The sequence below is a fragment of the Vicia villosa genome, linkage group LG2 (assembly GCF_029867415.1).
Source record: "Vicia villosa cultivar HV-30 ecotype Madison, WI linkage group LG2, Vvil1.0, whole genome shotgun sequence".
Taxonomy (NCBI): Eukaryota; Viridiplantae; Streptophyta; class Magnoliopsida; order Fabales; family Fabaceae; genus Vicia; species Vicia villosa.
The window spans coordinates 198,094,834-198,239,012 of NC_081181.1; the positions used below are offsets into that span (position 1 = coordinate 198,094,834).

A 144,179-nucleotide genomic window follows, 5' to 3' on the forward strand; every position below is an offset into this window, starting at 1 on the left:
TGATGTAGATAGTTTCAAGCGCCTCATGGTGTTTCATTATCAATTTTTTATATTCAAAATGCTTTTATAATGAAAGTTTTTTATGTTTCACGTGGATCAATATTGATAGTGTCTTGAGCGTTGATAGTCATGAAATGGACAACAAGTATTTGTTTAAGAATGATGATCACTATCCTCAATTACAACTCTAAATTATCCCCTTGGTTTTGTTAAAAATCGAGGTGAAAAAGCTTCTTTTTTTACATTACATTGTTTACACAAAATATTAAAACACAATATTACAACAAATCCAGATTCTTGGAGAACAAACCTTTGTTGTAAGGATTTATCTGTTCCAAACATTGGAAAATATTATATGGATTGAATGCATCCAACTTCTAAAGGAGATATATGTTCCAATCATTGGAAATATTTTTCTGCACTTGCAATTCATCATAAATAAAATTTTCAAGCTTCTTAAGTTCCAAGATTTCATTATCTTACAATCCATCCCAAAGAATGACGTGTACGAGTTAGGATTTGTGTAAAATCTGTTTAAAGAGTGCTTTTATACTAAAATCTGATTATGTAATTCCTCTATTATTAAGAAAATCGACGAGATATATCATTTAGTTTACAAATAAAAAATATAATAAAAATAAAGGTTCCTAAATTGTTTTTCCCTCGGGTATAAGAAAATATGAGGTAAGATGTGGTTTTATTTCTAAAACGTGGTGTGCATTGGAATAATATAACTAGAATAACAATGATCATCCATATTCAACATAATGTGTCTTTTAAATTTTCAAGGAGGCTTTTTAGCTATTTAAACAATATACTTATTTTCAACGTCTCATTTCTAACTATGTGTCTTCAAAGTCTTTTCTTTTGTTCAAAAATGGAAGAAATTTTTTTGTTCGTTATCAATGAAAAGTTTGTTGTTTTCGATGATTTGAAAGACAAAGGTTTTGATCTAAGGAAAACTATTAACAAAATTTGAATGGTTACTTTGACATTCTTCATGGTCCCATCTACATTAATCTCATTAAAGAGTTATAGGTAAATGCCTATGTTGTGTCAACTGGTCATGATGTTGAGTCAATCCAGTCATATGTCAATGACTTAGACACTTATTACTCAATCACTTATTGCTCATACAATAAAATGTGAATAGGAAGGTAATTATGTTGAACATTATAGATTCAACAATGTCTACCCAACCCGCCTTCACCTAATTTATGCCAATAGATATAAGCCCACCAGTCCTGGTACGCTACTCCCAATTTCAAAAGTTTGGTTTCAACTTCTAGTGTCAAATCTTCGTCCAAGAGAGAAACAACTAGAAACGGTCACTTGGGATGACAAACAGCTATTGTACTTCCTTACCTGCGGAGTCAGAGTTAATCTTCCTCTTACCATTTTTAACTTCTTAAAGGAAATGATAATCATCTCGCGAGAGGATGTGACTTTCTTCATACCACATGAAAGCGTTTTTTTGAACATTTCTCTCAGTTAAAGATAGTTAATATAGATAAAGTTGAATTTGAGTGGAGTCAGAAGTTTGAATATGTGGAATAGTTATTTTTTGTCTAGTTTTTTTTATTATCAATAAAATATTTCGTTTTCTATTGTAGCATATTCTTGTTTATTGATATAACAAAGATTTTGAGAATTACTAATTCACAAAGAAAAACATGAAATCTAAAAAGACGCCAAGTGAAAAATTGTTGAAAAAAAAATTTAAATGCACAAATAGGGATTTGAAGTGAGATCCCTTATAAATATATTCCCTTGGTTTTCCAAAAAAATCAAGAATAGGTTTTTTTTATGGATAAAACAGGACGCTCAATTATAGATATGCTACCTCGGTTTTTGAGAAAACCGAGGGAAAATGTTGTTTATTTTCTTTTAAAAAATTAAACATTGTGTTCTCATGAACTATACTCTCTTTTTTTAACATGTTAAAGGTCGTCATAAAAAGTGTTATTTGTAGTAACGTAAAGTCCTTAATCTATTAGAAGTGTGAAAACGTTCATAATTGATTAGAAACACTTCTAGATCAATTCTACACAAGCCTAGGTTTTCAAAAGATCTTATAAGATTAGAGAGGGCTTTAAAACTTTTGTGTGTGTTGTTTCCATATTACGTCAAAAATTACTCTTGACCTTTTACATTTTAACTAATCACTCTAAGATACTAAATACGAGATTGGGAGAGCTTTCATACTTTTATAACTTTAGATCTTCTAGGTTCCTTTGATATATATATATATATATATATAGCAATGACTTAGCACTTTAATTATAATTTAAATCTTCTGTCTTATGATGCTTGAGATATCTTCTTGATCAGGTGTCATCATCAGAAGCTTTAATTTGACTGTTTGATCAATTTTTCTAACGGTTTATATTTGATGTTAAATTAAACTTTGACACCTCGGTGTCATTTGATCCTATATATATATATATATATATATATATATATATGTGTGTGTGTGTGTGTGTGTGTGTGTGTGTGTGTGTATATATAGCAATGACTTAACACTTTAACTAGAATTTAAATCTTCTATCTTATGATGCTTGAGATATCTTCTTGATCAGGTGTCATCATCAGAAGCTTTAATTTGATAGTTGAAATTAAATTCCCCTATCATGGAGAACTCTCAACATCCATAAGCTGCTTAACCTACGAAGTTTTAATCTTCTAAACTTCTTCATCATTTTGTGGATCTATGTGTGTGCACGTACAAAAATCAACAATCATCAGATTATCTTGGTGGTTTTGATGATGACAACACTTTAGGACAAAAGGCATTCGCTAAAGTCTTTGATGATATTTGATCCAACAATTTCTTATGATGGTGTTTGATCAAAGAAGTTATTTCAAGACTCATCATAAGAGTCAAGTTCCTGATAAAGTGATAAATCAATTTCAAATAAAGCAAGAGAACTTGAAGTTTTGAAGTTGTGAAACTAAGGAAGTGTGAAAGCTTGTTAGGTTTTGTGCTTAGCACGTGTTTGAGTGATAATTTTAATGTAAAGGTATAAGTGTACATCTTGAGATACTAAAGCATATCACACACTCGTTTAAATATATTTTGAAGCCCATCTCATTTTGATAAAACACATGAAAATATTTTTATATGCGTCTCTAAGTTATTATTGACTTGGTTAATTAATCAAAAGTGTTTTTTTACAATGGTTAATCGATTAACACATTATGGCTAATCGATTAACTCATTTGTAACGCCTCAAAATCGATTAGAGAAGCCTTTAATCTATTAGTGATGGCGTGATTCAAAAACCTTTCATATTTGGCTTGTCTAATCGACTAATATATAAGGCGAGTCAATTAGAACAATAAAATATTCCTTGAATTGTTTCCTTTTTTGGTCAACTCTTCTCCTATGAATAAAGGACTTCTTTTCATTCCATTTTACACCAGTTTTAAAAATTAAAAATATATCATCTCATTTTCTACTCTTTTCTTCTCTAGTTTCTTATTCTTCACCAAAGTTTCGATAATGCCATGAGAGTGAAAAATACTTGTGAGAGTATGGTTATATTGACGAGGTGTTGCATTTGTTCTTGTTCAAAGGTGTGATTATCTTGAGCAATATCCTTATTTGGTTCTTGAAATTAGCTTGTTAAAATCTTTGTTTGGTTCTTGAGACCATCTGCATAAAATCTCTATTTGGTTTGTTAGTTCAGTGTGTTAAAAACTCTCTTTGGTTTGGGAATTAGCTTGTGTAAAATCTCTCATTATTGTAAAAAGGTTTGTGGACATATTCTTAAAAGCTCAAGACTTATTATTAGTGGAACTCTCGAAAGAAAACTCTTGGGGATAAGAGTAGGCCAAGTGGTAGGTCGAACATGTATAAATCTCTAGTGCACTCTCTCTAACTGTATTTGTTTACATTAGTTCATTTATTTTTATTTCCTTTCTAATTATTTCTTATTCCTCTTTAATCCTATTTATCTTTTTAAGACTAATATAAACCAATATTTAGAAAGTTTATTTTTTAAAATAATATCGATTTCTAAATAACACAATCCACCCCTCTTTTAGGTTTAGAGTCACTTGGTCATCACAATTGTCATCATGAAAACTAATTGATGGTCATACTTGTAAGCAAATAGATCCATGCCTTGTTGGTCTCTCCATGAGAAATTCAGATGATTTCTCCACCCTAGATTGTAAGAGGGTGCATGTGGATTATCTTGCTGAAGATCATCTTGGTTATTGAAGTAATTCACCAATTCTACATGTTCTACAACAATTGAAAGAGCTTCACAATGCATGGCGAAGTGAGATCATCCACACAACTCACTTTCTATTTGTTGTACTTGAGAAACTCTGAGCACAACTATGTTTTTCTATTTAGGCTACTATATGTTCTTCAATGTGTTTGTTGTGGTCCTCCAATAACTTTAAATCCAACAATATGTCTTTAGAAGTAGAACAACTGTCATATAACTCCAAATGATTGTTAGCAATAATAACTTCAATTATTCTACCAATTTGGGTCGATCATTTAAAGTTTAACGAATAACTAGTTGTTGTACATAGTATCTTATTTAATTTGAAATGGAAATCTTATATGCCTTCTTGTGTGCTTTCTAGGAATCTGGCAATTTTGGTGAATGATTTCCTGACCCCAAGAATTTAGCTTTCAAATGGGGGGTGAAACAAAGCAACCACTTAGCTCTATTTTTTTCCTGCTTGTGACAGAAGACCTAAGTGGATTGTTTAGTAGGATTGTTGAGTTACGTTGAATCTTTTTTTCTTCCTAGATTTAGGATGGCATCCTCAATGTTAGTGGTCTTCCATATCTAGTATGCATATAACACCTTATATTTGGCCAATCTTTTTGGTTGAAAATTTATGGATTATTAAATTATCCTCTAGAACTTTGAGCTTGTCTCAAGCCTACGTGTTTACTTTGAAAAGACTAGTCTTATAAGGAGTTAACATGGATATAGTATTTTTGGACTTGGTTGATGATTTTCTCCACTATAAGCAAGAGAACCTTCCACTAAGGTACCTTGGATTGCTGGTGAGTGCCAACCCCCCGCCTTGAGGATACGTGGGATCAGTTAGTTAATCCTATATTTAGGAGGTCACTTTCGTGGAAACATAGGTATATCATTTTAATGGCGAATGATCCTTCTCAATTTAGTTCTTAATGTTATATTTCTCCTTTTTGTTTTTCCTAAAAATGTCTATTAAATTTTGTATGAAGATAGTTAGGATCTAAAGAAAGTTCTTGTGGGATGGTAGGTGATTCCAAGATTCTTTGTTTTTTGAGATTAAGTGGTATGATGTCTACAAACCTAAGCGGAGAGGTGGTTTGGTTGTTTAAGATTCACACTTGGTAAATTTAGCTATTTTGGGCAAATGGAGAATGATCTCAGGGATTTTTATCTATAGTGTGATATTATATTAGGGGTGACAATTGAATCTATTAAGCCAAAATCCATCCAATTCATCCACCAAAAAATCTATCCAATCCATCCACTACATAAAAGATAAGTTAATGGATTGGATTAAATTCATCAATCTATATATATGGATGGATCAAATTCATCCAACACATTTTGATAATTCATTGAATTGTTTTTCTTTTATACTTTAAATCTGTTAAATTATTTATAAAAAAAAATAAAAATAGTTTTTTTTTTCAAAAAAAAATATTTGGAAAATACAAAAAAACGAGTGTTTTTCCGAAAAATTGAGTTTTTTCAGAAAAACAAACAATCGAGTTTTCTTCGAAAAAACGAAAAAATCGAGTTTTTTTGAAAAAAAAGGAAAAATCAATTTTTTTTCGGAAAAAAGAAAAATCGAGTTTTTTTTTTCAGAAAAATCAAAAATCGAGTTTTCTCAGAAAAAATCGAGTTTTTTTTAAAAACAAAAAATCAAGATTTTTTTCGGAAAAACAAAAAATCTAGTTTTTTCAAAAAAAAAGGAAATATCGAGTTTTTTTTCGGAAAAACGAAAAAAAATTAGAATATTTAAATTTTTTAAATTATTTAAATTATTTTTTTGTGAAATTTAAAAAATAATTAAGAATTTTTTAATTATTTATTTGGATGGATATCCATCCATTAGAAATATGTTAATGGATGGATTGAATAGATTTTATTCTTTAATGAATTGATTGAATTGGATATTTATTAAGAGAGTTTATTAGATTGATAATGTATTAATGGATTGATTTGATCAATCAATTAATCATCCAATCCAGGGCCGTCTTTAAGGGGTGTAAGGTGGGCTACCGCACAGGGCCTCAAAATTTTTACGGTTAAACTGTAATTAACTAGGGCCTACTAAATCTTTGTCACTATTAAAATGGAGTTAAATAAGGCCTCTAATTATTTTGTCATGGTTAAACTATGACTAACCTACACAGGGCCTCCAAAAAATTTAGACGGCCCTGATCCAATCCATATTCATTTAATCCATCTATTTTGTCTTCCCTATATCCTATAGGCTAGATATGAAAATCATGATGTTTCCTTCTTGATGACAATAGATCTTCTAGTTTCCACTCTATGTCATTCTAGTAGAAAGATTTGATTCTTCTTGGATGTAAAGGAAGTGATTTTTCTTATTAACTTGTGGATAATAATATTAGTAACAAAATGAGAAATGATCTTCACATTGTTTCTTGGTTGTCCGTGAGTTCAATTCTTTGAGAACTTTAAAGTTGTTTTATTAATTTTTTTTTTTACTTTTAGTATTTTTAACATCTGCCTTCAAAAGCACAAGTTAGCTAAATCCTTTAAAAAAATTATTCTATCTAAGATGGTTGTCAAACGATTGTAAATAGATTAAGAGATGTCTACTTAACTATGAGAAAATATGAAGAGCGAGGTTACTATTGTCACAAACTCAAATGATTTGAATTTATGCACACTCACAAATTATAAAAGAAGAAGGAAAAATATTATTGTATCAATTATAGTAGTAATAGTTATAAATAAATTATTATCTCTTCTACATTTTATAATATGTGCGCGTGCACAAATCTAAAATATTTGTGATTGTGCCCATAGATGTTTTGCTGAAATGCGAAATAAAGACCGAAAATTGAAAGGTGGGGAACTACTAAGTAGTAGTTGGTGAACAAGTCATAGGTGGACTATGCTATGCCCCTACCTAACCGTCTGAGGTCTGACTCTTACTTTCTCTCTCTAAGTTTTCCCTCATGCTCTGCTCATCCTAGAGAGAGAAACCAGTTCTTCAAGTTCAAGTAAAAAAAACGTAATCATTGCAATTTGCATTACCATTATTTTTAACATAAATTCTTAAAATTAATTAATTAATTGTTTTAATTATGAGAGACAGTTGAGTCATGAGCGTAACCAATGCAGTTACAACCGCATTGATAAAAAGCAATAGGAAAAGCCAGAGAAATCCATTCATTACAAAAGCAATGCAGTAGAAAACGAAACCGTGAAATTGGCAATGGTTTCTAGAATGGATCAGTACGAGATCATGGAGCAGATCGGTCGCGGTGCATTTGGTGCTGCGATTCTCGTTAATCACAAGCTGGAGAAGAAAAGGTACTACACTATTACGTTTAACTTGTTCGCGCCATTGTTGTTCTGTGTTAGGGTTTCGATTCCAAAGAATTTGAGAAACGAAGCTTCTTCGTTTTCGTTAATTTGTTGTTGTTGTTGCAGATACGTGTTGAAGAAAATTAGGCTTGCGCGGCAAACTGAACGGTGTAGAAGATCTGCTCATCAAGAGGTATAGGTTTTTGTTATGTAATTCCTTTTTCTTGCTCGTTGATTTGAAGCATTGTAGTTGATTTTGGGGATTGTAGATGGATGTTATTGCTCGGATTAAGCACCCTCACATTGTGGAATTCAAAGAGGCTTGGGTTGAGAAGGTCAGATACAACCACACCACTACTCTCTTAACTTTTCACCTAGCAACTACTCTTGTTTCCTAATTATAAACACCTATTGGAAGAAGAAGAAAATAATCCTAAATATTAATTTCCTTTCAAATTATTAGATATATTTTTTAATTTTTAATTTTTCAAAATTTGTCTTAAAATTTGAAAAATCAATAAGGAAGGAAAAAATCCTAAATATAAATTTCCTTTTGAATTATTAGATATATATATATTAATTTTTATTTTTCAAAAATTTGAAAAATCAATATGGATTACATATTTAGTAAAATATAATTTAATAAGATTTTCACACAAAAATAAACATACTCATATTTTCTTAATATTTCTGGTAAACAATTATTTTCTTAATATATGTAAGTTTGCAATGGAAGTTTAAAATTAGAGATAGGGGAGTAAACTATCTATTGTATTTAAAAATGTTTTTTATAAATAGTCATTTACTCATAAAAGTTAGAACATTTTTTATAAAGAAGTGCAATTGGTTGAGATGGTAAGGGTTTTTATTACGGTCCTCCCTGACTCAACGAAGGATTAGTCTTTGCAGTTCTGCCCAGAGGATACCCGATTTATAATTGCATTTTAGTAAAATGATTTTGCATGCAAACTTAAATATTAAGAGTGATAAAAGAAGTTATTGCATTTGATTAAAATGTGTCCTACATTTTAGATTTCATGGTAAAAATGTTGAAACATAATTTACATCTCTTCAAACACAATTTAATTCAAAGTGATCAAAATCACATGTACCTTTAGCTTGTTTTAACACACTTCAACAATTTGTTATGTTTTCAGTGCTGTGCTTTCAAATGTTGTATACTACAGAACAGATAGTTGAATGGTAATTGAGTGATTGTTTGGTTCATTTTCATCTAAGTTTGTGATTGTTTTGCTTGTATTGTAGGGTTGCTATGTCTGCATTGTTATTGGATATTGTGAAGGTGGAGACATGTGAGTCAACGGAATATACCTGTACTTAGTCATTTATATGTTCAAGAGCCCAAAAATCCGACTGCTTAAATTTTTTCAAATCTTTTCAGAGCAGCATTGATGAAAAAATCAAATGGGGTTTACTTTCCTGAGGAGGTATTCTTGTTTATATTTTGACTTTCCTCAATTTACGATTTTCGCTAAATATTTTGGTTGCTAACATTGCTCAGGAACTCTGCAAATGGATTACTCAAATACTGTTGGCAGTAGAATACCTGCATTCAAAATTTGTTTTACACCGTGACCTAAAGGTATAACATGTATGAAAAAAACTACATGGCATTTTATTCTTTTTAAATTCCACTTAAGAGTATACCATGTTAAGTTTTGTCAAACTCTGATGACAGTGCTCTAACATCTTTCTCACCAAGGATCATGATGTTCGCCTAGGTGAGTTTATATACCAATTTTTATTTACATTGGGCGTGGATGGTTGATTAATTCTTCATACTTAATTTTGTCTGTAATTTCCTGATATTTATATAGGGGATTTTGGGCTTGCTAAGACACTAAAAGCAGATGATTTGACTTCTTCGGTACGTGTGGAATTAGGAACTTGTTGCTTTCTTCTTTGACTTCTATGCTTTCTTCTATAAACTTTGCTCTAACATGTCTCCATAGCTATGTAGTACCAAAACCTCTGAAAAAAGACGTGTCCGTGTCGGTATCGGACACCTGCACCAACACTTGTGTTTACGTTTAATTTATTCATTTTTTCAAATTATTATCGGTGTTGCTGTGTCAGTGTCGGGTCGTTTTCGGGGTGTCCATGCTTCATAGCTCCATAGTATTGATGAATCCTACATGCTAACACCATAGGCAGAAAAGCATGAAGCTGAATTATGAGTTTATGGTGTCAATTTCATGTTGTTCCTACTTCCTAGTGTTTTCTCTCTTATAATGGAGACATATAGTAATGACATCATACGACACACACACTCGCACACGCGCACGCACACACACATAGTCGCACTCAGAAATCACGCAGTAAAATTGGACATCTCCCTTCCAAGTGTTATTTCCCAAAACTTAATCTATTCATAAGATTAGAAGGCTTCAATTTGTTGCTATATTGAAGATATGTGTATGTGAATTTAGTTGTTGTAAATATTTATTTGCAGGTCGTAGGAACTCCCAACTACATGTGCCCTGAACTGTTTGCCGATATTCCTTATGGATTCAAATCTGATATTTGGTCACTAGGTAACTTTTTTTAATTTTTTTATGAATATCGGATATTAGTTTTGCTGCAGTATAAATACTACATTTTTGTTGTACAGGGTGTTGTATATATGAGATGGCTGCTCACCGCCCTGCTTTCAAAGCTTTTGTAAGATTTCTTCTATTTTCACTTGGTACATTATTGACATAGACATGCCACAACCTTTCGGAATCCTGGCAAGCTACCACTTTCCAGAATCCTCATTCTGACCTATATTTAGGCCCCTATTCTGATATCTGTGATAGAATTCTAACTTTACTCTGGTATTCTAAGTAGACTTGACTGATATTTGTTATGGATGGTTAACTTCCTAACATTCAGCTTTCATCCGTTTCCATAACCTTTTAATAGAATTGTTAGGTGACTTTAGTTGGTAATGCATTATGCGATTCTCACTATTGCATGTATATTTATGTATGTGGAGGTGTCATCGTGGTTCTTTTTTCTTGATAAGAATGGTACTGTTTCAGGATATGGACGGATTGATAAACAAGATAAACCGTCCCTGTATTGGTACTTTGCCTCCCTGTTACTCCCCGTCCTTGTAAGTTTCAATTTTTACTAAGCTTAGCATCTAATATCATCTGTTGATAGAAAATCAGTGAACAATTGAGGTCAGATTACCCGCTGAAATCATGTAGGTATTGGTTTTCACGGTAAGCATCGTCAGTGAACATGAAGTTGAGAACTATCACTGCCACACAAAAATGAATGCAAACTTATTTATCCTTGGTTTTTCTGCCATTCATATATATAGGAGAATGAGTTTTGTTTTTTTTTTTTTTTTACATTCTTCTCTGTGCATGTATGTGTACTGGAAATGTTAAAACTGTAAATTCATTCGCACAGGAAAATACTGATAAAAGGTATGCTAAGGAAAAACCCTGAGCATCGTCCAACCGTAAGCCTCTCTTATAGTGTAACATTATTTCTAAAGTGAAAAAGGTTTTGTATTCTTAGTTATCCTGAAAGCTTTCGTTTTATGTAATTCACAGGCATCCGAAATCTTAAAGCACCCTTATTTGCAGCCTTATGTACGTCAATATTGTTCATCTCTCTGTCCTCCAGCAGCAACCTCTTCTCCTGAAAAGCCAATTTATGCTGTCCGTGGTTCTCGAAAAAATATGGTACAAAGTGAAAACAACAATAGTTCGAGAGGTGACAAAAGTAATTTGATGTTAAATGAGAGAAACATTACAGAAGCAGCACCAAAGGGTGATGACAAAATCACCGAGGTAGACATAACATCGACTGATGATGATGGGTCTGAGCTTCTAATGCATGTCGGAGAACGAAATAGATCCAGCAATTTCAATGCCAAAACAGATAAACAGGAGGTTACGAAGAAACCTCACGTTGAACACCATTCTAATGCTGGATCTAAGAAACCAAAAACAACTAAGAATGTAATGATGGCACCAAAACATGAAAAAGTTAGAGAGACAAGCCATCCAATGAGAGGCAATGGGGTGATGGCCGGAGGTACATCAATACACAAAATAAATACCGAGACATTGTCTAAATTGCCCAGACCTGATTTTGGTGTTACCGGTTTGAAGCGTAATTTAGATGTGCCAACTATTGCACCTTCAAAAGCAACCCTTAATTCTGCAAAACAAATTCAGGGGTCACGTGCTTCTGAACATCAGGTACATTACCATTAAAATGATATACTAGGTACCTATAAAGATATCTTTATGATACTGAAACTTATTTCATGCGTATTAACCCGCAGTTACCAATGGAATCTACACCTAAAACAAAACCTCGACATAAGGTACCATTGCCATCTGGTCCTATGAAACAAGTAGTAGCAGAAGGTGGAGCTCTTGGAAGGCCAAAACAAAAAACTCCTCCAAGTCTTCTTAAACCACCCTCATGTCTGAGAAGTATAAGGCTGGCTGAAAATAATATCCCAAATGCAGCAAATGATACAGGAAGGTTAAATCCAAATAAAATAGCTCAAGAGCCTAAGATTCATCATCAGCTGACTAATAGTCATCTACCACTTGCTTCTAGAGAGCCTTTGAAGGCTATTGAAAGTAGCACCAAAGGAATGCAAACAGGCAGAAGCAATTCCGTCTCATCATCAGTCTCTATTCAAGGGGTCGAACTTTCTGACTTTGCAACCATTTTAATTGACATGAACGAGCCAACACTTCCTGATCAAGAGAGTTTTAATCTCACCGAAAAAATGGAATCACGTCCAGACACCAATCGACCTGCTGAAAAATTGTCTGGTGAAACCTCTCCCTTCACATCAAATTTTCGGAGTTCCATTACTAGTAATGAGAACGTAAGTCCCAGGTTAACTCTGGATCACTCAGATCAACATTCTGAGGTAATGTATGCTTCTGATCACATTTTTCTCATAAATCAAATAGCTTCATCTGCTGCCTGTGAGTATGATGATCCCTCTGCCGAAGTCAAACAAGAAATCAAGGCCCTTCAAGATATTTCTGAGGATATGGCTTCAATCAATTTTCTCAAACATTCGCTTCCCATTTCTGGAGAAAAGTCTGTTTGTGAAGTTTGTCTAGTAAGTGTGCCAAATAATAAGCCTCATAATGTTCAAGATCCGAATCATAGGGGCATATCGACTCGTCATGACAAATTCATGGTGAGGGAAAGGATGTCATCAGTGGCTGAAACTGCTCCTCTGATTATATCTAACAAAATTTCAAACCAAAAAGTTTTGCAAGAAGAGAAGGAAATGTTTTTACAGAATCTAGCAACTGAAAGGCCAGCTTCTGGCCATCTTCCCCCAGCTTTTGATGATGTCATCCATGTTATACGCCATAGCAGTTACCGTATGGGAAGTGAGCTTCCAGTAAATGAATCATTGGAGATGGGAGTTACAAATGTAGATGTTGATAAACTTATCAACATTATAAAGAATGATACAGAAATACGAAACACGGGAACTCTATGGTCCCTTAATTCTTCAAATTGCTCTGAAGCTACCACTGATAATTCGGGGATCAGAAACTTGAGCTTGAAGTCAAGTATTTCTGACAATCCCGTTGTTGAAAAACAAGATGCAAAAAACCCTGATTCTCTAGTTTCAAAACCTGATTCCACTATATGTACCAAATATAGCCCTCCAGTAGCCGAAGAGGAAATACCGAAAAAAGAATTTTTGGATGTTAAATCTTCCAAGCAGAGAGCTGAGGCACTTGAAGGCCTGTTAGAATTGTCTGCAGATTTGCTGCAGCAAAATAGATTGGAGGAACTTGCAGTTGTTCTAAAACCCTTTGGAAAAGATAAGGTCTCCCCAAGGGAGACAGCTATTTGGTTGGCCAAAAGCTTAAAAGGGTTGATGTTTGAGGAAAGTGGGAGATGTAGTTAATGAGGTTTCTTTATTCTTGGTACTAGTATATTTTATTTGTCTTTGATGTTTTTTATTGCTTTATTAGTACATAGCTTTATCATATCTTTTCTTATTTTCTTTTTGCATTCTTTCAGTGCCTTTATGCTGCTGTAAATAGTAACAATTCAATATAATAGCATTAACTAAGGGCAAATTGTATACGCAATGGCCAAGAATAGTTAGCAACTTGAATTGATACACACTTCAATATTTTCCCATCTTCCTAGGTATGATCAATAAGATTTATGATTTAATGCACCAAACCAAAAGTCAGAAAGAAAAAAAATAAAGATATACATAATGACACAAGTCTGAAACCATACTAAAAAAAAGTAGGACACTAAACAAAGAGAAAAACTATTCTTACATTCAATTTTAACACCTACACCGTTTAATTCTACATAATACTAATTTCATTTTTTAATTATTTAACTTTTTTGGTTTCCGTGCAAAAGTATTTAAACTTTGTTATGATATACGGTGTGGTGGTTATGGTGTAAGAAAAAATTGTATAAGTAGCACACCTCCTAAACAAAACAGACACGTGGTTTTAACGGTAGAGACATGTTGGCAAAGGCACCTTTATTAAAAAAGATTCTCTTTTCTTATTGGCAGATAATTTATTCATGTAAATGCATCTACGTGTAATTCCCCTTGATGATGCTTGTTTCTCATTTTCATGCTCATTTCTAGGATGCTTCGTGGAAGCTGCTTCCTTGAAATATATCAGTATATATACACCTTGCCTTTTGCAGTTATCACCCAAATTCAGTGTCTTTCTGTTTTTAAGACTAAACATCATTCTGATTCACCTTCTATTACGAGATTGTTTGTTGCTAAAGATAGACAATACTAAAAAGCTTTGGGCCAAAATTTGTTTTGGCTACTCACTACAGAAGAACTCCTAGCACATACCCTACGTCCAAAATCCACATGGAGCCACAGCCACTTCATACCAACACTAATGCAACTACTAGGATCCCAAATTCCTCTTGTGTAGGTCTAATCCGTAGACTTACCTGGACAATCGTTTTGCTCTTTCTTCTTTTAACTGTTATCATCGCAATTGCTTGGAGTGTCATGGACCCTCATAAACCTCGTTTTCGAGTCAGCACAATCTCTGTATCCAATTTCAGTGTCTCTGATTCAGACCTCAAAGGTGTGTTTGAGGTTGAATTAAACATAACAAATCCAAACAAAAAGGTAGAAATAAGGGTTGACCAATTCTATGTCTGGGTGTCTTATAGCTCCGTGGGACTCTCCAGGGCTATTTTGCCGCAACCCATTTACTTGAAGAAGAGGAGTGACAAGGGTGTGAAGATTAAGTTTAGCTTAAAGAATTCTTCCATCACCAAATTAGCTGATAATAAAGTGTTGTGGAATGATCTGGTTAAGGATTGGAGTAAAGGGATAGTGAACTTTGACGTGAAAATGATGGCTAGAATTGTATATGAAGCTGGAATATTGCCAAGTAGGGAAAAGTTCTTGGACATATATTGTGGTAACCTTGATGTTGGATTTGTTCCTATTAAGGATACTGGTAAGCTCCTAGGTATTGGGAAGGACTGTCACGCTGAAATTTAGGTAGAAAAGGACAAAAAGAAGAAATGGAAACGTATGAATGTATGATGATTATGGTGCTTTTTTTATTGTTTTTTTTTTTTGTTGTTACATTTTGATGGTGCTTTTGTTGTTTGTTGATGATGTATGTTGTTTTTTTTTGTTGTTGTGTATGTTGGTCACATCACGTCAATAAACTTTATCAGATTCGTTGGTTTGTTCATACTTCATACATCTAATATTGTAAGAGAACATACATGATGGTCCAAAAGAAGAACCATGAAATCTGATTTGATCCATGGATTCCTATTTCTGAGAGAGAGAGCTTGGATTATGATGGTTCAAATTTTAGTATATAAATAAATAAATAAAACTTATAGTAATATTTTTCAGTTAAAATTTAAATTTAAAATAAACCGATTTTTTTATAAAAAATATCGGAAAAAATTTATCCCAAAAATACATAAATTGCTAAATTGTTAAAATGTTTAAAAAAAATAAAAAATAGAACGACACTGCCATAAAGTTTTTAAAAGTCAATGCCATAAAGTTTTTAAAAGTCATTGCTTCTTTTGTTCGGATGTGCAAGAAAAGGCCAAAGAAATATGGTTTTTAGCGGATGCCAATAGGGTTTGATCAAATTCATATTTAACAAAACAAAAATTACAAATCAATGAAACATTTTTTTGTAAAAAATTGAATAAATGATTACGTGTTTGGTTCTTTTTATATAAACTCTTAAGATCATTATTCGTCAATATTTAATTTGCTTTAATACTATTTTTAATTTTATTAATTTATTTTCAATATTTCATTTGTTTTTAATATGTTCTCATTTTATAAAAAAAAATTTAAATATATTGTATGTTATATATTATTTTAAATATATTATTGTATAAATTTTTTTATAATATTAATATTAATAAAAAAATATAATTTGTAATTTGAATATCTACAAATTGATTCAAACTAAATCATACAAAATTAGATAAAATTGAATTAATCTTTTTAATCTATCATCTAAAATCAAACTAAATTGTAAATAAATTTATCTTTAAACTATTATACTTGAATTGCATTGTGAACACCAGTGGAATATAAAATGGTTTCCTCTTATTTGAAGAGAAAATATCAAACAAAAAAGACAAACAACTTACACTTTCGAAAAAATATAAAATTTATAAATCGGTGGTGCAATAAATTATAAATAATTACATTTTATAAATAATTACATTTCTCTCTTTTTATTTTTTATCAAACCGAATAAAGAGAGAAATATTAAAAACATTTACATTCATTTCTTTTTATTTCTTTTATATTAAATCATATATTAAATATATTTTTTTATATTTTTTTGTTAATTTAATTCAATTAATACATATCAATTAGATTATTTGACTCTTTAATAATTTTAAATTAAAATTAATAATATACAATAAATATATTTTTAATATTTATTTATGGTAATGGTGATTAGACAAATAAATTATAAGTTTATTTAATAAAGTTGAGTAAATAACTGATTTTTTTCTCTGAATCAACCATTTTTGGTCCTGTCAATACAAAGAAAATAAATAATAGTATAATTTAGAGAAAAAAGATAATTAATGTTTTTATTGATCACAGGACGACAATAATGAAGATGTAAATAGTAAGAGATTTTGATTTTTAAGCCATATTTCTTTAGTTAGTATGATAAATATAATTAATGTTTTTATTGATTACAACTTATATATTTAATCTATAAATAGATAAATAGATAGATAAGATAAATCAATAGTTTAATGAAATAATAAAATAATTAATTTATAATAATAACCATATAATATTTACTTGTGGTGATGGTCGATTCGTGGGATTTGGAATTATGTCCTACATTTAATTCACGCGGTTTCTATCTTGCTAGATTCCAATTCGAATCACACTTTTGGCATATCTTTGTGCCTTTCACCTTTATGCATATACTACTATTTATATATGCTAAGAAGCGTTTGTTAAAAAAAAGAAAAAATATGCTAAGAAGCGACAATATTCAATAATTTAGTTGTTTGACTATAGTATTAGTAGAGCTTTGATCAACGGGTTCCAAGGGAGCATGGTCACCATCATCATCAATGATGTAGCGGTCATTTTAAACCACTTGTGTTTAACTCTTAGGGTTAGGGTGTGATTCATTAAGAGAAGAGAGAAATAGGTGGAAGAGTGTGACAAGAGAGAAATATGTGAGAAATATAGAAGATTTGATGTATTTTATAATAGAAAAGTCTTAATTTGCATATTTGCTTTACCGTTTATATACGATTTATGAGTTACTTGCTATGGAAGCAACACGTGAACTAAACTGACTAACTCATTTAAAACTAACTAACAATTAGTTACTATTCTAACCAATTAACGCTCAACAAACACTCCCCTAGTCTAACCATACTGTTTAGATTACAACAAAACAAACATTGAATAAGAAATAACACAACCTAGTTACACGACTTCATGAGAACATACTCCAAGCTTTGCTCTCAACTTGCAAAATGACTCCAGCTTTAACGGTTTAGTCAGTACATCGACAATTTGCTCTTCACTATCACAATGACTCATCTCAATGGTTCCTTCCTTGGTTAAGTCTCTGAGAATGTGAAATCTCACCTATATGTTTACATCTTCCATGCATGACAGGGTTCTTTGATAGTTTGATTGTAGAGTTGTTGTCACACCACACAATTGTGCCCTTTCTTTGAGTTTGCCTGAGTTAATGAAGAACATTTTGAAGCCATAGTCCTTGACATGTGCATGAAGCTGGATCGCAAATTATGCTTTAGTAGTTGAAAGTGTTACAATTGGCTATTTCTTTGAAGACCATGAAACTGAGCTAGATCCATGTTGAAAGACATATCTTTTGGTGCTTTTTCCATCATCATTGTCCCCTGCATAGTCAGAATCAGTCCATCCTTGCAACACCATATTATCTACCATTTTGTACAAGATTCCAAGGAGTGCAGACCCCCTTAAATACACGAGTATCCTCCTGGCTACAACTAGATGAATTTCAGTTGGTCTTTCCATGTATCTTGCAACCAAACTCCACTGAATAAGCAAGGTCAAGTCTAGTGGCTAGCATGTACATCAAGCTTCCCACCAACTGCTTGAATTTTGTGGCATCAATTGACTTCCCATTTTCATCAATTGTCAATATATAGCCTGAAACAATGGGATTGTAAACTTCATTACACTGATCCATGTAAAATCTTGTGAGAATCTCATTAGCATACTTCTATTGAAATATGAATATTCCTGTGGTGTCTTACTTTACTTCTACTCCAAGGAAATACCTCATTTTCCCCATGTATGTCATGGCAAACATCTTTCTCATAGACTCCTTTAAATGTTCAAACATTTTCTCATTATTGCTTGAAGATGAGATCATCTACATATAGACTAACTATTAGAATCTCACCCTCACTATGCTTCACAAACAATGTGTGTGTTCATTGAGACATTTATCAAATTTCTCTTTACTTGAATATGTCTTAATCTTGTTGTACCAAGCCCTTGCTTGGTGTGTGCCTTAGGCCACAGAGGGCCTTCTTCAGTTTGTAAGCATTATAAATAGTAGTTAATTTAGGTTTTCCTCCACGAAGTCACCAGCCACCACTTGCCACTTTAGGTTTTCTAAGCATTATAAATAGTAGTTAATTTTCACTTTTCAATTCATCCAAACTTAGTACATCTTAGGCATAAATTTATATTTCAAAAGCTTTAATTCTTCACATCGGAGAGTTATTGCATTGTCGTTGTCAGGTTTGGAGCATATTTACTTTGAAGCATTTAATTTCCTCCATTTACATTCTGTCGAAGTTTATTTCCGCTGTACTATATTCAAGCCTCTGTTTGGAGAAGTTTCTTATTTAATTCACTATTATTTACATTCTATCTGTTTTACTTTACTTTGCACATTTATTTATCGCACGCTCTTAATTATCGTTCAACATGTTTAATTTTGTCTTTCAAACAAACATTTTTACTTTTACCGTGATTATGTCCAGCTAATTTATTAGTGCTGGAATGCGAGGACCGTCAATTTGATGGTACTCTGTTTGTTATTTCTTAGGATTTATACTATGGCTTTTTTTTGTTTTAATACAACTTTTCTGAACTTAATATAATCAGCTACTACGAAAGTAGAGCCGTGAACACGTTGGTAAGAACGAAAGTCGTCTGATACTTAAAACTAAAATTGATTTATTTTTGGTTAATAAATACCGCAGAAGCACTTTGTTAATCAATTAGGAAAGTTTGATATTTCTAAAAAGTGATTTTAAAACTATTTATGGATGCGTTCATAGGTTTAGGACCCGGTTATCCGAGCAAAAGCCAGGTATCCTTTTAAGTTAAATTTTCCAATCAAAACTACTTTTCAACTGAGTGAAAAATCTAATTTCTTAAAATAGTTTTTTCTACTTTAACACATAACGTATTGGGCACGTGAAAGCGGACGATATAATTTACAGAGTAAAATTCGGTTCTGAATACGCGGAAGCGACAGTTCCTGTTCAATTAATTCTTTTTCAAGGTAGAAAATATCGCCCAGTAAATAATCCTATTTAGAAATAATAAGATTATTGTTGATCAATGAGAGCCATATTCTAGCATTATTACTTCGAATTTATTCAAAAATTATTATTTTATTTTGTTTTGCTTATTACAAACCTTATAACGGTCGCCTTAGATAAACACCATAACAATAGTAAACGATAGATTGACCGTTTGGTCTTTGTTGGTTCAACAATCTTTTATATTACTTTGATAAACTCTGTATACTTACGAAATCATGCGATCATGTTTTTGGCGCCATTGTCGGGGACCAATTACGTTAAATATCGTAACCCTGTTGTTACACCGTCTAGATTCACTACAAAAAAAAAGAGTTTTACGACACATGAGTTGCGACAGTTGCAAACCCCGATAATTTATTTTAAAATTAAATACAAATAACGACAGTTTGAAACCGTCGCAAATAGGATTGGAAAAAGAATTAAAACCGAAACCCGCTACTTGTAATTTACGACAGTTTAAGACCATCGTAACTAGAATTAGGGGTGGCAAAACGGGCCCGGCCCGCGGGGAAAGCCCGTTTTACCCGCACTTTTTCGCGGGGCGGGGGAAGGTTTTAGGTCCGCTCCCTTTAGTGTGCCCGCCCCGCCCCGCCCCGTTTTTTTGCGGGCTTGTGCGGGCATGAGCATATTCATACAATTTTACTATTTTTAGGCCTAAAAGGTTCAATGTCCGCGGGCTTTCCCCGCCCCGCCCTCACTTTTTTGCGGGGCGGGGCAAAGTTTTAGACCCGCACTCTCTCATATGCCCGCCCCGCCCCGTTTTTTCGCGGGCTTTTGCGGGGCGGGCCTAAACGGGGCGGGCATGCCCGTTTGCCACCCCTAACTAGAATTGATAAAATAATTCAAACAGATATTCACGACGGTTTGTAACCGTCGCTGCTTGCAATTTAGGATAGTTTTTTACCCGTCGCAATTGATAACGGCGGTTGGAGTGGCAGTTTCAACAACGGTCGCAATACACCATGGCGACACATGTTTCCGCGACAGTTACACAACCGTCGCCCCTTGTAATTTGTGGCCGTTAAAACCGTCGTAACCCGCCAAAACTAGTCGTCGTAATTCACCAATTTTCTTGTAGTGATTAAGGCACCCTTAAATTCTTGCAAAATTCTAGATAGATGGATCACCCAAATTCTTTCTACGATCACCCTTAAATTCTCGTAAATGCAAAATTCTAGGCTAGAATATATGGTACGGAGTTTTGTATCAACACAGACCCTCTAAAATGCAAAGTTTAGATACCAAATTCTCCATACTAACGAAACCCTTAGGCAACTAAACATTGTGGTTGAGTCCCTCATGACTAGAAACAAAGAAATGGAGACTAAAATCTCCCTGCTTACCATGAGAGTCAAGTAATTGTTGTAACAACCAGTAGGAAAAAATAATTGAAAAATCAGGATAATGATATTGAGGTTGAAAAGAGTTCTGATGAGAAAGAAATAAAGACGCTAGAAAATATCCACACCAATGTACCTTTATCTGAGGTCCCGAGCAAAAATAAAAAATTAAAGGATCATGAAAGTAGGGAAAGATTGGCCTTTGAGATAAGAAATAAAAGAAACAAACTTAAACTTAAAAAGCTAACACTTAGGATAAAGCTTGGATCTCCTTGCAGAAAAAGGAAAAGAAAAGGGGAAGGATATGAGACATGGCTCGATAAGTGACCATGGAAACCGAATATTATTAAAAGTTTAATCGAGGAATTGCGCTCAAAAGAACAACCACAAACACTTATTGTCGAGCTAACAATCTCTTTACTTTAATTTTATGTTTGTTACAGTAATTTATTTATTTATTTTTCTCTTTGCTTAACATGACTAACTTGTGTGATGTTTAAATTTCACGTCTCGTTGCTCTCCATCACCTATTCCTACTAACCATATTTTCAGAATACATAGTTTTGATAATAAACAAATTCAGTTCAGGGATGATGTTTAGAGAAAATGTTATGTGGTCCTATTTGAGAGACCTATGCTACCCACTATGTACCCTGACCCCACTTGCTTAGAAGCCCTAGGGCTTGAAGCTAGTGTTAGATACATGTGTCACTAACTCCAGTGAAATGAATATTCTGAAGCTATGAATGTCCCTTTCTGGAACCTTATCTTAGAGTTCCTTAGCTCACTCACCTACCAGCCTTACCATGGTCGTGGATTTAACATAGGGCTGATTACTTTCAGACTATTTGGGAATGAATATAATTTTACCCATTGGGAATTTGCTAATCTCTTAGGATTTCAGAGCGGCTTGATGTTGTAGTTGAAGTTCCTCTTTGTGAATCCAGGCAAAAAGAACTAGACAGTTTCTGGGGTAATATTACTAGTGGGGGAAGCCATGCCCCATCCACCCAGTTTTCCACCATTATCCATAACCCGTTTAGGTACTTTCAAATGATTTTAGCCCAAATCTTTTTCGGTAGAAGTGAAAATTGTGAGTCTGTGAGCATTGAGGAGATGTTCATTCTCTTTTGCATTACCCAATCCCGTCTTGTTGAGTCTGGAACCTTCCTCATTGAGAACCTAGGACATATTGCATCATCTTCTGTAGGACCCACCCATGTAGGTGGGGCGGTTACTCACATAGCTTATGCCCTTGGTTTCCGAAACCAATTATCTCATTTAATTCCGCACTATAGCTACACCCATATAGATATTGACCATTGCTTAGACTGCGGTTTGGTGCGACGAATCTTCTTTAGGGCCCACCATTTCAAATTACTTATTAATAATGAAGTTGCGCACCACTTCGGTCTACCAAACCCTAAAAGAACCAGTATCCATGATAAGGAAATTTGGTCTTATGCTTTAGAGGGACAAGGAGAGACACCAGCCAGACCCTCCACCCCTCCTATTCCAGAGTATCACCCTTTACCCCTCTCAAATAAGACCATAGTTTTTTTTCTCACGTCAATTTGCAAAGGCATTACATTGACTATAAGTTCAATGCCATACAACAGTAGATAGTTGCACTTTGCAAAGGCAACACTACTAGTGATAGAAAATATTATGTTGGGACGCCAATACTCTTGTGCAATACCAAACAAACGAATCCAAACCTGGGAAGTGGTTGATTTCTGAAGATTTGGATTGAAGTCTTTTTTCCACGGAAATAGTTTCAGAGTGCTTGGAGACAAGCTTTATCCTCCAATAGACATAGCGCTTTTCGCATCTTGAAGAGAAGAAAAAGATAACTCGTAGAAGCCTTTCCCGAGCAACGTAATACCCCAGCGAACCATATTGTTGCACATCGGAGATAGCTTGTTTCGAATCGCTGCAACAGTTAGCGTAGAGGATCTTTTGGGCCAAATCACCCGACCATGGAGATTATACTTACACTCTTCAATCCTTGCTAAGTACTCATGCTTGGAGATGGAAATGGCTAAATAATCTCCCTTGAAATGCTTTGAGAAGATGAAATTGGACACACATTGAATTTTTTATTTAGGTTTTAAACAAAGCTTTTTTGGGAATTTCTAAATTGATTTGATGAGTAGGGTTAGAATTGGGCTTAGAAACAACAAGACACGACCAAGAAATTTGGAAAGGATTGTTATTCATTGTGGTTAACCACAAAAAATGGAAGATACAGCCACTAAAGCTAGAGAAGATTCGTAGAAGGGAGGAGCTAGCACACTTAACTTGGTTCTCAACATTCATGCAAAGAAAAGTTCCAAAACAAAATGAACATGTAGTTTGATTTGCTACATATTTGATTTGCTACATATGGTGGAGTATTTTGATCATGAGGAACAACATCTTCTTTAAAGGAGAAATTTGTAATGTAGGAGATGTAATAAAGCAATATCAAACTAGTTGCATAAATTTGGCATGTAATAGGGTCGAAGTTTAAAGGTTGTACCGACTATTATAATCGGTGCAAGGGTCATTTGGCTTCATTCAATTTGTCTTCAAACTATTGTATATTGAAAGTGTTTCATTGTTAGGGTTGTACATGGGTTGGGTTGAACCGGGTTTGGCGTAACCCGTTATCCAACCCGTTCAAACTTCAATGGGTTGGATTCACCGTTCAACCCGCAATTTCATTATCAAAACCAACTCGAACCGACCCGTTCATTTATTGGTTGGATTGGATTGGATTCGTGGGTTGTTTCAAATTTAAAAAAAATCAATTTAAAAATATTGTAACACAATTCAATACATTTATACTCATTTCTAACAAACAAAATCGATGAAGTAGATCATATAATGTCTAATAATATTCATCAACATGACACAACACTAAATAATAATATAAAATTCCATAAGACACATAACTGTTTATAAAATACGTAAGTTGGAAATGATACAACAGAAAATAGAAAACAACATTTAGTCTTAGAATTACGTAAACTAATTGATTTAGTAGTATTATTGGTGGAGAATAAAATATTTTTGAAAAAATTATGTACTGAGATAATAATTTTATATTTCTATTTAAAATTACAATAAAAAATAAGATACTACTAATATAACATCAATAGGTTGGATCAATAGATCCGCAGATTGTAAAACTCAAACGCCATATTCGAATGAAACTATATGAATTGTTGCAGGTTGTATTGGATATACGAATACCCCTAAATCTAATCATTGTTCTCACATAATCGATTATTGCTTATAAAAAAAAACTATTTCTTTTACTTATAACACCATAGACTGAAATTTGGTGGGGCATATACATTTTTTTTGTTTCTTCACTTTTGAAGAGAAAGTACTGAGATTCTGGAAAATAAACATGAGTCTATTTGATATTTTCACATTTAGCAATTTACATAATTTAAGCTGTATGCTAATATGCTACACTGAATTCATTTTATTTATTTGTTACCGCTTTTTTTTCTTGGAAAATTCTTAATGTTAAACTATTAGATCAATTTGCAATATAAAACATAAAAGTTACTATAATCAAAATTAAATTATTGCAAATTATAATTTGATCAAATAATTTAATTCATTAAATTAATAATAAAAATAAAATCAAATAACTAAATTGTAAATTATTTATTTTAAATTAATATAAGAGCAAATAAATTAACAAGTATTATTGATTTATTAAAATTTAATTAACTAAATTAGAATAATAAATTTATTTTTTTAATAAGCAATTTGTATTTAACAGGATTCAAACCTGAAACCTTAAGAGAAACACACTCTCAAGACCCAAACGTTTCACCGCTAGACCACACACACCTACACTGAATAATATAATTTATAATTAAAAACATTTTCTGACTCTTTATAAATAATTACATTTCTCTCTTTTCATTTTTTTGTCAAACTGAACAAAGAGAAAATAATGAAAATATTTACATTTCTCTCTATTTTATTTCTTTTATATAAAAAAATATATTAAGTCTATTAATTTTAGGTTTCTTGTTAAGAGTTCAATTTAAACCAACAAATTATATTAATTTTATTGAATAAACATACATAATTATTTTACTCTTTAATAGTTTTAAATTAAAATTATTTATATAAATTAAATATATTTAATGTTTATTTATGCGAATTGTGATTAAACAAATAAATTATAAATTTATTTAGATAAAGTTGAGCGAGTAATCAATTTTTTTTTCTAAAAATCAACATTTTTTAGTTCTGTCAACCGATAGAATAAAAATGTTATAGGACGTCAATAATGAATTGGTGTAAATATTAAAGAGATTTTAATTTTTTAAGTCATATTTTTTTCGGTTATTCATATAAATATAATTAATTTATTTATAAATTACAACTTATATATTTAATCTATTAATATATCAGATGAATCAATAGTTTAATGAAATAAAAAATAATAGATTAAATATGTTTGTGGTTATTTTAAATATTTTAAATTTCGTTTTTAGTCTTTCAAAATAATTAAATATATTTTTTAAAGAATAGCTCTTCTAAAAATTTTCATTCACATTTTTGTCCTCTTGTAACTTAGCGACGATTTTTACAATTTAGCGACAAAATTAACGACAAATTATTATTTAACGACAGTTTAGTAGTAAACATTAATATTGTGAATGAAAAATTTTAAAATAACTATTTTAAAAAATATATATTTTAAAAGATTAAAAACAAAATTTAAAATATTTAAGAAAATCACATACATACTTAACTCAAAAATAATTAATTTATAATAGCCACGGTATAATTATCAAGGGTCGGAGCCAAGTAAGGCTCAGAGGTTGCAACTGCACCCCCTCAATTTTAAAGTGTTATACTACTTTTCTCCTATTTTTCCATGTTTCTTGACATTTGCACCCCCTGAAATTTTAGCTTTGCACCTCTTAAAATTGATTTCATAGTTTACACTAATAATTGTCTTCTCATGCACATGCCTTTCTCTTTCTTCTGTTAATATAATATTAATGTTCTTCTCTCTCTTAATTAAGAGAATAAGACACACGTTTTTTTCCTTCTCTATTTTTGTCACATTTTTCTCTATTAAAAGAAAGAGTGAAGACCCATTTTAGTTCATCACAAAAATAACACAAATCAAATTAGTCCCTCACAAAAAAAAAGACTCAATTTAATGTCTTACGAAATTTAACCGGACCATATTAGTCCTTCTATTAATATTTTATTCAAACCGATTTTTTTTCATTCTTTTAAACCGTGACTGGACTGCCATGTTGGCAAGACTTTTAAACAATATATTAAGTCTTTACCACTAGGCAAGTATGCATTCATGACAAATAATTTCCAAAATTTTAATAATATTAAATAATTATGAAATTAAAATAAAAATTACAAAATTTGTACAAATGAGTCTTGAACTTAAGTCCGACAAATGATAATCAGTTTACAACAAGACAAATCAATTTCTATTGTTAATATTCTTAATGATAAATACTTAACTTAATAATTTAGAACAAATATTTACTTATTTCAAATAACACACAACTAAATTTTTACTAGTTTTAAATAATACATCAATTTAAAAATAAAATTTATAAAATGTAAATCCTCAATATATTTAATCGATTAGAAATAAATTAAATTATATATAATTAAAATTAAATAACACACAAATAAATATTTACTTATTTCAAACTAATTGAAATTAAATAATAATTAATTAATTTCATAGTAATTCAACTAATTGTTAAAATATTTAATCAATTTAAATTAAATAATAAATTAATTTTTAAAATTATTTAGCTAATTCAAATTAAATAGTAATCAATTAGTTTAATAGTAATTCAATTAAATAGTGATCAATTATTTTAATAGTAATTCAATTAAATATTAATTAATTTATTTTTATTTGATTAATTATATTTAGGATTTATATTTTTTTAAATTTTATTTTTAAATTTTTGTATTATTTAAAATTAGTAAATATTTATTTGTTTGTTATTTGAAATAAGTAAATATTTGTTCTGAATTATTAATTTAAGTATTCATTATTAAGAATATTAACAATATAAATTGATTTGTCTAGTCGTAGAGTGACTATAATTTAACTTGAATGAATTTGGATTTGAGATCCCATTGATACAAATTTTAACTTTTTGTTTTAAATTCAAAATTATTTAATATTAATAAAAATCATAGGAATTATTTGTCGTGAATGTACATTAAACTAGTGGTAAAGACTTAAGAAATTGGTTAAAGGTCTTGGGTTCAATTTCATATAAAAAAATAATTTTGGCTTTTTTGATATTATTAATTCAGAATTGCTTAAAAATGAAATTAAAAATAAAAATCAATTTAGTATTTAAAAATAAAAATAAAAACCAACTTGGCAGTACTAGTCACGGTTTAAAAGTATAAAAAAAACTATTTTAAAAAAATATTAACAGACGGCTTAATATGGTCCGGTTAAATTTTGTAAGGGATTAAATCGGACCCTTTTTTTTGTGAGAGACTAATTTGGGTTGTGTAATTTTTGTGAGGGACCAAAATGGGTCTTCACTCTAAAAGAAAATTAATTTTAAAATAACTCCACAAAATGATACAATTAAGTTTGAAACATTGTGCCTTTTTTTCTCCTTTATTTTGGTCGGATTTTCTTTCTTCTATTAAAAGAGAATTGATTTTAAAATAACTTCTCAAATGATAAAATTTTCTTTTACTCCACAAAATGATACAATTAAAATTTAAATCAATATTTAATTAGTTAAACCTATTTACTTTGTGAGTGGCCAACAAAACTTTTGTGAAAGTTTTGCATTCTTATTCATATATTTTACATATTTAAAATAAAAATTTATGAATTAATATTTACAAATCATGATTAATAAAAATATATGAATTAAATTTATATTCATCATCATCTTTACATTTATTATTAGAGAAAATGGGTCATGCACTGACAGTGTAAAAAAATTTTACACTGTCAACCAATCACGACCATGTATCCTACCAAGTCATACTGTCATTTTTAAATTACTGAGATGACATGGCAGAATTATATATTCTCATTGGATGACAGTGTAAAACTTTTTTACACTGTCAATGCATCACCATTAAACCCTTATTATTATTATTATTATTATTATTATTATTATTATTATTATTATTATTATTATTATTATTAGGTTGCACCCCTGGCCCAGGGTACTGGCTCCAACCGATCCGAAACCATCATAATCATCATAATCAATGATGCATATGGCTTATCCCCATTTCTATTTATCTCTACTTGAAAAAACCGAACACTAGTCATTTGTTTATTGACAAATGCAAAACCATCAATGTTACTTAATTTTTAAAGAGGAAGTTTCTAACCAGCATAAAGTGTTGATTCATCTCAAGTTTGTGTCTTATGGAATTGGTTCATTAGGAAGAGTGGGGATTATGTTAGAACATTGTTATTTCAACACCCACACCGTATTAACTACATGATGAGTTACTAAATGATTTGTATTAAAGACAAATAGTAATATTTTTTAAGATAATAAAACAAAATTGTATTTTTTTTTGAACAAATAAAACAAAATTGTATTAAAATAAGGTGTCCATGTCAATTTATACATTAAAATATCACTTTTCTTAACTTAACTATGTGTTACTCGGGAATGGCTTGAATGACTTTACTGTTGCATAACTTTGGTAACTTTACTTCGTAGCATGAATTAATAAATTATTAGTAAGGGTCATGCTAACATGTGCCCTTAGGGCCAGGGGCGGATGCACGTTACTGGCTTTGGGAGCTTAAGCCCCCACAAGAACAATTTTTTTCTTTAATGACATTAACCTATATATTTCATAGAGCCCCCATAAAATTTAAGTAGTCACATCACATTAATTTATCTTTAACTACAAGTTATAATTTATCTTTTAACTTTAACTATTTTAATTGTTGTTTTTTAAATTTTTATTATAAATTCTTTTACTTTATAGAAATAGTTTGTCTTTAATTTGATATTTTATTTAAAAGTGTTAGATGTGTAGTTATTTTTGTTAGAAAATAAAAAAAATTTCAACCATAAATTTTAAAGAGAATAAAATATGCATTTGTATATGAAGGATGAGCGATTGAACGGTTATATAATTTTATGTATAATAAAGTGTCATTTTCGAGAACTCATCGGAGTAGACTTCAAAACTCAAGAATATATTTATAGTGTCATACTTGATAGTATTAATAATAAAAAGTCATTAAATTTTTTTAGAACAAAGAAATCCATAAAAAATAAATATGATTTATATAAATTTTTATATAATTTGAATTTATATTTATTATAACTATTATAAAATTTGTAATATTTTTTCTTAGTCAAAATACTTACACTATTTTTTGCCCCCACCAACAAAAATTTCTAGATCCGCCACTGCTTAGGGCACATGTTAATGATACTATAATTAGAAAAAGTTAAATGTAATTAAATGCAATAAAATCATATTTAAAATTTCGATATATTGAATGCACGCGTTCCAAAAAAATATTTATATAAATATCTCATTATCTTGTGCCTTTGGGGCACATGTTAGCTTTTCCCGATTAATAAATATTATATTGATGTGGAAAAATGAAATGTATACTAAAGTTACAAAGTCACAACAATACAAAGTCACTGAAACTTTGTCCGTGTTACTCAACCAAAAAAAAAACTTAACTATGTGTTTTTTTTTTCATATTAGTATAGTAACCAGAAATGACAATTTATAGATATTTGGGGGGACGACCATGTGGGCTTCTTGGAAGCACAAATTACTTTTCGAAAATATGACAGTTTTCAGAAGAAAGTTAACGTGTTTTAAAAATCGGACTAAACCAGTCGATCAGACCGGTTAGATCAAGAATCGGAGGGGTTATCAGTCTAGTCTAATTGTTACACCAGATATGCTATTGAACCGGTGAGAACCGGTCAAAACCGATGAATTGACGGTTTTAAAAAATCGGTGGTTCAAATGCATATTCTTTTTTTCGTACAAAACGACGGCGTTTTCATGATTTTTTAATAAAAAATATAATTAAACTTTATTTAAACCTTATTTGAAACAACTTTTTTCTGTTTGCAATTAGACTTAGTTTAAAATTTATTTAAATTTATATTTTGTATTATTTTATTGTGAGTGATGATTATATTTAAAATTTGAATAAAAAAATAAACATGTGAAATTATGATATTTTAAAATTGTAAAATTTTGTACGTGTTGTGATATTTTTTTAGAGACTAAGTCATCTGGTTCGACCGATTTAATAAATATATAATATTGTAATAGAGACCGGTTTATTCAACCGAGTTATCCGGTTTAATCCGATTTAGTCATGCGATTCGACCAATGACCCAGTACCCTCACCGGTTTGATGACCAGTCCGGTTTTTAAAACACTGCTTCCAATGGAGACTATGTTTTTAAGTAGACAATTTTTTATCCATCCTCGAAGTGAGAACCCTTGTTGGAAATCTCATAATACTCCTGATTTCAGAGATGCATTTTTTAAGTCAATTTTTTCTTCTATTTTCGCTGAATTCGGAGATGTATCTTCGAAAACACCTTTTTTGGGTGTTTTTGGAGATGCATCTCCGAAAACACCCATTTCCATATTTTCCATTATTTCGGAGATGCATCTCCAAAATATGCTCTGAGTTTTTTTTCTTTTCAAAACAATGGTTAATCTAATATTTTACGTTAATCAACAAAATATAATAGAATCTCCAAGATAAAACACGTAAATTAGAATAAAATAATAATATTATAAATACGAAAAATAGTTGTACAGGATCGTGCTCAGTGTCATAATAATAATAATACAACCTGAATACAAAAAAGTCAGTAATAAAACATAAATACCTCTGTCCAGTGCATCCTATAAGCCACTGCACCAGCCGCTCAATAATACCTCTGTCCAATGCATCCTGTCCAAGCATCTGTATCCGCTGGCATACCGGCAGGAGATCAGTGGCATGGTCATCCTCGACCTGCTGGTTCTCCAAGATCTCCTCATGTGCTGACCTAGGAGGATCTCCGGGAGCGTCGGGTGTCATCAAAGGATGTGACACACGATAGAACCATGTGACGTACCCCTCCACACAGAGCCACTCCTGGGTGGCCACCATACGCCGATACTCCTCAGGCACCAAATGATGCGCCCAATCCTTAAATATAACAGTGAGGCCCACTCGGGTAACGGTGCTGGGAGCAGCCTCAAACGGAGATCTCGGTATCATCTGCAAACATGCAAACTGCCTCATGCACCGCTCCGGCTGATACCTAACCATGGTATTGGTCCCACACGCCAACCATACAGAATATAATATGATGCGATCGAATGGGACGACATGACAGTAATCAGTGAAGGGCGTCCAACGAATGTCATCGTGCACAGTGCGGTCGAGGTACACACGATATGGGCCCACTGTGTTATTCCCCCTCTAGAGGACGTATCGTGCGGCTCTGGGCATGGCCTCATCGTACTCAGGATCAATGGCGAAGTCGTGGATGCGGTGGAAGTATGAGATGATCCAGCCCTGAAACACAAATATGATACGATAATATAATATGTGAAATAATATTGAAAAAAATATTAAATGTGAAATAATGATACAATAATATTGAATATTAAATGTGAAATAATATTGAAATAATACGATACGATAATATAATATGTTGAAAAAAATATGAACCATAATTAAATGTGAAATAATTAAATAGAAACGTACCGTGAGGAGTGTGCATGATCCAGTCAACTGTCTGGTGCTCTAGTTTGAGGCTTCATTCCGCTTCTGGTATAGGTATACCAGAATAGCCGTCCCCTAGTTCCACTGGTCCACTGTAGTCAAATCGATAAAGTACCGGAGATACGTCATGTCAACGTAGGTTGCACTTTTGTCCACAAAGAGTGTAGTGTTTACCAAGAAAATGAACCAGCACCGCATAGCGCAAGCACGGTGATACTCAGTAAAAAGCTCGTCACCCTCCTGCTCCGACTCCGCTACCGCCACCAAGTGGTTCTCATACAGCTGTATCAAGCTGGAGAACTTGATATGCGCCCCACTCGTCGCTCTGCACTCGCAATCCTCCATGTTTGGGTCCATGCCCAGATAGTCCACCATCCAATCAATGGCCTCAACCCTCTGTATCCGGGAATGGTCGAACAGCCTCCCTCTGATCGGCAGGTGGAGCAGACAGGCCACGTCGTGTAAGGTGATCATCAACTCCCCAACAGGAAGGTGGAAAGAAGACGTCTCCTTGTGCCACCTCTCAACAAAAGCGCACTGCATGTCGTGGCTGATGGTACTATAGCCGATCATGCATAACCCGCCAAGCCCGCTCCCAGCTACCACGTCATTAAACCACAGAGCCTGTGGTTTAAACAGAGAAAATATCTTTCGTGCATGGTTCACGGATTTTATGGTCGGTCGTTCCTGTCAAAACAAAAAACATAAACAAAAAAGAAACTTAGTTAGACCGTTAAGAGAAAATGAAATAAAAACCTAAATAGAAAACAGTTAAACTATAAAGTGTAATTAAAAAAACTACCTCTCCCTCCCAAACACGTCGAGCGACGTGGTCGTGATAGTAAATCAGCACGGAAGTGTCTGTAGGCCCTCCCGGGTAGCCCTCCTCCGTATCATCCTCCCTGCTCCGAGGGTCAGCATCAGGTATATCATCCTCATGATGTCTCACCTCCTCCCTGATCTCCTCCTCCTCACGTACCACCTCACGATAGGAAGACGCCTTATCCGGATGAGGAACCAGCAAGCGCCTTATCCGTTTGGACGAGTACTCGAACCCATCCTCGTGTCGATGCTAACTATGAGGCCCGCTCACGTTGAGCCGATGCGGTCTGGGTCTCCCTACCCTGTCTAAGTCATGCGGGGGTTTCCTGATATTTTCCTGAAAAAATTGAAATCGGTAAGAAGGCGAAACAATCAAGAAAATAAAAAAACAATTTTGAGTTCATTTCAGAAGTGCATTTTCAAAACTGGTCAGAGAGGTGTTTTCGGAAGTGCACTTCCGAAACAACCTGCGAACACCATTTTTAGCAGAAACCCATTTCTTGCCATAAATGCTTCAAAATACATTTTTTTCCTATATAAACACACTCAATGACGTATAATAACTTAACCCTATAACATTTTTCTAATTTCTAACAGCCCTAATATGAATTTCAATCCTACAATTTAGGGTTGTGATAACTTACAAATTGAAAGCTTTGAATGTAGCCTTTGAAGTAGTCTTTAAAGGTTGTAGAGCAAATTTAGAGAATCAACTTTGTGTGATAATGGCAAGAAATGGGGAGATTTTTTGAAAGTTTTGAGTTTTAGGGTAAAATAAAAAAGGGGGGAGGTTGTTTTGTTTAAACTGCAAAACACATGTATTTTTGGAGATGCATCTCTGAAATCACCCTTTCGGAAATGCATCTCCGAAAACACTTTTTTTTAAATAAAAAAATGATTTTGGAGATGCATCTTCGAAATCACCCTTTTTGATGACTTCAGAGACGCACTTCCGAAATATATGGGCGTTTTAGGAATTTCGCACGGGTTTATAAGAAGCTTGGGGGTGGATAAAGAAATTATCTTTAAGTAGGGTCTATCTTGGGACAATACAATCATATCCACAGTGGACCTAAATAAATAGGATCTTAAAAAATAGGATTTTATGCACCATGTACACTTTCAAAAATAGGTATTTGCTTATGGAGATATATGTTCCTTATTTTTACTTATTAAATTCAAAATATTTCGGAGCTACATTTATGGAATATGTCCGTATGTACATTTACGGAAGAAATTCAAAAACAAAATACCACAAAATCAGCATTGCAACGATAAAATTAACATTCATAAAATAAAATCGGCATTACATTGATGATTTCAACAGAAAATTAAATATTACATTTCAATAGCCCGATGGACGCTTGCACATCTCTAAGATTTGTTTGACCATTCTTCGTACTGTCGCTACCAACTCGAGCGGGATTTTCTCTTCGAAACCGAAATACGTTCGCCACATCGCCAAAACATCCTCTTGGTTCGTGAGCTCAAAGTTGCTGTAAACAAATTCCCTTCATTGTCAATTGAAGGTGAACGATATTCGAGCTTCACAACCTTTTGTTTGTCTCCGTAAGGTAAGCGATAGTGGATTTCATTAATAATATCGTCGACCTGGTGTTTTATCGTATGAGTAGGAGACACTTGCGACATACTAAAAACTAAGTGAATATGGACCACCATTTTCTGTCACACTTCTTTCCGTATACATATCCACGGAAAGATCCCAAATATATTGGTTCCGGAGGTATATCTACGGAAAATTTCCTAGAACTGCAACTTAAGAACCTTCTGTAGATACATATACGAAACTTTTGCTGTTACATTTTTACACCAGAAAAGAATAAACATTGAGTATATTGCAATGTTAAAAAGTGAGTATATTACACTTCCAAAATTCAAAACAAATCAAAACAAGTGTCGTCAGCTAAATCTATTGGTGGTTCCATCTTGGACTTTTCCACATTCGATTCCTTTTCACCGTTGTTTAATATTTCGAATTTGTGCATCCTTTCAACAAAACGATCTAGCCAAGTCTCGGCATTTGCGGTAGAATGAGTCGCCCATTCTGGTGATGTGGGTGATATGGGGCATCCCGGTTTCAAGTAAACTTGTACAAAATGACTTGATTTTGCAAGCCATCCAATACACATGATGCGATCATTTGGATTTTTAGATGATGCAGTACGGAGAGGTAAAAAAGGTTTCCGAAAACCTGTATCGCTTCAAGTAAATGCACACCCTGTCATATGTATATTTAATAAGATGCCCATTTCCGAGAATCTCATCCGTTTTGACACCAATGCGTTACCACTGAAGCAAGAAACAAGAGATTCATAAACTGCTTCAAATTTATCTTTCTCTCCATACAACCGCGTGTATGATTCTTTATGCGTATTCAACTCTTGGATAAGTTGATGACGGACAAGTGCATGACTATCCTTTCCCTTACCTGTAACACCCCATTTTCTATCCGATAATTATAATAAAATCAGAGCGCAGAAAATTTTTAACATCAAACATGAGGCATTACATTTTCAACTTTAAACCACAAACAACTTGTATTTCTTTTAACTTTGATACATAGCATTCGGCATCTACAGACTTTAAAATTATAATTCATACACAATTTTATTCCACTAGATAAAACTTCAAATTATAATTATTCATCAACTTTTATCCAACTAAAAACAACTTAAAACAACAGTAATTACTTCTTATTATTCAACTTGGATTTCAACAGCTATAATAATAACACAGCAACAAAACAACAAATACAATCATGATCCTATCCCGAGTGCTACGTATCAGAGCAAGACACCAACTCGACTAACAGCTACTAAAGACTTCATATAGTTACTTCGAACTTCCACAACTATCTTGAGTATCTATATGTTTCCCATGGTAGGGGAAACATCAGCAGAAGGGGTGAGATATCGAAAAATAAAAACAAAGTATGACAATTAGTATATTAGAGAGGAATCATATAATCATCACTACTTTCAAACAACAGTTATAATAATACTATAGCAATAACTAGTAACAACAATTATAACAACCATCAGCAACAACAATTATCACAATAATTATATTAACTATTTCACAACACAACTTATATCAACAGCAACTCATAACAACATTAACTTCACAACGACTCGAAATGCGACACAACTATGCACATGGATGTGGATCCATTAGAGTAGAACTCCCAACTTAAACAGATGCCAGGTTATCGAGGCATTTTAACAACTTGAACAGGGTGCCATCAAGGCCAACTTAATCAATGCCATCAAGGCCAACTTAATCAATGCAATGTTATGCGACAATATGAACGACATCCAATCAACAATATCAGAACACAATCAGAACAACAACAACAACAACAACAGAAACAACAACTTAAACCGCAACTTAAACAACTTTCAACTTTGGCTATTTAAGCCTACTACCAAACCTGTCCAAATTTGGGATAAAACCAACGTATTCACAACGGTACCTGCAATTCCACGTATTCAGTACAATTTCAACGAAATAACCACGTCACAACTACCTACTAATTTATCTTAGTTACCCCGTAGATTTTTATTAAATTCCGAACAACTAATTATACCACCTATTTTAGCTATTCGGCTAATTTGGGACTGTTTTCAACCTTCTACTACTACTGATATTCATCTTAGTCTTCTGCTAATTAATTAAGACTCTCTGTTAATTAATTACTACCGATTCAACTTCATCACTACTATGCTAAACTTGCTACACCAAATAAGCATCTGATAGGCTTATGCTGACCTGCTATCAATTTTTGTTTCTGCTAGCTTGAATCCTGATTACAACTATTTTCTACTTTCTGCTAACTTCCCTTCTACAGATTATTAATAGGACAATACATTTGATCCAATCCAAATTCATTATTACCAATGTTGGTTCTTAACATAACAATATGCTATTTACTGTTAAACTTGATTCTGGTTGCACTTATTTTTCCAGTTATGATAATCTATCTTCTACTGATTATTAACATGATTGTTCATTGATCCATTTTCATAATATCATTACCCAAAACCGCTCCAACACGTGACCAACATACAAAAGCACACTTGTGGGACCCTCCCTAAAGGGAGACGCCCGTCCCCTTTCTCCCATGGGCTTTAGACGCCCGTCTCAACTCCCCACCTCCAAGGAGACGTCCGTCTCCAATGCTAAGGGGTGCCTACCTCCCATTGGTGGCCCCCGTCTCCCGTACTGTTCTTGTTTCGGGTTCTTAAAATTTTCTTCTAACCCAGAACTTCTATTACTTGTATTTCAACACAGTGAAGCATAAATTTAATTCGACTGATTCGCATAGCAACAGCAACAACAGAATAACAAAATTCCAACTGACCGATACATCATCAGATACTCACGGAATCACAATTTTCATCACAAAACACAGAATTGACAGCAAATTCATACAACTCTAAATCCCATATAAAAATTATCGTATTCCCGATTATAAGATTCGAACCCCACCCTTACCTTGTATATGGAGATTGTCTCTAATATCCGATCGAATGCAAGCCTTTGCCTTTTCCCCGAAATCAACGATCAATTCTTCCTCTGCCAAAACCTCGTTCCTCTTTGTCGGCAACTTCGTTTCATGATCTATTCTCCCAAAAGCAAAAAACCTTATTTTCACATAAACCTAATTCCATATATTCTCCTTTTAATCCAATAAATCTAATAATAATATCGTTACTATTATTTCTTAATGGGCCTACTAAACACACCTCCAAATTTGCTAGTTATCACACCACTATTAAGTCCAACCGAATTAATTAAATAATGTCCAAAATAATAATATTATTTCTAATACTATTTCTCCGATTAAATCAACTAAATAATCGACTATCAATTTAACCGTCTAAGCAACATATTATTCCAATATTATTTTTCGACAACTTCGTCAATCCACCAATTAAATAATACTTCACAGAAATAAGCCAATTAATTCTCTTAGGATAATACCGATAAATCACAACTTTGATTGAATTTCCATATTAAATCCTTGAATAATTTATTTAAATAATTAAATAAATTTCCGGGTGTTACATTACCAAGCAAAGCCGAAACGGCCTGGTAACCGCAATTACCGTCCCCCTAAACATTGACGATTCGTTCGATGTATATGTGCATAAAACCCGGCTTCTCGTCAAAGAATGATCGATGGAATTGGGGTCGAAGGAGGTTTGCTTATGCGGGATCCTTTCATGACACTTTTTTGAGATTTAGGAGTCTGTGAGTCTGGAAAAAGTTTATCAACGTGCTCATAACAAGAAGGAGATTGTGTAGTCTAGTGGTCATTTGGTGTAGGCTTCATTTTCTTTGGAGCACCCTTTGTGTTTACTGGTTGAAAAAGTGGTTTCATGTCGGTTGTTTCAGAATATCCAATCTTTTCAATTGTTCTTTGATGTGGAGTTTCATGTTGTCATCGCCCTTCGAAAATCTCTCTTGTATCGCTTCCGATTCGATCAAAATAGATATATTCAATTTACTTCCATCCATGCAACCATCATCATCAAAACTAAGCCTTTTCCAATGAGGGCAGACTTCACCTATTCTTATTGGCTCACCTAGTTTCATCTTTTTAGCTATAACGCAAGCACACGAGAGACCATGTGTTTTAAAAATAGTGCAACCACACTTTGTGCTATCGGAACCTAGCGTTTCACCTCGTTTGGCCTCATGAAAAATATAGTTCAACCCGAACCGAGACATATTGTCGATCAATTGAGAATAAAAAATATTATCCTTAAATTGATGTTCCAACACCATTATGCGAAGATGTGATTTTCTTTGTTTGTTTGTTGATGTTTATGATATTGTTTTAATTTCTTTTGTCATCATCAAAACTAATAATACTTATACAACACATAAAACCATATTAGCTAGATACTCGTTTTCCAAATATTGCTTTGAAAGAAGAAACGGTGAAACAACAAGATTTCCAAATTTTGACATTTGAAAATAAGAATTTTGTGTCTCAAATAAGTATAATCTTAATTAAAATAAAATAGGTATTTTGTTCATATTGATCCGTGGGAAAAATATAAATTTTAACATGTAAAAATATTTTTTTTAAAAATTATAAATAATTTTGACATTTGAAAATAATTTTTTAAATAATTATATTAATTCAATTTATTAAAATTTTGAGAGAAAAAATTAAAATGAAAGTGAAAATATTGGAGAGAAAATTGTAAGAGAGAGAAAAGTAAATAGAAATGAAATGAAAAATAAATGTGGAGAGAGAAGTGAGATAGAATAAAAGTAATATTATAAGAGGATGAAATTTGAAGGAGAGAGAATGAATGGAAGATAGGTGGCAAAAGTGGGTTGAATGTGGGGTGAATAAAATGAGTTGATTATGAAATGACAAAAATAACCTTTTAGCTTTGAAAATTATTTTTAAGAAAAGGGCATAATTGGTAGTGTGGTGGACTTTAACTTTAATTGCTTGATAGTAGATTGCTTGATAGTAGATTTGTATTCAAATGCATATTGAAAGCAATTTTTATCAAAAACAAATTTGCGTGAATTTAACTAATCGTATCCCGTTACAAATTTATTTAATACGATATAGATTAGATTTAAATATACATGTAAATTTGAAATGAGTTATGTAATTATAAAATGAATAATAATAATAATTTAAATTTAATTTGAATATTTGAAAATAAGAATTTCATATCTCAAATAAAGATAATTATTAATTAAAATAAAATGGTTATTTTATTGATAGTGCCCCGTGAGAAAAATAAAAAATTTTGACATTTGAAAATAAGAATTTTGTGTCTCAAATAAGTATAATCTTAATTAAAATAAAATAGGTATTTTGTTCATAGTGATCAGTGGGAAAAATATAAATTTTAACATGTAAAAATATTTTTTTTAAAAATTATGAATAATTTTGACATTTGAAAATAATTTTTTAATAATTATATTAATTCAATTTATTAAAATTTTGAGAGAAAAAATTAAAATGAAAGTGAAAATATTGGAGAGAAAATTGTAAGAGAGAGAGAAAAGTAAATAGAAATGAAATGAAAAATAAATGTGGAGAGAGAAGTGAGATAGAATAAAAGTAATATTATAAGAGGATGAAATTTGAAGGAGAGAGAATGAATGGAAGATAGGTGGCAAAAGTGGGTTGAATGTGGGGTGAATAAAATGAGTTGATTATGAAATGACAAAAATAACCTTTTAGCTTTGAAAATTATTTTTAAGAAAAGGGCATAATTGGTAGTGTGGTGGACTTTAACTTTAATTGCTTGATAGTAGATAGATAGATATTCTATATTCTATGCTCCACTTTGCGTCCAAAGTATCTGTTTTTTTACGGCTAGATCCTGTTTCAATTGATCCTAGAAACACCATGCACGGTCCTCACTTTTGAAATAAATTCGACGCGTTTAGTTCCTATACAAGATACCAAAATTAAACACTGCCATATTTTAATTCGGTCGTAGTCCAAAAATTATTTTTCACGCGTTTAGTTTTTAGGGTATGGTACAGAAAATCAACTTTGTCCATTTTAGCAAAGAAATGGCTAAATGATGACTAGGCTGAGTTACCAAGATAAAGTTGTGGCTACTCTCCAATCTTTAGTTTTATTGAAACGACAATTCCTTTCTTGTTGCAACAAATAATAATAAATCTTTTTATTAAATTTTACGAAAAAAAATACTACGTTCTTAAGTCAATTGATTTAAGGGAAATGCTAACAAGTGTCCTAGGGGCACTCTTTAATAGCTTTAAAAAGTAAGTTTTTCTTGAAAATATGTGTAATTAATGCATCGAAAATTGAAATGGTGAATTTTTGAAAGAATATTTTTTTTATTTAGAATGCTTAAAGAGTGGCCCTGGGACACTCGTTAGCATGACCCTTGATTTAATTAGTGATAAGTTGATAATAAAAAAGGTGATAAAAAGGGGACCAAACTAACCTCAAAGCTAAGAAAAAAAATCTAAAAAAAATGTATGTCTAACCTATTAGTTATAAAATCACTTCTAATTCCAATAAAAATAGTTAAAAAAGAAACTCATGAGACCTAAGGGTTACGTTGCCTAAATGATCAAGAAAGTTCTCATTCTTCTTCCTAGTGTCATCAATGGTATCAACCATGTTGCATCTACAAACTCTGGTAAACTATAATTTTTATTTTTGAAAAACATATTTGTTGTGAAATAAAAAATAGATATTTTTCTAAAATAAAAATGATTCTTAAAAAAAGTTTGAAGAAAATAGAGTTTGATTATAACAATTAATTTAAATAATTAATTCTTTTATTTAACTAATTACACCATATGAATTATATATGAAATATAATTATGATATCGTGAACACCGTGACTCTATAAACAAAATTAATTTTATTTAAAAAAATTAAATATATCAAGAGGTGAATGCATTAAAGTGTAATGCGAAATTATATTTTTTAAAAATTTATCTATTATTTTAATTAAAAGTTAATAGTTAATATATTTATTATATTTTTAAATATAAATTTTTTATTTTTAGGTTTTTTAACCTATCTCCTTCAAACGCAGGTTAGCTTTCCTTATTTAAATTCTACTTTAAATGTTTTGTAATTAAAATAATAAATTTAAAACTCAAAAGACAAAAATAGTTAAATATTATCAACACAAAGCATAGAGAAACTTACACTAAATAAATTAAACACATAATTCTAAATTATGTTTGTACTATTTTCTTAGGAAAAAATTAATAAAAATATCTCTAAATACAAAAATTGATTTGTCAAAGTAATTACTATTTAATTTTAACTTTCCTTTTTATTTGATATTGATCCGTCTATTATAATTAAGGTTAGCAAAAAAACAGAAACTATTTTCAAATTTGTCAAAATTTTTTTTATCAATTAACTTTAATTATGAAAATGATGCATCCAACCTTATAATTATGAAAATAGAAATTATTATTTATAGATTAGGTAGTCCTTTAGGCATAATTTCATCTTTTAAAATAAATAAATACTCTAAATTCAAATGTCTATCAATTATTACTATTTTTAAATCAAAATTTCCATTTTTATAAAAAAAATGAATATGGTACATTGGTACCAAAGAAGTGTTACATGAAATTCCGAATCTGAAAATTCCGAAATTCACTAATACGTTACAATCTTCTTCCATTCTCTTCTCATCTTTTCCCTCACACACACTCTTTACTAAACAGTAAACACTACATTTTTTCTCTTTCTTTTCTTTCATTCATTCTCAATTCACCGATGCAAGACCCTTCCAGACCCGCCACCGGCTACCCAGCCCCACCGTACAACCACCCTAACGCTGCCCAATACCCCTACGCCGCACCACCACCATACTACCAACCACCACCACCTCCCCGTCCCTACGCCTCCCGCTCCTTCTTCCGCGCCTTCTTCGCCACCATGATCTGCCTCGCCGTCATCTTCGCCGTCATCCTCGTCATCACATGGCTCGTCCTTCGCCCTTCCCTCCCTCACTTCACCTTAGCATCTCTCTCCCTCTCCAACTTCTCCGCCTCCAACCAATCCCTCTCCGGCACATGGCGTCTCTCTTTTAACGTCCGTAACGGTAACAGAAAAATGTCCGTCACTTATAACGCTCTCCGTTCATCCATCTTTTACCATTCCAACTACATCGCTGAATCGGAGCTTGCGCCGTTTAAGCAGGATACGAAATCTGAAACGCCGCTTAACGTTACTTTCTCTGCTGCTAATGCTTACTTTGAATCGGGTGCGGTTAAGGATCTTAACGGTGATAGAACTCGCGGTTCGGTTCCGTTTGATGTGCAGATTTTGGCTTCCACTTCGTTTCGGTCTGGATCGTGGAGGTTTAGGACGAGGATTCTTAAGATTGTATGCCGGAAAGTTGTGGTTGGGATTTTGTCGAATTCGACTTCCGGTGAATTGGTTGGTTTGCCCGGTGAATGTCAGGTGTGGACTTAACTTGATTTCAGGTTTAGGGTTTAGGATTTACGGTTTACCCTAATTTGTATACGGGTTCTTTTTTTGAAACCCTAGGTTTGAAAATTGGATTCAGTGATAAATGTTTTTAGGGGTTTATGACTATGGATTATGGTTTATATACGAAATTGAGGATTGTTGATTAGTCTTTGACTGTATATAATTCTCCCATGTTATTTTATTTGCTTCTTGTTATTCTGCTTGACTTTTGAGTGTATATGGCAATTTAAGAGAAAGTATTAGTTTATCTTTCATTGACCAAAGGACTAGTCTATTTTGGTGAGTGTAATGCTAATAATTCAACATTGTTTTGGGTTTATTTAGATCATGACAGAGCAATCATTGGTTTCGTTATCATTGTTTGTTTTGTGTAAATTTTTAATTGAATTATGTTAGTACTTACTACTACTAGTGTTTAAACATGATGATCACAGTTTTAAAAAGGGTTGCGTATAGGTTTTCGCGATTTCGGTCGGTACAAGTATCACGGCACTAATTGTGGCCGTTGCGGTGTGAATTAGCCACAATTTGTTCTTCGATATAGAAAACGTTGATAACGGTATCGACATCTGTCAAACCGTTTTGTCCCAGCCGTTTTCGCGGTCGCGGACCGTTTTTTAAAACCCTGATGATGATATAGGCTCTGCTATTTCAATACATAAACTGTGGACTCTTTTCACAACAAGCATTACATTTTTATTAATTTCTTACTCTGTTATTATGCTGAAAACATGAATGTCATCTAGTATTCTTTGGTTTTTTAACCCCAAAGGGTTGGCCTATAGGTGAAAGTTTGAGTCTAGAGATTATGACCAACCAATCATTGCTTTTGGTATCATTATTTGTGCCCTGCTATTTTAATGCATAAACTGTGGATTCTATTCACAACAAGCTTTGCATTTTTATTAATTTCTTACTCTCTGCTATTGTGTTGAATTGAAGATATGAATGTCTTCTAGTATTCTTTGTTTGAGGTGTTGCTTGAAACACTCTTTTTTTATCCTAACTCTTGTTCTATCATTGGGTAAAATTATGTGGGTTCCGCCTTTTTACATTAGACTCATTTTTGAAATGGAATGATCCATTTGACATTTAGCTATTACGATGGTGAGTGTAGAAATTAAAGTGTTAGTGGAGTATTCTTAGCACGACTCTTCCATGGTTTAGTGGCTACTTTTTTGAGTTTACTGGCTTATTGCTAGAATATCATGGCAAAGGAGACTTGTTCGTTTCTAGCTTTTGCTGTTTTTTTAGCGTTCTTTCATAGGAGAAGGTTAATAAAATTATCGCAAAAGCATTTTTTGTTTGGAGTAAATTCTAACAAAAAGAAACAAAATATAGATTTTTATTTTTTTCCCCTTCTTTTTCCGCCACACTGCATGAAAAGAATATCGTTGGTTTATAGAGGTTTTTCCTGTCATCCCAAATGAAGACCTTTTGTTGATTTATAAGAGTTTTTTCCTTCTGTTAATTTTATAGTTGATAGTTCCTTTTTTTTCTTTTTCTTTTACTGCACCTTAGAAAAGAATATAGTTGGTTTTTAAGAGTCTCTCCTATCACATCCCAAATGAAGGCCTTTTGTTGATTTATAGGAGTTTTTCCTTTTGTTGATTTATAGTTGGTTTATTCTGTGTTTGTTCTTTATAGTGCATCTTAGAAAATAATATATTGGTTTACAGGAGTTTTTTTCTGTTATCCCTAATGATGGCCTTCTTTTGTTGATTTATAGGAGTTTTTCCTTTTGTTGATTTATTCTGTGTTTTTTCCTTTTGCTTGTACCTTAGAAAAGAATATAGCATGTGTTTGTTTCCGTGTCCAAGAACCTAGCATTCGTAAGTTTGATCAAAGCTCCAAATTGGAGCTTCTATATTTTCACATTTCCTTTGCCTTAAGACGCGAGAAACATTGTCCGAATGAGTTACCAAACACACTAATAGCTGGTTTATAGGAGTTTTCCCTATCATCCCAAATTTCCTTTTGTCCGAATGAGAAACATTGTCCGAATGAGTTACCAAACACACTAAGAACTTTGAGTTTGACATGTTCACTGAACTTTGCCATTTTCTGAAGTCTTGAAATGAACTTTGGCAAGGGATATAAGAGATGGATTGTCCTGTTGACTCTGTTTTTGATCTGTGTTGGTCTTTGTTAGTATATTAGTACTTTTGTTCATTAACCTACTAGATTGCATTTTGTCTGAATTGTCTGATAGATACAACAGTTTTATGATAACACATTGAAGGTTTTTTTACATTACTGAGATACAACATTTTTATGATAGCACATCTTGAAAGTGTTTTTACATTACTGAGATATGCTTGAAACTTTTTCATCCACCTCTGTACAGTTTATTTTCTTGATCTCAGAAAAGAAGTGTATGAGTTATTTGTTTGTTAGTTAGGAATCACGCATCTGCTGCTCTGCTATTTTGCAAATAATCGATGGATAATGTTAGACCTGTCAATAGATGAATTTTTCTTTCATTTTTTAAGAGTTGTTTTTAAGATTCCACTGAGTTTTTGCTTGGCAATGCTCGTGTGTGCATGCAACTATTGAATACCTTGAAGACTAGTCTACCATTTCTTGGAAGTTTAGACGTTTGTGAAAAACAGACTTGGTCCAAAATCTCACTATAACATATCAACTATTATGAAAAATCAAAAGTTAATAGAGGTGTATCTGTCTTTTGTGTGGTACTCCATGCCCCTTACTCATTACTATTTTTCTATTCAACCCAACGTTCGAAGACATGTGTGTTCATTAAAGTATATTAATTGTGTTCATTAAAGTATATTAATGAGACAAAATTAGTTCTGACAAATAATACCTTAAAAAAAAGGTAAGAGTATCAAGTTGAACGACACAAACCTAACTGAATTGTTGCTTAACTATCCAATTTTTTTTTTTATTTTAAATTTTCTAATCAAACTACTGTTTTTCAATCAGTTCAACAACTGATCCGCTGTAAATCACAGTTAGTCAATTGTTATTCACTTAATTGATCTAAATCACAATTAATCGAATCAATCTGCAGTTAGTTGACATAATTATTGATTTGATTTTGAAATAGTAGTCTAATACTAAACCTGAGTGATAGAATATTCAATAAAATTTAGAGTGAAGACCCATTTTAGTCCCTCACAAAAATTACAGAACCCAAATTAGTCCCTCACAAATAAAAGGACCCGATTTAATCCCTTACAAAATTTAACCGGGTCATATTAGTCCTTTTGTTAATATTTTTTTCAAACCGATTTTTTCATACTTTTAAACCGTGACAGGAGTGCCACATTGGTTTTATATTTTTTATTTTTTATTTTTTTAATATTAAATTGATTTTTAATTATAATTTCATTTTTAAACAATTCTAATTTAATAATATCAAAAAATTCAAAATTGTTTCTTATAAGGAATTTAATCCAAAACTTTTAAACAATATCTTAAGTCTTTACCACTAAGCCAATATGTATTCATGTCAAATAATTCCCAAATTTTTAAAAAAAATTAAATAATTCTAAATTTAAAACAAAAATTACAAAATTTGTACAAATGAGGTCTCAAACCTTAGTCCGATAAATGATAATCACTTTACAATTAGACAAATCAATTTCTATTGTTAATATTCTTAACTTAATAATTTAGAACAAATATTTACTTATTTTAAATAACACACAAATGAATATTTACTAATTTCAAATAATACATCAATTTAAAAATAAAATTTATAAATGTAAATCCTCAATATATTTAATCGATTAGAAATAAATTAAATTATATGTAATTGAAATTAAATAACACACAAATAAATATTTACTTATTTCAAACTAATTCAAGATAAATAATAATTAATTAATTTAATAGTAATTCAACTCATTAGTTTAATAGTGATCAATTAGATTAATAGAAATTAAATTAAAATTAGTAAATATTTATTTGTTTGTTATTTGAAATAAATAAATGTTTGTTCTAAATTATTAACTTAAGTATTCATTATTAAGAATATTAACGATAGAAATTAATTTGTCTGGTTGTAAAGTGACTATTATTCAACTTGAACGGACTTGGATTTTAGACCTCATTGGTACAATTTTTAACTTTTTTGTTTTAAATTCAGAACTATTTAATATTACTAAAAATCATAGGAATTATCTGTCGTACATTGGATTAGTGGTAAAGACTTAAGACATTTGACTTTTTTGATATTATTAATTCAGAATTATTTACAAATGAAATTATAATTAAAAATTAATTTAGTATTTAAAAAATGAAAAATATAAAATATAAAACCAATGTGGCAATCCTGTGACGGTTTAAAAGTATGAAAAAAACCAGTTTGAAAAAAAATATTAATAAAAGGACTAATATGGTCCGGTTAAATTTTGTAAAGGATTAGATCGGGTCCTTTTATTTGTGAGGGACTAATTTGGGTTCTGTAATTTTTGTGAGGGACTAAAATAGGCCTTCACTCTAAAATTTAATTTTCTATGGATTTTATTACGGTTTGAATTCAAACATCATTATATTGCATAATATTACATAAATGATGTGATAAAAATATGTTAAAAAAGAATTTAATTGGTATACCCCGACTCAGTTAATTTTGAATGTTAGATTTAAATTGAAATTTGATTTTGATTTTTATCATCTATATAATAATAACTATGAATGATTGTGATACAAATATTTACATCGACAGTGGGGTGTTCGTGATTTGGTTTGGATAGGTTTTGAGGTAAAAATTTATCCGATTTATTTGCGGTTCAAAAAATCTGATTCGATCTCATTTCATGCGGTTTATTTGGATATCCAAATTACAAATTTTATTATTGATTAAGATTATAAAAATGTTAATAAATAATAGATTTGATATAATATATAACATAAAGTATATTAAAAATTAATATTACAAAATGAGAATAATCGATTATTGTTGAAACAAATGAAATAATAAAAATAAATAGATTTAACTAAACTAAGAAATATTATTATCGACTAATAAATTAACATAACACGTCATATTAATAAAAAATAAATAAGTATAAATTATATACTTGCGGTTTGGATCAGTTTTGAAAAATCAAACCCAAACGTGCGGATTTTACAAAATGACATCCAAATTCCAAACACATAAAAATATTTAATTTTTTGCGGTTTTTTCGATTTTCTTAAATGAATTTGTGATTTTTATTTGGATTGGTTTGTATTTAAACACCCTTAACCGACTGTATATAGCCATTAATCACAAACTATACAATAAAAGTGAAAGAGATTAATGGCTATATACACCCATGCATTACTCATCGAAACTTGCTCATTTGCGAAACCACCACATATACACCCATGCATTACTCATCGAAACTTGCTCATTTTGACATAAATTGATTCGGAGATGCATCTTCGTACTCACATCAGACATAATTAGGAGATGCATTTCTGCAATCTCACTAGACAATAATTTTCGAGTTTGTTTTAAAGATATACTAATTTAAATGACGACGTATTATAGCTATACTATCATATTCAATTTTATATAAATTCACCATACCTTAATCAAACAATATGAAAAATGTCATATAAATAATAAATCCAGAGTACACAATAAAGTCAAAATAAAATACAAACGATCATAATGATCTTAATACAAATACTATATACTAATATGTATGACGGACTCGGGCCTCCTGAATTGCAGTGTGTAACACTCCAATGTTTTGAAATTATTTTATTTTGATTATTTGAGATTTGTTTGTGATTTTTAATATTTAATTTAATTATTGGATTGAAATAATTAAAAAAATATATCCTATAAAACCTAACTCTAAAGGGAATGATCCATCCCGAAAAGAGGTAAGAATACCACACTCTACTTTTTTCGGAGACGATCCAAATATAAATTAAAGGAAGCATCGATTGTAGAACCTACATGAGAAACACCTTTTAACTTGGAAGAAGTCTTAACTTCTTGATAGAGGAGACAAGATGAGCTCTATATCTGGAAGATAATACATCTCGCAACCTAGAAGTGTGCAACATCAACCTCCAACGCCATTTACCAACTAGAGCTAAATTAACCAAACGAGTATCACGAACACCCAATCCTCATTTCCTCTTAGGTTTACATACATCGACCCATTTTACAAAGAAATCTTAACTTCACCTTTCACACCCCCAAGAATCATATTAAACCCTCAAAATCCTCTTCCACACCTCAACTGATATTTTCAAAAAGGACAAAAAGAAAATCAAGATAGAATTAAGGATTAGATTAAGCATGACCACCCTCCTACTAAGGCTAGTAAACATATGCATCTAGAAAGCAACCTCATAGAGATAAGACTAATTTAGGGTTTTGAAATAGTCTCAAGATAAATGTTTTCACTGACCGCAAGACTAATATACTTAAAAGTGAGAATATATTAATTGAAGTGAAGAAAATGTCTAGCTAAATTCATAAAATTCGGATCCACGTTAATTTCAATAAGACTGCTCTTAGAAAATTTAGCACAGAATCCAAAGGCAAGCTCAAGCCCCTAGAGTATTGATTTAATAAGCCATAGATTCTCCATTTAAATTTTTTCTTAGATGTGAGTATCATCTGTATACTGAAGATGACAGATTACCAAATCTGAGTTACCCACCCTAAGACCATAAAAATCCCTAACGCTGGAGCCTTGCTAAACAACACACTGAGACCTTCCACCACAAGAAGAAAAAGGAATGGGGTTGGAGGAACACCTTGCTCCAACCCTATCTAGATACAAATCTCTTGAGTTGGACACTCATTCACCTAGAGGTGGCAAAACGGGACAGGTCCGTAAGATCGGTCTGTTTAACCCATCATTTTTTGCAGGTTGGACTGAGATTTTCGGCTCGATACCTTAAGTTGGTCCGCCCCGTCTAACCCGCTTAAAAAATCTGGCCGAGGCAGGGCGGGGAGGGTTTTGCCCGCGGGCTTTTTGTTACATTTTTTATTTTTTATTTAAAATTAAAACAACTTTAACTATCAAAACAATACTTAGGACTATGTTGATTGAATTGCATTCTAAATTATTATACATACAAATTGAATTATAATTGTAAGATTCTTTCTGTAACTTTCTAATACATGTGTTGGTTGGAAAATGTTAAAATAAAAGAACAATTGTGTGACATGAAAAATTGTCAAGTTGTTAATATATTAGCTAACATGTTTTCTTTAGAAACATATGTTGATTTTAAGAAAAGAAAGGATTTGATTAGTGTATACTTATGACTTATTAAGGAATCGGCCAATATAAGACTCTATTGATGCTAAAAGTGAGAAAATCAGGTGTTTATATTTTATGTACTACTATTTTATGCACTCTGATGTTTTATGCATCGTAACTGTTATCATTGTTTGACTTCTACAAAATATTAGTTGATTTTTTTTAGTAACTAGTTTTTAAATAGGATTAGGATGATATGTGTTGTTTATTTATTTATTTATTTTGATACTTTTGTTTATATTTTGCTTGAGTCTATTTTGTTACGTTTTTTTTTCTTCTAATTGGTCTTTATTTATTTTACTTTTGAACTGTTTGGACTTAAGACATGTTGAAGTTCTATTATGCGTTGTTAAAAAATCTCTTTTGTCGACCTCTTTGGCAATGATTAAATTTTTTGTAAATTATTTAATAAATTATATTGTAAAATAAAAAAACACTAACGGGCCGGCCCGCCAACTCGTTAGTAAACAGAGCGGACTTGACTTTTGAGCTCGGACGCCTAAGTTGGCACGTCCTGCTTTTGGACGGACTTAAACGGGGCGGGCCTAAACGGGGCAGGCCTAAACGGGGCAAGCCGCCCACTTTGCCACCCCTACATTCACCAACAAGGTTGAAACTCCTTAGTTGATATCATTTTTATTTAGATGTTCTAATCAATTTTAATTATTTATAATTTGATTTTTTATTATTTTTAATTTATGTGTAATTCTATATCATTCATTTATTTGATTAGAATCATACTTTAAGTTACCCTTTCATTAAATAGATCAGATTTGAATCCATGTTATTGTATTTTTTAAGCTTGAGCATGTTGGTCAAAGTCATAATATTGTGTGTATCTTGAATCACAAGTTAGAAAACTTAAAACAATTTAAAGCTTGACTCAAATCAAGCATATTTCTGATTTGAATAATACATGAACTTGAAATTTGGATTTCTCCTTTGACTATTTGATTCGAATCAAGAATGTGTGTGATTTGAATCACAACATTCCTTGAGTCGAATCATAAGGATTTTTGACTTGAATCATGACAATCAAATATTTTAAAAAACAACCATGATTCGAATCATACTTTTTCTTGACTTAAATCATGTGTACAAACCATGATTCAAATAAAAATGGAAGCTTCCTCATTTTATTACCACGATTCCAGTCATTCTTTCTATTGATTCAAATCATAAGCTTGAGATTTGACTTGAATTATTTGTTATTTTCTTCACCTTTTGTGCCTAATATCTAGCACATATATGAATCATTTCGTGTCATTTTTCTAAAATAATGTTCATGTTGATATCTCAAAAGAGATAAAACTTTTCTAGAGAGATATCTAGTGAGATCAAATTTATATTTTCACAAATCTTGAGAAAAACTCGTAAGTTTTTCCTTTCACAAAAAATTTTCCTCCATGATTCAACATTGTGAAAACGTTGATAGAATGTTGATATTGTAAGATCTAAGTTGTGTTGTATGAGATTTTTCGATAACCCTCATCATCATCAACCTTAAATTAAGAAATCATTTTCGTAGTGCTCACATCTAAAAATTATGTCTATGGTATATGGGAATTAACATCCAATAAGAGAAGAGTTTCTATATACTCCATTAATGACTTTGATATAACTAAGTAAATGTTGTTGTAGAACGGTGTTGCGTGTTGTCCAATCATTCGCATGTAGAAAAATACTCAGATAAAGAACCAATAGTGACGAGTAAAAGTCACTGTAGAACTTTTGTAAAAAAAAGTTATTGTAGAACACAGTCACAAAAAATACTCATGTATGTTGAAACTTGATCATGTTATGTTAAAGAAATATCTGAAAATAAATAGCAAAGTAAATGTCATAGGTTTTTGGAGGGCTTTAGCCGCAACATCTATCCCTTCCAAAAAAATTTAGCTTATCCTCGAGCTATCATATGAAACTTTCGATTTGAATAAAAAATCCGCATCTAAGACCTAAAATTTTCGCTTAGCGACAATGACATTTTGCTAGACGGACCTTGTTAGTGAAATCTTTAGCGAGGAAATATTATTTTCTAGCAAAATATCTGCAAAATGGCCACAGCTCGTTTTTTCATATTTAAGTTCATAAAAGAAAATTTTCAATAAAGAAAGTAACAAATTTGGGTTGCCTTCTAACAAGCGATTGTTTAACGTCATTAACTTGACATATGTGTTAAGGTTTCTTAATATATATTCTTACCTTCATCTTATTCTCTCTTATGAATTTGAAATTGGAAGATATTTGCTCCATAGAATGGTGTCTTTCTTGCACTATTTTGAGAATGTCTACATATTTTGAGTACTATTTTTGTTCTTGGATGGAATATGTGGATAAGAGAGATTTTGAACATGCGGGTTCTTCAATTTTTCCTCCCCCATTCTTTGATTGTTTGTATGTTTCTCTTCACTTATAAATTACCAATTTGTACTTCGAGATTTTTGATTGAAGTGTCTATGCTTTTCTAACTTTTCATAATCACTTGCATGAACTAATTCAGTGTCTCCTCCATATCTTCTTTGTGTCTTTGCTTTTCCTCTCCATTTTTATCTTTTGCAATTGGAATCTGTCTTTGCTTTTCCTCTCCATTTTATCTTTTGCAATTGGAATCTTTCATCAATGAAGTGAAATCATGTGACACTCTTTACTTTATTCCTATATATCGCTTTTACATTTTGTTCGGTTCCCTTTATTTTGATTCATTTTATAAAGAACAGAGTATCTGATACCAACTTGATTCATAGGTTCAGCATACTTGATTCTCTAGAATCACTTTGTTGAGGTTCCCATTTAAAGATAACCAAATCAATTTAATTTACGATGAAATGAAATATGGCGTTCAAATTAAAATTAAAATAACAAAATAATTTCAAACAATTGTAAACGACATAAAACCAAATAATACTAGACATGTTTGAATCTTCTTTTTAGAGTAATCACTTTAAAATAATCGCTCTAATTAGATATATGATATTTTTTCAAAACTAACCCAATCAAATGAATGTATTTTAATATTTATATTTGTATTAATATGATATATTCTACTAATATACTATTGGCTAGTTTTTTTTCTTTCATTTTTGTAGTATTGCTTTTTAGTTTAATTTTACAAAAGTTATAAATCATTATCTATTCTCAACCTCTTAACTTTCTTGCTAGTTTGATTTTCGATCAGAGTCTTTCGACTTTTGAAAATTTCAAAAGTTTCATCCTTAGATTTCTGAATAAATACTCATGACTTTCTAGAATAATCATCAATTATGGATAAAAAATACATTGCACATAAATGTGAAGGACATCTTACAAGACCCCCAAAGATCAACATGGATATAATCAAGGGATCCATGTGTTCTTTGTTTACCTTTGTTAAATTTTACCCTACATAACTTACCGAATACACAAGGTTAAAAAAATTCTAATTTTTTTGACATTCTCTCTAAATAGTAAATTTTGTTTCAACAATTCGACCAGGCCTCTTTCTTTAATATGGCCAAGTCTTTTGTGCCATAGTTCAGTCTTCAACACAGGTTTTATGGACACCATATATGCTTAACCACTTACAACCTTAGCGTCAAGGGTATACATACCTTGTCTTTTGATGCCCCTCAAGACTTCCTTCGACTCATTCATTGTCCTTAGGATACCTCGCTCTCCTTTGAAAACATATTATTTCTTGTCGAATTCACCAAGAGAAATCAAAGTTCTCTTAATATCAGGTACATACTTGACATTAGTCTATAGCTTTATTGACTCCTCATGGAGCTTGAATCTTACATATCTAATTTCTATAATTTTACAGGGTTTGTTATTTCCCAGCAGCATTGATCCACCATCTTGATCACAAAATTTCTCAAACACATCTTTGTTTGGATTCATGTGCCAAATGCAACCTGAATCCAAGATCCATTTCTTGCAAGAATTATTGCTTGAAACTACAAGAACATCAAATGATTCAAAATCATCTTGCATAGTAGTTGCATTATCATTGTCCTTACCACCATGATTGTTTTGTCGATCAGGGAACACCTTTTATGTGTGATCCTTCTTCTTACAGTGATAACTCCTAATTGCAGAAGTATCACCACCATAAGATTCCGGATAACTTTTACCCTTCTTCTTTTCAAACTCACCATCTTTCTTCGAGAATTTCCTCTTAACGGACAAACCTTCACCAACAGACGATGGTTTATGCTCCTTTCTCTCGTTCAAAACCTTTGAGTACAAGGCGGAATGATAATTTTCAAAGGTCAAATAATCTCTTCCATACAAGAGAGTTTCTTTGAAGCGAGCATAAGAACATGGTAAAGCACACAACAACGCTTGATCTTCATCATCGATCTTGACATTGATATTTTCAAGATCAAGATTCAACTTGTTGAACATATCAAACTGCTCAGCCAAGACTTTATCTTCACTCATATTGAATGAAAACAAAGCTTGCTTTAAGTATAGGCAATTGACCAACGAATCGATCATGTACAAACTTTTGAGTTTCATCCATACACCGACCGCTCTTTTCTCCATTGAGACATGCCAGAGAAACTTATCCCCAAGGCTTAATACGATGGCACTGTAGGCCTTGTTTACCATCGTCGTTTTCTCCTTCTCTGTTAGCGCAACATCCATGGTTGTTGCTCCCTTCAAAGCTTATAACAAACCCTGATGAACCAGTAGGGCTTGCATCTTCAAACTCCATAAGTCAAAATCATTCACACCAGTGATTTTCTCAATCTCATACTTTGTTGACAACATCTTTTTCTCCACGCTCAGAGTATCGTCAAGAACAAACCAAAACTATGAGAAAGATTGACTTTCATGAACAAACACAAGAAACCCTATTATGTTTTTACGAAAGAGAAAAAGGCGGAAAAAGAAAGAAATCAAGATTGGTTATAACTGTTTAACTATTCACTTACTCAATCATGATTGAAAGATTACAAATGAATAATCACAACTAATTTTGTGCCATATTCTTAATACTTTCTCTTGCCCTCGTATGAGACTTTGTTCTCATAGTTCCTCCTACCGAGGCATCTAATTAAATATTGTACTTCCTCTAATCCCAATGTGAAATATTCCACATGTGCTAAATCATCAAGATTATGTGATGGCCATCTTTTCATCATAAGTTTATACATTTCCCATGCATTATGGAGATATTAAGTCTATCCTTGCTCAAAACCGATGATGTCAACCCTTTTGTCTACGAATTTGCTTATTGAATGAAATATCTCAAAATATATCATATATAGTTCAACCAAAGTATTTATAACACCACCGTGTAAAGTCTTTATCGAATTCTTACTTCTATTCATAAGTGTTCATGCAAACAATTTGTGAATCTTTTGACTTTTGATTATTTCTCTTGGGTTGAAAAACATTGATGTCTCATTTAACTTTTACAGATGCTCATAAGGATTTATGGGTGCACTCTCATCGAATTGAGTTTCTTTCAACCCTGCAAACACATAATTTTAATGTTAAAGAAACATAATTTCTTCGGTTGGAATTCATTGGCAACTTCTTCTTTTGATAATCATCGTCCAAAATCTTATAGAATACATTTAGGTGAGCTACGCTGGGTGGAGGCGATTTGGACAGACTCCTTCGTGGAGATCTATGTGAACTCCATTGTGGTAATCTCTATGAACTTTTGTGAGGTGATTCACCATGACTAGTATTATGTTATGAGTCGACATATGGCGGGTCAATGGCGATTATTACATCCCCAAATCTAAATCCTAATTTTTAAACAATCCTCGTTCTCCGCCCCAAACCCAAACTGAGATGGAGAATTAAAACCCAAACCCGAGCAAAACGGGTTCGGATATCCCCGTCCCGCCACCATCTATTTAGTGAAATCAATTTTTTTAATAGAAATACTTATTTTTTCCAAAATCAAATTACATTTTATAAGTAATAAAATAAAATAATTTCAAAAAATTTCATATATACATTTCAAATATTTAAAATAATAAATACAAATCAAAATATCAAAACATTGATCACATATTTAATATTCTAAATTATCAAAAATAAATAATATTGTACATAATGAAATAAATGAGACGGGTTCGGATAGGGTACTAGTCCAATACCGATCCAACCACATATTTTATAATCGGAGAAAACTCAAACCCGAACCCAATCTCAATCAAAATAGATTTTTCCCATCAACTTCGAAACGAGTTCAAGTAGGTACCCGCAGATACGAATTTTGTTAGCATGCCTAGTTATAATCTTTTAGTTTCCTCTTATTGTTTAATTAAACGAGTAGTTTTTCGGATTACTTTGGTGGTTCTCTCTATTTCTGGAACAAATCGAAAATCTTTTATACCTACACTACATATACACTAAACAAAGAGATAACTTTACTAACCTCATATGAATCAAAATAAAATTTAAAAATAAAACTGAAAAATAATATAAAAGAAAACAAAATAAATGAAATAAAATGTGATAAATATTAAATATAATCGTTTAATATTGTCTTATTAAAATTATCAACAATTTCCTACAATTGAGTCATTTTTGTTGGATGTAAAAATGCAATTGCAGTAGAAATCAACTTAACTTTAATAATAAATAAATAAAAAGCCCCGTTGTGTCTTGTGATATGTTATTTCAAATGAAAAGTCTTTGCAATAAAGTTGGCGACCAGAATAACATAAAAACATATATACAGCGACTGAAGAAATTAACAAGTCATTCAGAAAATGACCACAAAGAAGCCATGCATTAGCGGAACATGAGATGCCAACAATACTTCCTAATGGCCTACATTGTCTACCTTAAGAGACAAGGCAAATTTGGCACTAACTTGTTGTTTTCCTAAAATTATCTATCACCCACTTCCAACAACCAGCAAATAAATTATAAATTTATTTTTTAACTATTTCTCTTTCATCAATTAATTTTTTAAATTATTTTTTCAATTTAAATTCTGCTTGGAGTGATTTTTTGTTTTGATAAAACTAGGTTTAGATTTGAAGTTTTTTAAAAATCAAGCTAACTTAAATTTTGTGAATTAAATTAAATAAAATCAAAATTAATATAGAAAATAAATGAATATTTCTAATAATGTTGGCAGATTATTGTTCAGAACTTATAAATATAAGGTTGATCGAGACTTGCGAAAGTGGTAATTATCGACAATCGGAGTGATAGTTGTCCGTGGTCAAAATAGTGTTGAAATATTAGTGTAATAACAAATTAAATACATAAAATTTATTTTAATAGTTTAGAGATTTTAAGCTGAATTTGTAAAGTTGGAGGGGAAGGAATTTTTTTAGAGAGAAATAGTAAATATTATGAAAGAGTGTATTTGTAGAGTTTAGTAAATATTTTTTGTTTTTAAAAATATTTTAATAATATAAATTATATTTGAACATTTTGTTTAAATATAATTTTTGAGTTCTCTAAAATCTCACAAAAATCAGTGAACTCAAAACCTGTTTTATAATTAAGTAAAAATTATAATTCACCTTCATTTTACTCAAACATATGCATTATTTTTATATTGAACTCTTAAATAAAAAACTTAATCTGGACTATTAAAATGATAAGACTCTATTTAGTAAGACATATTTTCGAGCTTATAACTTGTGTCTCATGTCTTATAAGTTTATATGATAATTTAGACCTGTTTCGTAACGGTCTTATCATCACGAGCTTATAATTTATTTTGCAGATGCTATTTCAAATAAGGTTTTAGCTTATGTCTTATAGCTTATTATTTTTCTTTCTTTTTTATCCTTTTTATTTTAATTAAAACCATTTTAACCCTTATAATTTATTTTAATTTAAAATAAAATAATTATATATTAAATATCTTTTATGTCATTTTATATTTATAAGTTAATTGAACCGTTAATTTTATCAAATACTTCAATTAGCTTATAAGCTATCAGTCTCAATCATCCGCTATAAACTATAAGTCATCCGTCATCAGCCATCAATCATAAATTATAAATTATCAGTTATCTTATCACTCAATCGTTATTTTTACTAAACAGACCCAAATCAATAAATTTTATAGATTTTATAAATTAAATTGGCAAATCATATATTTTAAAAATACTTGTTATGTTTATATAAATTAGAAACCCATTAAAAATAGAGAGTGATAGTTAAAGGTTAGATAGATGGACTATTTATAACAAAATTGGTACATAATCTAATCCAAGGACTTCATATATGGTTGGGAAGGTCCCACGAGTTCGTTTATTAGTCTACCTCTATCTAATCAAAATTTGTTGTGAATAAGATCACCCACTACCATCCAATCTTTAATTAAGTTGCAAAGTTATGAGTATCATATTTTCAATTTTCATTTATCATATTTTGGTAAAAGACATTCCTTTTCTAACGTTCATGGAAAATGATGCATTCATGTATGCGCATATCCTCCCATGGATACACTTCCAATTAGCTTTAACAATGATATGGACGTTATAATGACAAGATATTTTAGGGTAAGTATTTCGATAAGACATTACATTTTTATAAGGCAATGTCATCATTGGCAGAAGGAAGACGCCTATAACCCGGTATCTGTAGTTGGGTGTGTGAAATATAAAACTGAAAGTGATGCTTTATTAAAACAAAGGCAATGGCATATATAGTCTTATAGGAGAAAAAAAAAGGAAATAATAGAAGCAAACTAAAAATTAGGAAACAGATTCCACTACAGCTAGAAATTAGAAAACAGACTGTAACTGTAGATGACTTATTCAACTAAGACAAATTCAAACTCCAACACACCCTCGCTTAAGCTTAACTTTCCTGAATTAAGCTTATTTCAGACAAGTTAACTATTCCAAGTAATGCTCTCAGCTTCTCGAACTGCTCTAGTTTCAACGGCTTCGTAAAGATATCCGCAACTTGGTTTCCTGTTGCACAATACTCCAGCTTAACAGTTTTGTCATTCCCCAGCTCTCTGAGATACCTTACTTCGATATGCTTACTTTTCCCGAGAAGGACTGGATGTTTGGACAAAGCAGTCATCGAACTTTTGTCACAATGAATGACGGTTGCAAACTCTTCTTCACCTCCAATCTTCTTTAAGATTCTTCTAATCCACACACATTGACAAGCACAAAAGGCAGCGACAATATATTCGGCCTCAGTGGTGGAAAGGGCGACAACAAATTGCTTTTTCGATGCCCAAGAAATCGCACCAGACCCTATCAAAAACACACAGCCTGTTGTGCTTCTCCGATCATCCAAATCACCGGCGTAGTCGCTATCTGTGAATGCCATAAGTCTCGTACTGCTGCTTTCATTTCTCCTGTAGAAGATTCCAAGTCGATTGTACCTTTTAAGTATCTTAATATCCTCTTTGCAGTAAGCCAATGTGACATCCTTGGATTTGCCATGAATTTACTTATGATACATACTCCATACATTAAATTCGGCCTGGTCACTGTTAGATACATAAGACTCCCAAACAATTGCTTGAACATAGTTGCATCCACCTTCTCACCATTCTCATCTTTTGTGAGCTTTTTTCCCGACACAATTGGATTTTTAACATCATTGCTTTCTTCCATTCCAAACCTTGCTAAAACTTCACGAGCATACCATTTTTGACAAATAAAAATCTCATTAACACTCTGCTTCACCTCTACCCCAAGAAAATGTTTCATTTTCCCTAAATCTGACATCTTAAATTCCATCATCATCGACTTCTTAAACTCATCACACATAGCTCTATCATTTCCAGTGAATATTAAGTCATCAACATACAAGTTGACAATGAGAATTTTACCTCCTTTCGTCTTGGTAAATAGGGTATGCTCGCTTGGACACCTTTCAAACTCCTCATCCAAGAAATATCCTTCAATACGGTTGTACCAAACTCTTGGGGCTTGTTTGAGCCCATACAATGCCTTCCTTAGCTTGTACACTTTCTCCTCTTCTCCTTTCTTTTTGAATCCCTCCGATTGTCGCACATACACATTCTCTTTTAATTCCCCATGTAGAAACGCACTCTTGACATATAATTGGAAGATTTCCCAATTTGATTGTGCTGCAACCGCAAGTATAGTTCGAATCGTATCGAGCCTCGCCACCGGAGCAAAGACTTCAATATAGTCTATGCCTTAAGACTGAGCATATCCCTTTGCCACTAACCTCGCCTTGTATTTGTCGACTTTACCATCTTCATTCAGCTTTGTTTTATACACCCATTTCACTCCAATTGGTCTAAAACCTGTAGGTAAGATAGTTAGCTCCCATGTGTTGTTTTTCTCAATCGATTCAATCTCATTTTGCATTGCTTCTATCCACACCTTGTCTTTCACTACTTCTTCGAATTTGACTCGATCGTTTTTTGTCATCATCAACAATAGCATGACCGATAAGCTTTCTTCCTCATCTTCTCCTTCACTCGTGACATAATTAGCCAAATAACCCGATGTTCTCCTTGCCCGCGGGCCTGCAACCACTTCTCTTTCAATCGATATTGATGGAGATGACGAAATTGGACTGGGCAGAGGAGAGACTAGCTTCGCGGTGTCGAATTACCACCAGATGCAGAAGACGAAGACGAGCCAGAAGGCGAAGAATTTGCAGTTGACGGAGGACAAGCCATGTCACCTTCTCTCTCTTTTGTATTCTGTTCTTCTTCCCCATAGTCAATATTTTCTCTTTTACACCGGTTTGATTCCAATACCAATTTCTGTCTTCATCAAACTCTACATCTTTGCTTATCACGATCATTTTTGTAACCAGATCATACAAAACTCACTCCTTTTTTAGTTAATCCTAGTCATTGTAATTCTTGATGGTTTATTTTATACATTTATTTATAAATATATGTAATATTTTTTTAAGTAAATTTGTTTAAAAGTTGCTTTTATAAAAAATTGTTTTAAAAAATAAGTGAAAAGTTTAATTAAAAGGTAAAAAAAACCTATTAATCTCTTTAAAAAAATAGGGTTATTACCATTTTACCCCCTGCCATATAGGTCATTTCTGGTTTACCCCCCTGTAATTTTTTTTTTTTGAAAAACAACCTTGCCATTTCAAAATACTAACTTTTTAGCCCCTAAAGTCAAAATCCGCAGGAAAATCTGTAGGTTTCTTGCGGATTTTCTTTCGGATTTTCCTGCGGATTTTGACTTTAGGGACTAAAATGTTAGTATTTTGAAATGGCAAGGTTGTTTTTCAAAAAAAAATTTTACAGGGGGAAAAATCAGAAATGACCTATATGGCAGGGGGGTAAAATGGTATTAACCCAAAAAAAATATAAATAAAAATAGGCGGGTAAGCCCACCGCCCGCCAGCCCGCCATCTTGACGGGACGAGCATGACTTTTATGCCCATTTTACTTGGCGGGCATTCCCGCCCCGCTCGTTTTTTGGCGGGCATAAGACGGGGCGGACGGCGGGCGGGGTGGGCGGCCTGTTTTGCCACCCCTACTTGAAGGTGATGAGTGCCTCCGATTTTTCATGGAGAAAATAAAACCAAGTTTTCTAGTGAAATCATCAATGAAAGTCAAAATATACCGTTTTCGGCTGTGTGAAATTGGTGTAATTGGACCACATATATCCGAGTGCACCAACTGCAGCTGTCTCGATGCACGCCAGAGGCTCCTTTTTGACATTGATACTCTATGTTGTTTTCCAGTCAGACGCACCGCTCATATCTTCTTCATGGACTTCAGCATCGGCAACCCAATAACCATCTCCTTTTGTGCAAGTTGTTTTAGAGCTTCTTGATTTAAATGCCCAAAACAGCGATGCCACAAATTCATCTCCTTCTCGATCACCTCTTTTGTCTTCAAGCACAACGTGTTTTTTTGCAATTTGGATGTTAGAAGAAAGAATATCCCGTTTCCACTCATATTAGTCTCCATGATTGCACCTTTCTTGGGATGAAATACGTACGTTCCATCACAAATCAAAATTGCCAAGCCTCTCTCCTACAATTGTCCAAGGCTTAGTAAATTGTTCTTGAGCTCCGGGACATAATAAACTTCAGGTATGACTTGGGTGGCTTCGTTAACTTGTAGTTTCACACTTCCTTTTCCCACCACCGGCATTCTTGTGTCGTTTTCAAGTTTCACAGATCGATTAAAACCTTCTTCCAAATCAAAAAACCAATCTTTGCATCTGATCATATGATTACTGCACCCGAAATCAAGGAACCAAACTTCTTCTCTGTTTGCCTGATGTTTCTCAAGATAAGACATCAAGAGCAACTCTTCTTCTTTAGGCAAGTGATGAAGGTTCCAATCTCCTTTTCAACACTTACTTTGAAAGCCTTGAAGGTGATGAGTGCCTCCAATTTTTCATGGAGAAAATAAACCTAAGTTTTCTAGTGAAATCATCAATGAAAGTCAAAATATACCGTTTTCCGCTGTGTGAAAGTGGTGTAATCGGACCACATATATCCGAGTGGACCAGTTGTAGCTGTTTCGATGCACGTCAGAGGCTCTTTTTTGACATTGATACTCTGTGTTGTTTTCCAGTTAGACGCACCACACATATCTTCTTCGTGGACTTCAGCATCGACAACCCAATAACCCTATCCTTTTGTGCAAGTTGTTTTAGAGGTTCTTGGTTTAAATGCCCAAAACGACGATGCCACAAATTCGTCTCCTTCTCGATCACCTCTTCTGTCTTCAAGCACATCGTGTTTTTCTGCAATTTGGATTTTAGAAGAAAGAACATTCCGTTTCCACTCATATTAGTCTCCATGATTGCACCTTTCTTGGGATGATATACTTTGTAGGTTCCATCACAAATCAAAATTGCCAAGCCTCTCTCCTGCAATTGCCCAAGGCTTAGTAAATTGTTCTTGAGCTCCGGGACATAATAAACTTCAGGTATGACATGGGTGGCTCCGTTAACTTGTAGTTTCACGCTTCCTTTTCCCACCACCGACATTCTAGTGTCGTTTCCAAGTTTCACAGATCGATTAAAACCTTCTTCCAAATCAAAAAACCAATCTTTGCATCCGCTCATATGATTACTGCACCCGAAATCAAGGAACCAAACTTCTTCTCTGTTTGCCTGATGTTTCTCAAGATAAGACATCAAGAGCAGCTCTTCTTCTGCTTCTTCTAGTTCAACATAATCTCCTTCTTTTCCCATTCAGGACACTCGTTCTGATAGTGCCGTAACTGGTAACGTTTGTAGCACTCGATAATAGCACGATTGTCTGTGTTTCTTCCTCTACCGCGTCCTCCTCGAAACATTCCGCGACCTCTTCCTCTACTAGGTATTTCGTCTTGAGACACTTTTAGTGCCAGCTCTTCTTGCACATATCCATTCAATCGCTGCTCATGGACAAGTAGGCTGCCATGTAATTCATCGATACTCATCGTGCTCAGATCATTCGATTCCTCAATCGAACACACCACATAGTTGAATCTCGAGGTTAGCGATCTGAGAATTTTGCTCACGATCATGCTCTGCTCCATTGATTCACCATTCACCTTCATCTTGTTCACCACTGTCAAGGTTCTTCCTAGGAAATTGTCGATCTTCTCTCATTCTTTCATGGCCAGCAATTTGAACTCCCTTCTCAAAGATTACAATTGCGCCCTTTTCACCTTTGTAGAGCCTTGATACTTCTTTTTCATGGATTCCTAGATCGCCTTAGAGGTACCTTTGTCAAGAATAGTTTCCAGAATCTCTTTGTCAATGGACTGGAACAAGAAATTCTTGACTTTCAAATCCTTCAACTTTGCCTCTTTTACATATTTGTTTTGCACCTCACTCGCCTGTGTTGTTTCGATCGACATCGTCGAAATCCCATCTTTCAACAGGCTCCATAATTCTCTGCTTCTCAGAAAATTCTCCATCGTCATGGACCAGAAATCGTAATAGCCATCAAATTTTGGGATGGTCGGCTGCACAAATTTTTCTGATCTCTCAGACATCTCTCTCGATCACTTTCTCACACAGGTTATTGCTCTGATACCAAATGTGAGATATAAAGCTGAAAGTGGTGCTTTATTAAAACAAAGGAAATGGCGTTATATAGCCTTACAGGAGAAAAAAAGGAAATAATAGAAGCAAGCTAGAAACTAGGAAACAGATTGCACTACGTAACCGTATATGACTTATTCAACTAATACAAATTCAAACTCCAACAGGGTGAATTATCAGAAGACGAGTTAGAAGTAAAGCAAATTTGCAAGCGAGCAACAAAGTACATTCTTATGTCTGGGAAACTCTACAAAATGCAAAGAGACACTTCTATGTTAAGGTGTTTAGGGGAACACGAAATCGCTCTAGTCTTAGGTGAAGTTCATCAAGAGACTTATGGCTGTCATATTGGTGGGCGAGCATTGGCATACAGTCTGTTAAGAACTGGTTAATATCTTATGGTATTCAATAATATTTGTTTATTTTATAAGATGTCGAAAGTAATCAATTTAGAAAAAACCAATATAAACAACTTGTAATATTTTAAAAAATAATTTTGTAAATTCTATTTTAAAAAATACAAAAAAAAAAATTCTTTTTTTTTTCAAGAACTCAAAACCAAACTCAAAGTTCTTTCTTGCAAGCCTGCTGCTATTGTGGGAGTGTATATCACTAGAAGACAGGTTAGAGGCTAATAAAATAAAAGGTCAAAGTGTTTATCAATTGTATTGGAAAAACTAACCGAAGCAATTACAAGTTATTAAATGCCATTCCAGTTAATTTTTCAATTAAACTCTACTTGTATATACTCTGCAATAATGTACTTGCAACTGTAATAACAAGAAATTCAATTATTGAAAAGATAAAGCATAAGAAATGGTGAGTTCTCTTCCAATAATATAAAATGCAATTAACACTACTTTGCATATAATGCTCCAATCCTCCGCTCTTGTTTCAATGCATTTCTATATAACTAAATTCTTCGTGGGATGCGTATGTGTTTAATTCTTGTCTCGTAGATGGCAAACACACTACAAACACTCTTCATCCCACTTGAGAATTTTGGTGACAAACTAGATTTCCAATGTTCTACATTTGTTCTGTATGCCATATTCTTCTCTTGTACTGTGTTCTGTTGACCATTTTTACATTAACGAAAAAACCACACACTAGTTCAAGAGTAGCCCTTGACATTTATTTAATAATGATTCATAGGCTATAAGATTCAAAATTGTTAAAGTTATTGATGGTTGTTGAACTAAGATCGAATATACAATCAATATACTTATCATTATTAGATCAAAACTAGACGTTTCAAATTTAAATTTAAATTTTTTATTTAAAAAAATAAATTTTGTATAAAAATTAGAATAGTATAATCTTGATTCAAGAACTACGAATATTTTGCTTACACAAATGCATCAAATTTCAACAGGAGAAAATCTGATTTCGAAATTAAAAAATATTATATTGATATTAATTTAATGATTTATATATAAAATTTTAGTTAAACAATGTTTTATTGTTGATTTCGTGAGAAAAACTGGATCGAACCAAATCAAATTATAATAAAAATTTACTCCAACTGAATCAAACTGTTTTAATTTACTAAGAATCGAACTAAACCAAAATTATTGATATGATATACTGTTTCGAAATTTTAAACGCTTAGAATTTTTTTTCCAAACCGAACTGTTTATCAAATAACCAAACCGTTAAGCTATTTTTAAAATTTTTTTTTAACTTGTTTTAAGCATTTTTCAATTTTGATTCGGTTCAGTTTCATTTCAATTTTAAAACTGTTTGTGCATAATAATTTGGTTTACTATTTAAATATAATAATTTAATTATTTTAACTTTAATTCGGTTCAGTTGGATGATTCTGTACGGTTGTTGAATGTTTTTGAATAGCCCTAAAAAGCATAAAAGTGTAGTTTTTTTTTTATTATTTTAAAGTTGTTGATTTATAATAAAAGTGTTGTTTTAATTTCATAGAGAAAAACGAATCCTTAACACAATTAAAGTGTAGTCATAAAGGCTACCTTATCCTATAAAACAGAATTTATTCTAACTAAAAAATACAACACTAACCTTTCAGTAAATCCATATATAATGATAAATATCAATATATAGTAAACATGCATATACACAATGATAAATATCAATATAAAAATTGACCAAAATTTAACCAAACCGTGAACTACAAGCATAGACACATATGAACATACAACCAAACTAAACTCAAAGTCCTTATAACTAATTATTACCCTCTAACCACCTCCAACCCCTCTCACCACATTCACCTATATATATTACATATTTTATGTAAGAAAAAACATTCTCCAAAAACACTGTTTCCATTACAAGCAAAGAAACAAACAACCTCCTTTCACTCATAATATCTTAACCTTTCCAAACACATTCAAACACAAAAACCAAACACAGCCATTATAAAAACTTCCACCACCATGATCAAACAGTGCGAGTACCACGAAAACGAACACCGCCACCTCATCCGCCGCGTATTCGCCGGAATCCTCACCTTCATAATCCTCATACTCCTCACTATCTTCCTAATCTGGATCATCCTCCAACCAACCAAACCACGTTTCCTTCTTCAAGACGCAACCGTCTTCGCCTTCAACCTCACCTCCACCGGCGAAACACCTTCCCTAACCACCCCAACACCAAACACTCTAACCCTCACAATCCAAGTCACTCTTTCATCCTTAAATCCAAACTCAAAAATCGGCATTTACTACAACAAACTTGACGCATACGCTTCCTATAGAGGACAACAAATCTCTCTTGCAACTGGTGTTCCAGAAACTTATCAAGGCCACCGTGATATCTCCGTTTGGTCGCCGATATTATACGGTTCGGCGGTTCCGGTTTCGCCTTACTTGTCAGAGATTCTGCGGCAGGATCTAACTTCAGGTGGAGTTTTAGTCAACATTAAAGTCAACGGGAGAGTTAGGTGGAAGGTTGGGACTTGGGTTTCTGGAAGGTACCATATTGATGTGAACTGTCCGGCGTTTATAAGGGTTGCCGGCGATAAAGGTGGTGACGGGTTCGGAGTTTCTGGTCCGGCGGTTAAGTTTCAGTTATCACAAAGTTGTGTTGTTGATGTTTAAGTAACGTTTAAGCAAAGTAATTTGCTTTGTTTATTATTATTATTGTTAATATTCTAATTGTTATTTGGTTTTAGTATGAAGTCTTAGGAATTAGGATCCTTTTCTAAAAATGTTCTCTTTTTCTTTTTTCTTTTTACTTTTCTTTGGAATGGTTACCTTTTGGAAAGTCATTGGATAAAGTGTCATTCAACTTTTTTTTATAAGCATTTCATTCAAACTTTTTAAAATGGAAAAGAGTTACACACACTTTTGTTTAGCTTGATTCATCCAGAAATGAGGTGAAAGAGTAATGAGGTGAAAGAGTGTACGTAGGATTAAAACTTAGAAACTTTATTATTTATAATAGCTAATCAGAATTTTCACCAACCAATTGAATCTTATAGATTTATTTATTTTTTAACAAAACTTTATATTATAAATCTTCAAAAAAGATTATTGGGCTTTTGCTCAATATTAATACAAAGAAATTTTTTTCCAAATAACTTTCTTTGGCAGGATATGAGCTTGGAATTTTTTTCCAAATAACTTTTAATAAGCAATGGTATATATTGCAGAGAACCAAAAATTCTCAGAACAATTCAAACTTACAAATATACCCACCAACCAACAATTCGCTACTATTTTTTATGTAAAATCTAAAGGTGTTAAGAAATGTGGTTGGGCCTAACTCAACCTTACAAAACCAGTTTGTAGGGTGAGAATTTCCCTCACTTATAAGGACATGTTCATGCCATATATTATCTGATACGAGACTCTTAACACACCCCTCACGCTCAGGATTAGACAACTTGAGCGTGGAAATAAATGGTAGGTGGCCCGATAGCAGAAACCATAGAAGGTGGCCTACCGGATCTTAAACGAGGCTCTTGATACCATGTTAAGCAATGTGGTTGGGCCCAACTCAATCCTACAAAACCGGCTTGTAGGGTGAGGATTGCCCCCACTTATAAGGACACGTCCAGACCATATATTGTCCGATGTAGAACGCTTAACAAAAGGACAATGATTCCACATATAAAAGTTACAGGTGATTTTTTGTTTGTTGTCAATTGCCAACCACCACCATGAGAACATCTTCACTTCGTGCACGATTTCCTCAGTATCACCCACTCCATTATTAAAGATGATTTCAGTACATTGTTTTCAAATGCACCAACATGTTGCTGCCCAAATTACTCTTGCTCTCCTTGGCGAACAAAATCTTTTAAGGGTCCCCGCCATATGCAAAAAGTGACTACAACAAGTTGTTACACCCAAGCTTGGGAATTTCTTTATACACTCCATAACCTTTTTAGAGATCTTTGACAAAATTCTATTTTAACTCTCTAAATTCAGATATGCATATTCGAACGCACCATATTTCATTTTGTAGGAATATTTTTGGAGATGTATTTCTGAATTCACCCATTGGTAGATTTCAGAAATATATATCTAAAATAAACTCTTACTTTTTAATTACTTCTCTTCCTCATTCTTATAACTTTTTTTTCTTTCTAACTTTATCATAAATTTTTTGTCAAAATACTCGAACGTTTTTTTTTTTCAATTCTTTATACTAATCATCTTTTATTCATTTTAACTTTAAAATGAAGATGAAGACATAATAACATAAAATATGTCATAAAATTATATAACTATTATTTACAATTATTTATACAAATAAATAAAAAATAAACTAATTAAATTAAAATTGAAAAAATAAATCATTATAAAAATGTAATAACAAAATGATTTCCCCACAATCAAGTGTAAACACGGTATTTTCGGAGATGCATTTTCGAAACACCTTAAAATTTGATTTGGAGTGCGTTCGAAAATGTATCTCCGAAGGACATTTTGGGGGTTTTAGGACCCCTACAAGGTGTACAAAGAAATTCCCTATGAGCTTCTTTGTTTTTGTCTCTATTAATGTATTGAATGACCCATCTGCCAAAGCCTTTTAAGATTTCAAGCATTTGAGAGATAAAAGCCCTCAAGTGAGTTTTGTCTCTCTCATTCCGGGCTATTTGTTCCTCTTTCCATTTTATCTCTTTATTCTCCGCCTTATCCCTCCATTTTGCTGCTTTGGCCGAGTTCTTTCATCACTATTCGAACTCGTAACGTTTCTTCTACTGTGCCTTTCAATTATCTCCACCAAACCTTTGCAATCAGTCCAGATAATGACATCATTTGCTTCCATATTCGACGTGAACTTAATCGCATGGAGAATGGCTTGACATTCATCCACTGCTGGATCATTGTACCCCCGTAGATTCCACGTCGTCGTTCCTAGGGTTTCTTAGTTGATGTTTCTCAAATAAACCATTGTGTTCCATTCTCCCAAAATCGCCATATTGGAATCCGTCTTGATGATTGTTTTGGTTTTCTTCCAGGTAATAACATCCTTGCCCTTGGTTCTACTTTACATCACTACTACGACTAAGTTACACGACCTCGGTTAGTAAAGAGTTTTTATATCGCTATCGTCGGCGAGGTAAAGAAGCGTGTCATGGAAAGTGTAACATTTTTTACTCGGTTGATTATCTAATCGAGGGGGAAAACGTTTACTGGTAATTGGTTCGATCCTCAACAATAACATTTTTATTTTCTTAAAAACACAGTACTTTTTCTCAGTGTTGTTAAATAACCCAAGGTGTATGTGTGTGTGTGTATATATATATATATATATATATATATATATATATATAAATATGGGCATGTCGTATCGACCCTGGTCGACCACCAGGAAGGGACCACACTCATTTTAGAACCTCTCAGCATACGAGAAGTATCATCCTGATGATTACACATGATCTAAATTGCAAGCATATCCAACGGCTCTCCGCAATCCACTCTTAACAAATAGCGAGACTCTTATTTCCTTTTCCCTATCAATATATATATATATATATATATATATATATATATATATATATATATATATATATATATATATATATATATATATATATATAAAGAATACACAAATTTGATGTAACAAGTTTCAAATTCAGTTTCACTTTAATCTTCTTCCTCACATACAAACTTGAGCAATAGAGTGCTGATCTTGCAAGCCCCCCACTCCACCGCGTTTGAAGCTTCAATCTTCCATCACCTTCGTTACTTAACTAATTTCTGGTTTCTGAAAAGAACATTGGCGATGTCTATGGAAATTAGCCTATAGGTTCAACTCATTTAACCATCATTGCCTTGGAGAACAAGCAAGCTCCTTTGTGGAAAAATCTCGACAGACAGGGTATCACATCTCTCAGAAAAGGATTATGTCTTGTCGGCCTAACTTAGGAGTTACCTTTCCCAAAAAAAAAAATAGCAGTGGCACTCTCTTCGCATCCTTTGACTTTCCATGCTTCGTGAAAGGGCTCACTTTCGTCAGAAACTCCCTTCCTTTTCGTCGTACTTTGAAAGCTAGAACATTCGCATAAAGGAGTGTTCTTATCACACATGCTTTTCCAATGATGACAAAATAACTTTTTATCCCCTTTTAGGGATTCCTACCCCTATATGGAGAGATTCATTTTGGCTAGACCGCCCAAATATGTTATATATTTGAGAGCCATTGTTAACCATCGATCGTTAAGGCATATTCTCGAAATACATATATCTAAAGTTGTGGCAATAGGCGCATGATTTTTTTATACCCTACGTCCTGTCTAAAACAAAAAGGTGGATGGAAGATGGCCTTCTTTCTTAATGAGCTCTCTCACTTGACTTTATCGGTATATTTCTTGTTAAATTAGATTGAGAGTGACTTATGAACTTTCCTTCTCGTCTCTTGATTGAAATTCTGGTATTCAGATCTCAGATGTCCTAAGAGATGTCGAGAAACTGATCTATGAATAACACACAATGACAAGGTAAATACAATTCAAAGCAATACTAAAAAGTAAATAAACACACATAATTGTTCACTCAGGTCAGTGTACAACAACACATACTCTGGGGGTACCAAGCCAAGGATAAGTCCATTATGATAGTCTAAATTCAATGTCCTATGTAAACAACCTCATGTTTACTGGGTTCTCACTTAATCACTATCCGTGCTATACTTCTACCTAAGACTCGCCTAGGTATGAAACCTTTCTCAATCCCTCTCAATCCCAACCGTGATAATCAATTTAAGAAATTTAAAAAACACACTTCAAAGACACATGACCACTTAGTGCTTAAAAGCTTATGAATGATCAATACAATTTACAACTCAAAAGAGACAGTCTTACTCTTCTATCAAGACCATATCAGATAGGCTTACAACTGACAAGACTGCACAAAACCTAAAACAAACACACGCTTAGTTCACCACATAAATTAGGTTTGTTGCCTTCTATTTAAAACAATCTTTTGGACTGGATTGGGCTTTAAAATCGCAGCAGGGCACTGCTGAACAAATATCCAGTATCTTCTTCATCAAGAAAGGGATTCAATCATTAGTTTCCTAAATAATTTCCATATTTAGAAACTAATATACATCTTGAAAATAGATAAAATATTTTATCCTTAAATCAAGTCGCCATATAGGATTGCATAATATTCCTAGAATATTCTGCATCTGTAACAAACTAACAAATTCCAAAATTCCCCCTGTACACAGACGCGATCTCGTATGATTCTGCGTAGGACATCTTGCTCGACATGTTACTCTAGTTGTTAGAAAATCTTGTTCAACATGTTTCTCCATAATAAGTTTTACCAAACATAATGCCAACCATAAAAATAGAGAATTAACAATCTCCTGCTTTGGTTTATTTTGGCTAAAACAACTTAACACCATTTGCACACACAAACAAGAAAATAACTAAGTTTTGAAAATAAATCAAACACATACAATACTCAGTCCTGCATAGAACAACCACACACCAGAAATTCCACAAAATTAGAGACATTAGCAGCAAAAAAAAGAAACATGTTAGTCAGTGGAATCTGCAAGCATGAGGACATTGAGAAAGACTTTCTCAACCAGTCAGTTTTATGTCAAGACATTATATATGACATTTCTGCAACACATGCCAATCCAACAAATGGACTTCTCTTCAAAACTTGCTAAGAGAATCAGGAACTTCTACCCCACAAGTACTGATCAACAACACTCTAGAGAATAAAAAATTCTCCCTCTCAACCGTAGCAGTCAGTGGTTAGTGATTAGTGCACACACACACACACATTACTCCCCCTTTTAGACATAATATGACAAAGGTAAGCAACTAACCAAAAAGGTACACCACAACAGCTCAAAGATGACATGAGATCCTGAAAACTCACACTAACCATATGAAAGTTTCTGAAGTTGACCCAATCTTCATCAGCTTCAGAGTCAGACTCATGAACATGAGCATGATTCTTCTTGATTGTCTTCATCTTGGTCACAAAAAAGTTTCCCTGTTACAGAAGATCCATTTGTTGATCCAACATGTACTTCTTCCATGAAGTTTTCCTTCTTCACATCAGGATTCTTGATCTTCTTTCCTGACATGGCTTCCATCACATGTAGATACACTGAAATTCTTGGGTCAAATGGATAACCTTGCTTGATACTAATGACCACACACAAAGAGTGTTTTAGTAAAACTATATTTTCCCTTATTAATGATGTACTAATCACGTTAGGGGAGAGACTGTGTTTTGGTCTCCTTTCTCTCTCTTCAAAGTTTGACTGCCTCCCAATCAATAATTGCTACAATTCTTCACACACACACACACACACACACACACAAATACCCAGTTTGCTGCTTAGTTTTTCAAATTGAACATCATCCAAAGCTTTTGCAAAAATATCAGCAAGCTGATTTTCAGTATTCACATGCTCTTGTGATATAACTTTGTCTTCAACAAGGTCTCTAATAAAGTGATGCCTTATGTCAATGTGCTTAGTCCTACCGTGTTGAATAGGATTTTTTGAGATATTTATAGCACTCCAATTGTCACAAAATAATGTCTTAACATCTTGTGTGACATTGTATTCAGACAACATTTGCTTCATCCACATAAGTTGAGAACAGTTACTATCGGCTACGATGTACTCAACTTCAGCAGTGGAAAGAGAAACACAATTCTGCTTCTTGCTGAACCAAGAGATCAAATTCTTTCCTAGAAAGAAACAGCCTCCAGAGGTACTCTTCCTATCATCAGCACTCCTAACTCAATAAGCATCATAATAACCTACCAACATAGAGATTGAGTTATGTGAATACAGTATCCCATAGTCACATGTACCATTCACATACTTCAGAATCCTTTTGACTTGATTGATATGACTTACTTTGGGTTCTTCTTGATATCTAGCACATACTCCAACAACAAAAGTAATATCTGGCCTGCTGGTTATAAGGTAAAGAAGGCTACCAATCATGCTTCTATGAAAACTTTGATCAACACTATTCCCATTTTCATCTTTGGATAGCTTCAAATGTGTAGGAGCAGGGGTTATTTTATGAATGGAGTTCTACAATCCAAATTTCTTCTTAATATTCTTTGTATATTTGCTTTGGAAAAGATAGATAGAGTCTTCCATCTGCCCGACTTGTAAACCAAGAAAGTAGGTTAATTCACCCACCAAACTCATCTCAAACTTAGATTGCATTTGCTTGACAAAATGTTGGATCATCTCATCTGACATCCCACCAAAGACAATGTCATCCACATAGATCTGAGCTATCATAAGTTTTCCATCCTTTTCTTTGACAAAGAAAGTCTTATCAATTCCATCCATGATTGACGAGAAACTCAGTAAACCTCTCATACCAAGCTCTTGGAGCTTGTTTTAGGCCATATAATGCCTTCTTTAGTTTGAACACATGATCTGGAAAGGTAGGATCACCGAATCCTTTTGACTGTTGAACTCAAACTTCTTCATTTAGATAGCCATTTAGGAAGGAACTCTTAACATCCATTTGGAACAACATGACCTTTAAAAGACATGTCACTCCAAGTAGTAACCTGATAGATTCCAGGCGAGCTACAGGAGCAAATGTTTCATCAAAGTCCACTCCCTCAACTTTAGTGTATCCTTGACCAACAAGTATGGCTTTATTTTTGGTAACAAGACCTTGTTCATCTGACTTGTTCTTATACACCCATGTAGTCCCAATAACATTTTTCCCTTCAGGTCTTGATACTAAGTCCCAAACCTCATTCCTCTTGAACTGCTCAAGTTCTTCTTGAATTGCATTAATCCAGAATTCATCAATCATAGCTTCCTTGATATTCTTTGGTTCAAATTTTGAAACAAAGCAAAAGTTAGACACAACTTCCCATGATCTGGTGGTGACTCCTTTATTCAAATTTCCTATGATAAGTTCCTTAGGGTGATCTTTCTGAATTCTGATAGAGGGTCCTTTATCAGTTGTCCCAGTTTCTTCAAGTTCAACATTTGCACTTGAGTCAGCATCATCATCATTCATAGGGAAAGGTGTTCCAACATCATCTGTGGCATCAACTTTTTTTGTTGAGTCATCAACCACCACATTTATGGATTCCATCATCACCTTAGTTCTTGTGTTGAATACCCTATATGCTATTCTGTTGGTACAATATCCCAAAAAAATTCTCTCATCACTTTTAGGATCCATCTTCCTCCTCTGTTCACGATCTGCCAAGATGTAGCACTTACTTCTAAAGTCATGAAAATATTTCACAGTTGGCTTCTTTCCTTTCATAATTCATATAGAGTAATAGAAGTACCAGTTCTTATAGTCACTCTGTTATGGATGTAATAAGCAGTGTTCATGGCTTCAGCCCAAAAGTATTATGGAAGTTTCTTATCATGAAGCATGACCCTTGCACATTCTTGAATAGTCCTATTTTTTCGTTCCATCACACCATTTTATTGAGGAGTGATAGGTGATGAGAACTCATGAATAATCCCTTCCGAAGAACGAAATTCTACAAATTTGTTGTTCTCAAATTCCTTCCCATGGTCACTTCTAATTCTGACAACATCACTCCCCTTCTGTCTTTGGATCCTTTGACACAGTTCTATAAAATCTTCAAACACATCAGACTTCTCTCTAATAAACCTCACCCAAGTGAATCTCAAGAGATCATCAGCAACAACATAGGCATATTTCTTTCCACTAAGATTTTCTACCTATATAGGCCCCGTCATGTCCATGTGAAATAGCTCCACAACCTTAGAAGTGGTAGTCATATGTTGAAGCTTCTTATGGGACAATCTTTTTTGGTTATCAATTTGGCATTCACCACAGATTCTTTCTTCATCAATCTTCAGCTTGGAGATACCTCTAACAGCTTCACTTGATAAAAATTTCTTCATATCCTTCAAGTGCTGGTGGCCAAGCTTTTGATGCCGCAATTTAGCTTCATCTTCATTTGTCATCAACAAAGTGGAAAAACATTCAGTTCCTGTTTAGCGTTTTTCCTTTTTGGGGTTAGGCCCTCTTTTTTCCCAAAAAAAAAAGATATTCAAAGATTAAATCAAAATAAAATTTCATATAACGTTAATTTTGATGTAATTCATTGACGCAGTAAATCATTATAAATTAATCGCAAACTTTATAGGTATAATCTATATGATAGTATGTTTCAATCCAACAGTTTATTTTAAAAAATATTTATTTGAAATAAAGTTATGAGTGAGTGTAACTCGTGGTGTAACTCTTCAGGTATAACTTGGTCGAACTGGAAGCCAACCATCTAAAATATCTGGAAATGTCATCCCATGGAACCGTCTCACAGTAAGCAGCACCTGGTTCCCTCTAGGGGGATGTAGGCACTAGGCCGAGGCATGGCCTCCGTGTAGCCAGAAACCTCTCCCTAGCCAATGATCATGGGGAAGTGTTGTAATATCCAAACCTAAAAAAAAACACAAGGATCAAACATCATCACAAATATATATTGAACAACTTTGAGAAAACGTAGAATGATATAAGATTGTTTCCACTAAGAGGGAACAGTTTCCAACCATAGTCCTTGCCTTCCACAGGCATCCCTCTCCCAGTCTATGGTAGTTGTACGCCAGTGTAGCCACTCCCTAGTTGTACTCATGGATACGTGCGTTATCTGATAAGTACCTCAGGTAAACGACATTTGTGTAGGTGGAGCTTGTGTCCACGAACAGTTTAGTGCCTAACAAAAATAAGAAGTCACATCTCAGCACCCGCTGCCTATATATGTCCTCCTCCACTGGGTCACCATCATCCTGCTATGCTGGAAAGAGCTCGGCCTCGTACTGTCATGTCAAGAAGGAAAACCTCACGTGCGCGCCGCGGGTTTTCTCCACCTCCTCAAGCGCGCCCTCAGGATAAGCCCCGAGCTCAGCAATCAGAACCTCCCTCGCTTCATCCTTGGTCAGCCTAGTGTGCCAAGAAGGGTTCCCCTAATAGGTATATGCAAGACGCATGCAATTTCGTCAAGCGTGATGGTAATCTTACCATGTGGCAAATGGAATGATGAAATCTCTGGGTTCCACCTCTCTGCAAATTCCATCAGCATCCCATTATGTATCGTGTGGTACCCAATCTGACACAGGTCCTTCAGCCTAGAAGCTGCGAGGACATCCTGGAACCACGGCTCGGTAGGCTGCTGCATAGTGGTGATCTTTCGGCCATGGTTATAGAACTTTCGGGGTTCTCTATCCTGAAAATTTTCAAATAAAACACTGTTAGTAATAAGAAAAGTCATAAATAATTAATTAAAAATTGAGGACAAAAAAAGAATAAGTAATAAGTCTAATAAATATTACCTCTCCGTCCCAGATATGTCTGGCTGAATGATCAGCATATCCTGTCAATAGGATCCATCTGAAGGACTCCCTGTGTAGCTCACAGGAGCCTCATGCGCATCAGCCTCCCCGTGCAACTCAGGAGGTGGCACCGAAGATCCAACATCGACTGGAGGTGGCACAGGAGTAGAAGAAGCTCTCCAGCCATGTCTGCGGGTGGAGGGCGTCTGTGAGGAACCCTCACCATCATCCCGAGGCCTCCAGGATGAGGTAATAGATGTGGAAGGCCCCTCACCTGTAGGAGATGTAATAAGTAACTCTGCTGCAACAGATGTATCAGGTGTATCTGCTGAAACGAAGACTCCATCAGTCACTTGTGACAACATCTGCATCTGTGCACGTCACACAGAGGAATGCTGTGCAGGCCTCCCAAATATAATGCGCCTTGTATTATAAATAAAATGCAGTTAGATATAATGTTTGGTATTAAAAAAGAAAAGAAACAAATTTACCTCCGTATATGCACATACTGAAAACTTTTGTAGATGTATCTACGGAACAACCTAACATTTCAAAAATCTGGGTTTGTTTCATAGGCCTCTACTAATATTTTTTTCAAACCAGTTTTTTTTCTTACTTTTGAACCGCGACTAGGCTGTCAGTGAATTTCTATTTTAGTCCCTCACAAAGTTCTTATTTAATCCCTTACAAAATTTAACTGAGTCATGTTTGCCCCTCTTTTAATTTTTTTTTTTCAAACATTTTTTTCCTATTTTTAAATCGTGTATGAACTTGACAAGATAGACCTGCTTTCAAAATTTGAGTACGAGTCAAGGGTTGAGTTCCTCTGCACATGATCTTCAGAGTCGGAGTTTCCACTAGAATCTGGGTTACCAAGTTGTGAGACATCAGAATCTTATGTTGAGAATTTGAGTCATAAGATTCTGATCTTTTATAATCTGAGTCTCAAGCTTCTCTTCATATCTTCCTATCAGAGTCAGAGCCTAGTAAATTCTTTGACTAATGATCATGCACACTTAAACAAATGTTAGTATACCTAATTGTTCATTAAATACTTTGTTATCATCACAACCTAAGGGATATGGTATAAACCAATTTTCTTCCAACATACCATGTGTATTATTTTCGTCACAAGTATTATTTACAAAAGTAAGAAATTATCCTATATCACCCCAGTAGCAGAACTAAATATTCCTAAAAGATCATTAACAACTGAAACAATAACAACACCTAATACACAAGAATTCATAACAAGAAAAATCATAGGCACCCACCCATAAGCCTGATAATAAACCCAACAAAGAAAAGAACATCGTGGTATTACGATGACTTATCTACAATCCCTTCACAAATAATTTCAAATAATTAGTCGTAAAATAGAAGTCCAGTCACAATTTAAAAATAAGAAAAAGTCGATTTGAAAAAAATACTAAAAGAGAGACTAACATGGCTTGATTAAATTTTGTAAGGGATTAAATAGATTTTTTTTAGGGACTAATTTGAATTCTCCCTTTTTTATAAGGGACTAAAATGAGTCTTCATTGGTAGTCCAGTCACGTTTCAAAAGTGAGAAAAAAAGCAATTTGAAAAAAATATTAGTAGATGGACTAAATGACTCAGCTAAATTTTATAAGTGATTTAATATGAACTTTTTTTTCTCACGAACTAATCTAATCTCTCTATTTTTTGTGAGGGACTAAAGTGGACATTCACACACACACACACACACGCTCATAATTTGAGTCATAAGATTCTGATCTTTCATAATCTGAGTCTCAAGCTTCTCTTCATATCTTCCTATCAGAGTTAGAGCCTAGTAAATTCTTTGACTAATGATCATGCACACTTAAACAAATGTTAGTATACCTAATTGTTCATTAAATACTTTGTTATCATCACAACCTAAGGGATATGGTATAAACATATTTTCTTCCAACATACCATGTGTATTATTTTCGTCACAAGTATTATTTACAAAAGTAAGAAATTATACTATATCACCCCAGTAGCAGAACTAAATATTCCTAAAAGATCATTAACAACTGAAACAATAACAACACCTAATACACAAGAATTCATAACAAGAAAAATCATAGTCACCCACCCATAAGCCTGATAATAAACCCAACAAAGAAAAGAACATCGTGGTATTACGATGACTTATCTACAATCCCTTCACAAATAATTTCAAACAATTAGTCGTAAAATAGAAGTCCAGTCACAATTTAAAAATAAGAAAAAGTCGATTTGAAAAAAATACTAAAAGAGAGACTAACATGGCTTGATTAAATTTTGTAAGGGATTAAATAGATTTTTTTTAGGGACTAATTTGAATTCTCCCTTTTTTATAAGGGACTAAAATGAGTCTTCATTGGTAGTCCAGTCACGGTTCAAAAGTGAGAAAAAAAGCAATTTGAAAAAAATATTAGTAGATGGACTAAATGACTCAGCTAAATTTTATAAGTGATTTAATATGAACTTTTTTTCTCACGAACTAATCTAATCTCTCCAGTTTTTGTGAGGGACTAAAGTGGACATTCACACACACACACACACGCTCATAATTTGAGTCATAAGATTCTGATCTTTGATAATCTGAGTCTTAAGCTTCTCTTCATATCTTCCTATCAGAGTTAGAGCCTAGTAAATTCTTTGACTAATGATCATGCACACTTAAACAAATGTTAGTATACCTAATTGTTCATTAAATACTTTGTTATCATCACAACCTAAGGGATATGGTATAAACATATTTTCTTCCAACATACTATGTGTATTATTTTCGCCACAAGTATTATTTACAAAAGTAAGAAATTATCCTATATCACCCCAGTAGCAGAACTAAATATTCCTAAAAGATCATTAACAACTGAAACAATAACAACACCTAATACACAAGAATTCATAACAAGAAAAATCATAGTCACCCACCCATAAGCCTGATAATAAACCCAACAAAGAAAAGAACATCGTGGTATTACGATGACTTATCTACAATACCTTCACAAATAATTTCAAATAATTAGTCGTAAAATAGAAGTCCAGTCACAATTTAAAAATAAGAAAAAGTCGATTTGAAAAAAATACTAAAAGAGAGACTAACATGGCTTGATTAAATTTTGTAAGGGATTAAATAGATTTTTTTTAGGGACTAATTTGAATTCTCCCTTTTTTATAAGGGACTAAAATGAGTCTTCATTGGTAGTCCAGTCACGGTTCAAAAGTGAGAAAAAAAGCAATTTGAAAAAAATATTAGTAGATGGACTAAATGACTCAGCTAAATTTTATAAGTGATTTAATATGAACTTTTTTTCTCACGAACTAATCTAATATCTCCAGTTTTTGTGAGGGACTAAAGTGGACATTCACACACACACACGCTCATAATTTGAGTCATAAGATTCTGATCTTTCATAATCTGAGTCTCAAGCTTCTCTTCATATCTTCCTATCAGAGTCAGAGCCTAGTAAATTCTTTGACTAATGATCATGCACACTTAAACAAATGTTAGTATACCTAATTGTTCATTAAATACTTTGTTATCATCACAACCTAAGGGATATGGTATAAACCAATTTTCTTCCAACATACCATGTGTATTATTTTCGTCACAAGTATTATTTACAAAAGTAAGAAATTATCCTATATCACCCCAGTAGCAGAACTAAATATTCCTAAAAGATCATTAACAACTGAAACAATAACAACACCTAATACACAAAAATTCATAACAAGAAAAATCATAGTCACCCACCCATAAGCCTGATAATAAACCCAACAAAGAAAAGAACATCGTGGTATTACGATGACTTATCTACAATCCCTTCACAAATAATTTCAAATAATTAGTCGTAAAATAGAAGTCCAGTCACAAATTAAAAATAAGAAAAAGTCGATTTGAAAAAAATACTAAAAGAGAGACTAACATGGCTTGATTAAATTTTGTAAGGGATTAAATAGATTTTTATTTAGGGACTAATTTGAATTCTCCCTTTTTTATAAGGGACTAAAATGAGTCTTCATTGGTAGTCCAGTCACGGTTCAAAAGTGAGAAAAAAAGCAATTTGAAAAAAATATTAGTAGATGGACTAAATGACTCAGCTAAATTTTATAAGTGATTTAATATGAACTTTTTTTTCTCACGAACTAATCTAATCTCTCCAGTTTTTGTGAGGGACTAAAGTGGACATTCACACACACGCGCGCACATATATATATATATATATATATATATATATATATATATATATATATATATATATATATATATATTCAGTTTTTATTTTTATTTATGTAATTCAATAAATAATCATCTTTTGTACTCAATATATCATTAATTTACTAAAAAATGTATTTATAGAATTAGATTAAATTATACCAAAAGTGTAATTAGGTGGGAATTATGGGAATTAGGATTAGATTTAGTTGTATAAGAACTATTATAAGAGATCATTTACAAAATTAATAATATACAAATAACAGATATTTTTAATATTAAAAATATAAATGGTATTCATTTTCCATTTAGATTTAATTGAATTTAAAATAAGTCTTGATTAACTTTTTAAGATTATATTAATCTCAATAAATAAAAAAAGAGCTTAAAGGTAGTGCACTGTCAGTGTAAATTTTTTTACACGGTTAGTGCATCACAACCCTTAAAAATAAATATTTTATATTTAATTTAAACAAAAAGTCAAATTTTTATAAAATTTAATGGTTTGAATTTCATTGACAGTGTAAAACTGCTTTACACTGTCAGTGTATTTCCAATAAATTCATAAAGAAATTAATTAACCAAGCATTTAAAATAATTCAATTTTACTTTTACTCTCATTTATTTAAATAGTTTCAAATATATGTTGTATTTGTATTCTTTTTAATTTATTTTTTCGATTATATTTCTCTTTGTGTATGGATTGAATCAAAATATTACCATTAACATTCCCAGAATAAGTTATATATAAATAACTGTTACTTTTGATCATTTATATCTTCAAAATTTAAAATAATTTAATTTTCCCTTAAATTTATTTATTTGAATACATTTAAATATATGTTGTAATTATATATACTTTTTATTTAATTTATTTATTATTTATATTTCTTTTATTCATTATATAATCGTTTTTTGTATTCAATAAATCTTTAATTAAGTCAATAAATCATTAATTTATTGAAAACTTCATTTATAAAAATATGTTAAGTTGTATCAAAAGTGTGATTAAGGGATGTAACCCAAAAAATAAAAAGTGTGATTAAGCGAAGCGAGAAATACTATGTTTACATTGATTTTGTACAACTTCATCGTATAAATATACGGTACAAGTACTTTTTATATTTTATTTATTATTTTTATATAAATTGGAATATATGCCACTTGAAAATGATGTTTGGAAAGTTACGGGTGTAAGTTACAGTGTCATAATTTTGGTGTAGATACAACATTGCTCAAGCGAGAATTATGAAAATTAGGGTTAGATTTAATTGTATTAAAATTATTTAGGTATTTGTAATTATAATAGATCGAAATTAGGGTTAGATTTAACAAGTACTATAGCTAGTGGGAGCAAAAACTAACGAAAGAAAATTGAAGAGAAAAAAGTTCCTAAACCACCCGATCTTAACCTACCAAATAAGATTTATTCTAACCACAAAATACAACATTAACACTTTCAGTAAATCCATATAGCCCTATCAAACTCAAATGATTTTTATTTGCAAGAGTCTTAATTACCAATATAAAACATCCATATATATAATGATAAATATCAATATATACTATAAACATGCATATACACATATGAACAAACAACCAAACCCTATATATTACATACTTTCATGCAAGAAAAAACATTCTCCAAATTATTACCCTCTTCTCCACACCACCATGACCCAAGACGGCGAGTCCCATGCAGACGAAAACCGCAGTTTCATCCGATACATAATTTACGGATTCCTCGGCTTAAGTATCCTTACACTCCTCACTATCTTCCTTACCTGGATCATCCTCCGACCACACAAACCAAGTTTCATCCTCCAAGACGTAAGGGTCTTCGCCTTCAACCTTACCTCCATCGGCGAAACACCGTCCCTAACCGCCCCGCCACTAAACACCGTAACCCTCACATTTCAAGTCACTCTTTCATCCTTAAATCCAAACTCCAAAATCGGCATTTACTATACTAAACTTGACGCCTATGCTTCCTATAGAGGACAGCAAATCTCTCTTCCAACTGAACTTCCAGAAACTTATCAACGTCACGGGGATATTGCAGTTTGGTCGCCGATGTTATACGGTTCGGCCGTTCCGTTTTCGCCTTATTTGTCGGGGATTCTGCGGCAGGATATTACTGCAGGTGGGGTTTTATTTAACATTAGAGTCAATGGGAGGGTTAAGTGGAAGGTTGGAACTTTGGTTTTTGGAAGGTATCATATTGATATGAACTGTCCGGCGTATATTCGGGTTGCCGGCGATAAAGGTGGTGACAGGTTCGGAGTTTTTGATCCGGCGGTTAAGTTTCAAATATCAAAAAGTTGTGTTGTTGATTTTTAAGTAGTTTAAGCAAACTAATTTACTTTTATTATTAGTATTATTGATTTTGATTTTTAGTATGAAGTTTCAACAATTTCTTTTTTAAATGAGATAGTGCAGGTTGTTGCTAATTTGTGTGTTATTTTTGTATAATCTTAATGATATTATTGAAGAAACCTTTTGTTTAAAATGTTCTCTTTTGCCATTTTTCTATTGAATTATTACCTTTTGGAAAGTTATTGGATAAATTTTCATTCAGGAAAAGATCGTTACATGAGCTTTTGATAAGCTTGATTCATAAGAGATGAGATGGAAAAAAACTGGTATAGGATTAAAACTTGAAACTTTATTATTATTATTATTATTATTATTATTATTATTATTATTAGAGAAAATGAGTGATGCACTGACAGTGTAAAATATTTTTACACTGTCAACCAATCACCACCCATGTATTCAATTAAATCATTTTTTTATTTAAAAAAAACTTAATGACATGGCACATTTATGATTTTCTATTGGATGACAGTGCACTACCTTTTAACTCTTATTATTATTGCTTTTGATTTTTAGTATGAAGTTTCAACAATTTGTTGCTAGTTTGTTTGTTCTTTCTGTATAATCTTAATTAGATTATTGAAGAAACCTTTTGTTAAAAATGTTCTCTTTTGCCACTTTTCTATTGAATTTGGGAAGTTATTGGACAAAGTTTCATTCAAATGCACTTTTGTTAAGCTTGATTCATAAGAAATGAGATGAAAAAAAACTGGTATAGGATTAAATCTTGAAACTTTATTATTTATAATAACAATTTAGAATTTTAACCAATTAACTTTATATTAGATGGAAATTTTTTTAGACGCAATTTTTGCGGAATTAAAATGGTAAGTTAAGGTTTTTTTTAGTCAATTGTAATCAATTGCCGTAACTGGTTTATTTTTTTTATAAGCCCGTAATGGGTTTATTTCAACATTTGATTTTGCAAAGATTATCTAAGAAAATTAGATGCAAAGATTTATATCGCCAGTGCCTCCACTAGGTTTAGAGATGGAAGTTTTACTTTTTTTTAACATTTTAATTTGGACCTTTAAATTTTTTATATTTGTCTTTGATGAATATTACCCAAATCATTGACATATAATACAGATCCAATTAAATAGCAGTAACATATTCTACTTTGTATAGCTGACTCCATTTGATTGAAAGAAAGAATAATTTGTGACAAGTTTACTATCCTCTTACTCATGACTGATAATTTTGGCTTAATCTGATTTAATGGGATAATCAGAATGTATAATCACTAGATTAGATTAGAGATCTCTCAATAGACTAACTAAAAGAATAACTTAACACATAACCACTAATTCATCAATACAACATGTACACCTTAGAATTTTTAGGGGCGAGTTATAAATCGGGCTGGGAAGAAACATTGTAGATGATCGTGTAGATGATGGAGTCAGAGCCGATGTATGAAGTCGGATGTGATGAGAGACATGTTTAGTCAGACGGCCAAAGTGTCAAACCGATATGACAGTTACGATAATCCAAAGTATTGCAAGCTAATAGCCTCGAATATACCGAACTGTTGCGATCTCTCCTGATTAACTTCGATGAGTCTCAATCGTAGTTGCGGGGAATCGAACCGTAGTTCTCCCTACCAAGTCCAGCGTCAATCACTACTGGACCAACTAACGATTGATGAATTATTATAATTTAAAATAAAATGTTGTAAGAGGTATGATTATAAAATTTAAATAAAATAGTTTATAATCTAAAAATGGTCCAAACATCTTAAATGTTGTAAGAGGTATGATTATAAAATTTGACGTCATCTGATACACATCTCATAATAATAAGAATAATAATCAAGCAATTAAATATAATTATTAAGATTTTCACTAATCTAGAATATCAAATGACTTAACCAAATCTATATTGGTAACTGTCATACCCCAAATTTGTCCTACCCTTTAACTTCTAACTGGCTTAGGCTTTACATTCATGTACATACATCATTTAGGTCATAATCCATGCATGCATATCATTAGTTAATCAAAGGCTAGCAAGAAAAGCTCTGTGGCAAAGAATTTCGACCAGGGAGTAAGGAGACTGAGGTGTAATCATGCGGTTCTATGTTCAAGGAAGCCCTCCTGGATTGGGGTTTCTCTCTGTCTCAAGTCAAGGCATTGGTTAAAGGATACTAGATTGCAAATCATCTGGCCACCCAAATCAGGGTTTCTTTGACCAAAGTCAACCAGTTGACTTTCTGGTCAACATTCAATCAGGAATGGCTTCTATGTGTGAAAGGCTCCTCATACTGACTATGTGGATGTGTTTGTTTGACTGGATTTGACTGGAAGAGATTTAATCGGGAATTTCATCAATAGTCGGAAAAACCAGAGCAGTTGACTTTTGGGGGCAAAATCAGAAGAATTATTCAAATATTGACTTTTGGTGGAAAATTAATCAAGAAAAGTCAAATAATGAATAAAATCGAGAGTTCGACAAAAAGTTGCCAAAATAGCAAAAAGACAAGTTTCCAACACTTAGAAAAATTTTGATGCTTTAAATCTTGTTGAGCAGTCCACTTCAACACTGGATTACACGTGGCAAATGGCATTTTTTGGAGAAATTTCCAACATCAAAGTTGTTCCTCTCATGGAGGAGAACAACTTTGTAGTTGGACACTTTCTCATTTGAAGCTTGTATGAAGAGATAAAGTGGTTTGAAGTTGCTGAAAAGTCATTTGAGCCAAGTCACAATTCAGGTCATGGACCAGGTCATGACCTGGCATTTCATCAAACATGTGGCATGCCAAGTTTCAAGTTGATTTTAGAGCTCTATAAAAATGCTATGAATGCAAACGTGGTATGCATCTCTTCCTTGCCATCCCCTCTATCCATTGAAACAAGAATTGAATTGATTGAGCAAATATTGGATCATTTATGAGGCTCCAAAGTGGCACCCTCACACTGGCCAGAAGGCAGCATCAGGCAGGCCAAGGCTCCAGGTCGCGCGCCCAGCATTTGGTCGAGCACGTGGTGGGCAGTTTTCAAAACCAATTTGAGAAAAACAAAAGCATCTTATGAACTCTATACCAATGCCAAGATGTTCCACTCCACGAGGTCTTTACATCGGGCTTAAGATCATCAATTTTGGATACATATTGAAGAAGATATTGATACCCAAAGTCGTGTCCTCGCAAAGCTCCATCTTGAGTAAGGCACGGGCCAGCTTTCGTGTCACGCGCGCGCAGTGGTGTCTATGAGTTTCATGCCTTTTTTTTACTCCACTTCCAAACACCATCTTAAAAGACTCTCAACATCAATCTCGTTCCTTTCTAAGCCCTCTTCACAGTGGTCCAGAATTCAAGTTGAGGGGAGGTTTTGTAGCTCGAGATACATATGCATGAAGGGAGCATCTTGGACATGTTTGTTTGCTAAAGCTCCATGCATGTCCATGCAAATGAAAAAGAAACTTGCTGCAGCACTCAACTCAATTAAAACCATACACTCGTGTCCTTTACTACAAAGCCATGCAAGAGCTTCTCTCCATAAAGAGCAATGCTAAACAACAAGTCCCACACTCATGATACAATCTCCATGCCACACTACACCTATATAAGCACCAAGCATTCTTCACACATTCTCCATTCTTCGTTTTCAGTTTCAACTCACCATTCTCTCATCACTCTCCCATTTCTCCTCTCTTCTCTTTCACCTCCCTGACCACCACCAACCGCCATAACAGAATCCTACAACTAACTCCGGCCACCACTGACCGCCATAACTACCTCCAACCTTCATCTTCATCAACTTCAAATCACCATAACAACCATCATCTTCATCATCAACCGCACCACACACCACCTCATCATCACCTTGCAACCACCACCATCACCACACACAGCCATCAACAATGATCTTCCCTACTTCCGAGTGAAAGTCCATAACTTTGAGTGCTTCTGAGTTTATCTCTCAGAAGCTGGAGATCCTTTCATCGCCATTTTCGCCAAGAGTTGACAAGCGGTACAACGGATATCGCCATCACTGCTTCTGCACGAAGAGAGGAAGCTAAGCCATCCACGATTCGAAGTTTGTTTCTCAACCTTCTAAAGTCATCAGAGCGTGGGAGGATTCTTCTAAAGACTTCGTTCAAGAACTATTCCAAGTAAGCCTTCTGGATCTCTTTTGCATATAGAAATTCGTCGTAGGCTGGTTAGGATGTGCGTGCTTGCCAATAGTATGATGCTTTTTGTGTGAATAACGTTCTCGATTCGGTTAAGTGGATATCGTGATTCTTTGGACGTTTACACCATGTATTTGAAATCCGTGCAAGCAACAGATTGAATTACTATGCTTATCTTGCGCTTTCATGAAGTCTGTGCACGTTAGGGTTTACCAAATGCCTTCGGTTAGGTTGTTAAGAGCAACGTTAAGGAAATCTAAGAGCAGATCCATGACCAGCGTGAAATTCTGGGTTGAAAGGTGTGAGCTTTTATCGTTTCTGGAAAATTTCTGTATATCTCCGCCGTGTGCTGGCCGGAGGAGACGACCGGAGCTAGGCTCCGGCGTCTGTGTGTGGTGGCATTCTGTTATGCAGCTAGCTCACGTGGCAAGTAGGGATTAGTTCATTTTCCCATTTGTTTGGCTAGTTTTGTTTTATTGTAATCATTGGAATGTGACGTGTTAGCATGGGATTGGTTCATTTTTTCTTTTGTTTTAGTGACTTAAGTTTTCCTTGACCAATTGATATATTAAAGTTGAGATATTATATGTCACGTTTAATCAGTAAAAACCATGTGAATAAATGATGCATGCTGAATGAAATAAATGTGAGAGAAGGAATGATGAATTGGGCCACGCGTGTGGGCCTTCCCTTTCTGGATTGAACTCCTTCGTTGCTAATGCACCACCATGTAATGGACAGGGCCTGAACACTCTTACTATCCCCACCCCCCTGAATTAGGCCCAGATTGTTGTTAACACAATTTCAGTTCATTAGGATAATACTGATACACCCCCTGCCTGTTTAGATTTCCTTTTTTATTTTGCTTGCTTTTAACTTTTGTTTCATAAATCTTTTTTAACTCAAAGAAAAAGTACATAAAAGTGGTTTAGGTATTTTAGAGTGTGTGAATAATTGACTCGATTTTCGTTGTTTTTTTAGTTGTTTTAAAACCTTTAATAAATCATCCTTTATAATATCTTGAATTCTCTTTTGTTTTAGGATTTAATTTTTAGTCTCGTTTCTTTTATAGAACTAATTGATATAGGTGTGTTTGTGAATAATAGTTTGTTTGATATAGCTCTCAATTTTATTTGTCGCATATTGATTTTCCTTTACCTATTCCATGTATAGCTTTTTCCTATTTTGTATAGTTTATCATTTTAATTCCCTTGTATAGACAACTTAGACTAGATTTAGAAATAGTTCCCTTCTTTCATTCTTTTCCCTTTCAACTTTTAAAATACTTAATAAATATCGATGAAGATCATACCGTTACTATATCTCATAGTAGGAAAGAAATGATTGGGGTGTAGGCCCCGATGTATGTTCTTTCCTACTTAGCGGAAAAGAAATGATTGAGGTGTGAAGCCTCGATGTATTTCTTAACCGTTGTTTAGAGAAACGATCGTGGTGTAGGCCTCGATGTGCATTCTCTAAATATTCACAAAAAAAAAACTCTTTTTGTATCTCCTTTACTTAGCGGAGAAGAAATGATTGAGGTGTGAAACCTCGATGTATTTCTTAACCGTTATTTAGAGAAACGATTGTGGCGTAGGCCTCGATGTGCGTTCTCTAAATATGCAAAACGAAACTCTTTTTGGTATGATCTAAGTCACAAATTAAATCCCCTTAAAAAACACCAACCAAAAACACTTCAAAAAACCTAATAAATGTTCAGACTTAAAACAAAAGTGAGGAAGTGATGCGAGACCTTGTAGTGGGTTCTCGTCATCATGGAATCACCCTTAAAAGATACAAACCGATCTCTTTTTCTCTTTTCTTAAGGGCAAGTTATCTCCGCTCCGTTGCATCCTAGGCGATCCCTTATGCAAGAGCGTGAGCGTTAACGCCGCCCAACTAAAAAACACAAAAACAAACCGAAAATCTTTAGCCGAGCTACGGTAACTCTGATTCCTGAAAAGGATACGTAGGCAGCGGGGTAGGGCCCGTGCGAGTACGATTCTTTATTTTCCCTACATTCTGCATTCATTTCGCATTTAGGCATAGACATAGATATACACCCTTTAGATAGAAACAAACATAGGTGGATACCATCGAGTACGATGGGCGCGAGGGGTGCTAATACCTTCCCCTTGCGTAACCGACTCCCGTACCTTGATTCTCTGGTCGCAAGACCCTGTTCCTTCCTTTGTTAGGTTTCCTGGTATTCCTTTCCCTTATGGGATAAATATATTGGTGGCGACTCTGTTCATTTTTCGCGAGCGTGCGACAGCTGGCGACTCTGCTGGGGATGTTGCTAGACCTGTTGCTGGTCCATCCTTAGCGAGTCGATCCTAGCCTGCGTTTGTTTGTTTATTTACTGGGTGTTTATTTGCTTTTATGTCTATACCTTGTATATATGTTTGCATGTTTATTTTTCTGCTTGCATATCATGTTTATTTCTGTTTGCACATCATGCATATGGATTATATTCTGTGTTCCTTGGGGTCTTCTGTTCTGTTTTGCAGGTTGGGTGGGATGTTCTATGAGGTAAAAGGTCCATTACCCAGACCGAGCATACACTTAGTTTAGCGTGGATAGTTATGTTGGCTCTCGTGGCGCTTGGCACGTAGAGTTGGCATAACATACCACAACCAGGAGAGAACTCGGTGGGGCGATCTCTGTCCGGCATGCTTATGGCCGTAGGCAGGCGCTCTCATTGTTTGTTCGAAATTCCTGGCGACCATTAGGGACCACTTGTCCGTGTCTAGGTTCACCTGTGAGTGGGGAGGGATATACATGACAGGTACCGTTGGTGACTATTGTTCTTATGGCTGTGTGGCACCTATGCCGAACCTTCGACCTTATGATGTGTGATTCTGCTCAGAGACGACACAACAACTCTCTCATATTGGGAGAATCTCCATTGCATCATTTTCATCATGGCATATTTATTTTCCAAAGAAAAAAGAAGAAAAGATGTAATAAAAAAAAAAGAGAAAAAGGAAAAAGGAAAATAGTATTATTTCTCATATGCATGCCATTTTTCAGGGTATCCGAGGTTATTACTTTTCATCCAGGATGGCTAACAACGTGACCGCTACCAGAGAAGCTACAAGGCGTACTCACACTTACAGTTTCCATCGCGAAGGCTTGATTCAGTTGGGGCAATTGGGTGGATTGATCACTGGTCATAATAAAACTGTGTTCACTGAGAATTATGGAAACATCTTGACTCTTTTGGACTCACACGTCGACGAATGGGGATTGTCTACTCTTCTTCAGTTCTATGATCCTGACTTGCGTTGTTTCACCTTCTCAGGCTATCAGTTAGCTCCCACTCTCGAGGAGTACTCTCACTTCCTCAATATCAGAATCCAACACAAGGTTCCTTTCGTTTGCGTCCCAGAGAAGCCTGATTTGGACCACATTGCCAATGCTCTTTATTTGAGCATAGGAGATGTTCATGGAAATTGGAAAAAGAATGGTAGCACTCAGGGTTTCTATATGAGTTTCTTGGTTGAGAAGGCCCAAGAATTGGCTAACAAAAAGATGTGGGAGGCCTTCAACGCCCTTCTGGCCGTTTTGATTTATGGGATCGTGATGTTCCCTAACATTCACAAGTTCGTTGATCTGGCTGCTATATGTCTTTTTGTGGAGAAGAATCCGGTCCCTACTTTGCTAGCCGATACGTACTATTCTGTTCACTCTCGATATGGGAAAGGAGGAGCCATAAGAAATTGTTTGCCGTTGTTATACACCTGGTTTAAGTCCCACCTACCTGCAAGTGGTCCCTTCATTACCTCTACTCAGAAATGGCCTCAAAGGATCATGGGGCTTACCGGAAATGACATTGTCTGGTGTCCCACTGGAATGGATGTGGAGAAAGTTATAACTAGCTGTGGTACTTTTGACAACGTTCCTCTCATAGGAACAAAAGGTGTTATCAATTATAATCCTAAGCTAGCGCTGCGTCAATTGGGTTTTGCACTTGAAAACAAGCCTTTGGACAAAGAGATATTTGAATCCGTTTGCTTTGAAAAGGGAACCGATCTAAAAGGTTTAGAAAAAGTGGTGAGTGCCTGGAATGACATCCACACAAGTGATCAGATTTCTCTAGGTGAGAAGAATGCCGTTGCCAAACAGGCCTACACGGATTGGGTTGAGGATAGAGTTAAAGATCGTCTGTTGCCTTTCCCGAAGGTTAACCCATTGTACGAGCAACCACCTAAGATTCTAATTGCCACCGTGCCTGCTGAGAATCGTATCCAGGTAGATATGGAAAGCACCCAATTGCATGAAAAGAAGTCAGATGCGCAACCGAAACATTGTCTTGTGGACCAGAAAAAGGTTGAGTTGACACACGAAGCCAAAATGCTGAAGGGAGGATCTTCCAGAGTTCAAAAGAGGGCTAGAACGGAGAAAGGTGAAAGGGATACTACTGTTATTGTTGAGGATCACCAGGAGATCATAAAAAGGGCCATGAAAGAGGCAGAAGAGAAACTCAAGCGAGAGTACCGAGAAGACTTGAAAGCTTATAAGCTCAAGGTAGAAAGGGACGCTAGAGTTGAAGTGAAGAATCTGAAAAAGAAACTGGAAGAAGAGACCACTAAAAGAATGGCAATTGAGACTCAACTGAAAGGAAGTCACCTCCGCAATACTCGACTAACAGAAGAAAATGCCAAGCTCAGAGATCGAATGATGGAGGACATATCTGAGAAAGATTATCTCCCAGAATGCAAAGGATGTGACGAACTCAGGGAGTGCTGCAAGAAGCTGGATGGGCATTTGTTTCGCAAAGATGAGGTGATCCAAAGCCTTCTTAAAGGAAGAGATCGAGAAGCAACCAAGAAGCTGTTTGATGAAACTAAGAAGTGGAGCGATGAGCACTTCAGACAAGGAGGACCTCTGTTTTATATTCAGATGGATTGATGTTTGAGTCTGTATGTTTCGACCACCACCAGACTTGTTGGATGGGGTCTTTTATTTCCCTTGTTGAACTATCTTGTTGATGTATGGCTTGCCCAAGTTTAAAATTCTTGTTATGAATAAAAAGAACCAGTTTCTCTTGACACTTATCTTTTGTCACATTGTTAGCTATTCTGGATCAATATTAAATCTTGGATACTCTGAAAATGGCACATCACGTCATACGCACACATGCACTCATACATTCACATTATCACATTGCATTTTTCAGGTTATTGTACAAGAAACTAATTGGGGTCCCTTTCAGACATTCAGATTTCTTTTCCGACGACGAAGCTGACTTTCTTACATCCTTACCGTACCCGGAGCAACGAGAGACTCATGGATCAATTCGAGCAGAACCAAGCTGCCCTCCGTAGGGATATGGATGTTATGGGGGAGAGAATGGCCCAACTTATGGAGACTCTCCATGCCGTTGTTCAAGGACAGGATGAACTCAGAAAGAGTGTCGCTAGTTTGGTCAAAGATACTCCTACCAATTCTGCTGACGGAGGGGTGAAAACTAAAGAGACTCCTATTAATGAGACACTTAAAGTGGTGGACGACCACCATGAGGTTATTGATCTTGAACATGATCTCACTGCTGAGTTGACCGAGACTGCTAAGATGTACCAAGCTCTTGAAGAACGCCTTAAAGCCGTTGAGGTTGCTAAAACTTCGAGTTTTAACACTGCTGCTATGTGCTTGGTACCTGGGATTGTTATTCCCCCGAAGTTCAAGGTGCCAGATTTTGATAAGTACAAGGGAGTTACCTGCCCAGAGACTCACATTCGTTCCTACTGCCGTAAGATGGCCGCTCACGCTGAGAACGAACCTCTGCTTATGCATTTCTTCCAGGATAGTCTCACTGGAGCCCCGTTGGAGTGGTATATGAAACTCGAGAGATCTAATGTCAGTACTTGGGGAGAACTTGTTGATGCCTTCTTAAAACAATACCACTACAATACTGCTATGGCTCCTAGCCGTGCCCAGCTGCAAAATATGTCACAGAAATCTGAAGAGTCTTTTAAGGAATACGCCCAGAGGTGGCGTGAACTTGCTGCTCGAGTCCAACCTCCTTTATTGGACCGAGAATTGATTGATCTGTTTATGGGAACTCTAAAAGGGCCGTATCTTCAACACATGGTTAGTAATACTTCTCCTTCCTTTTCGGATGTGGTCATCATTGGTGAGAGGGTTGAGAACTGTGTCAAAGCTGGCACCATTCAAGGTGTTACTAATCCTAGCAACTCAAGTGGTAATGGTAAGAAGCCGTATTCTGGGTTTGTGAAGAAGAAGGAAGGTGAGACTAGCACCGCTTCTGTTGACCAAAGCCGAGCTCCTGCATATTCTGCTGTTCCGCCTCCTTATTATCCGATGCCTTATGCTGTTCCTGGTCCATATGTCCCTCAAGCATATGCTGCTGCTCTTCCACAACCATGGATGGCACCTCAACAGCCTTTCGTACCACAACAACAAGTTGCTGCTCCTCAGAATCGTCAACAGAACCCTAGGCCTCAAGGTCAAAGAGGCCCGCAAAGAACAAGATTCCAAGATAGGCGTATCGATCCGGTTCCGATGTCATATGCTCAGCTTCTCCCTCAGTTGCTTGCTGGTCAATTGGTACAACTCCGTGAACTCGGACCTCCACCTAGTCCTCTCCCTCCCGGTTATGATGTTAATGCTCGATGTGAATTTCATTCAGGGGCTCTAGGCCATACTATTGAAAAGTGTAGAGCATTCAAATTGAAAGTTCAGGATCTCCTTGACGACAAGCTTATCTCGTTCGCTCCTACTGGCCCTAATGTGCAGAATAATCCTATGCCTCCTCATGCTGGTACGACCAATGCTATCGAGTTATGTGATGATCAGATCCTAGTAAATGATGTTAATGAGGTCAGGATGCCGCTAGCAGTTATCAGAGAGTATCTTATGCAACAAAAGGTTTTGTGTGAATTACATGATTACTGTCTGCAATGTTCTTCTAATCCTGAGGAGTGCACTAGGTTGAGAGAAGAAATCCAGGAATTAATGGATGAAGGTGTTCTTAGAGTGGAAAGGGTCGTTCCTGTCAAAGATGTGGCTACTTTAGAGATCCCTTACTACCCTGCTGAGATATCAAAAACTCAGGACACTTCTTTGATCATTCATGCTCCGAGTACTCCTTTGGTCATTCAGGCTCCGAGGACTCCGTTGGTTATTCAGGTTCCGAATGTTCCTTCGACTCCTTCAACCTCGTCTCTTGTTCCCTCTCCTGTGAATGATTCTAAGGCTGTTCCTTGGAGTTATAATGCCGTGTATATTCGAGGGAAGAAGTTTGACTGTCCTCCAGTGGGTACTTCGAGTATCACAAATATTACTGGCACTAGTGGTATTACCCGTAGTGGTCGGATCTTTGCCGCCCCTCCTCCGCCTCCTAAAGAGACCAACAAAGAGGCTAGTACACAAGCAAAAGGAAAGCAAGTTGCTGTTGATCCTCCTGTAACACGTAACGCCCAAGATGCCGAGCAACTCTTGAAAATCATTAAGAAAAGTGATTACAAAGTGATTGACCAACTTGATCAGACCCAAGCCAAGATCTCCATCTTGTCTCTCTTGGTACATTCTGAAGCTCATCGTGATGCTCTGATGAAAGTTCTGGCTTCCGCTCACGTGACTCAAGACATTACCGTGCCTCAGTTTGAAGGGGTTGTGACCAACATTGCTGCAGGTAATTGCTTGGGTTTTTCTGATGATGAACTCCCACCTGAGGGTAGAGCACACAACAAAGCATTGCATATCTCCGTCAAGTGTCTGGATGCTGTGTTGTCTCGAGTTCTGATTGATACAGGTTCTTCTCTTAATGTGATGCCCAAGGCCACTTTGTTTAAGCTGAGTATGGATGGGATTATGATGAGACCATGCACTATGAGTGTTAGAGCATTTGATGGTTCTAGAAGGTCCGTAGAAGGAGAAATTGATCTGCCTGTCTTGATTGGTCCTCACATGTTCTATATTGCCTTCTATGTCATGGATATAAGTCCTTCATACACTTGCCTCTTGGGTCGTCCTTGGATCCATGCTGCTGGGGCTGTGACATCTACCCTCCATCAGTGTTTGAAATTTGTTGTGAATGACAAGATTGTTGTGATCACTGGTGAAGAGGATTTGATTGTCAATAATCTGGCATCATACCGTTATGTTGAAGTGGAGGGAGAGATACAAGAGACACCTTTTCAAGCCTTAGAGATTGTGTCAGTTGACAAACTCCCTGTGGTCGAGAATAAGAAGGAACTCGGAGCGCCCTTCTCGTCTTTAAATGATGCTAAGGCTTTCTTAGAAGCTGGTACTCCCCATAGTGCCCGGGGCAAGCTGATTGATGTTCATGAGAAGCGAGACAAGTATGGCCTTGGATATCAACCATCTTCTTCTACTCAGCTCAGCATAATTCCTGGAAAGAAGGTGATTCCCCCCATTTCTCAAGTGTTCGTCAGTGCAAGCACCAGTTCTGGAAGTCAAGTTCTCGCCGTGGATGATGATGATGAAGAAGATCTCTCCAGATTCATTTGCCATGCTGCGCCTGGACAGGAACTCAACAATTGGACTATCTTGGACATCCCTAGAGTCACTTTTATGGAGATGTAATTTTCTTGTTTCGATAAGTCATGTGCTTCGCCCTAAGCATTTTGACCACTTGTATAAAGAAGGGCCCCCCATGTGTTTCAATTTGTTTAATATTGAATGAAAATCATATCTTCGCATGCAATTACTGTTCCATTTCTTTCATTTTTGTTTTTTACTTTAAAAACTTTTTCAAAAATGGCAAAGCTTTTTCTTTTTTTTTTTCCTTTTTATGTGTGGCATTCTAAGGCATAAATCATCCATCGTGCAGATCCGGCTCGAAGTCCATCAAAAATGATAATGTTACAGTTCCACGTCTTAATATCCTTGAGAATCCAATTGACCAAGCTGATGAGGATAATGGGGAAGATTGTGAAGTCCCTGAAGAATTGGCAAGACTTTTGAGACAAGAGGAGAAATCTATTCAGCCGCATCAAGAAGCCATAGAAATCATCAACCTCGGTTCAGAAGAAGCAAAGAGAGAAGTCAAGATAGGGGCCGCTTTGCAAAATGATGTAAAGAGAAGGTTGATTGAGCTGCTTCGTGAGTATGTTGACATCTTCGCCTGGTCATACGAAGACATGCCTGGTTTAGACACAGATATAGTTATGCACAGGTTACCGCTCAAACCAGAATGTCCGCCTGTAAAGCAGAAACCACGAAGAACTCGACCTGATATGGCTTTGAAAATCAAGGAAGAAGTTGAAAAACAGTTGAAGGCTGGTTTCTTATCTGTGTGTGAATATCCTCCTTGGATTGCAAACATAGTACCCGTTCCTAAGAAGGACGGAAAGGTACGCATGTGTGTTGACTACCGAGATTTGAATAGGGCAAGTCCGAAGGATGATTTCCCTTTGCCTCATATTGATGTGCTAGTTGACAACACTGCTCAGTATTCGGTGTTCTCTTTCATGGATGGTTTTTCTGGCTATAATCAAATAAGGATGGCTCCTGAAGATATGACCAAGACTACTTTCACCACTCCGTGGGGTACGTATTGTTACAAGGTGATGCCTTTTGGTCTTAAGAATGCTGGTGCAACATATCAACGAGCAATGGTGACCCTCTTCCATGACATGATCCATAAAGAGATTGAGGTGTACGTCGATGATATGATTGCAAAATCCCAAACTGAGGAGGAACACTTGGTATATCTTGAGAAATTGTTTGCTCGTTTGCGAAAATTCAAGTTGAGGCTTAATCCAAACAAGTGCACTTTTGGAGTGCGATCAGGAAAGCTACTGGGATTCATTGTGAGCCAACGAGGGATTGAGGTCGACCCTGATAAAGTAAGAGCAATACAGAATATGCCAGCACCAAAGAATGAAAAAGAAGTTCGAGGGTTCCTTGGGAGATTGAATTATATAGCCAGGTTCATTTCTCATCTCACTGACACTTGTGAACCCATCTTTAAGTTGCTGCGCAAAAATCAAGATATCCGTTGGGATGATCGTTGTCAGGAAGCCTTCGAAAAGATCAAGCAGTATCTCCAAGAGCCACCAATTCTCATGCCTCCGGTTCCTGGGAGGCCGCTTCTTATGTACTTAACTGTGCTTGAAGGATCTATGGGGTGTGTGCTGGGCCAACATGACGAGTCCGGTCGAAAAGAGTGCGCCATTTATTACCTGAGCAAAAAGTTTACCGATTGTGAATCCCGCTACTCACTACTCGAGAAAACTTGCTGTGCTTTGGTATGGGCTGCTCGCCGACTGAGACAGTATATGCTGACCCACACCACTCTATTGATCTCCAAAATGGACCCGATAAAGTACATCTTTGAAAAACCGGCCCTTACAGGAAGGCTAGCCCGGTGGCAAATGCTTTTATCAGAATATGATATCCAGTATGTCACACAGAAGGCCATCAAAGGAAGTGTCCTTGCAGATCATCTTGCTCATCAGCCATTAGAAGAGTACCAGTCAATGAAGTTTGACTTTCCTGATGAAGATATCATGAAACTGGATGATAATGAGGGACCCGAACCAGGAGAGCGATGGACTCTCACGTTCGACGGTGCATCAAATGCTATGGGCCATGGTATTGGGGCAGTTTTGACTTCACCTCGTCAAACTCACATCCCTTTCACAGCCAGAATATGCTTTGATTGCACAAACAATGTCGCAGAGTACGAAGCTTGCATAATGGGCCTCGAAGCAGCCATTGATATGAGGATCAAGATCCTTGAGGTTTATGGGGATTCTGCATTGGTCATACATCAAGTAAGAGGTGATTGGGAAACGCGACACCCCAATTTAGTTCCTTATAAGGACTATATCTTAGAGTTGTTGCCCGCTTTCGAGGAAATCACTTTCAATCACATCCCCCGAGAGGAAAATCAATTGGCGGATGCTTTGGCTACTTTGGCAGCTATGTTCAGAGTTAGCTCCCCTAAAGAAGTGCCAGACATAAGGATCCTCCGTTACAAAGAGCCTGCCCATGTGTTCCCTGCTCATTGTCTCACTACTGAAGATGTGTATGACGAAAAGCCATGGTATCACGACATCAAGAGGTATGTTGAGAAGCAAGAGTATCCCGAAGATGCTACGATTGGTGATAAGCGAACGCTTCGAAGGTTAGCATCCAAATTCTTCTTGTCAGGAGACGTCCTGTACAAAAGAAACTATGATTCAGTTTTGCTCAGATGCGTGGACAGACACGAAGCAGAATTGATCATGCGGGAAATTCATGAAGGATCTTTTGGAACTCATTCCAGCGGACATTCTATGGCCAAAAAGATCTTGCGAGCAGGGTATTATTGGATGACAATCGAAAGTGATTGTTATGTGTACGTGAAGAAATGTCACAAATGTCAAGTGTATGCTGACAGAATTCATGTTCCTCCGACTCCTCTGAATGTCCTGACATCGCCTTGGCCCTTTGCTATGTGGGGCATAGACATGATCGGACGGATAGAGCCGCAAGCTTCGAATGGACACAGATTTATTCTTGTTGCTATCGACTACTTCACCAAGTGGGTTGAAGCTGCTTCTTACAAGAATGTAACCAAGCAAGTCGTTACTCGCTTCATCAAGAAAGAGATCATATGCCGATATGGGATTCCAAACAAGATCATCACTGATAATGGGTCCAATCTTAATAACAAAATGATGGCAGAGTTGTGTGAAGAGTTCAAGATTGAACATCACAATTCATCACCCTATCGGCCAAAGATGAATGGCGCCGTCGAAGCTGCTAACAAGAATATAAAGAAGATTGTCCAGAAGATGGTTAGAACGTATAAAGATTGGCATGAGATGTTGCCATTTGCTTTGCATGGCTATAGAACTTCTGTTCGTACTTCAACTGGGGCAACTCCCTTCTCTCTTGTCTACGGCATGGAGGCCGTACTACCCGTCGAAGTGGAAATTCCTTCGTTGAGAGTCTTGATGGACGCCAAACTCGATGAAACAGAATGGGTTCAAACGAGGCTTGATCATCTCAATCTAATTGAGGAAAAACGCTTATCTGCTATCTGCCATGGCCAGTTGTACCAAAAGAGGATCAAGAAAGCGTATGACAAGAAGATTCGGCCTCGAGAATTCCACACAGGTGACCTAGTTGTAAGGAAGATCTTGCCAATTCACACTGATCCAAGGGGCAAATGGACTCCCAACTATGAGGGACCATACATTGTGAAGAAAGCATTTTCAGGTGGTGCTTTAATTCTGACAAAGATGGATGGGGAAGACGTTCCGCTTCCAGTCAATTCAGACTCAGTCAAAAAATACTACGCATAAGAGACCCGCTAGGTCGACGTACCTAGGCAAAATAAGGGCATCCCGGCAAACCAAAAGGGTTTGGGCAAAAATTAGGGATAAAACAAAAAAGAATAACCCGCTAAGTTGAAAACCCGAAAGGGCGACTTAGGCAAAAAGGGGTATCCCGCTGGATTGAAAACCCGAAAGGGCGATCCAGGCAAAAGTTAGGGATCAAAAGCGAGAGGCTGCAGTCTGAATATCCTTCACAAAGACCACTATACGCCCTTGGCAGAATGGACAGATCAATCCAACCACTACCCTTCTGAAGCAAAGCATTGAGAGGATCGAGGATATGGGAACTGTAGCAATATCAGTTTTAGTGGAAATCCGAGCATTTCTCTTTGCCATTTTGCTCTTTGCATTTGTATTTTCTTTTTCGCAACTACCTCATTTAGGAGTTGCTTCCTTGTACAGAAGCCTATTCACAGGCGTTCCATTAATAAAACGATCTTTTGATAAAAAGCTTTCCTTGTTACTTTTCTTTTTCGCATGCGAGGTGTGATTTAATTCATTATTAAACATTGCATTGAAAGCATGGGGGCAATAATCACAAAATCAAAACGAAACATGATGTTACATAAACATAAAAGTGTTCTAAGGGACACCATTTGCGTCCAAACGTTGTTTTCTGTGCAGATTGCAGGTTCTAGCCATCATCTTGGCTCATGACATGCCACAAAGGTCGTCATCATCCCGCGTGAAAGTTCAAGCATATAATTCATCAGTACTGGTAAGCACAAGACGCCGGAAGAAATCCATGTCTCTCCCCTACACGGCGGACAAAGAAGTGTCCATCAGAACCCACGTTTCCCCAAGCAGTATAGGATGTAAGGAAAGTCGAGCAAAGTCACTTCCTCCCCAACAGAGTTATGTTCTAATCCTCCACACAGTTGCCAATCATCTTTGGCACTATGAGGTTTCCAACGCCCACCCACAATGGCGTCTCAAGATCACAAGCAACGGACCCCAATGAGCCTACCCTCCTGTTCCACCAAGGGCCTTTATTTGGCACACTCTGCATATAGTTTCCATTGCATACAGCATTGCATCCTCAAAAGCGTAGCATATCCATTACAATGGATCATTACGCCGTAAAAACTCAAACATGCATACAAAGCATAAGCCAGATAATAGGAGCCAATGTTGAAACAGAACAATGACCCATCCTCTCAAGTTGTTACCTGTACAAACTTTGCCTGATATCTGCTATCATACTACAAACACTTCCAACCGCGGTGCCGATGCGAGGTATCTTCGATCTCTGATAAGTGTCAGACACAATGCCTTCTTCCGTCCCTCGATGTCGAGTCGATGTTGAGTCATAAGATCGCTACGAGATCTTATTCCTTTCCAAAGTGTGGAAAATCGCACGAGATTTTCTTTCGATGTTGAGTCATAAGATCGCTACGAGATCTTATTCCTTTCCAAAGTGTGGAAAATCGCACGAGATTTTCTTTCGATGTTGAGTCATAAGATCGCTACGAGATCTTATTCCTTTCCAAAGTGTGGAAAATCGCACGAGATTTTCTTTCGATGTTGAGTCATAAGATCGCTACGAGATCTTATTCCTTTCCAAAGTGTGGAAAATCGCACGAGATTTTCTTTCGATGTTAAGTCATAGATCGTAATAGATCTTATTCTTTCAGTCCTGAAGATCGTACGAGATCCTTTCCTGATGTCGAGTCGATGTTGAGTCGTAGATCGTACGAGATCTTTTTTTTTTTTTTCTTTCCTTTCGATCATTGTTTCATACAACCATTCTCTTCGAAAACCCCGTGTCGGCACCGTTACCACGTTACAAGCTGTCACCATCCAAATCCATTGCTCACTGTAAATATATCCACCAAAAAACAATAAACTTCTCTTTCCCCAGCAGATATCAAAACAAAATAACACTTACACCATCTTCTCTTCAGGACAAATTTCAGGTCTTTGGTATTTAATCTCCTTAAACCTTGAATGTTCGAAGGGCTGTCGCCAATCTCACTTTCAGGTTCAAGACGATTAAATAGGGGCAGCTGTCATACCCCAAATTTGTCCTACCCTTTAACTTCTAACTGGCTTAGGCTTTACATTCATGTACATACATCATTTAGGTCATAATCCATGCATGCATATCATTAGTTAATCAAAGGCTAGCAAGAAAAGCTCTGTGGCAAAGAATTTCGATCAGGGAGTAAGGAGACTGAGGTGTAATCATGCGGTTCTATGTTCAAGGAAGCCCTCCTGGATTGGGGTTTCTCTCTGTCTCAAGTCAAGGCATTGGTTAAAGGATACTAGATTGCAAATCATCTGGCCACCCAAATCAGGGTTTCTTTGACCAAAGTCAACCAGTTGACTTTCTGGTCAACATTCAATCAGGAATGGCTTCTATGTGTGAAAGGCTCCTCATACTGACTATGTGGATGTGTTTGTTTGACTGGATTTGACTGGAAGAGATTTAATCGGGAATTTCATCAATAGTCGGAAAAACCAGAGCAGTTGACTTTTGGGGGCAAAATCAGAAGAATTATTCAAATATTGACTTTTGGTGGAAAATTAATCAAGAAAAGTCAAATAATGAATAAAATCGAGAGTTCGACAAAAAGTTGCCAAAATAGCAAAAAGACAAGTTTCCAACACTTAGAAAAATTTTGATGCTTTAAATCTTGTTGAGCAGTCCACTTCAACACTGGATTACACGTGGCAAATGGCATTTTTTGGAGAAATTTCCAACATCAAAGTTGTTCCTCTCATGGAGGAGAACAACTTTGTAGTTGGACACTTTCTCATTTGAAGCTTGTATGAAGAGATAAAGTGGTTTGAAGTTGCTGAAAAGTCATTTGAGCCAAGTCACAATTCAGGTCATGGACCAGGTCATGACCTGGCATTTCATCAAACATGTGGCATGCCAAGTTTCAAGTTGATTTTAGAGCTCTATAAAAATGCTATGAATGCAAACGTGGTATGCATCTCTTCCTTGCCATCCCCTCTATCCATTGAAACAAGAATTGAATTGATTGAGCAAATATTGGATCATTTATGAGGCTCCAAAGTGGCACCCTCACACTGGCCAGAAGGCAGCATCAGGCAGGCCAAGGCTCCAGGTCGCGCGCCCAGCATTTGGTCGAGCACGTGGTGGGCAGTTTTCAAAACCAATTTGAGAAAAACAAAAGCATCTTATGAACTCTATACCAATGCCAAGATGTTCCACTCCACGAGGTCTTTACATCGGGCTTAAGATCATCAATTTTGGATACATATTGAAGAAGATATTGATACCCAAAGTCGTGTCCTCGCAAAGCTCCATCTTGAGTAAGGCACGGGCCAGCTTTCGTGTCACGCGCGCGCAGTGGTGTCTATGAGTTTCATGCCTTTTTTTTACTCCACTTCCAAACACCATCTTAAAAGACTCTCAACATCAATCTCGTTCCTTTCTAAGCCCTCTTCACAGTGGTCCAGAATTCAAGTTGAGGGGAGGTTTTGTAGCTCGAGATACATATGCATGAAGGGAGCATCTTGGACATGTTTGTTTGCTAAAGCTCCATGCATGTCCATGCAAATGAAAAAGAAACTTGCTGCAGCACTCAACTCAATTAAAACCATACACTCGTGTCCTTTACTACAAAGCCATGCAAGAGCTTCTCTCCATAAAGAGCAATGCTAAACAACAAGTCCCACACTCATGATACAATCTCCATGCCACACTACACCTATATAAGCACCAAGCATTCTTCACACATTCTCCATTCTTCGTTTTCAGTTTCAACTCACCATTCTCTCATCACTCTCCCATTTCTCCTCTCTTCTCTTTCACCTCCCTGACCACCACCAACCGCCATAACAGAATCCTACAACTAACTCCGGCCACCACTGACCGCCATAACTACCTCCAACCTTCATCTTCATCAACTTCAAATCACCATAACAACCATCATCTTCATCATCAACCGCACCACACACCACCTCATCATCACCTTGCAACCACCACCATCACCACACACAGCCATCAACAATGATCTTCCCTACTTCCGAGTGAAAGTCCATAACTTTGAGTGCTTCTGAGTTTATCTCTCAGAAGCTGGAGATCCTTTCATCGCCATTTTCGCCAAGAGTTGACAAGCGGTACAACGGATATCGCCATCACTGCTTCTGCACGAAGAGAGGAAGCTAAGCCATCCACGATTCGAAGTTTGTTTCTCAACCTTCTAAAGTCATCAGAGCGTGGGAGGATTCTTCTAAAGACTTCGTTCAAGAACTATTCCAAGTAAGCCTTCTGGATCTCTTTTGCATATAGAAATTCGTCGTAGGCTGGTTAGGATGTGCGTGCTTGCCAATAGTATGATGCTTTTTGTGTGAATAACGTTCTCGATTCGGTTAAGTGGATATCGTGATTCTTTGGACGTTTACACCATGTATTTGAAATCCGTGCAAGCAACAGATTGAATTACTATGCTTATCTTGCGCTTTCATGAAGTCTGTGCACGTTAGGGTTTACCAAATGCCTTCGGTTAGGTTGTTAAGAGCAACGTTAAGGAAATCTAAGAGCAGATCCATGACCAGCGTGAAATTCTGGGTTGAAAGGTGTGAGCTTTTATCGTTTCTGGAAAATTTCTGTATATCTCCGCCGTGTGCTGGCCGGAGGAGACGACCGGAGCTAGGCTCCGGCGTCTGTGTGTGGTGGCATTCTGTTATGCAGCTAGCTCACGTGGCAAGTAGGGATTAGTTCATTTTCCCATTTGTTTGGCTAGTTTTGTTTTATTGTAATCATTGGAATGTGACGTGTTAGCATGGGATTGGTTCATTTTTTCTTTTGTTTTAGTGACTTAAGTTTTCCTTGACCAATTGATATATTAAAGTTGAGATATTATATGTCACGTTTAATCAGTAAAAACCATGTGAATAAATGATGCATGCTGAATGAAATAAATGTGAGAGAAGGAATGATGAATTGGGCCACGCGTGTGGGCCTTCCCTTTCTGGATTGAACTCCTTCGTTGCTAATGCACCACCATGTAATGGACAGGGCCTGAACACTCTTACTATCCCCACCCCCCTGAATTAGGCCCAGATTGTTGTTAACACAATTTCAGTTCATTAGGATAATACTGATACACCCCCTGCCTGTTTAGATTTCCTTTTTTATTTTGCTTGCTTTTAACTTTTGTTTCATAAATCTTTTTTAACTCAAAGAAAAAGTACATAAAAGTGGTTTAGGTATTTTAGAGTGTGTGAATAATTGACTCGATTTTCGTTGTTTTTTTAGTTGTTTTAAAACCTTTAATAAATCATCCTTTATAATATCTTGAATTCTCTTTTGTTTTAGGATTTAATTTTTAGTCTCGTTTCTTTTATAGAACTAATTGATATAGGTGTGTTTGTGAATAATAGTTTGTTTGATATAGCTCTCAATTTTATTTGTCGCATATTGATTTTCCTTTACCTATTCCATGTATAGCTTTTTCCTATTTTGTATAGTTTATCATTTTAATTCCCTTGTATAGACAACTTAGACTAGATTTAGAAATAGTTCCCTTCTTTCATTCTTTTCCCTTTCAACTTTTAAAATACTTAATAAATATCGATGAAGATCATACCGTTACTATATCTCATAGTAGGAAAGAAATGATTGGGGTGTAGGCCCCGATGTATGTTCTTTCCTACTTAGCGGAAAAGAAATGATTGAGGTGTGAAGCCTCGATGTATTTCTTAACCGTTGTTTAGAGAAACGATCGTGGTGTAGGCCTCGATGTGCATTCTCTAAATATTCACAAAAAAAAAAACTCTTTTTGTATCTCCTTTACTTAGCGGAGAAGAAATGATTGAGGTGTGAAACCTCGATGTATTTCTTAACCGTTATTTAGAGAAACGATTGTGGCGTAGGCCTCGATGTGCGTTCTCTAAATATGCAAAACGAAACTCTTTTTGGTATGATCTAAGTCACAAATTAAATCCCCTTAAAAAACACCAACCAAAAACACTTCAAAAAACCTAATAAATGTTCAGACTTAAAACAAAAGTGAGGAAGTGATGCGAGACCTTGTAGTGGGTTCTCGTCATCATGGAATCACCCTTAAAAGATACAAACCGATCTCTTTTTCTCTTTTCTTAAGGGCAAGTTATCTCCGCTCCGTTGCATCCTAGGCGATCCCTTATGCAAGAGCGTGAGCGTTAACGCCGCCCAACTAAAAAACATAAAAACAAACCGAAAATCTTTAGCCGAGCTACGGTAACTCTGATTCCTGAAAAGGATACGTAGGCAGCGGGGTAGGGCCCGTGCGAGTACGATTCTTTATTTTCCCTACATTCTGCATTCATTTCGCATTTAGGCATAGACATAGATATACACCCTTTAGATAGAAACAAACATAGGTGGATACCATCGAGTACGATGGGCGCGAGGGGTGCTAATACCTTCCCCTTGCGTAACCGACTCCCGTACCTTGATTCTCTGGTCTCAAGACCCTGTTCCTTCCTTTGTTAGGTTTCCTGGTATTCCTTTCCCTTATGGGATAAATATATTGGTGGCGACTCTGTTCATTTTTCGCGAGCGTGCGACAGTAACATGCTTATGAAATGCTACAACAATTAAGCTCTTGGGTAGTGGATCTTCCAACATTCTCCCTGCAGAAATATGCTCAATTCGAGTATAAATTTCATGGATTTTCTCTCTGACAAACAAGTATTTTATGTCAAAATGCTTTGAGCTTGAAGAGCTCTTAGTGTTTTACGAGAAATGCATAATAGCAGTATTGTCATAGTATATCACAAGTGGTCAAAATATGCTTTCACAAACTTTGAAACTGGAGAATAATTTCTTCAACCACAAAGCTTGATAAGTAGCCTCATAACAAGCGACATACTCTTCCTCTATGGTAGGGGTAGCTTGTAAGAGTATGCTAACACTCTTCCAAGAAATAGCTTTTGGTCGTCAGGGCAACCAACTTACTCAGAGTCAAATTAATTAGTGACCTAGAGTTGACCAGACTTCTTATAGGTTGACATATAATCTCTGGTTCCCTGCAAATAAGACACGACTCTCTTAATAGATTTGCAATTACCCAAATCCGGGTCACTTAAGTATCTCCCTAAAATATTAACTGCAAAAGCCATATCGCAACGAGTACAAACTTGAGCATACATTAAACTGCCAATAGGGGGAGCATAAGAGACATTAACCACTTTAATATTTTATTTATCATTTTATCGTGTATAAACCTTCATGAAAAATTCCATAACTAACAACGATTAATTTAAAGCAACAAAACATTTTTCCATAACCAAACTTAAAAGTGTGACACATTTATTTAAAGTTGGAAAAAGATCAAATTTCTTCTCATGGAAGGTACATAAACTACATCTTTCAAAAGAAAACCGCGTTCAAAAAGTAAAAGCAAATAAACAACTAATATTTCTAGTACAAGTACTTTAGCTCCATCTCTCACACAACCTTAGCTTATGTATCACTTGCAAGTTAGTAAACAAACATTCAGTGCATGGGAAATAGTTCAATATAAAAAGTTTAACTTACTTTAATGTTTCTTATATAGAGTTGCATTTATGAACTCAACAAAGGAGATAAAGAGGATAAAGTGTCACGTTGACAAGTATGGTAGTCCCTAGTCTTATGCAACTTGTCATCTTCACACTCCCTCTTGCGCTATTGGTTCAACAATAAAAACCAGTCTAGGTCATCATCTTTTTCCTCAGATCATCTTTTACGATCAACCTTCACCGGAGTTTTAAAATTTTGAAACATGAGAGACTGAGACCAACACCATTAGATTCGTCTCTTTATCGTCATCTCAACCATATGCATTATGAAAATTTATCCATTCTCTGTAAAGAGAATTTTGCAAAACATGTTCAAAAACGGAAAACAAATTTTAGCAATACGAAAGGAAAATTCATATGTTCAATAAAATTGAACATCCAGAAATCATCTACAGGTCAAGAGCTATATTGTGTTATCAAGATTGAAGCAAATGGTTACTTCTAACTTCCTATGTGAAGTGTGCTAAAAAGGGAAAATCCGAGCTGTTGGTTGGAGAAATTCAAAGCACCTTAGAGCTTGATTTTTGTTGTGTTAGCTTCATAGGAGAATGATGGAGCTAATGGCTCACAGAAAGTAGCTTGAAAAAGCTTTGAAATATGAAAATGAAGTCTCACAATTGGGAGGTTTAGAATGAATCAGACAAGGATGTTCTTGGCTCTCTAAAGCTTGGAAATGAAGCTGGTATGATCCTATATTTATAGGGAGTGTGATGCAAGCTTCAAGTGTCTGGAATGATGCTGAATGATGCAAGCTTCGAGCGTATGGAATGATGCAAGCTTCAAGCGTGTGGAATGATGCTGAAATGATTCAATTCATGTGAAGATTCAAAGTGAGCAAAGTGTGACTCGAAGATGATCAAAACGCAGCCAAACCTTGCGTTTTATGAGTCAAATTGCTTTATAATACATCAACAATCATGTTTGAATCCAAAACGCGTGCTAATTTGGCCAATTAAGTTGATCAAAAATTTTGACTGAAGTGCAAAATCTTATTTCAAGTTATCATGTTCTAGCTTGTGTGGCAACTTTTACAAGAGGCTTTATGATCTCATTCTTTTTGCAATTTTCTCACATCATCACAAAGATTACAATATGACAAGAAAGGTTGCATTGGATGGTTATGGAAAAATTTATGGCATCTGAAAGTTGGTACAAATGCAATGCTTAAAACTTAGAATTTTTCTAAGTACAAAATGCCTCAAAATGACCTATAATGTTTTCAAATCTTTCATGGTCTTCCAAGCACTTTTAGCTTTTGATCCTTGAAGCAAACTTGTAGAGGACATCATGAATGACATTATGCTAAAAGAAGCACTAATTTTATTTTGAATATTGAAGGAGTTATGATCTTGGAAAGTTGGAAAAAATTCACGTGACTCCACAAAATGACCTATAATGTTTCTCCATCTTTGATGATTCTCCATGCATAATTAGCTCTTGGCTTGTGAAGAGAAGTTATTGAGAATGTTAAAGAGAGTCATTTTAGGAAAATAAGTACTAAAAAATGTTGAACCATTAGAAAGTTGTGATACTTTGAACTTAGGCTTAAAAATGTTGACTTTTAGGTCAAATTTCCTTGATCAAACTTGAATCTTTTGAACTTTTCTTGCAATCCAAGATACATTGATGCACATATGAGCTCTTTAATATGTATTCTTGATTGAGCTTTGATTAAATGTAGCTAAAGCTTGAGGTTTCTTGATGATGAAGGCATGGAAATAAACACATAAACCTTTGGCCTTTCTTGAGAAATAAGCAACCAATATGTGGGACATTCTTGATCAATTGAGATTGAATGATGCTTGAAGATGATATGACCTAAGATTATAGGTCAATACTTGATGATTGAGCCTTTGAGAATCAATGTTGACCATAATTTTAACTTTGATCTAATGAAAACCTTAGCTTAGGGAACTTGTTTGATCCACTTGGTTCAAACCTATCCTTGCAAAATAAACAAAAGAAAACAAGACATATTTTTGTATTTTGATTAGTAGTTAGTAAAACATAAAGCATATAAAGACAAAAGTACAATATATACAATAGGGTGCTTGGTGATTTATGCATAGGTGAGCTCAAAAATGAGAGTGCTAGGAGGTAACCAAGCATGTGATCTTGATGCAATACAAAGATGTAAATGAGGTGGGATCTTAGGTGTAAAAATTAGGGTATGACAACTGCACGTGTGTAAGACATAACATGGAACATTGTTAAAAATGTTAGATTTATTTATCCAACATAACTAGTGCGATTCGATGGGCTTAACATCCCAACTCATGGCGCCTATAATATGTTAGGTGAAATCTTTAAGGGCACTTTGATATAAATAAATATAATTGCACCATCACTAGTAGAAAACTATTTTAGCATAGTGGTTGGCTCTTGATCCAAAAATTGGTATCAGAGCAAGGTCATAGATTTGAATCCCCCCGACTATCAGTCACTTGGGGAGATTATGGGATTTTTTTATTCAACGTCATTGGTGTGATTCGACGGGATTAACATCCTAATCCATGGCACCTACGATGTGTTAGGCGTAACCCTTGTATAGCTCTTTGTTATAAGTAAATATAGTTACGCCCTTACTAACATTATTTGTTTTTAGTATGGTGTTAAGTGCTTGATCCAAAAGGAAATTGAAAGGAAAGAATAATGGTCATCCCAATGAGAAGTGTTCAAACATTCCCAAGAAGAACATAAATTCTCTATTGGATACGGACAACCAGTTTTGGTGATCCATGGAATGATATGCAATAATATATATGACTTAGCCTACACAAATCTTAATCAAGGATCAAGAAACTGAGAACATGATTCCTTAACACTAGAACCCATTTATAAGTCAACTACCAATGCAAGTAAAATAGATGTAGCTAACAATGAGCTTATTGGCGAGCTCCACGATGAGCATAAAATAAATCATTAAGGATGCGATTTTAATGGAGACTATATATGAGACATCTGCTAAACAATTGCAACTAATAAGGTTATACATATTGAACACTGAAGTAGAGTTCAGAAGCATAATGTCAAATATCCTTCTTTGCATCACTACTCCTAAAATTCACCATTCTCACTGGATTATGCTTAGGCCATAATGGATATAAACATTAGCGCCATATCGGTAAAATCCAACCTACTAAATTAAGATAATTTATTGGAATGCATGTGGCATTAGGAACATTGACACGAGGTTAGCCATAAAGAATTTATGTACATGTACCTTATTGTCAAAACGTGCATGTGTGTGTGGTATCCTACACAGATAGGGGATACTCAGAGGTCTTAGTAGGTTTATAACAGTTAGGGCTCCCCCTCCCCGCGGAGAGACGCCATGTATGGTGGTGTTTATGGTAGTATGAGAAGCCATATCACGTGAGGTGAGAGGCTCTGTGATATGCGTAATGATGGTTAACTTATAATTTATCCTCTCATGTTAGGGGAAGAGTAATTATAACCTTGGGCCTAGAGTTTAATTGGGAATGATAACCACCCACTTAGTCAAAGTAGTGGATAATTGAATCCCTACTTTCTAGGAGGAAGTGGATCAACTATTGACTCAGACCTCCCTCATTTATTTCCGTCCTATAACATTCATAAGTTACAAGCTCGCTCTAATCTATGTGTCTTCTTGGGTTACATGGTGAATCATAGAGGCTACAAGTGTGTTAATTTGTCAAGCAAAAAATTAATAATTTCACGGCATGTTAGCTTTGATGAACCCCAATTTCCCTTCAACAAGATACATCCCCCCTTCATAAATGATGACCCACACCCTTACCTTGTACATCAGTGGCAAAATCAAATTTTATCACCAGTTGCAAATAACCAAACAACATCAGTAACAACAACTGACCAACCATCCTCGCCAATAAACCAACCACCACTCTCTGTCCTTCCTCGACCAACTCACCAACCACGAAATCCTATCCCTCACCAACATCAATGGAGCCAAATATACCTCCACCAACACAAACCATCACCACCCGTAGCTTGAAAGGCATTGTCAAACCCGACAAGATATTCATCCTATCTGTTTCTCTACCTGACCATACCATCTCTCTCATACCTAAAAACCCTAAGCTAACCTTATCTGACCCGAGTTGAAAATCCACAATGCAATCTAAATTTTATGCTCTTATTAAAAATAATACGTGGGATTTAGTTCCACGACCTTGTGATGCTAATATAATTTGATGCATGTGAATTTTTAGGCATAAGAAATATTTTGATGGCTCCTTTGAGCGTTATAAGACTCGTCTTGTAGGTGATGACATGTCACAAGTTACAGGTGTAAATTGTGCACTACTACAAATAATATATTTTATAACAAAACTTTCACCTCACCCAACAAAAAACTGAGGTGTAAACCATAGATGCATCACATTTGAATCCCATGAACTACATTTTACCACCTTTTAATTTTTTATGAACTATTACCTCAGTTGAAAAAAATAAGTAACAAATTTTTTTAGCACCTTTTAATTTTTATTTTATTATTCTATTTATAACCAATTTGATTAAAAAATTAAGTAACAAGTATTTGTCGTCCATTTATAAAATAACAATGGTCAAGATATTGCCAACTCATCAATCCACATGAAACATTAGTGATCGACGTGAAACTTTCACTAGTCAATCAGAATGTGAATGCCACAACTATCCATCTTGTATGCAAAGTACTGAAATGTAAACTTAACATAATGAAAACAATGATAATTAGAGCAAAAACAAGATAATGTTTCAAGGTTGGTTTCTTTATGTAATCTATTCTCTAGTAATTCCTTGTTAAAAATGTTTAATGTTAGATAGGAAATCATGAAAGTAACTTATTAATGTTTGTTGTTGTTTTATCAAGTAAAATGTTTAATATTGTTTTTGTTGTTGAGATTTAATATTTAACGATTCAATTGATTTTGTTTATTTGGTGTTGTTGTATAGATTTAATGTATAACGATTCTATTAACAACAATAAAAACAACAACACCAACAATAACAACAACATCAAAATTAATAGAATCGTTAAACATTAAATCTCAACAACAACAACAACAAATAAACAAATCAATATAATCGTTAAATATTAAATCTCATCAACAACAACAAAATATTAAATATTTTACTTGATACAACAACAACTAACATTAATGAGTTACATTCATGTTTTCCTAACTAACTTTAAATATTTTTAACAATGAATCACTAGAAAAGAGAATAGATTAAGGAACCAACCTTGGAATATTTTCCCACTCTTGCAATCCATCCCAGAGAATGTTTTTGTACTTCATGAAATTGCTTTCATTATCATAGAAAATATTAAGTTTATATTTCATCACTTTGCATCCAAGATGGATAGTTATGACATTTCCTTTCTAATTGGTTAGTGAGAGTTTCATGCGGGTCATTAATGTTTCATGTGGAGGTAAATCATTTATATCATCTGGAAACACCTTTGGAAATTTACAGACAATAGGTAATTCACAATCGCAGCTTCACGGTCAACTTGCAATAATGCAAACATCACACACATCAAGGCCTCATCTTTCACTAGCTCTCTTACTTACTTGGCCGACAAGAACATGAGCTCTCCACCATCCTCAAAGTCAGGAAATCTCATAGTTTTATTATAACAGTTGATATGAGCATAATTGAACTCCAACTAGTTCATCCCAAGAATAACGTTAATTGGTGCAGGGGTAGACACACCAAATCCATCACAAAACTCTTACTAAAGATAGTTAAAGGACATCCCAAACAAACAAAAGTAGTAGTAACAGTACCACTTGCAGGAGTATATATTATCATACTACCATCAATGGAAGATAATTTCAATTCTAACATAGTGGCACAATCAAGTGAAATAAACGACTGAGTAGCACCAGTATGAATAATAGCAATTAGTTCAACACCGTTAATAAAACAAGTACCTTGAATCAAGTTGTCCTTCTTGGAGTTCTCTGTTCCGCTCAGAGCAAACACACGACCGTTAGTCTTGGCAGAATTAGCATCCTTCTTTGGCTTCTGACACTGGGTACTAATATGACCCTGTTCACCATAATTAAAACAAGTCGGACCATCGTCCTTGCAGTCAGGAGCACGGTGATCGGTCTTACCACATTTGTAACATCTCAGCACCTTGTTATCACATTCATTGGAACGATGACCTTGTTCACCACACATGTAACATCTGATAGGAGCGGGAGCGCCTCCCTCACTTGTCTTCTTCCAATCAAAAACCTTCGGTTTCCCTTTTTCAGCTAGAGCATCATGACGCTTCTTACGGTCATGATGTGGTTTTCCCCTCTTCTCATTCAAACTCTTGTAATGACCTAATTGATCAATGTTATCTTCTTTGTAAATCCGACGACTATTCACCAGTTCTGCAAACCTACGGGTCTATTGATATCCAATCGCCCGTTTGAGTTCTAGATGTAACCCACTATCAAACTTGATACACTTTGAAAACTCAGCAATCTTCGCGCTATAATGCGGGTAAAACTTCACAAGTTCCACGCACTTGGTAGCATACTCGGTGACAATTAAATTCCCTTATTTCAGTGAAAGGAATTCCATCTCTTTCTTTCCTCGGACATCCTCGAGAAAATATTTTCTCAGGAACTCCCATGTGAACACAACCCAAGTAATCACCTCACCAACAACCTCCAATCTCTGACGAGTGTCAATCCACCAGTCGCCAGCTTCTCCATCCAGCATATAAGTATCATTGCGTACCTTATGCGCTGGAGACCAATCCATCACCCAAAAAATCCTCTCAATCTCCTTAAGCCACTTCTATGCCCAATCAGGATCGTACCGACCTCTAAAAGTAGGAATAATCTCCCTCTGGAATATACTCAAACTTCGAGATTCGTCAATCCCCCCAACATTATGATGATTTTGCATAGCCTGAGCAACAACCTCCAAGGCAGCATCAATTACAACATCGTTTCTTCCAGCCATACTCTATTTATACCAAAATTAGCACCAAGGTTAGAATAATCTACCAACAATATTCAATCGTCACACTACAGACTCAATAACCAGGTCGGACGGACCGACCTGCTCTAATACCACTAGTGTAACACCCTTATAACCCACATATATTTTCGCATGTATTTGTTTTACGAAAAATAAAAACAAATAACTACAAGGGTGTCACATATTCATGATATACTTTGTTTAACAAATAGCCCTGCTCCATAACACGGGTTGCAAAACACCTAAGTATATTAATAGCACCTTTGGCACTACAAGTCAAAACATTTTAAACTTCGTAGCAGAAAACAAAAGTCTCAAAACTTCTTTATAAAAATAATCCCAATACCATGTGTTAAAACATCATAGTCTAAAACACAATTTATGAAAGAGATACAAAATTCTCAAATAACAAAAGTAATCAAGTTCCGTAATCAAACGATCCCATCCTCGATGTTACATATCAGAGCATGACCAACTGGCTTCAACGAAAACTAAATAAGCGCATTTCAAAGCTACCTCCTAAGCCTGATGCACTAATTTTTATCACCTACAAGTTACCCACGTTTCGAGGCATCATTTCCAAGCAGAAAGGGTGAGGAAATCGTAATCATTATAAAAAGCAGAAGTAATAGATGTAGTAGTTATGACTATTTATCCGACAAATTCTATGAATGCATGATGCAAAACAACACATAATAATACGACCACCGTTAGTCAAAATGCATCATCATTCATCATATTAATCATACCTCATCACATGCTTCATAATACACACATAATATCATCAACATCATCATAAAACATACATTAATTCACAACAAAGCATAGTTAACTTAATTCACGATAGGAACCACGCTTTTTAGTATATAATCACTAAGTATCACCATCTCATCACAATATAAATCCTAGAAATCTGAGTCCTATGGTTCATTTTATTTTATTATGTTATAGATTATTACTCTAGCTTCACAACACTTCGAACGAAACGTCAATCAGAATCCTAACACTCAAGTTATGAATTTTATAAATTTCCTAGTTCAGGCACCATTCTCCCGGAGGGCCTCCTCATTCGCCCGACGAATCAAGTCAGTAGCCAACATCTAAATTTTCTCTAACCTTTCGCCCCGAGAGTCCTTCTTTCGCCCGGCGAACTCGCGTTCGCCTGAGGTTCGCCTGGCCAACACATGGGCGTACCATGTCAAAAGTCTCTACCTCCACCCACCTACTCACTCGCCCGACGCGTCTTAGGTGAGTCCATTTTCCCGACGACTGGGTCGATTCGACTGACGAATCTGTGTGATCAGAGGAATTCTGCTGTGATTTCTGCATAAAACAGACCCAAACCCTTGCGATCTCCCGCACATTATAGGTCCTATAACATCATCTAATCACCAATATTTGTCTTATAACAACAATCCAACGTATTTTACACTATGCGTATAATTCTATTGTAAATTGATACCTCTAATTCACCAAAATTAATCACATCACCATTTATTCTTCATAAACTAAAAAACCCAAAACTAATCCCACAATTATCTAACACTTAAGCCAAATATGATAATCAAGATAGACTCCCCTTACCTTAAAATTATTACTCGCTATTGATTCTTCCTCGGGTTCTCTTTCTCTTCCTATGTTCCTTAGCCTTGTTCTTCTTTCTTCCTCTCCTCCAAATGCGATTTCACAGAATGAATCGTTCTAAGTCCCAACTTTTCCTTTTGTCAATTTTCTCCCTCACATAGCCCCTTGAATTGACCAATTTTCCCTTATTAACTCTAACACTCATATTACTCTATTTTACTAATTAAATTAATCCCAACTAATTATTCTAAAATACTCTTAATTAATCAAAATACTCATAACGCACACGAACATCGCATAAATCACTAAAACATCACATATCATCATCAAAACATCAAATACTTCATAAGGACTCACATATTCACTCTAAAATAATTAAATAACTAATTAAATAATTACTCTAGATTTTCGGGGTGTTACAACCAACATCATGTGCTTGTATCTGTCGGAGCGGTGCATGCTGCAGTTTGGTTATGTGCAGATCATTTTGAGATCACCCTAATAGGAAGCTTCTATACGTACTGTCTACATAGATCTGGATGACATTCTGGCGGTTTTTTAGAATCATCTGGTACGGGAGAAGTATCGGACTCATGAGACCACATCTCAATGGAGATCTGTTGAAGGTTACATGACATTGTTCTATAAAGTATCACACCCTTACATGACTTATGACGCTCTTGGACGTCCACCTTGACCTGGTCATGAGGAGTTGCTGGATAAGCAGCAAGCATTGGACGACCATGTCGTTGATGTGTTCGCACGCAGTCAGAATATTATGCGGCTTACACGTTAGGGCATCGAGTCCGGACTCCGGAGTGTTTACGAGAGGTGGAGATGAAGTGGCCGCCCTAGCATAGTCCATTCTTTTCCGAGGCACGAAGTGCCATGGCTTACCGCAGGCAGAGGAGGAACTAGGGTGTTAGGATTAGAAACACACAATAGAGTATTTTGGTTGTATTTTGTTTAATCTTAATCGAATTTAAGAATAATGGTTGTACTAATATATTCGATTTCTATAATATTTGGTTTTATTAAAGTTTTACGTGGTTCTATAATATTGATTTTTATGAGTTATTGAAACAAATAATGAAACTTTTAATCGAATTGAAATTAGTTTGGATTGAAAACACCACAATATTTGAAAATTGATTTTGGAAAAATTATACAGGCAAAAATTTGGAGATGCATCTTTGAACTAACACTACAACATTTTCTCCCTACGGCAACGCTAGTTGTAAAACATGAAAAAACCGTTTCCTTATGTTATAAGAACGGATTTCAAGCCGTGGCAAACCGAGGCGTTGCCTTAGCCTATGAAAATGGTTTTTTAGCATACGACAACGCCATGTAAATAACCGTTGTTTAAGGTATCGTTTGAGAACGGTTTTCAGAGTTCCCAGTGGCAACGACTTCTACGCATTCTCATTATAAAACGGTTTGTTGTGACAGCAGTTTTTCATGGTTGCACATAAAAACCGTTCTAATAGAATCCATATCTATCTAGCCACCTAGCCTCTTGAGTGGGATACATTACGCTTTAAAAGCTACGCTAAGAGTTTTTCACTGTTTCAACAATTAAAGTTTTTGCTTTATGTTTGAATAATAATAATAAAATGTGGTATAAATTAATTTATTTTATGAATCTTATAAATTATTATTATTATTATAAGACTTAAATTTGATTAAAGTACTATTCATATAAAATTTTAATATAATCTAAAAATTACATAACAAAATACTATCTTCAATGACATCATTTACATATATACACTATTCACAATAAAAATAACATCTTCAAAATAACCATCAATATCTATTAAAAATACTTAAACATCATTGAATGGATAATTCAAAAAGTGTAATGACTTGTAGACAAATATTCTCTTAATCTACCGCCCAGATCAGGAACATCAGCATTATATGTTGTAAATGGTGAATAAATTTCTTCTGCTTTGAGCTTTAATAGTTATGAATAATTTCTTAAGTGGTGATCAAACTATCTATAGACTTCAAGGCACTACATTTGAAGGCTCATGACTTGGCATTTGGGCACAATAATTGATAATTCCCCAGCGGTAGTCCTCTCTAACAAATGCACACTATTCCAATGAAAACCAACCTGTTGATAGAAACTCCAAAAATATCATTAAAGTGGTCCATCTTAGATTAGTTACTTATTCATGAGAACTTCTCAATTAAATTTAAGTCCTTTTGTTTTGCATTTATGAAATAGTTGAGAAACTATTGTTTAAAATTCCATAATTGTGATAAAATACTTTAGAGTTATCCAACTAAACCTAAAAATAAAACATTGCAACAAAGTGAAAAGAGAAAGAATGTGAGAACCTGAAGTAATTAATGATTAATACTATGAAGTGCCAAAGGTCAATAGTTTCTTTTCTCCTTTTGTTGACCACATATTGGCTGCATCATCATACATATATTTAATGTTAAAAAAATAAATAAATAATGTCATTAGTTCTAACCACCTATCTCTTCCACTATACCCTATAATGCAAATCAAAATGAATTAGAAAAGAGGTGTGATTCATTACCTTGTGGCAATAGATTTATATTGTGATGTTCTTTTTCCAGAAGTGTCAATATATTTCCAACAAACTTGATAATTCTACACTGTAAATTATCTTGAAGAACCTTGTAACACTAGATTTATATTTTGATGCTCTATGTCCAAAAGTGTCAATATATTTCCTACACACTTGAATCTTCTGTACTGTAAATCATCTTTAAGGGTATTACATCACCTAAAGTATTTTTCACCTCATGGTAAAATTCAATAGAACTAGAAAAATTTAATGAAATTTTGAATTCACAATATGTGTATATTGGATTCTATTCAGAATTGCAGCTAAAAACTTCAGTACTTTGCTCCTAGTATCAAAAAGTCCATTCATCTTGCCCATAAACCTGTGACAGTGGAAAAAACAATCATAATTATTCTTTACCGCACAAATACACATATTAGGACATAAAGCTAACCAATGAATAAAATCGGCATATGAAATATTATAATTTCAATATTACTACTGAAATTTACAATAGTACACATTTAATGGGAATATCTATGTTGTTTAATCAAAGAGAAAACAAGAGAAACATTGTTACTTCCCAGAATTGCAAATGCAATACTCCAACCAAAGTTATGTAAGTTATTATTCATATATCAAAAAGAAGAGAAATCTAATGAAAAAGATGGTCTAATTTACATCAATTTTGAAGCACCTATCCACAACCATGTTATGATCAAGTTTGAAAATCACTCTATCAATGCCTCTGATGGCACACAAATTTCTACACAAGTATCCTCTTACAGACAGAACATCACATTTAGAGGTTCATGACTTGGCATATGGGCACAAGGAGCCAAACAATTAGAGACAAATATCCATGATTATGGTTAAGTTCAATAGAAGCAGAATAAATAAAATGAAACAGTGGATTCACAATATCCCGACATAAAGCCACATATCAAGACAACCGAACAAACAATCATAATTATTCTTTACCACACACAAAGACACATATCGGGGCATAAAGCCAACATATGAATATTTACGATTTCAGTACCACTACTAGAATTTACAATTTACAATAATATACATTTGATCGAAATAACTTTGATGCTAAAAAAAGGGAAAACAAGAGAAACATTTTGACTTTTGACAATTTTAAGGAAAGAGATACTATTAAGGGACCTTCTATGCAACCAACATCCATGAAGATGTAATCTAAATAAAATTGAAGCAAACTAAGCATAAGAAAAAAAAAGTAAAGATATGAATTTGTGACCTGTTCAGGCCTAGCAGTTGTGGCTAAGTTAGATGCTTTCTTTCTAGACACTATTGTTTTGCTCTGTTTCAACTGATTTTTGATGCTACCAAGCCTTCATTCACAAGAGATTTAACAGATCCAGCCAAACTTCGAGTAAAATTGAGAAGTATTTTAGCGTCTGCAACTTGTTCTCGAGGCTTCTTAACTTATTAAGGTAAACTCATCAAACTCGCTCTGAGTTGAATCGAATTTGTCAAATCTAGCGTTTATTAAATATATAAGAGACTTGAGTTTGAGAAACTCAGAGTGGATGATTATGCAAATTGTGGAGTCTTGCTCCTCCATGGTGTTGTCGTTGGTATTGACACAGTCTCTCTTCACGCACCGCAACCCTTAGCACAACACTAAACTGCACTGTAAAATAATGAATACAACATAACATGATAAGATAATGAAAATATATCTAATTACTCAACAAGCCAAGATGATTGTACAACAAAGTTCCTATACCAGTTTTCCATGAAAGTCGTCTCAAAAGAAGAATCTCTTCACCTAATTTCTTATATTCTTGGTCTTGAAATTGATTACGTCATCCTTCCCTAATGGAGTATAGGCGAGAACATAAAGTATATATCTAAATTCTAGTTCACCCTGCAACATCACCACCACATCACAATTATTAATTTAGTATTATGATTCCTCTTTAGAGAAAAACTAACGTTATCAAGCTACTTCTTCTAGATGAATACAAATATATATATATATATATATAAAATCCTATAAAACAAATTTGCACTTGAAAAAGAAATCAGTGAGAATTTCAGGATTTCTACGAATACTAAAATGCCAGAGCATGGAACATGTGAACGTTGTGGTATATTAAGAGAAATCTTCACCTTCTCAATAATGTTAAGAGAACCATCATGTTCTACACAGATTTTTGAATCATTGCTTAACATAGAAGCTTCATCTTGTTCCCAAGAAAAAGACAAATCATGTATAAAATTAACTAACCTCCTTATAATCTCCACGTAGATGATGATCAATGTATTCCTTGACACAAAAGGCATAAATCTTCATTCTGTTGAGCCACCAAAAAGAAAGCTGCATGTAAAAAGTTTGATAAGGGCTAAGAGCACTCCAGCTAACTAATCTTAAATTTCTCTATATTGGGTTCAACACAAAATAAGTACATGTCATACACAACTTCACAAATAGATCTCCTTCAACAGCTAAACATGCAATGTTTGGTAGTTTCAGAATTGATCATGCTATGGCTTTCAAACACAACATAGGTTGTGACAGTAGAAAAACTCCACACACAAAAAAACTACCGGTTAAGAATAACAGTAGATAGCCCAATAAGCACCTTAAGAATAACAGTGAGAGAAAAAATAATTCTAATAAAAACTAACTAAACATAAAAAAATATCAAAAAGACTCACTCTAGTGCACACAGGGTGTTGGTTCAATGTCAAATGAGGATGCATAACACAACCAAATCAATCAGTAACACCTCTGCAATTCAACCAACAACGCATTTTAGCTCTAAAACTCTACAAGTTATTGAGGAAATTTTCTCTACCATCAATCTCAACTAAGCCACCGAATATCAAAAATCCCAAATCAGAAACCCCAATTTCTAAACCGCTAATCAGAAGAAATCACAATGGAGCAGAAAACCTATCACAGTTGAGAAGGAGAGTTGCATCGCTCGAAGAGAGGAAAGTATGATGTCATGGAGGGGAAGGTTGCAAACGAACGCGAACAAGCGAGATGGAGAATACAAGTGGCGTGATTGAGGAGGATAAATGGAGATGCGTTTACCATTTGCTATGGGAGAAAAGGAGTCGACACAACACAAGACAGAGAAATTTAGGGTTTGTCACCACAAACGCAAATGACCTTCGTTCCATTTCACAGAATTTTTTGAATTTTTATTTTTAGGGTTAGGTATATGAGAAGAATTACACAGGAGAGAGCTATTTTGATAGTTGGGAGGGAACTGTGAAAATTCAGAATGGCGCTAAGTGAATTTCTATCAAAAAGGGGTGCTAAGTGAATTTTGTTTAGTAAAGAAACCAAAGGGAATGGTGAAAAAGTAAGCGTTCAATGAAAATAAATTAATTTAATAAGTAAAAAAGAATAACAGACAATATGGTAGGTGATGACCCCTGTTCGATTCCAGCAACAAATAATTTTTCTAGAAATTTTTTTTTTACTATATAACATATGAGAACGGTGTCATATATTAAATATTTTATTAAAATAATTAAAAATTATATGAGAACGGTTTTAACCCGTTGTTAATAAACTAGTAACAAACCCGTGCGTCCGCACGGGACGCACGGGTTCTGATACGGGACGCGCATTTGTTTCAGATGTATATTTTTTAATAGAAAAATGTTTGGTACCCGTAAAAAAAATTAATTAAATGTATAGAAAAATGTCTGGTACCGTAAAAAAAATTAATTAAATGTATAGAAAAATGCCTGGTACCCGTAAAAACATTTAGATTAATAAATTTTTTTAATATAATATATGTGAAAAATAGAAGATGAAAAATATAATAAAAAATAAAAGCTAAAAAAATTATGATGGAATGTCATGACATCAACTCATGACACCGCCCCTGCAGAACTGGAAGAAAGATTCAGTTTGTACTTAACATATACATAATATTCTATGTGGCGCATATTATGTAATCCTATATAGCGTATATTATGTAATCCTATGCGTTCGCACGGGTTCTGGTACGGAACGCGCATTTATTTCAAATGTATATTTTTTAATAGAAAAAATATTTGGTTACCCGTGAAAAATAATAATTGAAGATATAATTAATAAAAAATATTAATTGAATATATAATTAATAAAAAATTATTTTGATCAGTAAATTCATGTCTCGTTATTAATCAATATTTAGATCAATAACTTAATATCCTGTTAATAATCAATATAATACGAATGTATATAAAAAAGAAAAACAAAATTTTTTAATACTAAAATACAACCCTGTTATAAAATATGTAAATAATAAGAGCTAAAAAATATTTCCTAAAAAAATAGAACAAAGCATTTGAAACAAATGAAAAAAAAAACAATTTGAAAAAGCAACTTTGAGGAGTTGAGTATAATTTGAAAAAGCAACTTTGAGGAGTTGAGTATTGTTACAAATAGATTCAAATACCACAATAAAATAGATTCAAATGAATTTAAGTAACTGATATTATTATGTGGAATCCCATTGGTTTTCATACCTGGTGACTAATTTCAACGCGACCAATTCGAAGGTTATGAACGGGCAGATCTTCCTCCATGGTGACCGAATTTATAAGTCAATAACTTTCCATGCAGCCCTACTTCTATCTCAGGAGCATCCTCCTCCTGCTCAAATGTCATAAAGTTATGATAACAATTGCAAAATTAAAAGACTGAAGAAAGCAAACATTAACTTCGTAATTTATTTTGGCAATAAAAATCAAACTCAAATGTTAATACCTTTTTATCCGCTAATCTCTTTTTTTCTGAAAATTTGGAAACAAAGAAGTGATGAATTTTTGGATGGCTGAAAGTTGAATGACAAATATATGTGCAAATTATGAGCATATGACTCACTTGATGTGCCACAAAGTACTACACATATGTCCATTCCAACTTGGAAGTCTTGTTTTTGAGCAATTTCATGTTTCTTCTGCTTTTTTGTAATTCATTCCAGCTAACTTGATAAAATGAAGGCACGAAACTTCAACTAATATTTAACAGCTTTGAAGTTACACCTTTATGCACAATACAATCACCAACCCTTTTGGAAAAAAAATAATGTATTTCCAAGGTTAAAACACCTATAACTTATGTTTCTAATGGAAAAAAAAAAGATAGAAACAGTTTCATAGTAGATTTAGCAATCATGTGAAAATATTCATATGAGAATAAACCATACTACAAACTACATTCTCTTTAGCTGAGAATAAACTATATGTTGTGTTCCTTCCTAACACCTTATGTACGATTGTTTTATCATATACTGATCAGTGCATATTTATGCACATTCTCCTATATTTTTACTTAGGCATTTCTTTACTTTACCTTGGTTATTTTTCTATTTTAATGTGTTTTTATAATTTAGTTTATTTTTGCCTTTATTTGATTTTCGCACTTAATTTTCAGCATTAGCAGTCTGCACTAAAATGATCATAAGTGGAGCTCCGGGAATCCGATTGAGGCGTTCTAATAATCGCCGGAAAGCTAAGAGAAAGAGCTACAACTTTCGTGTTGGAGTCAAAGTCATATTCGGAGCGCATATTTTCCAGAATTTCGTTTGAAGCTGCAGCATTAGTTTTATTTAGTTTTGGATCATTAGTTTATGGGCTTGGGTTATGTTTTTGACCCAGTTTGAGTTAGTAGAGAAGAAAACCTTATTTTGTTTTATAAGGGTTGGGAGCCGCTAGAATAGGGAGACCTTTTTTGCCACAAATTTCACTTTTGGTTTCATGATTAGAATGAAGAACTAATTCCCGAAGGCAAATCCTGCTGCTTATGGGTTCCATTGCTTTGAGGTTATTCTAATACTAATTTAAATTCGATTTCTATTCAATTCTTTTCTATGAAATCATTTGCTTAATTTGATTACAATTGTTTGCTTAATTCGATTGTTGTTCATAGGATAGAATTGATTAAATTCGATTGTATGCATGTTCCTAAATTTAATTGCGTTTTATCGTTTGCTTAATTCGTTAACTCGTCATATTCTTAACCGTTTGCTTAATTCGGTAAACAGGAACATAACTCGTATGATTTTGATAAGCGCTTGTCTGATTAATCTCATAATCGAATAGGATCGAAGCCGTTTAGGGATTGGTGTTATTATAACCGATGATAAGTCGGAACCCGAATCAGTAGGATTAGCCGTTTAGCTTATTTTGATAATCACTTATTTTACTCTACTTTATAAATTGATTCTAAAACCATAAACCCCCAATTTCATTTATATTAGTTAGTAACGAAACAAGAATCCTTGTGAGAACGATATCCGAGTTGTCGTTACCGTTACACTATATTTTCAAAATACTCGTTTTTGATCCGTGCGCGACAGCGGATCATATACTAAAACTTATCAGAAGTAACAGGTTAATAATCAGAGCCTGCAGATAAAAAAACATTTTCATAAATAATAACAACATAATTAGACGATAAATAATATTATAACATGAAGCAATATAGTATTTTCCGCATTGTCGCTCCCACGAAACTACCACCGAAACACTGTCAAAAACCCCATAGCCGATGCTGCAGTGTCATTTTTATTTGTAAGACAAATGATTTACATATAGAAAAAGAAGAAAAATAGTTTCTTTTATAAAACCATCAGAACAATCAATGAGTAGAAGTCAAAATCATCTGAATAATCATAACCCAATTGAATTAACAATTAACAAAGTAGTTATGTTCATAGAATCAAACAATAAATATCACTTCTAAAACCCTAAAACCAAGTACTGCATATAAAAAATCAGAAACTACAAACAAAACAAAACCCAAAACTATGTCGTTACAATGTAACTTACCCACTATCTTCTTAACAACTTGTTGAAGAAACAGTGCAAACCCTAAGCCATGGAAGCATTGGATCTGGAAAAAAATGAGAACATCAAAACCCTCTTCATCACCACTTAGTAACAACAAAAAACTCCAGATCTAAAGAAGAAGATGCTCACCTTATTCTCAGATAAGTCATGTTCGTAGTTTCGGAACCAAACGAAAATCATAAAAACAATGTTAGAGATGCTGAATAAATAAACAAATGAACCAAAGCTTTGTTGTGATTCGTACCTTCCACTACTGGCTTACCGTATAAATCTAAAATTTCACGAAGGAAACACAATATGAAACATAGTGAACATCTTCCCAGGGTTTATTTCCACACTGAGACACCGCACGTGGAGCCACCAGAAACCGCACTATCGGCGAAGCTTCCCCCTCCATGTGAGCCAAAACCACCAAACCTGAAACAACAAACACAAAATCAAAATCAAAATCGAATCTATTTGAAACTCAATAATAACAATGAAGAAGGAGAGGGAGAAGGAAGAAGAAGAGGATGAAGGAAAAAGAATAGTAAGGAGTGGGAGAAGGAAGAAGTCTCAGAAAGAGAGAAAAAGAAAAGAACGTGTGAGAGAGAGAAAAAAAGTAAATGAACATGAGAAAAAGGAGAAAGGACATGATAGAGAGGAAAAGTTGTTTTGAAAAGGTAGAAAAAGTTGTTTTGGAAAGGTAGTAAAAGAAGGAAACAAAAAGTGGAAAATTGGAAGGAAGTAGAAGAGCACATCCACGTGTCAGGCAATATTCCAAAGGAGGGTAAAAAAGAGATTTCAAGAACAATGGATTTTCTTATATTAAGATGTCGTTCTCTTTATACTCTACAAGAACGGTTTTGAGCCGTTGCACAAAATTTACAAAAAATTAAATAAGCTACCGCAACAAAATATAAAATTTGTTGCTTATTATTCTCTATGGGAATAATATTTTTAACTCCCAAAAATTAGGCGTTGCTATAGGATACAAATGTTGAAGTGTAATTTTCTTAAGAAACGTGGGGGTTGTTTGATTTTTTTAGGACAAAAGCTAATTTCAGAGAGACATCTCCAAACTAAATTTTAATTAAAAAATAGTATTTATTGCGTTCGGAGACGTATCTTCGAATGTATCGAGAGACATTTTCAAATTTTCAGATGTGCATCTCATTTAGCACAAGGTTGGGATGAAAAATAGCTTTCAAAATCATTAAGCCCATCCTTATGATTTTTTTTTGAAGAGAGAAGGTTCACATATTTAAAGAAGTGCTAAGATAATGGAATAAAGTTGAACATGGACCATTTCTTAAAACTAATTTCCTATAAACACAACTTAAACTTATTTTAAATTTGAATTAATTTAACTAATTAATAAAGTACAATCCGGCCAAATTCCTTTTACCAACACAACAAATTTTCCTAAAATTATTCTCCATAAAATAACGTCACCCTTAATAAACGCAAATAAGGATCTTATAGTTAGGATATTTTGTGAAAATTAATTCAAATGATTACTCTCATACCTCAAAGGTCAAAATTTATGGGCTTCGTACCCTCGACCCCTCCACATTGCTAAAAACCTTTTCTCATATTAAACAAACATCTCACAAAGAAACTCCCAATCCTCAATTCCTCACCTTAAATTCTTGTCCAAACCCAAACCTTAGTCCTTTCAAATTCCTTTCTAGCTACAACGTTAATGTCTTTCAACATCAACAAGAAGAAAAAGTTCTTCAGAACACTCTTTTCATCTAACAAAAGTTGCGGTTGCCTCAAAATAAAACCCTCTAATGTCCTTGAGCCCTCCCTAAAACCTAAAATCTCTATCTACCAAAATCAAAACAAAAACCCTAGTGGCGCCACTTCCTCCGCCTCCACCGCCGACGATGATGATAAAGTTTTGGCTTCCAGTCCGGTCTGTGAAGCCAAAACTACTCATCACAACAACAATACAATTTTAAATTCAGGTACAAAACTCGTCGATAGCATTGCCATTGAGAAAGAGTCTGAGGATCCATACTATGATTTCCGAAACTCGATACTTCAAATGATATTGGAGAGAAAGATCTACGCGGAGAAAGATCTTGAAGAGCTTCTTGAATGTTTTCTTCAGCTTAATGCGAAGTGTCACCACCAAGTCATTGTTGAAGCGTTCATGGAGATATGTGAAGAAATATTCCCTAAGAAGCTTCAAGGTGAAGGTGAAGAGTCTCAAAGGAATAATCAAATTACTGGAAAGAGTTAGGTGAGTGAATGTTGCAATAATTCTAGGTTTGACATTGATGAGCATACACGTGTGAATGGCATGTGAAGGCATTGAAGTCACACGTGGGAAGATGAATGTTGCATGAGAAATTTGCGGTTTCAAATTGATGTGGTTATTTAGTTAGTTATTCTCATCTATTATTGTGGGGTAAGGGTTGGAAGGAGCTGAAGCACCGTTTAAAATTTATTGAGAGGAGATGTATATTTTCTTTTAGATATTTGATTAATTTTACTGTATAATTATAGTGATTCATTAGTTATGAATATTTATGACATGATAATTTGTTATTCTAATGTTCTATGATATATTTGGGATCATGGTTTTGTACCTCGTCACTCTTGTTTGATATTGCCATGGTAGTTTCAGTTACTTTCGTGATTTCACTAAGTCAATGTTTGAATTTTGTTTAGAGAGAGAAAAGAGTGGTGGCTGAGATTGGGGCAGACAGGGCCGGCCCAATGCGTTTCGAGGCCTGAGGCGAATTTTAAAATAAAATTATATATATATATATATATATATATATATATATATATATATATATATATATATATATATACATATATATATATATAAAGTTTAAACCAATTTTATTTAATAATTTTTAATCGATGATAGATTCATTTTATCCAAGGTTAATTAAAAAAAATGGACGTTAATTGAAAAAAAATTGGTCTTATGTAAAATTTTACTTATTTTAAATTTAACTATTATATCTTTTGATTTAGCTAGGCTCTTGTTGGCTACTTATTTTCACCTTAATAAAATTAGATAAATTTTTCTATCCTCGGATCAAATAAAGCTTGCCTATATATGTATCATGTATCAAAGCTTGCCTATAAAGCTTTTTCTATCCTGGAGTACTTTTTTTCTTGGGAATCGTTTCTTTTATTTATTTTAAAACTTTTTGTTAGCAATTTCACACCACTGTACGCAATCCAGAGGGTATTAATTAAAGTGTAATGCAATTTGATCAATACAAACAAAAATAAAAAAATATAATTTGGAGGCCCAAGGCGGTGGCCTAGGTTGCCTACCCCTTGGGCCGGGTCTGGGGGCAGAGTTTGAATTCTGTAATGGGAGCGTTCCCGGCTTGATAGAGTCGTTCTCTCTCTCATGTTGAGAGGCTCTTTGTCGGGCCAAAAGGAAATCTCTCTCTCTCTCATGTTGAGAGGCTCTTTGTCGGGCCAAAAGGAAATAGACGGCGGTGAAACTTTGTGTTAGGATTAGGGTATTTCTAAAGGAATCAAAGTGTCCAACTTAACCAAACTGAATTTAAAATAATTGAACTAAATCGTTAAATTTGTCAAACTTAACCGAATTGAATTTAAAATAACTAAACTATCAAAGCAATAATGCACAAAGCTTAAGCAATTGGAAAAATCATCAAAACAATGAAATCGTCATCGAATATTTATTTATTTCACGAGAAGGGATAGGAAAACACCGAAGAAAACCTAAAAGGGAAAAAGCAAGGTCTCATGACCAATAGGAAGGGTAAGGGTATCGGTTTCGCAAGGGGAAGGTATGAGCACCCCTCACGTCTGTCGTATTCAACAGGATCCACTCTTGTTTGTTCTAATCTAAGGGTGCGCAAATCTATGAGTCTAAAACTTAATGCTAAAGGAAATGCATGCAAAAGAAAATAAAGAAAGTACGGGTAAAAGAAAAAAGTTTTTACAAAAGTTGTGTTAAACTTATTTGTTTGTGTTTTTTATTGAACGATGTTAATTTCACATTCTACTGCTGCTCGACCTTTGGAGACTCACGCAATTGTCGTAGAAAGGATTTAACACGTTCTTACATAACCAGGCTAATCTAAAAGAAAACTGAATTGATTGGTATTTTTTTATGTAGATATTTATGAATTAATCCCAATGCAAGGATACTCACCTTTCTCTACTTTTTAGGGTTTTGAGACTTGAATCGCAGAAAAGACTATGAATAGAAGAAGGACAAGTTTAGGGAATGCACCTGCTCATTTTTTCCATTGCTTAAGACTAGTTTTAGTATGATTCTCGTCAATATTTATTAAGTATCTTAAGAAGAATTATTGTGTGTGTGTTTTTTATGGGAAAAGTTTTGTGATTTTGACCACACAAAAGACTATGAATAGAAGAAGAGTATGTTAGAGAATGTACCAACTCGCTATTTCCATTACTTAAGGCTCATGGTAGTGTGATTCACATCATCCTTTATTAGGTGTTTTCAAAGTTGAAAAGAAAAATGATGCAAAAGAGGGATGGAACATTTAAGGGAGACTAAAAGTCCTAAACTTGTCATGCAATGGTGGACCTAATATTACGATGAAAGGGAAGTCTACTTAATATTATCATACATGGATAAAAGCCTAAGGTCTAAATAAATTATCTCAAACAAAGTAGAATCATGTCCTAAGGGAACATGACATAAGCAAAGAAAAAGAAGTAAACACTTCCACAACTATGAGATAAACATCTCAAAAGAATAAGCACACAAACAAGAAAGTAACCATTTCAAAGGTATGAGATAACCATCTCAAAAGGAAGAGCACACAAGCACACAAACAAGTAAGTAACCACTTTCAAAATAAAATGAGATAACCATCTCAAGAGAACTTATGTCCATCTAGGGTTGTTGATTTGCTTTTGCTTGTGTGTTTTGATGATGATTCTTCCTCAAGCATGTTTACATGATGATGTTGAGTTCATGATGTGTATGCTACTGACTCCTATGTCCCTCCATCCCTCTCACCTCACTTCACTCCCCTTTGCTATGCTAGGTTAAGCACATGATACATTAAATCTTACTAGCTAGTTTGCACTTGTTTGCTTTTGTTTGATGCTTTTAGGTCCATACCTTCTAAGCATAACCCCTAGGGATTTTTTTAACATAACTTGGTGTTTACTTAAGTGAAATTTTTCTTCCCTTTGATGATTACCTTTTGTTTAGGACTTAGGTCCATACTTGCAACTTGTTTAAGTTCTATTCTTCTTTTGCCATGCATGTTTACTCAAATTAGGTGATGTTTGTTAACATGTAACCTCTTAATGGCAATTTGTGATATCCCAAAGAATGTAAGACTTAGGTATATAATTTTTTCATTCTCTTCCATGTATGCTCTTGACTATGATCGAAGTTGTGGCCTCTATTTTCTTTTTTGCTCCATCTCTTGCCTAGTTAGGTAATTTCTTATTCTTCTTAACCCTTAGTGCCATGATTATGCCTTTAACATGATAGGATCAGAACTTTATGTTTATTTAGATAAGTTCTCATAACATGTTTATGTGGTTGTTTAACCATCACTTCTTTGACTTGTTTCTCTACTTATTCAAGTATTGATTGTTTCCTTTTAAGATGTTTATCTCTTATCTTTGAAGTGTTTACTTCTTATCTTCACTTATTTTTATTACTTGTTTAAGTAATTGATTTGTTGCTTGAGGTGGTTATCTCTTTGTGTTTAGACACTTTGTTTAAGATGTTTAAAAATTGTTTTCTTTACTTGTTCAAGTGTTGATTGCTTTATTTTGAGATGTTTGTCTCTTATCTTTGAAGTGTTTACTTCTTTCTTGTGTTGATGCCATGCTCCCTTTGGAATGTGATTTCATCTTGTTTAATATGAATCATATAGACCTTAGGATTGATATCCATGCACGACAATAATAGGTAGTTCTCCCTCTTATCTCAACTTTAGATCCACAAGCATGACAACTTATTGGATTGAGACCCCCTTTTGTTTAGTCTTTCTCTTTCACATCCATCTTAAAACACCAACCAATTCAATTTTCTTTTGCCTTTAAGAACATGATAATTCTTTTCTACAACAATTGCGTGAGTTTCCAAAGGTCGAGCCGTAGTAGAATATGAAGTTGAAATAGTTCATTAAAAAATACAAACAAACCAAAACTTTTAAGTCGAACTAAAGCGCTCTGATTCCTTGAAAGAGATACGTAGGCATTAGGTCGCGGGGCTTAAGCGAACACAACTTTGTAAAATCTTTCATCTTTTCCCCATATTTTCTTTTACATGCATTCCCTTTTAGCATTAAGCTTTATACTTTTAGTTTCACACCCTTTGATTAGACAACAATAGTGGATCCCGTCGAGTATGACAGACGTAAGGGGTGCTAATACCTTCCCCTTGCGTAACTGACTCCTTAACCCTTTCTCTTGGTCGCGAGACCTTTTTTTCCCTCATAGGTTTTCTTCGGTGTTTTCCTTTCCTTTCTTGTGGGATAAATAAATACTCTATGGGAACTTCATTGTTTTGATGTATCCGTTTGCATCAGCGATCATGGCCCATTCCTTGATGGAAGAAGTACTCCTGTGATAATCAAGAGCTAGTGGTGACTATGTGAAATTATGGGGGGTCCTAACCTAACAATTTGTCTATTTTGATCCATGAAAAGTAAAACTTTATATATTACCTTATTGTTTCAATGTGAAGCTTGTATACCAATGAAGGATTAGTAGTGGTAGTTGTCTCGCCATCAAGAAGTTCAACAATAGAAACATATGGTTTTTAGACAGAGCACAAAATTTAGTTTTCATTACCTTTCTCCAAAAGTCAATTTTAGAAGCTTGGGATAAAGTTTTTTGTTCAGCTGTGGAAGAAATAGAGCAAAAATAATGTTTACATTTATGTGAGCAATGTTCATATATGAACAAAAGAAAAAGGGTGGAGTGTTTGTGAGGATGTAAAAGACTGATGTTTTGTCATGAGATAACAATGATAAGTTTCTGCTCTTGCAATCCATCACAGACAACTTTTTAAAGCATCTTTAGGTTTCAAGCACTTCATGTTTCATTTAGGTTAGAAATGTTAATATTCAGCATGCTTATATAATGATATTTCTTAGGTTTCACGCGGATCACTAATATCAGAGTCTTGAGCGTTGATAATCATTAAATGAACTACAAAGATTTGTTTAAGGCCGTTAAAAATCCTTAAAAAAAAGCATAACATATCCCTCAGTTCAAATCCAAAACTGAGGTGAATAAACTTTTTTATATTACATTGATTACACATAATTTTAAAATACATTGTTCCCAAGTTCTTAAGCATTTCTAGATCAAAATTTTTCATGGAAAATCCACCCAAAAATATTTTTTTGTAGTAGCAACTCATGAAATGGACAGTAGTAAATATTTCCTTTCTTTTGGGCGGCTACCTATAAGTTAGGATAAGGATAAAATCTGTTTAACGAGAGTTTTTATAGTAAAATTTGAATATTATACCCCTCGATTTTCTAAGAAAATCGAGGTAAATTATATTCTTATTTTAACTATCACCTCAGTTATGACAAAAATCAAGGTGAATAATTTTTTTCTTTGAAATTACATTGTTTACGCAGAATATTAAAATAAATTGCTTACAACAAATAGTTGCTCTTATTACTGAATATCTTCGCTGATATACATCTTCTGATAAGTTGTATGTTCTAACAATGAGAAATTTTCTTTTCAAAGGTTAAGCCCCCTTCATTGTTTAACTTTTCAAAGGATGAACTTCCTTCTTTGTGTAAGTTGAAGCAAGAATGATTTTCTGCACTTGCAATCTATCAACTAAGTACTTTGAAAGATTGAGCTCCTTTCTTTAACTGAGGATTGTTCCAAAAATACAACAACAACATCAACACCATTATGTGAGACAGAAAAAAATATTTTGTTCAATATAGAAGAACATTGAATATATTTTCCGTCTTGTAATCCATCCCAAAGAATGATGCATGCGAGTTTGGGACGACTTCATATAAGTAAGAATTAGGGAAAAATCTGTTTAACGAGTGCTTTTATAGTAAAGTCTAATTATTTTATCCATCGGTTATATCGAAAACTGAAGGGTTAAACCATTTAGTTTACACTTATATAAACAAATAAAAATATAAACTGCAATTGTTAAGATTCGAAGCATGTGCTGAGTTGTTTTTCCCTTCGGTTATATTTAAAAAATGAGGAAATATGCGGTTTTTTATTTTTATAAATAATAAAAGATGGTTGCGGCTGAAACTCTGTATCAATGCTGGAAGTTCCGGAATGATGCATGCTTTGGTACTCCACAGCCTGTTGATAAAGTTGTGCATAGTATACAGGAAGCTATTATACATAGAGGATGGAGTTATAGGAAGTATAGAGATAGTATAGCAAAGCTTTTGATATAGCTAGATACCTAGATTTGGTTGGATCAGTTTGATCACCTCTTGTACTTAAACTTGTTTTTGAATTATAATAAAATTTTATTGATTAAAAAAAAAAGATGGCGTGGCTTAGCATTATACCTCGTTGTTTCTTTGACAGAGATGTCGTTAAAAAATATATTATAGTAGTGTATGTATCATAACAAATACGATTTTTATTCATTCTTGAAAGTTACGTCTATCACTTCATTAACTTATACATTAGAATGATAATCTTGTTAGTATATTGATTTCTTCACCATCAAAGATTCTTGTTACATTGTTAGAGAGCTTCTACGACACTACTAAAAAATTCACTTTTAGTGACCAATTTAGTAATCGAATTAGCCACCAAAATTTGATATTCATGAGCCAATTTTAAGAGGTCACTAAATCGGTCACTAAAATAAATCATCCACCGATTTAGAGACCAAAATTTTGTGACCAAAATTTCGGTCACTGTAGTGACCGAATTAACCACCAAAAATTGATATTCATGAGCCAATTTTAAAATGTCACTAAATCGGTCACGAAAAATATTTTTATAAACAATTTAATTTATATACAAAAACTAAAGACCGAAATTTTGGTCACTAATATTTTTTTCTTTCTTTTTCTATTTTTAATCCTCTTTATTATGTTGCTGTTTCCTTTCTATTTTTTGAAAGATTTTAATTCTCTTTTAATTTTTAATTTTTAATAAAATTTTCATAGTTTTTACGACAGTAGCTGAGTCGAAGAGGAAAACTCTGTTACGTGGTTTTGGGCTTCATTTGAATGAAGTCTAACAATGGCCCAAGTTGTTTTAGGAATAGAAGATTTCAAATAAAATTGTTCATTGGCGAATTCGAATTTGAAGTTTTGTTAGAAAGACGTTGAAGACTTGGTGCTTGTTAGCAGAGATGATTTCTATTCGATATCGACTAAGTCATTCGTCGAAGACGCGTGGAAGTTTATTACTCAAAAGGATCATACAGACATCAAACGTGGCATGTTTCTTTAGGAAGACCGTTAGGGTCGAATTAGTATAAATAGGAGTCTTAATGTTAGAATTCGGGGTGTTCACTTTGTACAAAAATCACTCAAATGCACTCAAAGTACCAGCATAGAGAAAAGAGTTTTGCTGAGAATGTACGTATAAGAAACACCATCATTATCTTTCAAAGTTATTTTACTTTATCAATATGAGTTCTTTATATACCTTTCAATTTCCTTTACTTTTCCAGTCAAAGTCTTTAGTTTTCAGAATCATTTTATATGTTTTTCACTTTCCTTTAAACTTTCAATTTGAACCTTTATTTTAATCATTTAGAGTTTTACAGTCGAAGTTACTTTTATTCACATTCTCAAATAGTCATAACATTTAGAGAAACTTTCAATATTTTTGTCAAGCGAAATAGAATCAGAACATGAATTCAACCGTAAGTGTAATAAAAGTTAGACACGTGTCCTAGGATCAATCTAGTCTATCATGTAAGTTACCAAAATATTCAATTTGAAAGACTAGCGGTTGTTTTTACCAGAAATCACTGTAAACAGTATATCACTAATTTGGTCGCTAAATCGGTCGCTAAACGTTTTAGTGATTGATTTTTAAGCCTTTTCGATCTCTAATTCGGTTACTAAAAGCGAATTTTCTAGTAGTGTGAAGATATTTAGCAACAGCCCACCAAATTTTCTTCTTTGCACCTAAATAAAAACTATGGCACATCTTTTGTTGGTGGAGTCACATAGTTGTTAAGTTATAATATTCAAGTGTTTCATATAAAAAAAATTAATGAAATATTTTATTATAAGAGTTTGGGTTTCATTTGAACGTGAGTTGAAAATCAAAGTTGTTGTTGGTTTAGAAAACGCACAGTACTTCACAAAAATTTTACAAATGTGTATGTCTTGAAAAACTTTGGAAAATTTCTTAACCAACCTCCTAACCTTCTTGGTCACCTCTGACGAATTTACAAAAATACCCCTTGTTTCGGAAGTTCATTTCCGAAAACGTACTTTTATTGGAAAAAAAAGTGTTTTCGGAAATGAATCTCCGAAAAGGTGAATATTTTAATGAAAAATATTGATTTCGGAGATGCATCTCCGAAATAAGGTTAATTTTCAGAAAATTGGTGAATTCGGAAGTTCATCTCCGAATTCACCCCCCTTAGGGGAATTCGGAAATGCACTTCCGAAATAAGGTCTGGACAGAAGAAAAATAACAAACAAGAACGATTCGCTTTATTTAATCGGATGAAGACGATGGAGGAGACGCTGCAACAGGTTAGAAAGTCCTGATCCTCTAGAAATCCATACCACATTGTAACTTACCAACATAATAAACAACAACAAAAAAACTTATGAGCAAACTATACTTACATCATAGTGGTGTAGATCCTTATCAGCCACTCGCAACTGAAAATGATTAGCACGAACTTGAAATTTCCTTCCCAATTGACCGTAACCAGGTCGGTTAGGGAACCTAACTGCCTTCTGAGACGACGGAGCCGACTCTAGAGTAGCCTTCTGTTTAAGTTCGGCAGTCAGGCTCTCGATGGAAATCAGAGCCGAACTCAAGGAAGCAACCGGCGCTGCAACAAATGGAACAAACGGCGCTGCAACAGGTGGACGAACAACCGGAGCTGCAACGTATGTAGGAGTAGGAGGTGGATGTCCGGAGGAGGTGGATGATTGTTGAGAATGTGTAGGAGATGGTTGACTCCGGCAATTTTCGGGATGGTTTCCTCGACCGCGGCGAGACATTGTGATGAAAGCGGTTACAAGAGAGAGAAAATGTGTGAGTAGAGGAAAAGAGTAAAGATCGAAAATGATTTTGGATGTGATTGGAAGAAAAATGGGTGAGAGAGCATGCTTTTAGGTAGGAAAGTGTTACCACATTTCTTAGAAGGTAACCGTCTAAGAGTGGTGGGGGAGAAAGAAAAGGCACTTCGAAATTTCAAATCAGGTTGACTACAATTTTTGTCCTGTAATGGTTTTCTTACCTGATTGTAAAAAATAACTGAATTTTGATGCATTTCGGAAATGCATCTCCGAAAACACCAATTTTTTGGTGTTTTCGAAAATGCATTTCCGAAATCTAAAAAAATCTTTAAAAAAAATAACTTCGGAGATGAATCTCCGAAGCAGGGGTAAGTTGGAAATTTCGCTGGAGATGATCCTCATAGGGAGGTGGGTAAAGAAAAAATCAAAATAAGAAAAACTTATAAGGTTTAGTTTTGGAAGTTATAAAGATTTTACATTCAAAAGTGGTTATATAGTTTTAGATTGTTTTTAAATTACTATTATTGTTCTTGAAGTTTTTGAAAGAAAAAGAAACCTTGTCGAAAACTAATATTTCGAAGTTTCTATATTTTAAATTAGTTGTTGAAGTTTAAAAGTTAAAGTATTTGAATCTAGTGTATTCTAATATATTTTTGGAGGTGTATACAAAGTTAGAAAGCAAACAAAACCTAGGGTGAATTTAAGATATAGGTCGAGTTGGAGTCAAGTCATAGGGCTTTAGAATTTTTGTTTTAAATTTAGATTGTTTGCTGGTTGTAGGTGTGAGAAGATAAGATAAGATGAGTTTTTTTTTTTTTTTTTGGTTTATAGAAACCGTAAGGGCGTATTTTTTATTTATTTTTTAAATATTATGTACTATTTGATTTGTATGTGCTTGGTGTGGTGGGTATGAATGTTGATTTATGTGATTCATATGTAATTTTGCATGAATATGGGTTTTGTATGAGTCATATATGTTGATGAATGCTGCATGATTTGATTTCATATATGAATGATTTATTTATGATTATATTGAATATAATGCATAAGATAACTTACATATGTATCTAGAAAATAATACATGGCATGTAATGTAAGAATTGAATTGCATAACTTACGGAAAAAGAGTTGTTACAAAATTGCTCTTTTCCCCTTTCTAATAACCCGGTTATAAACAACCACAAGAGTGGTTAAAAAGAGTTGTCATTTCCCCTTCAACCTCCGCTCTTTAAATATTTCATTTTTTTAGTTTCAACCATTTTTGTTTTTATTTTGGTGGGTGGTAGTAAATATATGTCATTTATTTTTTTGCAACTGCTCTTTTCTTTTAATTTTAACAAACTTATTTTAAATTATATTTTATCTTTGCATATGTTAAGGGATAATTGTATCCATCTCTAGAAAATCCTAAAAAAAATCACCTACAATGGGTATATTTAAAATTCACAAAAATGAGTATGTGTATGGGCACGTGCAATTATAAAAAAAGAAAAAATATGTATGGGCGCGGGTACGGGTAGCTTCCTGTTCCATATCTGCATAATTTATATTTAAATATTTTTACTTTTATTTTTTTTGTGTAAACAAGAATTTAATATAAGGGAGAACTGAGGGTTCTCCAACTTGATACACAGAATATGGATCAAAACAACCAAAAAAATGATATTACAAACCAATTAAATTTACGACATAAAAGACAACGAGAATGTGAAAATTTAATAACAACCATTGAATTTATTTTTCATGGTTGAGATTAAAAGATATTTTTAAATTTTTATTAATGATTTCTCTTTCTCCTTAAATTTGAATTTTTTTTAATAATTGTTTTTTCTTATTTCTTAACTCAACAATAACATTCTTGAATGAAATATTGTTAAAAATCTAAAATAACATGATAAATTATAAAATTAATTGATAATTTTTTATTAGAAATACAGGTAAAGTATGGGTATAGGTATTTATGTACCCATAGAACACAAGTATAGATACAAAAATGGGTGTCCATGCAGTTATAGACTCGGGTACAAGATTTTTTCAAACTGCGAATATGAGAGGACGAATACTATAGTACCATACCCATATTCTACCTATTGCCATTCATAATATATTTTATCTTTATATTTATATATATATATATATATATATATATATATATATATATATATCTATATATATATATATTTATATATATTATATTTAATTTTAGTTTTTTATGTAATCAAAATTATTTATCAATAAAGAAAATATAAGGGAAACCATAGTAAAAGATGGATAAATCCAAATAAAAAATTGTGTTACAATATGAATTTATTTGTCCAACTCTCCTATATTATTTTGATTTTTTTTTTAAGATTTAAATATACTTTTTGATCTTTATATTTGGATGGTTTTAACATTTTAATCTCCTATAATATGTGTATTAATGATTAGGTTAAAAAATAAAATAGTAATTTTATTGTTATTCTATGGTTTTGTTTTTGATATGATTTTCAACTGTTAAGGTTAGGACATAGTTTTGAAAGTCATTATTGAGGGTGGTTCCATTTAACTTCTCAACTACAGTAGCAATTTGGTATATGGAAATTCACAACTCTAGTAGTAATTCATATTGAGTATGGAAATTCAGAAAATCAAAGCGGCTAGATTTAACAAGTGTGTCCTTCCTTATTGTTGTCTGGGTTATTGTTGTCTGGGTTATAATGCTAAAGAAGGTAAATGAATTCTTCAATTTTAATTGTTTCATATTATTTACCAAGTGTGTCCTTCGTGATTGTTGTCTGGGTTATCATGCCAAAGATGACAAATAGATTATTCAATCTTAATTGTTTCATATTCTTTTATTAATGTAAGTGATTCATTTATCTTCACCCTTTCTTCATGGCTAACAAAATATTCAATAATAAACTTATTTATACTAACCAGCCTTCTATAATTGTTTTACTTAAAAGTGTGTAGTGTAGTGCAGTCATTTTTAGCAGTGAGAAAGTAAATTTATGACCTATTCTTAATACTCTACCTTATTTTTAGAGGTGGGCAAACCATTTCTAACTTTTATTGTTGTCTTTGTTGCTGTCTAATTTCATAACCAATACAAAGTGACTTAGGATTCATATGAACTATCCTCTAAAGTGGGTAGAGCTTTCTTGACACTTAGAACAAATCGGGTCAGTGTTGTTTATGTTGTTTATATTAAATCAGAGCCGCGAATTCTTGTCCATGTCATTTAAATTATGTCATATAAATATAATTATGGCACATCAAATATATTCTAATCAGGGTCAGTTCCGACATTTTAGAGACTCAGGTCTATTAAATAAATGGACCCTTAACAAAAAAAAACAGTAGTTTTATTCGCCTCCAAAATGAATCTCGGAGACAAGATAAAAAATATGAAGTCTTGATTATTTCTAACCATAAAAAGAATTTCAATGCAGATAAGTAACCACATACAAATCATTAAAGAATTCAAAATCGAAATATGATTAAATGAATTAAGAATGAGAATATTTTAAGTGCCTTAATTGCTCTAACTTTTAGGCAGCACCTACCATCTCAAAGAAATGAAAGTGACATTTTTCTCTTGCTTTAATTACAAAAAATCAAGTCGTATGGATAAAAAAGGTAGGAGTATATGTAAACCATATCCTGCCCCTAATACGCAAGTTTACAAAAATGGTAAAAAAATTATTTTTATGATAAAAAATAATAAATCAAAATACAAGTGACAATAAATTTGAGTTCATAAAAAAAATTGATAATAAATAAGTTAATTGTATGACAAACTTTAAAATATTTAACTATAACATATAAATATTCTCTATAATTTATACTAAAATAAATTAAAAATAAAATCATAAAGCTTACAAGAATACAAATCTCATTAAAAACTTTAATTAATTATATATAAATTATTTTAATAATTAAAATTTGAGAAATGAATTGTCACGGAAATACAAATCTCATTAAAAACTTTAATTAACATATAAATATTCTCTATAATTTATACTAAAATAAATTAAAAATAAAATCATAAAGCTTACAAGAATACAAATCTCATTAAAAACTTTAATTAATTATATATAAATTATTTTAATAATTAAAATTTGAGAAATGAATTGTGGAAATACAGGAAACGTGAGTTTCAATACAAGAGCTATTCCACCGGGCTATCAGTTTTGACTTGTTTAATAATTTCGCTAACATTTTTATATTTATTATTTCAATATTATAATTTATTAATCACACCCCCCAAATTTGAGGCCCCCATTTTTGTGAGGCCCTGGACTGTGGGCCTGCTTGCCCTGGCCCAGGGCCGGCCCTGATTCTAATGTGTGACCTCTAAAAATTCATCTTCACTTTTCAAAAACGTTTATTATCTATTAGAGGTCATGGGTTTAATACAAAAATTTATTAATTTAACAACTAATTACTAATAAGTAATAACTTCAATATAAAAAAAAATTATAAACTTTAAAAAATAATTTATATATTTTCTTGCAATTTTTTCAATTATTTCATCATTATTAATATATTCTTGAAAAGTAAAATTAATTCTATCTGTTTACTCAATATAATTATATTATTTAAGTCAATATACATCAAATATAATTATGCCTCATCAAAAATATTCTTATGTATCCCCTCTAAATACCTATCTTCACTTTTTAAAAAAGTTTATTCTCTATAGGTCATGAATTCAACACCCACGTACTACAAAAATCTATTAATTTAACAACTAATTACTAATAACTTCAATATAAAATAATTTTATAAACTTAATTTATATATTTTCCTTGTAATCTTTTCATCTATTTCATCATTATTAATATATTCTTGAAAAACAAAATTAATTATATCTGCTTACTCAATATAATTATATTATTTAAGTCAATATACATAAAATATAATTATGCCACATCAAATATATTCCTATGTGTCACTTCTAAAAACCTATCTTCACTTTTTAACAAAGTTTATTCTCTATTAGAGGTCATGGGTTCTACACCCACTAACTATAAAAGTGTATTAATTTAACAACTAATTACTAATAACTTCAATATAAAAGAATTTTATAAACTTTAAAAAATAATTTATATATTTTCTTTGCAATCTTTTCATCTATTTCATCATTATTAATATATTCTTGAAAAACAAAACTAATTCTATCTGTTTAATCATTATAATAATATTATTTAAGTCAATATAATACATGTTTTGTATTAATTCCACAAATCACTAAGTTATATCATTATATTTGGAATAAAAAAAGAAAAGGAAATATAAAACAAAATCATTGAAAATTTTGACTATGTTGATTTATTGCATAGAGTCTGAGTCGTTCAAATGTAGATTTTCCCCCATTCATAAAATAATGAAGATTTAACATTTTTGAAAATATTGAAAAAAGAGAAAGGAAATATGAAACAAAAGTATTGAAAATATTGACTATGATAATTTGTTGAATAGCGTCAGAGTGGTTCAAATGTAGAATTTCTTCCATCCATTAAATGATAAAGATTTAGCATTTTTTAAAATATTAAAAAAAAAGAAATATAAAAAAATTATTGAAATTTTCCCCGCGTATTTCACATTTTAAAATTTAAATAGCAGCATCTTGTTTAGCATTTCTATATTTCAAACATATTTTCTCGTTTTAAATTGTTCTATCTCTTTTATTCTCTTCATCTCAGTGTTTCAATTACAATGCTTATTATTATACTAAACAAAATTAAAATATATATAATCCAATATGACTTAGAAAATCCATAAATATCCCACGCATCGCACGGGTCTCAATCTGGTTATTACAATTTCACAGTCCTACAAATTAGATAGACAAGTTGTCGCAAATTAAAGTCTCATTTTCCTTTAGATCATTTATCCCAATTTCGCATATAGCAAAAAAAATATTAAACACAAATACAACTATTTAGGCTTAATGAATCTTTTGGTTCCTTAACTTAATTTAAGTTTTAATTTGTTCTCTTAGCTAATAAAAATTACTATATAATGGCTTAAAAACAATTTTGTTACCCAATTTAACCATTTCTGTTTAATTTTGAGAAACGGAGTTAAATTGTGCATACGTGACAATCTTGTTGGTATAAAGTGATATGAAATTATTATTTTTTTGTTTATTTTAGTTATTATTATTGGAAAAATATAAAATAAGTATGTCATGTAAATGTCTTTTGAAGAAGATTCTCAATTTTTATATTTTCTCAATTTTTCAGGATTTTTCTTTTTATTCGCACTATCCGTAGGAAAGATTCTCCCATTTCTCACGTTTAAAATTGGGTATTTCTCATTTACATTTTCTACCTCTTGACTTTGCTTAGTACTACCAAAAAATTCCATTTAAAATTTTATATATTATTCTAAAGTCTACTCGAAAGAGAGAGGTCTCTCATATTCGTAAATTGGTTGTGGATGCATGGTTCTTTTGCTGTGATTGAGGTTTCATTGATCTTGATGCTCACTCCTAAATTTTAAAGCGTGAGTAATTGAAATTAGAGAGCTCTCATACACCATTTTTGTCTCTTGTTTTTTCTCAAGATTACCAAAGGTTTCCTTTGAATTTTCACAAATTCTATTAGAGTCTTATTAAGAGAAGGATGCCTTTTAGTTTTGTAAGGTTGTTACCATTGATATTTCCTCCTATATATAAGAGTGTGAGAATTTGGGAAGTGGTTGTTATCTTGATAATTGTTCTAAATTATAATCGAAAGAATAAGGCCTCTGATATTCGTAAATTTGATGTGGCTGGTGCTTTTACTCTTCTTGAAGTTTTCATTGATCTTGATGCTCACTCTCAAATTTTAGAGTGTGGATACTTGAAATTGGACTCATACACCATTTTTGTTTCTTGTTTTTTCTCAAGATTACCAAAGGTATCTTTTAAAAATTTCACAAATTCTGCTAGAGTCTTAGTAAGAGAAGAAGACTTTTTAGTTTTGAAAGGTTGTTACCCTTGATATTTCCTTCTATAGAGTGTAAGAATTTAAGAAGTAGTTGTTTTCTTCATTACTCCCTATATAATATTGTTGTTGATGATGTTTTCCTCTTGGATTCCAAACTTGCCTCTAATTATTTCTCCATTAAAAATTTGACTTATTTTTGGACCCTGAATTATTTATTTCTCCATTCAAAATCGAACTCATCTTTTCATCTTATATTATAAGTATTGAAGTAAGGATTACTGTTCCACCTCCATATTTCATAGATTTTTCATGTGACCACTGCCACATTAGTAACACATATGTCCTGGTATTGATGATGATATGAGGTTGCCTCCAAAATTTATTTGACATTTTTATGACTTGTGCTACAAAGAACTTAAACAATAGACACCATCAGTAGTATCTAGTAAAAATAAAAACTGAAAAAATAAAATAAAATCTAAAAATAAAAATAAAAAATCTAAACAAATTCAAAAGAGAAAAAAACCCTAAATCGAAGGAAAAGCAAATCCTGAAGTTAGAGCTAAATTTAGGGGAAAACAAAATAAATAGAAAAAAATAAGAAAAGAATTTTTTTAAAAGTAAAAATAAATAAATGTATTTTTTTTTTATAAGCAAAAGGTATGCATTATGAAAGAGTACCAACGGTACTCAATAGAAATACATTCAGCAAGCAGAAAAACAATCTTAAGGTGCATGGAACCAGTTGTACCACAAGGGACATTTTACCCCCTTGTTGCCAATGGAAAACCAAGACCAAGACACCATCTTAATATTATCTACTATATCATCTAACACAGCCGGCATACCCTTGAATAAAAGGTTATTTCTAGCCAACCAAACAGACCACAAAGTGGCCAACCAAAACAGAGAAACCTGTTTCTTTCTAACCCTCCTATCAATAGCAGTGCAGAAAAACTCAAAGTGATTAAGCCCATGTCGACCATCCAGCCCCTTTACATCTAACCACACAGAAATG

The 144,179-nt window shown here is 33.9% G+C and overlaps 8 protein-coding genes and 1 long non-coding RNA gene across 9 annotated transcripts; 7 read left to right on the forward strand and 2 right to left on the reverse strand.

Moving 5' to 3' along the window:
* The first annotated feature begins 7,192 nt into the window (after window positions 1–7,192).
* Window positions 7,193–13,783, forward strand: LOC131653529 (serine/threonine-protein kinase Nek5-like). The gene is made up of 14 exons (XM_058923702.1): window positions 7,193–7,544; window positions 7,665–7,731; window positions 7,808–7,873; window positions 8,805–8,851; window positions 8,941–8,986; window positions 9,061–9,141; window positions 9,238–9,280; window positions 9,377–9,426; window positions 10,012–10,093; window positions 10,171–10,220; window positions 10,583–10,656; window positions 10,962–11,013; window positions 11,108–11,761; window positions 11,848–13,783. The coding sequence occupies exons 1-14, from the start codon at window positions 7,447–7,449 to the stop codon at window positions 13,459–13,461; spliced, it is 3,024 nt and encodes a 1,007-aa protein (XP_058779685.1). The 5' UTR covers window positions 7,193–7,446; the 3' UTR covers window positions 13,462–13,783.
* Window positions 13,784–14,260: 477 nt separating this feature from the next.
* Window positions 14,261–15,275, forward strand: LOC131653530 (NDR1/HIN1-like protein 1). The gene has a single exon (XM_058923703.1). It carries the CDS (start codon window positions 14,416–14,418, stop codon window positions 15,064–15,066), a length of 651 nt encoding a protein of 216 aa, XP_058779686.1. The 5' UTR covers window positions 14,261–14,415; the 3' UTR covers window positions 15,067–15,275.
* Window positions 15,276–41,753: 26,478 nt separating this feature from the next.
* On the forward strand, window positions 41,754–42,801 carry LOC131653531 (uncharacterized protein At1g08160-like). Its single transcript, XM_058923704.1, has one exon. It carries the CDS (start codon window positions 41,887–41,889, stop codon window positions 42,586–42,588), a length of 702 nt encoding a protein of 233 aa, XP_058779687.1. The 5' UTR covers window positions 41,754–41,886; the 3' UTR covers window positions 42,589–42,801.
* Window positions 42,802–66,033: 23,232 nt separating this feature from the next.
* LOC131647875 (NDR1/HIN1-like protein 1) lies at window positions 66,034–66,927 on the forward strand. Its single transcript, XM_058917692.1, has one exon. It carries the CDS (start codon window positions 66,202–66,204, stop codon window positions 66,865–66,867), a length of 666 nt encoding a protein of 221 aa, XP_058773675.1. The 5' UTR covers window positions 66,034–66,201; the 3' UTR covers window positions 66,868–66,927.
* Window positions 66,928–82,451: 15,524 nt separating this feature from the next.
* Window positions 82,452–83,117, forward strand: LOC131651042 (NDR1/HIN1-like protein 1). Its single transcript, XM_058920723.1, has one exon. It carries the CDS (start codon window positions 82,452–82,454, stop codon window positions 83,115–83,117), a length of 666 nt encoding a protein of 221 aa, XP_058776706.1.
* A 7,233-nt stretch (window positions 83,118–90,350) lies between these two features.
* Window positions 90,351–107,178, forward strand: LOC131651043 (uncharacterized). The gene is made up of 3 exons (XM_058920724.1): window positions 90,351–91,173; window positions 91,285–91,889; window positions 107,125–107,178. The coding sequence occupies exons 1-3, from the start codon at window positions 90,351–90,353 to the stop codon at window positions 107,176–107,178; spliced, it is 1,482 nt and encodes a 493-aa protein (XP_058776707.1).
* A 5,169-nt stretch (window positions 107,179–112,347) lies between these two features.
* On the reverse strand, window positions 112,348–114,088 carry LOC131651045 (uncharacterized). The gene is made up of 5 exons (XM_058920725.1): window positions 113,947–114,088; window positions 113,777–113,868; window positions 112,835–113,524; window positions 112,693–112,787; window positions 112,348–112,423 (listed from the first exon to the last, which is right to left on the reverse strand). The coding sequence occupies exons 1-5, from the start codon at window positions 114,086–114,088 to the stop codon at window positions 112,348–112,350; spliced, it is 1,095 nt and encodes a 364-aa protein (XP_058776708.1).
* Window positions 114,089–122,788: 8,700 nt separating this feature from the next.
* LOC131647876 (uncharacterized) lies at window positions 122,789–123,281 on the reverse strand. The gene is made up of 3 exons (XR_009297988.1): window positions 123,104–123,281; window positions 122,987–123,012; window positions 122,789–122,872 (listed from the first exon to the last, which is right to left on the reverse strand). It is a non-coding gene; the product is annotated as an uncharacterized LOC131647876 (long non-coding RNA).
* Window positions 123,282–126,625: 3,344 nt separating this feature from the next.
* On the forward strand, window positions 126,626–127,617 carry LOC131647877 (transcription repressor OFP6-like). Its single transcript, XM_058917693.1, has one exon. It carries the CDS (start codon window positions 126,758–126,760, stop codon window positions 127,301–127,303), a length of 546 nt encoding a protein of 181 aa, XP_058773676.1. The 5' UTR covers window positions 126,626–126,757; the 3' UTR covers window positions 127,304–127,617.
* Window positions 127,618–144,179: the final 16,562 nt, after the last annotated feature.

What these genes read in the sequence shown, in the direction of transcription:
- LOC131647875 (XM_058917692.1), top strand. Translation starts at nt 66,202, where the DNA reads ATGATCAAACAGTGCGAGTACCACGAAAACGAACACCGCCACCTCATC.
- LOC131651043 (XM_058920724.1), top strand. Translation starts at nt 90,351, where the DNA reads ATGGCTAACAACGTGACCGCTACCAGAGAAGCTACAAGGCGTACTCAC. An exon ending in GAAAGTTATAACTAGCTGTG is followed by an intron (nt 91,174 to 91,284) that starts GTACTTTTGACA and finishes CTTTGGACAAAG; the next exon opens with AGATATTTGAATCCGTTTGC. An exon ending in AAGAGACCACTAAAAGAATG is followed by an intron (nt 91,890 to 107,124) that starts GCAATTGAGACT and finishes TTTCTTATATAG; the next exon opens with AGTTGCATTTATGAACTCAA.
- LOC131653531 (XM_058923704.1), top strand. Translation starts at nt 41,887, where the DNA reads ATGCAAGACCCTTCCAGACCCGCCACCGGCTACCCAGCCCCACCGTAC.
- LOC131647877 (XM_058917693.1), top strand. Translation starts at nt 126,758, where the DNA reads ATGTCTTTCAACATCAACAAGAAGAAAAAGTTCTTCAGAACACTCTTT.
- LOC131651042 (XM_058920723.1), top strand. Translation starts at nt 82,452, where the DNA reads ATGACCCAAGACGGCGAGTCCCATGCAGACGAAAACCGCAGTTTCATC.
- LOC131653530 (XM_058923703.1), top strand. Translation starts at nt 14,416, where the DNA reads ATGGAGCCACAGCCACTTCATACCAACACTAATGCAACTACTAGGATC.
- LOC131653529 (XM_058923702.1), top strand. Translation starts at nt 7,447, where the DNA reads ATGGTTTCTAGAATGGATCAGTACGAGATCATGGAGCAGATCGGTCGC. An exon ending in CACAAGCTGGAGAAGAAAAG is followed by an intron (nt 7,545 to 7,664) that starts GTACTACACTAT and finishes TTGTTGTTGCAG; the next exon opens with ATACGTGTTGAAGAAAATTA. An exon ending in GCCCTGCTTTCAAAGCTTTT is followed by an intron (nt 10,221 to 10,582) that starts GTAAGATTTCTT and finishes GTACTGTTTCAG; the next exon opens with GATATGGACGGATTGATAAA.
- LOC131651045 (XM_058920725.1), bottom strand. Translation starts at nt 114,088, where the DNA reads ATGGCTGGAAGAAACGATGTTGTAATTGATGCTGCCTTGGAGGTTGTT. An exon ending in AGAGTTTTGTGATGGATTTG is followed by an intron (nt 112,788 to 112,834) that starts GTGTGTCTACCC and finishes GGGATGAACTAG; the next exon opens with TTGGAGTTCAATTATGCTCA. An exon ending in CTCATGTTCTTGTCGGCCAA is followed by an intron (nt 112,424 to 112,692) that starts GTAAGTAAGAGA and finishes TGATAATGAAAG; the next exon opens with CAATTTCATGAAGTACAAAA.